General features: G+C 41.4%; 1 protein-coding gene across 2 annotated transcripts; it reads right to left on the reverse strand.

Annotated features, from left to right (window-relative positions):
* Positions 1-14,621: 14,621 nt before the first annotated feature.
* On the reverse strand, positions 14,622-87,380 carry DIPK2B (divergent protein kinase domain 2B). Of its 2 annotated transcripts, none has more exons than XM_053581084.1 (5): positions 87,148-87,380; positions 77,570-77,834; positions 22,572-22,745; positions 19,786-20,000; positions 14,622-18,416 (listed from the first exon to the last, which is right to left on the reverse strand). In XM_053581084.1, exons 1-5 carry the CDS (start codon positions 87,342-87,344, stop codon positions 18,080-18,082), a joined length of 1,188 nt encoding a protein of 395 aa, XP_053437059.1. In that variant the 5' UTR covers positions 87,345-87,380; the 3' UTR covers positions 14,622-18,079. The 2 variants fall into 2 exon arrangements, with proteins under 2 accessions (XP_053437059.1, XP_053437058.1); XM_053581083.1 differs by having other exon boundaries at positions 14,622-18,420; positions 19,712-20,000.
* Between the last annotated feature and the right edge of the window lie 56,799 nt (positions 87,381-144,179).

Raw genomic sequence — 144,179 nt, forward strand, 5'->3', positions numbered from 1 at the left:
TTGAGGAATCTCCATACTTCTCTCCGTAGAGGCTGTGCTAGCTTGCAGTTCCACCAACAATGCAGGAGTGTTCCCTTCTCTCTACACCCACATGAGCATCTGTCACTTTGGGACCTTGTGATGGGGGCCAAAATCAAAGCAGTGTTGATTTGCATTTCTCTGATGATTAGAGATGATGAACATTTTCACATGTGTTTGCTGGCTATTCATCTGTCCTCATGAGAAAAGATTCTGTTCACATCTCTTCCCTAGTTTTTTTTTGGAGTTGTTTGCTCTTTTCTTGATGATTTGCATGAGTTCATTGTAGATTCTGGTTGTTAATCCTTTATTGGATTTGTAGCATGCATATATCTTCTCCCATTCTGAAGGTTGTCTCTTTGATTTGTTGATTGTGTCCTTAGCTGTTCAGAAACTTTTTAACTTGATCAGATCCCATCTGTTTATTTTTGCTGTTGCTGCAATTGCAGTGGAATCTTCTTCATAAATTATTTTCTTAGGATGATAAGATTAAAGAGTTTCCTCATACTTTCTTCTAGGGATTTTATAGTTTTGTGTTTTAGATTTAATTTTTTTTTTTAGAGACAGAGTTTCACTTTGTTGCCCTCGGTAGAGTGCTGTGGTGTCACAGCTCACAGCAACCTGCAGCTCTTGGGCTTAGCTGATTCTCTTGCCTCAGCTTCCTGAGTAGCTGGGACTACAGGCACTTACCACAACACTTGGCTTTTTTTTGTTATTGCAGTTTGACCAGGGCTTGGTTTTAACTTCCCACCCTCAGTATATGGGGCCAGCACTCAACTCACTGAGCCATGGGTGCCACCCTAGATTTAAATTTTTTATCTATAGTGAGTTAATTTTTATAAGTGGTGAGAGGTGTGGGTCCAGTTTGTGTCCTTTACATATGGCTAACAAGTTCTCCCTGAAACATATTGAATAGGTATTCTTTTCCTCAGTGTATGCTTTTGTTTGCTTTGTCAAAGATCAGATGGTCATATGAAGCTGGTTTCTTCTCTCTCTCTCTCTCTCTTTTTCTTTTTTTGGCTGGTGCTGGGTTTGAATCTGTGACCTCTGGCATACGGGGCCGGTGCCTCACTCCTTTGAGCCACAGGTGCAGCCCCATGAAGCTGGTTTCATCTCTAAATTCTTTGTTTTGTCCCACAAATCTGTGTCTCTATTTTTTTTTGAGACAGAGTCTCACTATATCACCCTCTGTAGAGTGCTGTGACATCACAACTCACAGCAACCTCAAATTCTTGGGCTTAAGCAATTCTCTTGCCTCAGCCTCCCATGTAGCTGGGCACCCACCACAATACCTGGCTATTTTTTGATTGCAGTTGTCATTGTTGTTTAGCAGGCCCAGGCCAGGCTTGAACCTGCCACCTTCAGTGTATGTGGCTGGTGCCCTACTCACTGAGCTATGGGTGCTGAGCCTGTGTCTATATTTTTATGGCAACAACATGCTGTTTTGATCACTATAGACTTGTAGTATGACCCGAAGTCTGGTAAAGTGATGCCTCCATATTTGTTCTTATTTTTATTTATTTATTCATTTTTCAGAGACAGAGTCTCACTTTATCACCCATGGTAGAGTGCCGCGGCATCACAAGCTCAGAGCAACCTCCAGCTTTTGGGCTTAGGTGATTCTCTTGCCTCAGCCTCCCAAGTAGCTGGGACTACAGGCGCCTGCCACAACGCCCGGCTATTTTTTTGTTGCAGTTTGGCTAGGGCCAGGATTGAACCCGCCACCCTCGGTATATGGGGCCGGTGCCCTACTCACTGAGCCACAGGCGCCACCCTTGTTTGTTCTTATTTTATAAAATTGCGTTGGCTATTTGATTTTTTTCTGATTCCATACGAAACAGAACCATTTTTTCAAGTTCTTAAAAGTATGACATTGAGGCGGAGCAAGATGGCAGCCGAGTAACAGCTTCCTTGCATCTGGGCACCGTGAGTCTGGGGAGATAGGACTCCAGGCATCTCTGGCTGGTGGGAACTGCCTATCATCACTCCTATGAAAATACAGGGAGTCAGCGAGAGACTTCTGGACCCCAAGAGGAGGACTAAAACAGTGGAAAGCCGGCAAGTGGTCGCGTGTGTTCAATCCGTCTAAACCCGCCCACAACTGTAAGTTCAGTAGCAGCGAGACTGCAAACCAGAAAGGCCTTACCTGTGAACTGTTTTGATGTCCTTGGACTTGGCACTGAGTTGAACTGCCTTGGGGAAAGCCTGAGCGGGAGTGCGGAGAACTTTGGCCGTTGTCTAGGGCCCCAGTCTGAGCCGCTGAGCCAGACGGAGCTGATAGTGTTTGGCGGTGGGTCACACGGATCCATTGTCAGTGATCTGCCCCGGCAAGCTCTGCCCTCAGGGTCGCAGAGCTAGAAACGGGTGGGAGCTGGTAACCCAGCAAACAAGTAGCCTAAGGGTGGGGTCTGAGCCGCCTTGCAGCCCTAACCCTCAGGGGCAGAGTGAGATCGGTTTTGGCACACTGAGTAAGTGCATAGCCACTTCAGCAGCGATTCCAGCGAGAAAGCTGGGAAAGCTTCTGCTCAGCAAGTTTACAAGTTCAAAGTGCCTTTTAAGTAGGCTGAAGAGAGATTTAGGGTGTCTACCTGCTGGGGTTTGAGAAATCAGCAGCCTCCAGTCGTATCAGAACTGTGACTAACATCTCATACCCCAGAAGACCACGTGTTGCCCAGACAATATTCAATAACATATACAAACTGCTTTGTTTTTGGTTGTGTATTTTTTTCTTCTTTTTGTTTTTGGTTTGGTTGTTTTTTTTGTTTGTTTATTTTGACGTTGCTGATGTTCTTTTGTTTTTTTAATTTCAATCTTTTCCACACAGATCCCTTTTTCTTTCTCAATTTTCCTAGTTTAATTATAATTTCCCATTGCTGCCTTTTTTAATAACTTCAACTTCATATTTGCTAGTGTTTCTACCGATATAATTTGGTTTTTCACCCAATTTTATCCCCGTAAAGTTTTCTGTTTGCTTCTTTGGGTTTGATTTAAAGCATTTTTGTCTTTCCTCTCTACTTGGTGGAGGTGGGGTACTGTGTCTGATCAGGTTAGCAAAGAGCTGCTGACCTCAAGGGAACCACGCAACTGGGCACCCCCAGAAGGTGGGGTTTTTTAAGGTTGTGTCAAAGTACCCTACTGTACACCTATATTGCCCTGTCTCCCTCTTTCTGTGCCTCTCTTCTTTTTGTCAATATTCCTTATACCCACCCCCTCTCCTTTCTCTATCTTTCTTTTTTTCTTATCACTCGGTCCTCCTTTCTTTCATCCCCTTTTTTTGCTCTTCAACCTTCTCACCCTTCTGGTCCTATAACCCTTAGTCCACAGGCACAAGAACTTAAAGAGCAAGAGGAAGTGAAAGGAAAATTAGGGCAAGGAAACAGATAAAAGAAATCACTCATGAGGAAGAATCAGCAGAAAACTCCAGGCAACATGAAGAACCAGTCTAGAACAACCCCACCAAGGGACCATGAGGTAGCTACTGCAGATGATTCCACCAGTATAGAAATGTTAGGAATGACAGAAAGGGAATTTAGAATACACATGTTGAAAACAATGAAAGAAATGATGGAAACAATGAAGGAAATTGCTAATAAAGTGGAAAATAACCAAAAGGAAATCCAAAAACAGAATCAAATAAGAGATGAACGATATGAAGAATATAAAAAGGATATAGCAGACCTGAAGGAACTGAAACAGTCAATTAGGGAACTTAAAGATACAATGGAAAGTATCAGCAACAGGTTAGACCATGCAGAAGAAAGAATTTCAGAGGTAGAAGACAAAGTTCTTGAGATAACTCAGACAGTAAAAGAGGCAGAAAAGAAGAGAGAGAAAGCAGAACGTTCAATGTCAGAATTATGGGACTTTATGAAGTGTTCCAACATACGAGTTATAGGAATTCCAGAAGGGGAAGAAGAATGCCCCAGAGGAATGGAAGCCATACTAGAGAATATTATAAAAGAAAATTTCCCAAACATCACCAAAGAGTCTGACACACTGCTTTCAGAGGGCTATCGGACCCCGGGTCGCCTCAACTCTAACCGAGCTTCTCCAAGACACATTGTGATGAACCTGTCCAAAGTCAAGACAAAAGAAAAGATTCTGCAAGCTGCCAGGAGTAAGCGCCAGTTGACCTACAGGGGCAAATCCATCAGAGTGACCGCAGACTTCTCTAATGAAACTTTCCAAGCAAGAAGACAATGGTCATCTACCTTTAATCTACTTAAACAGAACAATTTTCAGCCCAGAATTCTGTACCCTGCTAAGCTAAGCTTCAGAATTGACGGAGAAATCAAATCATTTACGGATATACAAACATTGAGGAAATTCGCCACAACAAGACCAGCTCTACAGGAAATACTTCAACCTGTTCTGCACACTGACCACCACAATGGATCAGCAGCAAAGTAAGAACTCAGAAATCAAAGGACAAAACCTAACCTCCACACTGATGCAAAAGATAAAATTAAGCAATGGACTCTCACCAAATAAGACGAATAGAATACTACCACACTTATCAATTATCTCAATAAATGTTAAGGGCCTGAATTCCCCACTGAAGAGACATAGATTGGCTGACTGGATAAAAAACACAAGCCATCCATTTGCTGTCTGCAAGAAACACACCTGGCCTCAAAAGACAAATTAAAGCTCCGAGTCAAGGGTTGGAAGACAATTTTTCAGGCAAACGGAATTCAGAAGAAAAGAGGAGTTGCAATCTTATTTTCAGATACATGTGGATTTAAAGAAACTAAAGTCAAAAAAGACAAAGATGGTCACTTTATATTGGTCAAGGGAAAACTACAACAAGAAGACATTTCCATTCTAAATATTTATGCACCCAATTTAAATGCTCCCAGATTCTTGAAGCAGACCTTACTCAGTCTGAGCAATATGATATCTGATAATACCATCATAACAGGGGACTTTAACACACCTCTTACAGAGCTGGACAGATCCTCTAAACAGAAATTAAACAAAGATGTAAGAGATTTAAATGAGACCCTAGAACAACTATGCTTGATAGATGCATATAGAACACTCCACCCCAAAGATGAATATACATTCTTCTCACCACCCCATGAAACATTCTCCAAAATTGATCATATCCTGGGACACAAAACAAATATCAACAGAATCAAAAGAATTGAAATTTTACCTTGTATCTTTTCAGACCATAAGGCACTAAAGGTGGAACTCAACTCTAACAAAAATGCTCAAGCCCACCCAAAGGCATGGAAATTAAACAATCTTCTGTTGAATAACAGATGGGTGAAGGAAGAAATAAAACAGGAAATCATTAACTTCCTTGAGCATAACAACAATGAAGACACAAGCTACCAAAACCTGTGGGATACTGCAAAAGCAGTTTTGAGAGGAAAATTCATCGCTTTAGATGCCTACATTGGAAAAACAGAAAGAGAGCACATCAACAATCTCACAAGAGATCTTATGGAATTGGAAAAAGAAGAACAATCTAAGCCTAAACTCAGTAGAAGAAAAGAAATCTCCAAAATCAAATCAGAGATCAATGAAATTGAAAACAAAAGAATCATTCAGAAAATTAATGAAACAAGGAGTTGGTTTTTTGAAAAAATAAATAAAATAGATAAACCATTAGCCAGACTAACTAGAAATAGAAAAGTAAAATCTCTAATAACCTCAATCAGAAACGATAAAGGGGAAATAACAACTGATCCCACAGAGATACAAGAGATCATCTCTGAATACTACCAGAAACTCTATGCCCAGAAATTTGACAATGTGAAGGAAATGGATCAATATTTGGAATCACACCCTCTCCCTAGACTTAGCCAGGAAGAAATAGACCTCCTGAACAGACCAATTTTAAGCACTGAGATCAAAGAAACAATAAAAAAGCTTCCAACTAAAAAATGCCCTGGTCCAGATGGCTTCACTCCAGAATTCTATCAAACCTTCAAGGAAGAGCTTATTCCTGTACTGCAGAAATTATTCCAAAAAACTGAGGAAGAAGGAACCTTCCCCACCACATTCTATGAAGCAAACATCACCCTGATACCAAAACCAGGAAAAGACCCAAACAAAAAGGAGAATTTCAGACCAATCTCACTCATGAACATAGACGCAAAAATTCTCAACAAAATCCTAGCCAATAGATTACAGCTTATCATCAAAAAAGTCATTCATCATGATCAAGTAGGCTTCATCCCAGGGATGCAAGGCTGGTTTAACATACGCAAGTCTATAAACGTTATCCACCATATTAACAGAGGCAAAAATAAAGATCACATGATCCTCTCAATAGATGCAGAAAAAGCATTTGATAAAATCCAGCATCCTTTTCTAATTAGAACTCTGAAGAGTATAGGCATAGGTGGCACATTTCTAAAACTGATTGAAGCTATCTATGACAAACCCACAGCCAATATTTTACTGAATGGAGTAAAACTGAAAGCTTTTCCTCTTAGAACTGGAACCAGACAAGGTTGTCCTCTGTCACCTTTACTATTCAACGTAGTGCTGGATGTTCTAGCCAATACAATTAGGCAAGAAAAGGAAATAAAGGGAATCCAAATGGGAGCAGAGGAGGTCAAACTCTCCCTCTTTGCTGACGACATGATCTTATACTTACACAACCCCAAAGACTCAACCACAAGACTCCTAGAAGTCATCAAAAAATACAGTAATGTTTCAGGATATAAAATCAATGTCCACAAGTCAGTAGCTTTTGTATACACCAATGAGAGTCAAGATGAGAAGCTAATTAAGGACACAACTCCCTTCACCATAGTTTCAAAGAAAATGAAATACCTAGGAATATACCTAACGAAGGAGGTGAAGGACCTCTATAAAGAAAACTATGAAATCCTCAGAAAGGAAATTGCAGAGGATATTAACAAATGGAAGAACATACCATGCTCATGGATGGGAAGAATCAACATTGTTAAAATGTCTATACTTCCCAAAGCTATCTACCTATTCAATGCCATTCCTATCAAAGTATCTACATCGTACTTTCAAGATTTGGAAAAAATGATTCTGCGTTTTGTATGGAACCGGAAAAAACCCCGTATAGCTAAGGCAGTTCTTAGTAACAAAAATAAAGCTGGGGGCGTCAGCATACCAGATTTTAGTCTGTACTACAAAGCCATAGTGCTCAAGACAGCATGGTACTGGCACAAAAACAGAGACATAGACACTTGGAATCGAATTGAACACCAAGAAATGAAACTAACATCTTACAACCACCTAATCTTTGATAAACCAAACAAGAACTTACCTTGGGGGAAAGACTCCCTATTCAATAAATGGTGTTGGGAGAACTGGATGTCTACATGTAAAAGACTGAAACTGGACCCACACCTTTCCCCACTCACAAAAATTGATTCAAGATGGATAAAGGACTTAAATTTAAGGCATGAAACAATAAAAATCCTCAAAGAAAGCATAGGAAAAACACTGGAAGATATTGGCCTGGGGGAAGACTTCATGAAGAAGACTGCCATGGCAATTGCAACAACATCAAAAATAAACAAATGGGACTTCATTAAACTGAAAAGCTTCTGTACAGCTAAGGACACAATAACCAAAGCAAAGAGACAACCTACACAATGGGAAAGGATATTTGCATATTTTCAATCAGACAAAAGCTTGATAACCAGGATCTATAGAGAACTCAAATTAATCCACATGAAAAAAGTCAACAATCCCTTATATCAATGGGCAAGAGACATGAATAGAACTTTCTCTAAAGATGACAGACGAATGGCTAACAAACATATGGAAAAATGTTCATCATCTCTATATATTAGAGAAATGCAAATCAAAACAACCCTGAGATATCATCTAACCCCAGTGAGAATGGCCCACATCTCAAAATCTCAAAACTGCAGATGCTGGCGTGGATGTGGAGAGAAGGGAACACTTTTACACTGCTGGTGGGACTGCAAACTAGTACAACCTTTCTGGAAGGAAGTATGGAGAAACCTCAAAGCACTCAACCTAGACCTCCCATTCGATCCTGCAATCCCATTACTGGGCATCTACCCAGAAGGAAAAAAATCCTTTTATCATAAGGACACTTTACTAGACTGTTTATGGCAGCTCAATTTACCATTGCCAAAATGTGGAAACAGCCTAAATGCCCACCAACCCAGGAATGGATTAACAAGCTGTGGTATATGTATACCATGGAATACTATTCAGCTATTAAAAAAAATGGAGACTTTACATCCTTCGTATTAACCTGGATGGAAGTGGAAGACATTATTCTTAGTAAAGCATCACAAGAATGGAGAAGCATGAATCCTATGTACTCAATCTTGATATGAGGACAATTAATGACAATTAAGTTTATGGGGGGGAAGCAGAAAGAGGGATGGAGGGAGGAGGGTGGGGCCTTAGTGTGTGTCACACTTTATGGGGGCAAGACATGATTGCAAGAGGGACTTTACCTAACAATTGCAATCAGTGTAACTGGCTTATTGTACCCTCAATGAATCCCCAACAATAAAAAAAAAAAAAAAAAAAAAAGTATGACATTAATATTTTAATGTGGATTGCATTAAATCTGTAGATTGCTTTGAGTACTCTACATTGACATTTTAATAATGTTGATCATTCCATGTTGTGAACATGATATGTTCTTCCATCTATTAACATGGTTTGCTATTTATTTTTTCAATGTTTCATAGTTGTCTCTGTAGAGATCTTTCACATCCTTTGTTAAATATATTCCAAGGTATTTCATTTTCTTTGATGCTACTGTGAAGGGTATTGTATCATTGATTCTCTGCTTGACAGTTGTTGGTGTATATGAAGGCTACTGATTTGTGTATATTGATTTTATACCTGAGACATTGCTATATTTCTTGATCACTTCCAGAGTCTTGTGGTTGAGTCCTTGGGGTTTTCTAAGGATAAGACCAAATACTCAACAAAGTGTGATAGTTTGACCTCCTCTGTCCTCATTGGATACCCTTGATATCCCTCTCTTGTGTGATTGCAGTGGGTAGGACTTCCAGCACTACATTGAATAGTAGTGGCAATAGTAGACATCCTTGTCTGTTTCCAGTTCTAAGTGGAATGTTTTCAGTTTTTCTCTGTTCAATATGATGTTGGCTGTAGATTTGTTGTAGATGATGTCTATCAATTTAAGTAATGTTGTATCTATGCCAATTTCCTTAAATGTTCTTATCAAGGAAGGATGCTGGAGTTTTTTTTTTTTTTTGGTAGAGACAGAGTCTCACTGTACTGCCCTCGGGTAGAGTGCCATGGCATCACATGGCTCACAGCAACCTCTAACTCTTGGGCTTACGCAATTCTCTTGCCTCAGCCTCCCGAGCAGCTGGGACTACAGGCACGCGCTACAACACCCGGCTATTTTTCTGTTGCAGTTTGGCCAGGGCTGGGTCCGAACCCACCACCCTCGGCATATGGGGCCAGCGCCCTACTCACTGAGCCACAGGAGCCCACCCAGGATGCTGGATTTTCTTATGTGTTTTTTCTGCATCTATTGAGAGTATCATATGGTCTTTGTTTCTACTTCTGCTTATGTAGTGAATTAAATTTATAGATTTGTGTATGTTGACCCATCCTTGCATCCTTGCAATGAAGCCCACCTAATTGTGATGAATTATTTTTTGATGTGTAGCTGAGTTTTGTTTGCTAAGCTTTTATTGAGTATTTTAGCATCAATATTCATTAATGATATTTGTTTATAGTTTTATTTTTCTTGTTGTGTTATTTCTTGGTTTTTAAACATTTTTTTTCAGTCTCTTTTTTTTTTATTGTTGGGTATTCATTGAGGGTACAATAAGCCAGGTTACACTGATTGCAATTGTTAGGTAAAGTCCCTCTTGCAATCATGTCTTGCCCCCATAAAGTGTGACACACACCAAGGCCCCACCCCCCTCCCTCCGTCCCTCTTTCTGCTTTAAACATTTTTTTAAATTAAAAAAAAATTTTTTTTTTTGGCCAGGGCTGGGTTTGAACCCACCACCTCCAGCATATGGGGTAGTGCCTTACTCCTTTGAGCTATAGGCACCACCGTTTCCTGGTTTTGTTATCAGGATAATATATGCTTCATAAAAGTAATTGGGGAGGGTTTCTTCCTTCTCAATGTTTTGGAATAGATTTTGTAATATGGGTATGAGTTCTTCTTCAAAGGTTTGGTGGAATTCTGGTGTGAAATCATCTGGTTTGGTACTTTTTTTTTGTCAGAAGCTTTTGTATTGTTGTTTCAATTTTTGTGCTTGGTATTGGTATGTTTAAAAGTTCTATTTCTCAAGAAGGGGAAAGGGAAGAGGGAAAGGAGGGGAGGGGAGAGGCTGGCTGGAGGGAGGGTAATTGGTGGGACCACACCGACAGTGCATCTTACAAGGGTACATGTAAAATTTACTAAGTGTAGCATATAAATATCTCAACAGAATAACTAAGAAAATGTTGCAAAAGCTATGTTAACCAGTTTGATGAAAATATTTCAAATTGTATATAAATCCAGTACATTGTACCCTTGTATATAAATCCAGTACAATGTACACAACCATGATTTAATACAAAAAAATTCTATTTTTCCCTGATTGAGTCTAGAAAAGTAGTGGGATTAGAAGAATTTACACATTTCCTCCATATCTTCAGAATTTCTGGGCAGAGAGGTTTGTGTAGTATTCAGTGATGATATTTTATATTTTCATGGTATCTATCATTATTTCTCCTTTTCCATTTATGATTGAGCTTATTATAAGTCTTAATTTTCTGATTCTGGTTAATCAGGCCAAGTGTTCTTGACTTTATTAATTTTTCAAAGAAACAACTTTTTGCTGTCTTAATATTCTGAATGTTTTTTTTTCTCAATTTCACTTAATTCTTGTCTGATTTTGGTTATTTCTTTTCTTCTGCAGGGTTTGGGATTGGATTGTTCTTTTTCCAGTTCCTTGAGATGATTCATTAGGGTGTTGATTTGTGCTCTTTCTAATTTCTGGATGTGGGCATTTACTATGATAATCTCTTTTAGGACTGCTTTTGCAGTATCCCATAGGTTTTGATAGCTTATGGCCTCATTGTCATTTTGTTCAAATGACAAATGATTTCCTTATTTATCCCCTCCTTGACCCAGCTGTCATTCAGCAATAAGTTCGTGTGGGAATGGGTTTTCTGTTGGGGTTGATTTTCACTTTTATTCCATTGTGATCTATAAAGACACAAGGTTTGATTCCTATTTTTTTAAGTTTGTTGAGGCTTGTTTTGTGACCTAGAATGTGATCAACCTTGGAAAATAATTCATAAGCTGATGAGAAGAATGTATATTCAGCATAATTGAGGTGAAATGTTATGTAGATCTGTCAAGCCCATGTGTGCTAGAGTCAAGTTTAAGTCCAAAGTTTCTTCGTTTAATTTCTGCTTGGAGGATATTCTGTCAGTGTTGAAGTCCCTGACTAGTACAGTGTTGTTGTTTATCATTTTGTTTAGATTGAGTAAAATTTGTTATCTGGGAGTGCCAGAGTTGAGTACATAAATATTTAGGATTGCCATGCCTTCTTGCTAGATTGTTCCCTTGACCAGTATAAAATGTCCATCATTGCCTTTTTTACTTTTGTTGCCGTCAAGTCAATGGTATTGCACCTTGCAACTCCAGGTTTCTGTAGGTTTTCATTAGCATGAAAAATTGTTTTCCAGTCTTTCGCTCTGAGTCTTGATTTGTCCTTGGGGGTTAGATGTGTTTCATGAAGACAACAGATAGTATGCTTGATTTTTCCTTCTCTCCTCTCCTCTCCTCTCTCTCCTCTCCTCTCCTCTCCTCTCCTCTCCTCTCCTCTCCTCTCCTCTCCTCTCCTCTCCTCTCCTCTCCTCTCCTCTCCTCTCCTCTCCTCTCCTCTCCTCCCCTCCCCTCCCCTCCCCTCCCCTCTCCTCTCCCCTCTCCCCTCCCCTCCCTTCCCCTCTCCCCTCCTCTCCTCCACCCTCTCTTTCCTCCCCTCCCCCCCCTTTCTCTCTCTCTTTCTTTCTTTCTCTCTTTCTCTCTCTCTTTCTTTTCTTTTTCTTTCTTTTTTTTTTTGGGCAGAGTCTCACTCTGTTGCCCCAGTCTCACTGTGATGCCCCATAACATCATCTTAGCTCACAGCAACCTCAAACTCCTGGTTCAAGTGATCCTTATGCCTCAGCCTCTGAGTAGCTGGACTACCTGTGCCCACCACAAAACTCAGTTTTTTTTGTATTTTGTTTTTTTAGTAGAGACAGGGTTTTGATCTTGCTTAAGCTGGTCTTGAACTCCTGAGCTTAAGTAATCCTGAATTGTCCTCCCAGAGGTGCTAGGACTGTACCTAGCCTAGGCTTGAATTATTCAATCAGCAATCCCATGTCTCTTCAGTGGGGAGTTCAAGCCATTCAGATTTCTTGAGAGAAGTGATAAGAAGGGTGGATTTTTGTTTGTCCTCTTGTGAAGGACTTTGTTGCTTTATTTTATCACTTGGGCCATTGTGGTAGCTAGGCTTTGTCCTTAAGTTACTAGGAAGTTTTACTTTGCTGGGAGATCATTGCATTGGTCTGTTAACTTCCTGCAAGGCAGGTCTAGCAGTGACAAATTTCCTCAAAGTTTGCATGTTGGAGAAGATAGAAAATAGAAGCCCACGCTCTTCTGGCTTGTAAAGTTTTCAGTGAGAAATCAGCTGTTACCTAATGGGTTTTACCCTTGTAGGTCAAATGCTGCTTATGCCTAGCAGCTTATAGAGTTTTCTCTTTCATTTTCACTTTGGTCAGGCTAATTGCAATGTGCCTTAGAGATACTTTGTTTGAATTGAGTCATCCTGGAGTTTTTAGCCATCTAGTAACTGTATGTGTAGATCTCTGGCAATGCTTAGGAAATTTTCAGCTATAATATCTTCAACCAGAATTTCAATGCTCTTCTTCTCCTTCAGGGATACCTGTGGTTCATATGTTTCTAGGCTTTGAATAGGCCCATATCTGTCCAAGACAGTGGTTCTCAACTTTCCTAATGCCGCAGCCCTTTAATACAGTTCCTGTGGGTCACAACCCATAGGTAGAGAAATGCTGGTCTAAGAGATTGCTCTGCTTTTGCTCTCTTCTTTTCTGCCTTTTAAAATGATTGGGTTAGCTCAAAAGTTTTGCTTTCAAGTAAGTGCTAATATTCTTTCTTTTCCATGGTTTAATCTGTTGCCAAAACTCTCTGCTGTGTTTTGAAATTCCCCAAATGCCTCTTTTGATTCTTTGAGGTCTTTCCTAATTATATCCAGGTCTTTGGAGACTTTGTCTTTAATTTCACTGATTTTTCAAGACAATTTTTGGATTCCTTTTTGCTGTTTTCCACGTTCTCTTCAATTCCATTCATCTTTCTGGTTGTGCAAATTCTGAATTCCATTTCTGTCATTAAAAAATTTTCTTTATGGTTGGAATTTTCAGTGGTAGCTCCATTGTGGTCCATTGGGGGAGTAGATCTAATCTGTTTTTTTCATATTGCCAGTTTTTTTTTTTTTTTTTGCTAGTTCTTCCTCCTGTGTGGTTTCATCCCCCCCTTCCTTCTATTTTTCCTTTCTTTTCTTCCTCTCTACCTTTTCTTTCCTTAACTCTAGGCTATTGAATTGATTTGACTATGTTTTCCCCATTGATTTCCCTTCCTGCTTCTCCTCTTTGCTCTTGGTGTCCTGTGCAGTTGCTCCAGGGCCTTATAGCACTGTCTTTGAGAGGGGTGGTCCAAATGGTGGTGCCTGCATGCACTTCTCCCCATTTTTGTCAGGAGAGGCTGCAACAGGGCTACCATTAGGCCACCATTTTGGCTCCTCCTCATCTTGCAAATTTTAATGATTTTTGAACAGAGGATCTCACATTCTCAGTTTGCCCTGAGCCTCATGAATTAAGTGCTCATCCTGCAGTCTAAAAAGCAGTGGCTGATATAACTCCGGACTATACTGTAATGCCTCCAGTCAAATTCTAGGGGACTGGGAATGCACAACAATGATTTTACTCTGGCTGAAGTCATGTTAACTCACCTGTCTCCTTGCTATTGAGGGGAAGGTACTGTTCCCAATGAAGTGGCTCTGACCCATGTATGGCTAGTATAGTGTGGGAACAAGAAAGGGCTAGAAAACAGCCATTATCCTCAGCAAGAACATTTTCCATTTTCTAAGTATCTGCTCTGTGCTTGGCTCTGTGCCAGTTGCTATGGGAAACACAAAGCACCACATCGCCACTCCCAGGGAGCTCCTAGCTGCATGGGAGGGTGGGGCACAGATCTCTTTGGTATACCATTGGGATTAGTCTCACACAGGGCACAAACCCATCATTCAGGAGTTCAATAACAGGATTCAGAAAGGGATCCCTAGGGGCTATGCTGTCAGGAAAAGCTTTGGGTTAAGATAGGATTCAGAAAGGGTCTTAAATGATGCATGGAATTTTCTAAGAGAAGAAATGAAACCCTCAGCCCTGGATATGGACACATCACATACTCTCTCATGTTGAATCTTGTGTTTGAATCGATCATAATATACTGGAGTTTGAGAATGTTGCAGGATGGGTTCTCCGGAAGCAGATACTAAAGTGTACTTTAGGGTGTGTATTAGCTCCCTGTAAGTGCTAAAACAAACTACAATAAAGTGGGTAGCTCAAAACAATAGAAATTTATTCTCTTACAGTTCTGGAAGCCAGAAAACTAAAGTCAGTCTCACTGGGCTGAAATAAAGGTGTGGGCAGGGTCTTACTCCCTCTGGAGGTTCTGCAGGAGAATCCATTCCTTGCTTCTTATAGCTCCTCATGACTGCTGAAGTTCCTTGGCTGTGGCTGCATCATCTCAATCTCTGTTTCTGTCTTCACATCATCCCCTCTTCTTTTGCTCAAACCCCCCTCTGCCTCTCTCTTTTAATGATCTATGTGATGGCATTTAGGGTCCACCTGGATAATCCAGGATAGTCTCCTCCTTTTAATCCTTAACTTAATCACATCTTTTGTCACTTAAGGTAATAGTCACAGGTTCTGGGGATTGGGAGCTAGACATATCTTTCTGGGGGCCACCATTTTTTTTTTTTTTTAAGATGGAGCCTCAAGCTGTCATCCTGGGTAGAGTGCCATGGCTTCACAGCTCACAGCAACCTCCAACTCTTGGGCTCAAGTGATTCTCCTGCCTCCGCCTCCCAAGTAGCTGGGACTACAGGTGCCCGCCACAACGCCCGGCTATTTTTTGGTTGCAGCCATCATTGTTGTTTGGCGGGCCCGGGCTGGATTCGAACCTGCCAGCTTAGGTGTATGTGGCTGGCGCCTTAGCTGCTTGAGCCACAGGCGCCGAGCCATTGGGGGCCACCATTAAGCCCACTACAGGATGAGAAATGTTTAATGTGGTTCAGCATCTGTAGAAAGGAATAGAGAGGAAGCAGGATAGGCAGAGGGAAGTTAGATTGTGATGTAGAACCAACAGTGTCTTGACCAGCTTTGTGGAGAATTCTTGAAGGAGAACTGCCTCTCAGAGTTATTGATTAGTAGGCTAGAATGACTGGGCCTTCACACCTCCCATGCCAAGTCACTGGATAGAGATAAGCTCTAGGAAAGATGTGAAGTTATTCTTTGCTGCTGAGGCACAGCCTGAAGGAGCTGACAGCTGAGGCTCCCTGCTAACTATACTCCCATGCTGGCAAGAGTTATTCCTTAAAGGGAGATCTGGGTAGTTCAGTTCTGTGCCCACTGCAGGGAAGGAGTGTGAGAGAGCATCAGCAGATGGCTAGGGGAAGGGGGCTGATGTCCCCTGAAGGCAGCACCTGAGTGGGGCCTGTGGTCTTTAAGCATGTTGACAAGAACAATACATTTGCTCTGCCATGAAAGTGTATGAAGAAAGGGACTCTGGGACCTCCTAAACCTGGGGAAAGCCACTAGCTGGGGAACTATTTCTAGGCCATTCCTAAGCATATGTAGGCCCTAACATCTATCTTGCCTTTCTTAGTTCTTGACTTACACTGTGAATGTGAACACAACTGTACTTGTACACAGTCTTATAATTTATACTTAAAATAAATCTTCTAACTGCTCCCTCCAGGGAGCACTCAAGTGGCTTAGGGCACAAGCTCTCTTTCTGCTGATTCAGGAGGGGCCTGGGGCTACATTTCCTGCCTGGACTCAGCAGGGCTAGGAGTTACATGATGGTTTTGAAGGAACATTCCTCAGAGTCTCAGGCAACAGGTCTGGGGAGTAAGCAGTCTCCTTCTGCCTTTGCAGGTGGGCAGACATGCAGAGAAGGGGTTAGAAGTTTACCTTAGACCACACACTAACCCATTTCTGGACTCCCTAGGGCCCTCACTCAAAGTCACTCATCACATGGAAGCTTTTTGCAGTGGAAAAACACTAGGGCCTGTCTTGTGCTTCGGAGGGTCTCTGTGGAAACCTTTTCTCCTCTGTGGTGCTCTGGAGGATCTGGAGACTGTAGCCTCTTTCCTGGGCTTTGAGGAGGGACCATGACTGCACAGATGGGAAAGGGTGGCCAGTCTTCAGCCTCCATACCCAGCTACAAGGCAGCCATTTCAATGATTGCAAGCCAGCCCAAGGCTGCTCTTCCATAATGTTGGCTTGTCATCCCCAGTGCCATGGTTGCTTTCAGGCAGTGACCACAGCAATTAAAAGGCAGCCCAGTATACCACAAAATCAGGCTTTTGGGGATCTATTTTTAAATAATGAGTGAAGAGACAAGGGGTGAGAGGCAGAGGCTGAAGGGGAAGGTAAGAGGAGCATGGATGGGTAGCAGGAGTTCTGTAGCTATCTCACCAAATCACTCTTCCTCTCTGGACCTCGGTTCCCCATAGGCATAGCAAGGCCCATAGTAAGGTCAGAACCAAGTGACCTTGGAGATAAATGGAGAGGACCTTGGGGGTGGAGGGCTGGCAGAGAGGCTGGCAAAGGTCCAGAAGAGCCTTGCTAATGTTTCAGGGGTTGGGGCAAGAGCACACATGGAAACCCACATGCTATGTGGCTAAATACTTAAAAGATATAAAAGCAAACTAACAAACTATTGAGTAAGATATATTCTATTGGCTGACCTTAAAAAATATATTTATATAATGAAACTGTAAGGCCAAGTGTGAATGAAAATTCTTGGGACTCCTTTGAGTCCTGTGTGTGAAGAAAGCTGGGCCTGGTGCCCAGTTGTGGCTTACAGTGAGAATCTTCTCCCATTCACAGGCCTCCTAATCTAGGGAGAGGGGCCCTAGCTGCTGTGCTCTGAAATCCATCTTTGCAATGAGGCCAAGGCCACGCTTCCCACAGGCCATTCCTGCCAATGACTAAATGTAGCCGGGATTCTAAGGGGGTCCATTTGAGGAAGGCACAGGGCTCCTCTGATGGCCACTTTTGCTTTGAGGACACTCTGACAGCCTGTTGAATTTTTCTTCAGTTTTGAGGACAGTGGCCTAGTAAGCTTCTGCCTGGCCTTCTCTCCTTCACTAGGGCTCACCCGTGCAGCCTGATGCGACAGTCCACTTGGCCACTGCTCTTTTAACCCCAGGCTCCTTCCCACACCATGACATACCCCATGTGCACTATATCTAGAGCCCCAGGCACTACGGCATGGCCCAGCAGTGGCTGTGGCAGGAATGTTTCTTTGGTATGCATGTGTCTTCTCACCCCATGGCATGTAGGGAGCAGGAGGAGCCCTGTTTTCTGAAGTGCTAGTGGCCAGGAGCCTCTCCTCCTACTCAGCCTCCTGAGCATGCTTCTGGAACAACACTATTTGTAACCACCTGCACTGGGGTGGGGCTCATGTGTCCCAGGGCCTTCTCACTTTGTCTTCTATCACCCTCACAAGATTTGGTGCAGAATAGAGGAAACTGAGGCTCAAAGACATTGAGTGAAGGTCCATACTGGGGTCTTCTGATGCCCACCTCTGGGATCTGTGAGGATGGCCCAGCCTGGGATGGAGTGGAAATCACACAACCCCTGCTTTGGTAGCACAACTGATCATTAGTCCTTGGGAAGTGAATAGGCATATCTCCTAATGTTTAAAATGGAGCTACTGCTTTCAAACTTGCAGCAACTTAGCCAGAGAAATGGAGGGCCAAGTGTGTTGTTCCCCTGAGGCCAGCCAGGCTTTAGCTCCTCAGAACTTGTCATTATATTTGCAGTCTGGGTAGCGGTAGGCAAATCTGGGGTCACAGGTTCTCATGGGCCTGAGGATGTCCTTTAGCCGGCTGGCGGCCCCAAAGACTTCTGAGTCTGGGCGGGCAGCCTCTCCACACTGAGTGAGAGCAGAGTCAATCTCCTCTTGCACCTGGTAGGGAAACCTCTTCAGGAGAAGTTGAGGTAGCAACTGCTGACACACCAGTACCAGACTCTGCTTCTCAGGGATGGTATCACAGGAGGGCAGCTGGGCCTGGCAGCCAGAAACGAGGCAGCTAAAAATGTCTTTTTTCTTTTCTGCCCTGGTGGCTGCTTGACTGCCTAGAAAAGAAATGAGAAATATTACATACCCTATGCTCCTTGGGGGAGGGCACTACTAATTAGAATTGCTGGGCAAAATGGTTTAGTCTCTTAGCATTTTCCTGTCTCCAGGAGATTTAGAGCTCAGAGACACAATGGCTCCTTCTGAGAACCACATGGGAGGAACTCTCTCTGACACAATAGATTGAGGCCTAGGCACGGAAAACCCACTTATCCCTATTGGAGTTTGGGTTTATAATTGTAGGGATTGCATTCATATTGTTAGTATCTCCATTATTATTGAATTAGGAAATTCAGGAAATTATTTTTTTTTTTAATTTTTTTATTAAATCATAACTGTATACAATGATATGATCATGGGGCATCATACACTCACTTCATAAACGTCAGGAAATTATTAGGACTGGTTTCATTTGCTCTTTTAAAATACAAAGGCAGAAGAAAAAACAGGTAATTCTGAATATGCATCCAAATGGTTGTAATGGTATTGACCTTTGGAAATTTACATAACCTGAATATTCTGGGATCAGCCTCATTTTTTTCTAATTTGAGCCTTCTTATAAAGGCAAATCAGGAAATGAGTAAGTGTGGTTTAATTTGCCAATCTTTGTAGACCCTCTCATATAAACAAAATCAAAAATCAGGAAACGAAATCATTTGTTCTGTTATCAGGCTCAGAAAATTTGGTCACTGCTAGAGATCGGGATGTTCAAAGAGTTCTAGAACTGTGGATGAGCCTTTGCACATAGAAACATGATTAACTCATCCACCTCATTTGGTTCCATGTTTTTTAATTCGAAAGTTTCATAAAAGCAAATGTTACAAAATGAATTGCAAAATGTGCCAGTGAATCAGCCAGATATTTAAGTTTTAGATAAAAGCTAAAAGCATCTGAAGAGAAAGGCTCTGAGGGGGAGATGAACCTGGAAGTTGTGTGTGTGTGTGCGTGGAGAAGCAGGGCAGGTCCCTGAGCTACATGGTCCCTGAGCCATACAGACCTGATAGGACAATAGCACTGCCCTGTGGGGATGCAGCCCAGGATGTGCCACTATGCACAATGCCCCTCATGGACAAAACCAAGTCCACTTTGCTTTGGAGGTAGAGCAGAAATTCAAATGAGAGTGAGTGACAATTTTATAGGACATCTGACATTCTCTGAATTTGGGTTGCTCTCACTGTGATGCCTGGAGTCAGGAAAGGCCCAATAGTGTGACTCCCAGCCACCTCTCCCTAGCTCCTGTCACCCTGACTTCCCCTCTGACATCTGCTCAGCCAGGCCCATGCTGAGTACCTTCCTGCTTGTCAATGACGCCCAGTGCGCTGGCATCCCGGATGAACAGATGCCCATTGTTAAAGATGCCAAACATGCCTGCGTCAACATGGGTGAAGTAGAAGAAATAGTTCAAATCGTTGCTCCTTAGAGACTCCAGGACACTAAGAAGCTGGTAGGCAAGGTCGGCTGCCTGGTCTGGGGGTGCACCGTAGAATTCCTGCAGCGGTCTGGTGCTGGTGCTGATGAGGAATCTGCCACAGGCACCCAGGTACTTGGGCAGTGGCCATCCTTCAGCCCCAGGGAAGATCTGTGAAACCAGAAGGAGGAGGCATTAGAAGATTAGAGAGAAAAATCTTTGGTGACAACATTTTCCCTCTCTCTCCATCTCTCACTGCAAGCACAGAAAGATCAGCCTCACATAGGCATCCAAGGTCTCAAAACATGTCAGCAAAGTATCTCTTAACCTTTTTTATACCTCTTGGAACATGGCAGTACCCTTACCCCTGCCCACTTTTATATTCTGGTCTCGATGGAAATACTCAGAAAAGGAGGCTAGTTTTGTTTCTTTGAAGTGTACTTTTTTCAACAGAGATCCTTCAAGCTGGGTTCGAGAATGCTAATGGATTTGCTGAACTTTTAGATGGTATCCAGGATTTGGAGAAATATGTTTAGATTTCACAGATATCATTGCTTAGGAAGAAGCTATGGGGAAAATAATAGAGAGTCAGCTTAAGGCTGATTAAAAGAAAAATATTAAAAAAAATAATAGCACAGGTACCTGGTTCTGGGATAGGACAAAAATTGTGATGGTGGGCTCTTGGGTGACTCAAGTTTTGGGAACTGCTGCTCTGGCCTAAAATCTCTCTTCTGCCAGCTGTTGTTGAATCTGCCTGGTTGGGATAACTAAATACATCAGACAGATGTTCCCCAACTGATTGGAACCTTCCAGACAGACTAGTACTGGCCTACAGAAGCACATAGCCTGGTCTCCTCTGTCTCCTTGTAAGAGCTCCAACCTTGTAGATTTGTGAGATGAAGAAGAAAGGAGGGAAACTTGGTTGGCCTTTTCTTGAGTATTGATTGAGGCAACTGTATTGAGAATTGTGTTTCTGTGGGGAAAATAACAGAAGCTATACATGCATTTTACACTTTTAGAACTATAAGCTTTGTTCCTTATTTTTCTTCTTTAAAAGACAAAGTTATCACCATCTCTGATGATTTCTGAGGTCCTCTGCCCTTTTTATCCCACCTACCACATTGTGAGGAATCCATGTCCATTGCTTAGAGGGGACATTTTTCACTATGTGCTGCGGAGGGATGACCTGATGCTGGAAGCATCTTCATGGACCACTTCATGGACCATGGACCATGACTTACTGTGTGGCCATGCAGCCATTCCTCGGTTCCACACTATGATCTTCCTGGGCAGAGCCCAGGGTTAAGTGGAGGGTCTCAGCCACATGGTCTCAACCTACACTACTTAGGAGCCAGGCCTAGAAATAGCCAGCATCTGGGAGAAAAGACCTTGGAGAGTGTAGGACAATAAGCAATTTGTTTTCCTCCTCTAGTATTTCAAATGCCAACATTACTAGGCAGAATTCAAGATATGGAGAATGGCCTCCAAGGGGTGACAGCTCTGGGTTTGCCCATTGCCAACACTGGCTGAGTGACTTTGGCCAAATCACTTCACTTCTCTGAGCCCTACTTAACCTCATCTAGAAAAGGAGACAATAATAAAATTCCCAGGGGGCTGCTGTGAGCATTAAATGAGATAATAATGTCAAATGCTCAACACAATGCCTGACAAGTGGCAGGTGCCAGGTAAATGAGAGCTGTTGTTATGTATTCAGTCAGCTTCATTCTCCTCTACCTTCACCTCTCCCCCTCCTCTTCCTATTCCTCCTTCTTCTCTCCTTCCTTTTCTTCTCCTCCTACCCCTCCTTCTCCTTCTCTACCTCCTCTTCATACTTCCTCTTCCTTTCTCTACTCCTTTTCCTTTCCCTACAAATCCCTCTCACTTCCTAGTTCCCTTTGTGTCCATTCCATGACTTCTGTGTTTTGACCCTTGGGGTCCGGGGGCAATCGCAGACTCCATCTGATTGGACTCCATCTGTTCTATGTATGTTGGTTTCCCACTGGACTGGAAGCTGCATGAAGAAAAGAGCCAATATATCTGTTCTGCTGACTCAGGCCCTAATACATCCTCATTTACTTGCCCATTCCCCTCTTGTTAGACATTTAGGTTACTTCCATTTTTTCTCTTTTCCAACTACAGCTGCAGGGGTTATCTCTGGGTGGGTCATTCTTTGGGTATTTCTCCACTTCCTGAGCTTACTCAAATCTTACTGATCTTTGAGGCACAGGGCAAAGCTGCCTTCTTTTCTGAAGCCCTTCAGAGCTGCCTCAAGCAGTGAAGGTGGCTACTGTCCCCAACTACCTACCTCCCCCACCAGGAACTTTCACACAAGAGATGCCAACAAATCTCCTTCCCCTCCCCTCTTCTCCTCTGCCCTCCCTTCTTTCCCTTTCCCTCCCCTGCTCCATCTTGCTCTGTCCCCCAGGCTGGTGTAAAGTGGCCTGATCATAGCTCCCTGCAGCCTTGGACTCCTGGGCTCAAATGATCCTCCTGCCTCAGCCTCCTAGGTCACTGGGACTAGGCTGGTCTAGTCCTTGCTTCAAAGGATCCTCCTGCCTCAGCTTCCCAAGTGACTGTTATCACAGACGTGAGACACCATCAAAAAATATTTTCTGAATATCACAAAGGGGTCTACCATGGGCTGGTGTCCTCAAGGCGTGCAGTAAAAGGAGGGAAAGAGCTCAACACAGAGCTGGTCCCTGGTCCCTTGACTTGCAACCTGGAGGGCTGGCTGCTAAGCACCTGGAGGAGGATGGGGTGAGTGTTGACAGCCAGCGTGTACAGCAGACGCATCTTGTCGCGGTCAGTGAAGTGGTCCATGAAGATGCTTCCAGCATCAGCCACCTCAGCATAGCGCCGGACCACACGATCTAGGAGTCGCTGTGATGGGCAGCGCAGGAGGGGGCTGGGCAGGTCCTGTGGGTAGGCGAGAGAAGAAAGGGTGCTTGAATGCTTGTGGAGGAAGGCAGGATAGGGGGCACGGGCAGGCCTTGCTGGTGGGGGAGACCTTGTGGTTGGGAGGCTGGTTGCGGGGAAGTCCCCAGAAGAGGGACAAGAGGAGTGGTGCTGCACAGGCAGGGGAGGAGGAGACGCCGGGGCAGGGCAGGCCAGAGCATTCCTGGAGGATGGGGCAGGGAGTGGGCAGGAGTGTCTCTGGGAGCTGTGGGAAAGGGATTCAGCCTCGGGGAGGGCAGGGCAGGAGGGCGCTGGGCAGGCGTTGGGGGAGAAGGAGGAGGAAGGCAGGGCTGGTGGACCCTCCTCACCCCGCTCAGCAGGCAGTTGTATCCTCCCACCATTGCATCCTACCCTGCCTTTTGTAAAATTGCTCATCCCAGGCAGAATTCTTCCCCTGCCATTGGCCCCTTTCGAGTCCTTCCACTTTTTCACTACCACATCGTCACAACTGTGATGCTATACATGAGCATCTTTATTTATGCTGTTTTGTTCATGGGATAAAAGTTGGAGAGAGGGACTTAGGCTTGTTTTCCATGACCTTCCAGCCCTCTCGTACACCTTTCTGCTCATGCTGAACAAAGAAGACAATGAATCTCCTAAAAAAAGGAACCATACTTAAGAACCCTAGGGCCGGTCTGCCAGAATTCAACTTGGTAACTACCAGCTGTGTGACCTCTGACAAATTACTAGTCTCTCTGTATCTTTTGTTCCAGTCTAAAGTGAGGGGATACCTAAAAGGTCATGAGGATCAAATAAATTAAAAAATGTAAATTCACAATTTGCATGCAGTAGCTCATTTAATCCTCCCAGGCACTCCACCAGGTAGGTGCTATTAAGGAATTGGAAGTTTGCAGAGCATAGATAATGGTTGGAAGGGCTGGATTCAGGATTTAAGCCCAGTGAGTTAGACACTAATATCTGTGCATTATTCCCCTGTAATAGGTCCTGCCCCGCCCCCATCCCAGTAAGCTACCCAGAGAAGGTCTTTTGCTTCTGTTAGTCTTGATCCTGAAATCCCACCATTAGGGAAGATTGTTGGGGGACAGGGGATGGATAAGTAATTTCTTCTCTTCTCCAAGAGTCAGTTCTCAAATGAAAATACCTCTGGGAGAGGTAGGACACTAAGTGGGCATAACAATAGCAATAATCATAGGTAGTAACCATTGAGTGCTTGCTATACAACAGGAGTTGTTCTAAGCCCCTCTCAGGTAGTGTTTTCATTCATTTACTCCTTGCAAGAACCTATTATTGCTCCATTTTACAGATAGCAATACTGAGATTTAGAGAGATTAAATGAGTTTCCCCAAGTCATATATACCTGGTAATGTAACCAAGATAGTACAATGGGTGAGAGGTACACGGAGCCAGGCAGGACCCATACCCTTATTTTTACTGGGGTGAGAGAATCACATCATGCAACCCTGCACTTAGCTGACATCAGGGCACTCATTCATTCATTCACCCACCAATGTTTGCAGAACATCTACTGAGAATCAGACTGTATCTCTGGACACAAAGAGGAACAAAACAACAGGTCCTGTCTTCCAGAGTACTTGTTGGCTGGAGCAGACCATCAAGTGCCCAGCAGTTATGATGTAGTGCAGGAAGAACTATTGTAGTGAGCTTGGAGCCACTAGAGTGGGGCCTCATTATAAATTTTGTGGGCTTTCTGTACCCTTGCCTTCCCAGGCATCTTCCTCTATGAAAAATATTAAAAATCGTATTTTGGAAGGGTGGCACCTGTTGCTCAAGGAGTAGGGCGCCGGTCCCATATGCCAGAGGTGGTGGGTTCAAACCCAGCCCCAGCCAAAAAAAAAATCATATTTCGGGTGGCACCTGTGGCTCAAAGGAGTAGGGCGCCAGCCCCAGATGCAAGAGGTGGTGGGTTCAAACCCAGCCCCAGCCAAAAACTGCAAAAAAAAAATCATAACTGCATTAATATAGACACATATGTTAATGTTATACATTCAAACATTTTTGGGGGGCTTAAAAGTTCATTTTTCCCCCTTTTATTAAAAAAAAACAAAACATTTTTGTGGGACTTTAAAAGACTTTTTGAAATATTGTGAGGACTTCAAATCTTTGTTGGTAATAGGATCATGAAGTCTTGATCTAAGCAGAGGCCTAAAGCCTGTGTAGAATGAACTTGTAAAGAGGATGAAAGAATATTTTATGCATAATGAAGAGTATATGCAAAACTCTTGAGATGAAAGAGAATGTGCTGGACACTACAGGTATGTCAGGATGCCGTGAAGCTAGAGTATCACTAGGGAGAGTGCGCAGAGAGGAGACCTCAAAAAGAAGAATGTTGAAGTCATTTTAAGGAGGCTTTGTTTACTTCTGTTTGGCCTGTTCTGGTCAAGTGCAAGCCCACAATTATATTGGCCAAAGGCAAGCAAAATTGGGAAACCACACATTTCTAATAAAATAATGATTCTTTTCAAAACCAAATACATGAATTCGGGGGATTACTGCTTTGGAGTTTCTAAATCACTGCTCCCTTCTGCATACCTGGGCAACGGGGCTAACCTACGAGCTTCCAATGAAAGGCAAAAGGAAAACCAAACCCTGGACCTTGATTATCCCACTCTTTCCTATGCCCAGTTTCCTCATCTTCACATTTCCTGTCTGGAGCTATACCTTAGGGAACCAACCAGCCATTCAATGTGTATGGAGCTGGTGATAGGGCTTTTTCTCTGTCATATTGTCTCTTAACAGGGACCCAAAGTGCAGGATGATACTGAGACTTGTCACAGTTTGCCAACACAATCAACAATAGTCTGAAAAAGACTCAATAACATTTAGTGGGTATGTTGCCATGATGGTTAACTTTATGTGTCAACTTACCTAGGTTATGGTGCCCAGTTATTCAATCAAGCATTTATCTGGGTGTTGCTGTGAAGGCATTTTGTAGATGCGGTTAATATTTACAATTAGTTGACTTTAAGTAAAGGAGATTATTGCATCAATCCAGATGGGACTGATCTAATCAGTCAAAGGTCTTCAGAACAAAACTGAGATTTTTCTGAGGAACAAGAAATTTCACCTGAACACTGCAATGTTAGCTCCTGGCTGGTGGTCTACCCTGCGAATTTTGGACTTGCTATTTCCCACAATCACATAAGTCAATTCCTTGAAATAAATGTATATTCTAATATATACAGGTGTATCTCCTACTGGTTTTGTTTCTATAGTAGAATCCTGTCTGTTACACTGGCTAAGAGAAAAACACTTGTTCATTGCAGCAATGGACACTGAAATCTAGATTTGCTTTCACCTTTGAAGCATCTAGTGAAATCTGAATACAGGAGACACAACTTTCCCAATGAGTCATCTGACCTTTGATTGGATTTTATCCTGAGTGTGTTTGCTCAGAAAACATTGCTAGCAATCACTGGTGTCCTCATTTCAAGGATTCTTACCAGAACAGAAGCAGAGAAGTTAAATAGTCTTGAAAGATGATTGGTGGAAGTATTTAAAAAATAAAAAAGATATGCTTTTGTTTCACTCTAGAAGTGAGAGGTCAGAGTTCATCCATTAGTAGGGCAAAAAGGGTTTTCCTTCAGACAGGACCAAAACTTAAAAGTTTTGTGGATGTTTGGTAATCTTGTCAGCATTGCTGTAGCTCCTCTTCAGATTCCGCTCCATGGGTAAAATCAGCCCTGACTGAGGGTTCCTCCAGAGGTGGACCACAATAGGATGACATCTGGGTTGCGGCAGGCTGAGTGACAGCCTCATCTAGAAGACAAGAGCGTGGTGGAAAGAGTCCAGGCTTTGGAGTTGACCACTTGCCATTGGAGAATACTGTGCAAAGGTAGTCCATTGCTGGTGGCTTTGTGTGTTGGTGAATTCAGGAGGGAAGCATGAAAGCTGCATGTGGAGGGCTGATGCAGAAGCTTCTGTAGGATTACTAATTGAAGATGTGATTGGCATGACACCATTGGGAGAAGAAAGCTAAGACTTTCTGGAAGTTCTAAGTGTTGGGCCCTATGCCAGGACTTTTCATAGGCATCATCTCAGCACACACAGGGACTTGGAGTCTTTAGTTCTCTCAGGCCCTGGTGACATCCCAGGAAATTTAAAGTGATTAATGGTAAAAAGCCTTCAAAAATTTGTGGAAAATAATGTGACATTACTTTTTATAGTTCATGCTGGCAAATGCAAATGAGACTGTATTATCAAGTGATCTAGTAAAATACCTTTATTTTTCACATGAGAATAAGGACCAGAAAAGGGAAATGGCTTGTTAAGATCATGCTGCTTATTGGTGTTCAAGTTTGTGTTCATACCCAGATACCAGTAGGGCATTAAAAATGATTTAATGTGAAGAGAAGGGAAAAAAGTTTAGAGGTTTCAGAATAAGGCAGTGTCTGAAAATTACCTGATAATTGAGGCCTTTGCTGTGCTATAAAAATACAGATCCTTAGGCCCCTGTCTAGAATTTATGGTAGGTAGATAGGATGGAGGCCTTAAGATTCTGCATTTTGACAGGTGTTCTGTGTCATTCTTATTATCAGGCAAGTCTGGGGAACACAAGCAGGGAGCATGGGAGGTAAGGAATTGAGATGCGACTTAGCATTTCCATTGTAGGAGTTCTGGAAGAAGTCCCTGGGAAGACTTCTTACTTTATTTTGAAACAAATACAAATGACTGTGCACTCTTGATGGTGGAGTAAGGACACTGGTGATGACTTCCTATCTTGGGACAGCTTTCCCAAGAAGGTTTGGCTAATAAAAGCCAAACGCATTATTCTTTAAAAGGGGATATATACACCAGAATGAGGGTTCTCCAGAAAATCAGACAACCTTCAAAACCAACTGAATGAATCTGTCAGGAGTGACTCACAGAAGGGAGGATAGAAGGGGTTACTGGCTCCTTACCTTGTATCACAGAGCCAGCTCTGCCTTCTCCCAAGGTGTGAGCCTCTCTTTCAGAAAGCAAGGAGGGTTCGAGCAGAAAGAAGAATCAGGAGAGACAGGTTGCAGCTGGAAAGCTATTGACTGTACAAGGGCCATGTATTGACTCCAATTGGCCATTTTTCCCTTGCTGCAACTCAAGATGACATGGACAAAAGGAAGGCTGAGATCCTAGATGCCTCAATTTTTAGGCTTCCTGTGTTGGGCCAGGGATGGGTGAAGACAGTGGAATTACCACTTTGGTCATTTCATTCAGCAAAAGATGCCAGGACTCATAATACCAAATAGTCCATTTTAGCATGGTAGAAGAACTGGAGATGTTAAAATTCTCTACTGCTGCCCATCCAGCTCTCTTTTGGGAGCTTAAATACAGATTCAGTTTATAGGTCTCATAGAACATGCACACACAAAGCTTGGCATGGTGAGAGGCACATGCTCTGCATTTAATAAATGGTATTTATCATTGTCACCATCATGGTCATCAGCATTGGCATTGCCACTGCCACGTCCTAGATGTGCCTTCCATAACCAGCCTGGTACTTCCATGCCCTATGTTACCCCTAGCTGAAGCTTCCTCTCCCATGGCCATCTGCTTAGGGCAGTAGGGTAAAGCCATTTCTGATGGATGGGGGTGCCTGGTATGGATGACTTTACTCAATGGGCTGTTGGTGAAGAAAAGCCAATTATACTGACTCTTTTAAGATTTAGATTTGGGATCTGAGAAATAAGGGATGGCCAGTGCTATGGAAAGCAGCAAAGATGCCTTGGGCCAAGGTGATTGGGGACCCATGAGAGAAGCACCAGATGCATGGTTACTGGATGCCAGAACTGCCTCAGGTCTTGGAAGCTTCCACACCAAGTTTTAGGCCAGAGGTGGCCTTACCAGAAACTCTTTTCCCAGAGAGTGGGCTTGCTGAGTATTTGCTCATTGTCTCCAGGAGAGTCAAGAAGCCCAATACCAGAAAAATCTGGCTTTATTGAGGCACAAAGGAAGGGTGGAGAGTTAGGATGGGAGGTCCTGGGCCTCCTGAGACTCAAATTTCCACCTCTAGGGGGGATGCTGGCATCTTTTCTACTACCTCACAAGAATAACAAGGAAGATAAGGTATGTGAACTTTTTTAAAGCATTAACCATCCTGGGCTCTTATATGGCCATCGTGTCCTGTATCCCATATTAATCATCCAACTGGCTTTTATATGACTTTTGGAAGTTTCCAAAGGGAAATATTACTCCAAAGGCAAAGATTTATCACTGGTGAATATATTTGAATATTTGCTACAATGGATATAAATGTGTAGAAGAAAAGAACATGAACTGCTCTTAGAAAGATCAAAAGTCAGCTTTTCTCAGTAAGATGGTCACCTTGCTAGCTAGATTTGGAAAGCTGAGGGACATCTTGAGCAAATGAACTTTTACTTTGAGTGAACTTACTGTTGTCCAGTTCTCCTAGCAACGAGGGAGAAGAGAAAGTTCGAATGCTAATAAACTCATAAGTTTGCTTTCTGGTTGCATACCTTTGACATGATTTAGTTGTTAAATATGCTTGTGAAATGGGGCTTAGGTTAATCATGTCACATAGTTAATCAATGTGCTATAAATAAAACAATGATTCAATAACTACCTCAGTTGTATATAATTAAACCAAAAGTTACTGAACGTTTCTTCAAGCTACATTGTATTCAAAACCATGAACACTCCAGTTTGGTTTATGTTATGAAGAGAAACATCCTACAGTTCTTTTCCTACTTCAGTAGGTGGATTTTCCCCCCTTTTTACTAAAATTCTTTTTAAATATTTTTTTTTTCCTCTGAAAACCAGAAGACACATGCAAGGATTTTTAGTGTGTTAACTTTCCTTTCTGCAAGTGCCTGGCCACCACAGTCATTATTTCAGAGAGACCAGTTGGATAATTTTAGAAGTTTAGGGATCTAAAAACTTGTAACTCTAGCACATTCATAGGCAAAACTCACCCTTTGAACCCACTGTTTCATGTCCTAGAGGAAGGAGAGGAATGCAGAAAGTGGATCATCCCCAAATCATTTCAATTTTGCTTTGAAAACCGTAAGATATGGCAGGTTTATGATAAGTCCTCCCATTAGAAAGTTTTTCTATGTTACTGGTAAACTTCTGAGCTTCTGTTCCCTCATCTCTCAGTGAGGATGATGGTATTTTCTCAGCTTATACCAAGGACAGCTCCCATTTTTTTAGGCTCTGGCTTGGCTTCTGGCATTTGCAGACACCTGTTACATGTTTCCTGAATGCACCTACGCTGATCAATTCAGATTCCTAAAAACTCAGTCACTAAAGGAAAGTCAGTTGCAAAGGGTAGAAGCAGAAAGGAAATAATCCAAGAGAGTGTATAGAACTTGGAGTTTGCCTTCATTATCTCAATGTGGATAACATATTCAGGAGAGTTGAATAGATATTAAAGCCACATTAATTTAAAAAACTAAACAGATTTGGTGGGGTAGGGCCAAGGATATAAAATGTTTTCCTTGAACTGGGAGACTTGCCGCTAGCAGAGCTACAGGTTTTACATAGGGAAGGTCCCCTAACTCCCAGTGACATCCTTTCCTCAGGCAGGTCTTCTGTTTGTTTAGATTCTTGATACTTTGTAGAGGTTGTAGGTTGAGCCTGATGGAATATTATATCAGGAGCAGAGGGCTTGAGCAAAGTTCTGTTTCAGTACTGAGAGGGATTCCCAGGAGGGAACTAATGAAGAGGGAGCTACCCTAAATGCATAGAGACACATATGTGGCTCTATCTGTTCTCCTGGCTCCACCAGCACCTGAGTAGCTGGTTACCTTAATAATTATGGCACCCTCCTCATGAGGGTCACGTCTGTAAGATCAGTGTCTGGTACATAGAAAGAGTTCTAGAAATATTTATTCTTATTATTTGCCTGAAAGATAATACCCTTTCTTAATTTTTCCATTTCTGTAAGTGACTCCACCATTCTCCTAGTTTTCTAGGTTAGACTATCTGGAGCTATTGTTATACTTCTTTAATAGCTAAATCTCCAATCTTTGACTCTCCATATCAGTTTGTGGTGTCATCATTGTGACCTATAACATATATGCATTGTATCATGTCCATTTGTGACCTGTCTTAGTCAACTTCTCCTCCAGCTGGCCCAGGCTGCTCCCTTCCCCTTCTGAGCCTCTGTTCCCTCATCTGTCAGTGAGGACTATGGTAGTTGCTCAGCTTATACTGAGGGCAACCCCCATATTTTTACGCTCTGGCTTGGTTTCTGGACTTTGCAGACACCTGTTACATGTTTCCTGAATGCACAATAAACATGTCACTGGGCTTTTCGGACTGTGGAATGCTTTGTAAACACAAAGTACTGTCGTCAGTTCTAGGAGTTACATCTCTCCTCCCCAAATTTCGCAAGTTGGATCTCTGAATAGGAAACAAACTTGTGTCTGGAGGGCCAAATAAACAGCATCCACACCATAAGTATGATTGACCTGGGACAGTCTACGAATGTGGGAAAAATCTTTGGGAACGCAGGGAAACCCTTGTCAGGAAGCTCTGAAAATAGGTTCAGGAAGAACAGTTGGGGAGTGAGTGTTATTTTTTTGTATGTCATTGGGAGAGGCTAAGTAGACACAAACGGTTAGTCAGACCAGCCATTCAGACAAGAAAATCCATGGGCCAGAAGTTGGCCTTGAAATCAGGGGAAGAGGATGCCCCAGCCAGTGGCCTCCAGCACTATGGCCTGGGGGCAGGAGAATGGGCCACTGACAATCACCTGGCAACTCCCCTCTCAGATCAGTGCCCACCTACCAGCCTTCTGACTTGGTGTTGTCACCCACCGCTCTTACCTTCATGCAGAGAGTTGTGTTCTACTCTACGCGATAGTAATGTTTTCTAAATAGCCATTTCATTTGCTGGCTCTGTGAAGCTTACAGACTTGGCCAGTGTAAGTTGATTCCTTTGTGGGTGTGCTGGGAAGACCACCAAATGTGAGCTCTAAAATATCAGGGACTCTGTCTTGTTCATCATTGTGTTCTTAGCACATACTAAAAGTTCACACTCAAAATAGTGTTGTTAAATCAGTGGAGGAATTATAGAAGCCCCAACTCTGGACTGTGGTGAATTTACTGGATTAAACATCAACCTGAGAGGCCCCTTGGGGGCCAACAGAAAGTGTGGCTTTTCTGGTGACACACACATATGTTGCTGTGTATTATGACCTTTGCCATAATGACAATAAAAACAGTTGCTGATGTTAGTGAACTCCTACTTGCTCTGCTTCACGTATAGTGCCTTGCATTTGTTGCCTTGGTTAATTCTCACACTTCCATAAGGGGAGGCATTGTGCTAATCCATAATGAAGATTCTATGTGCCAGAAAGTAGAGCAACACATCCAGGGTTTTGTACATAGTGGTGGAGCCAGGATTTGTATCCAGGCATGCCTGAGTCCCAGTGCATGTTGTATTGCCTTTTTTTTTTTTAATTAAATCATAGCTGTGTACATTAAAGTGATCGTGGGGCACCATACACTGGTTTCATAGACCGTTTGACACATTTTCATCACACTGGTTAACATAGCCTTCCTGGCATTTTCTTAGTTATTGTGCTAAGACATTTACATTCCACATTTACTAGGTTTCACATATACCCTTGTAAGATGTATGGCAGGTGTAATCCCACCAATCTCTCTCCCTCTGCCCACCTCCCCTCTCCCTCCCCTCCCTTTCCCCCTTCCCCCTATTCTTAGGTTGTAACTGGGTTATAGCTTTCATGTGAAAGCCATAAATTAGTTTCATAGTAGGGCTGAGTACATTGGATACTTTTTCTTCCATTCTTGAGATACTTTACTAAGAAGAATATGTTCCAGCTCCATCCATGTAAACATGAAAGAGGTAAAGTCTTCATCTTTCTTTAAGACTGCATAATATTCCATGGTGTACATATACCACAATTTATTAATCCATTTTTGGATTGATGGGCACTTGGGCTTTTTCCATGACTTTGCAATTATGAATAGGGCTTCAATAAACATTCTGGTACAAATGTCTTTGTTATGATGTGATTTTTGGTCTTCTGGGTATATGTCTAGTAGAGGAATTATAGGATTGAATGGCAGATCTATTTTTAGATCTCTAAGTGTTCTCCAAACATCTTTCCAAAAGGAATGTATTAATTTGCATTCTTGCATTGAACTTGCAGCCTTCTTGTTGGGCCTTCTCTTTTTGGCACTGCCATGTAGTCTGTTTCTTAAGTGCAGGAACTGGATCTCATGCTCCTTCATTTGTCCAGGAATCCTGGGTATCGTGTGGCCTATGGTGGATGCTATACTTCATGGATATACACTCTCCTCCATTTTTACCCTGTCAGGCTATGTGGGTGTCGCCCTGCCATACTTTGGCCATGAAACCTCCCTGACTCTCTTCTGGATCCATGCCTGTCCACTCTGAATACCACTTTTAGGCCCATTTGTGGAAAGGTCTACTATCCTCAAGTCACTTTTCTTTAGAAGTGCAAATTGTTAGACCCTACCTCAGACCATCTGAATCAGAACCTCTTGGGGGTGTGTGTGTGCTAACAAACCCTCCAGGGGACTCAGATGTCCACTCAAACTTGGAACCAGTGTCTCTCAGAATAAAGTTGGTTCCCCATCTGCCAGTATCAACCCTGTCATTACAACATTTACCCACTGCACTCTGACCTGCACAGTGGCAGGTCATAACACTTGATACTTCCCATAATCACTCCTTATTCTCACTCCCACATCTTTGCCCTTCCCATGGAAGAGCCATCACTGACATTTTCTCTATCCCATTGTTCCTCTCCCACTACAGGCTGCATAGCCTCTGGCTGATTCTTTCAGCCCTCATTTTCTTCCTTCTGCAGCCTGTGCTACATGGACCTTGTGCTATGTATGTAGGATCTCTTCTTAGCTGTTCAGTGCCTGTGGATGGAACTTTGAATAATCACACCTCTGTACACTCCTCAGCAAATAGTGGTGGTGGAGACCTAGGAGGTCCTTAATAAGCAAATCCTATTTCCATGATGATTGTTGTGCCATACTGCACTTACTTGGTGTGTCTGCCCCAACCCACAATTTCTGAGAGGCTGAGTTAGGCAGTTGGGTGGTCAGTCCAAGAACTTTAACATGAGGCAATATTGGAGGAACAGGGAGCACAACTCACAGAGAGATTCAGTCTGCTGAGAGGTAGTGAGAAACAATGCAGGCCTGGAGACAGAGTTAGACCGAGGAGGTGCTTTACAACTTCCTTCTTACAAGGAGGCCTGGATGGACATACTTCTAGCGTTACACCATTTTTTAAACTTTATTGATCTGAGGAGGTTTCTGATTCTTGCAACCATTGAGCCTTGATGAAGATACAAGAAAATGGTAGTTTTGGGGAGAGATATGCATTGTTGTAGTTAAGTAGATGACCATCTTAGCTGAATACCCCACAGTGTCCCATGTGGTATCTATGTAGCAGTAGTTCTGGTCAAGGTTACTTTCCCTTGTCCTCCTGAGCTCCTTGCTATTGAACTTTCAGCAGTCAGAGGCTCACATGGTGGCAATCATGGCCCCCTCTTCCATTGGGTAGCCCACATCTTGGAAGATCCTGCTAGTGGAGGTGGTAGCTAGCTCTCCCCTTCTACTGGAGGCTCTCTCTTTCTTTCTTCCCATCACCTACTTTGTCCACCACTTTCTTTCATTCAAGGCCCATTGGAGTTTTGCCAATGAAGCATTCATGGGCTGCTCAAAGATTTTCACTGTGGCAGATGAAATAATCATTGTGGCAGGTAATTCAGCTGATAGTTGGGGTAGGCAGGGCAGTTGACACAGGGTAAAACACATTATTTCTTGGTCTGTCATTTTTATTCAGGTATATTAATGCTGGTCATAATTCTCCACTGGGCCATTTCTTTTTATGGGCTGTTGTCTTTTTCTTTTCTTAAATTGTAAGACAGGAAGCTAAGTGCTTCTGGCAACTCATCTGTGTATCCAAGCTTGAAAAACTCTTTTTAGGAGCTCAGTGCTTCTGCTATGCAAAGGTCTTGTGGTCCAGAAGGCTTAAGCACAATTCTGATTGTCAAGACAGCCCTCATGCTTGCCCAGGGGATGGTGCAAGGCTTCTTCCCTACAGCTCTTCTGTTGAGGTTGTACCACTTCTATCAGTCAGGGAAGCAGACTCACAAACCGTTTTTAGTTTCATAGGGTTTTGATCTTGTGCAGCTGTGGGAACGGGCTGGCTGCTGTCCTCCCATCTGATGCTGAAGCTTGAAGTCCACAGGACAGACAGTTGGGAAGGGAAGATAGGTGCTAAGTAGGGGAAGAACAGGGACAAGATTGAACCCATAAGGACAAGCTTGAGCCCATGAAAATTGACTGAAACCCACAGCAATTCTTATTGCCTCTGACTTTGATGGTGTGCAGCTCAATCTGATCCAGAAATCAGAAAACTGAAGGAAGAGCCAGTGGAACGCTGAGCAGCTATAGGCTCCATTGCTGCTTTAGCACCAGCAAGGTGAAGCTGGCTGATTAGTGCCAATGTGTATATGTGTGAGCTACCAGAGGATCCCTGTGTCACTTCCACCCTCCCAAACTCCCAACAGAATCTTTCTGTGGCTCACCCTAACTGGAAGCATATGGGGAATGGAATTCTGGGAAATTTAGTTCAACCTGGCCAGACTGACTCTTCACAAAGCCACCACATCACCTTTGGTGTGTCTCGTGGTGATTTTTCTCTTCTTTGATCTGGCTCAGGGCATAACAGCCCTGAGTGTAGATTTGGGGTGTGGAAGTTTATTGTCCCAAGAAAATCCTGGAGGAGAGGGCTTGAGTTAGGCAGTTTTTGGGTTAGAGTTGTGGATGAGGTGCTCTTCAGCAGAAAGACAGTGCAGTTGGAACTGAGAAAGGTGTAGGTGATGCATCCTCCGAGTATTTGAGAGAAACTTTTAATGAGCTCAGCCTCTTTTCTATCTCCTATCCCAACCCTTATTTCCCCTTCTCTTCTACCCCAACTTCCCTGCACTCTAGGTGGTTTCACAGGCACCATCTGTCAGGTACCTTATATGATAGAGGGAAAAGTCAAGGGAGAGAGAAAAGCCGGTGACTTCCCATAGGGTGGGTGTGAGAAAGTAGCACCAGAGGACCTGGAGAGTGTGGCTGCAAAAACCCAGAATGGCCTGAGCTGTGTAGGAGGTGCCCGCAGATCAAATCCAGGTTCGTTGTTAGGGTCAATGGCCCTTTGGGACTGCATTGTAGGGAGAACTAAAAATAATTTTGGGGGGTCTTCCCCTAGCCCAAATATACTGTTACAACTGTGCATGTAGATTAAGCAACTTGTAACAGTTCCCCTCTAAGGTTGTTGCAAGTCATTTATTCAACAAGAGTTTATCATGGGCTTACTTTACATAAGGCATTGTTTTTTTTTGCAGTTTTTGTCTGGGGCTGGGTTTGAACATGCCACCTCCAGCATATGGGGCCGGCGCCCTACTCATTTGAGCCACAGGTACCACTATAAGACATTTTTCCTTATATAAAGCAGTACCTACTGAGGACACAAAGATAAATAAGAGAGGGCCCCTACACCCAAGGAACCAGTATACTTGTGAAGCAGATTGATGAGTATACCACAAAGTGACGGAATATGACAAATGCTATAATATAGGAGGTGTAAACAAGGTGCTATGGGAATACAGAAAAGAAAGCAGTAGGTGAGGTGGATTAAAGATGGTGGCCGAGTAACAGCTTCCCTGCAACTGGGCACAGTGAGTCTGGGGAGATAAGACTCCAGGCATCTCTGGCTGGTGGGATGTGCCTATAATCATGCCTTCGAGAATACAGGGAGTCAGCAAGGGACTTCTGGACCCCAAGAGGAGGACAAAAACAGTGGAAAATTGGCAAGTGGTTGCATGTGTTCGATCGACCTAATCTCGCTGGCAACCGTAAGTACAAGCAGCAGTGAGACTGAAAATCAGAAAGACTTTACCTGTGAACTGTTTCGGTGTTTTTGGACTTGGCACTCAGTTGAACTGCCTTGGGGAGAGCTTGAGCAGGAGTGCGGAGAACTTTGGGCATTGTCTAGGACCCCAGACTGAGCCACTGAGATGGGCTGCAGGGAACCATTGTAGAGAACTGCCCTGGCAAGCTCTGCCCTCAGGGTCCCAGAGCAAGGATCGGGCGGGACCTAGTAACCTAGTGGCTGAGCAGCCTAAAGGCAAGGACTGATCTGCCTTACAGCCTTAACCCTTAGGGGCAGAGTGAGACCATTTGGGCACACTGGAGACTTGGGCTGTTGCCCTTGGTAGAGTGCTGTGGTGTCACAGTTCATAGCAACCTCAAAATCCTGGGCATGGCACCACCCAGACCTCCATAAGAGCTGCACCACGAACCCCGACCAGTGACCCAAAACCACCGGGCCTCTGCATGCCCTGACCAGGAACTGCAGGAGCTGCACAGCCCTGTGTCCTCCCTCCTGGGTCCTCCAGGCCTCCAAACTGGCCCACTTGTCTGGCCAGGGATACTGGTAGCCATGTGCCCTCTGGAGCCCTCCCTGCCTCTGCGCAGAGCCCTTCTCCTGGCCAGAGACTGCTGAAGCCTTGGGTTCTCTGTGCCAAAGTCACTGGGCGACAGGCACTCCCAGAACCGTGTGCACCATCTCCTGCCTGTTGCTGGATCAGGGTGTGTCACACTCTGGAGCTGCTTCCACACCCAGAACTCCCTATCTGGGGCAGACTCAGATGAACTACACAGGGTTACTCCCTACAAAGATCCAGCAACAATAGAGTGATCCTGCTGGGGACTAATCTTGGAGAGACACTTCACCAACTCTGAAGACGGCCAGAGGCAATGGTGAAAAACAATCATGAGGCGAAATCAATGGAAAAAATCTGGCAATATGAATAATCAGAGTAGATCAACTCTCCCAAGGATCAATGGGGCAGACACAGCACAAGATCCCATGCACAAACAAATAGCTGAAATGTCAGAAATCAAATTCAGAATCTGGATAGCAAATAAGATTGAATTAGAACTCCAAGCAGTAACCCAAAAGATATCTCAAGAATTCAACAAATTCAAAGACCAAATGACCAAAGATTTTGACACATTGAGACAAGAAGTTGCAGCCCTCAAAGATCTGAGAAACACAGTAGAATCCCTCAGTAACAGAATGGAGCAAGCAGAAGAAAGGATTTCTGACATTGAAGACAAAGCTTTCGAACACTTGCAAACTCTCCAAGAGGAAAAGAAATGGAGGGCAAAAACAGATCACTCTCTCAGAGAGCTCTGGGATAATTCGAAGAAAATCAATATTCATCTAATAGGGATCCCTGAAAGCGACGAAGTGGCTACACAAGGCACAGAGTCTCTTCTCCATGAGATTATGAAAGAGAACTTTCCAGACATGCTAAGAGATTCTGAAATTCAGATAGCAGTTTCAGAACTCCAGCATGACTCAACCCAAATAAGACATCCCCCAGAAACATCATAATCAATTTCACTAAAGTTAATATGAAGGAGAAAATTCTGAAAGCTGCCAGATGAAAGAAAAGCATTACCTACAAGGGGAAGAATATTAGAATGACTGCAGATCTCTTTGCTGAAATGTTTCAAGGTAGAAGAGGATGGTCATCGACTTTAATCTCCTAAAACAAAATAACTTTCAACCCAGGATCCTATACCCAGCTAAACTGAGTTTCATTTATGACAGAGAAATTAAATACTTCAATGACATTCACATGTTGAAGAAATTTGCGATAACTAAACCAGCTGTCCAGGATAGTCTCAGACCTATCCTCCATAAAGACCAGCATAATCCTCCACCACAAAAGTAAGCCCACCCAGAAAATTTTGATCAAATTCCAACTTCCACAGTTGCAAAAGGATTAAAAATGTCCACCGGACTCTCGAAAGGCTTATCAATATTCTGAATTAATGTGAATGGTTTAAACTGTCCTCTAAAGAGGCACAGGTTGGCTGACTGGATACAAAAACTCAAGCCAGATATCTGCTGCATACAAGAATCGCATCTTACATTAAAACACAAATATAGACTCAAGGTGAAGGGGTGGTCATCTATATCTGGGCAAATGGAAAGCAGAAAAAAGCAGGTGTTGCAATCCTGTTCGCAGACACAATTGGCTTTAAACCAACCAAAATAATTAAGGATAAGGATGGACACTTCATATTTGCTAAAGGTAATACTCAATATGATGAGATCTCAATTATTAATATTTATGCACCCAACCAGATTGCACCTCAATTTATAAGAGAAACTCTAACAGACAAGAGAAACTTATTTCCTCCACTTCCATAGTAGTTGGAGAATTTAACACCCCTTTAGCAGTGCTGGATAGATCCTCCAAAAAGAAGATTAAGCAAAGAAATTTTAGATTTAAACTCAACCATCCAACATTTGGACTTTTTTTATTATTAAAACATAGCTGTGTACATTGATATGATCATGGGGCATCATACAATAGCTTCATAAACCATTTGACACATTTTCATCACACTGGTTGATATAGCCTTCCTGGCGTTTTTTTCAGTTATTGTGCTAAGACATTTACATTCTACATTAACTAAGTTTCACATATATCCTTGTAAGATGCACCGCAGGTGTGATCCCACCTGTCCCCCTGCCTCTACCCCCCTCCCACCTCCCTCCCCTCCATTTCCCACTTCCCCCTATTCTTAGGTTGTAACTGGGTTATAGTCTTCACGTGAAAGCCCTAAATTAGTTTCATAGTAGGGGTGAGTACATTGGGTACTTTATTTTCCATTCTTGAGATACTTTACTAAGAAGAATATTTTCCAGTTCCATCCATGTAAACATAAAAGAGGTAAAGTCTCCATCTTTCTTTAAAGCTGAATAATATTCCATGGTGTACATATACCACTATTTATTAATCCATTTTTGGATCAATGGGCATTTGGGCTTTTTACATGACTTAGCAATTATGAATAGGGCTGCAATAAACATTCTGGTGCAATTATCTTTGTTATGATGTGATTTTTGGTCTTCTGGGTATATGCCCAGTAGAGGAATTACAGGATTTAATGGCAGTTTTATTTTTAGATCTCTAAGAGTTCTCCATATATCTTTCCAAAATGAGTGTAATAATTTGCATTCCCACCAGCAGTGCAAAAGTGTTCCCTTTTCTATGCATCAACGCCAACATCTCTGGTCTTGGGATTTTGTGATATAGGCTAGTCTCACTGGAGTTAGATGGTATCTCAAAGTAATTTTGATTTGCATTTCTCTGATGATTAAAGATGATGAGCATTTTTTCAAATGTCTAAAGGCCGCACACATGTCTTCTTCAGAGAAGTTTCCCTTCAAGTCCTTTGCCCAGCCTGTGATGGGATCCCTAGTTCTTTTCTTGCTAATGTGTTTGAGTTCTCTGTGGATTCTGGTTATTAAACCTTTGTTGGAGACATAACCTGCAAATATCTTCTACCATTCTGAGGGCTGTTTGCTTGCTTTACTACTGTGTTCTTGGCTGTGCAGAAGCTTTTTAGTTTGATCAAGTCTCAGTAGTGTATTTTTGAAGCTGCTTCAATTGCCCGGGGGGTCCTCCTCATAAAATACTCACCTAGACCGATTTCGTCAAGGGTTTTCCCTGCACTCTCCTCTAGTATTTCTATAGTTTCATGTCTTAGGTTTAAATATTTAATCCAGTGAGAGTCTATCTTAGTTAATGGTGAAAGGTTTGGCTCCAGTTTTAGTCTTCTGCAGGTTGCCAGCCAGTTCACCCAGCACCATTTGTTAAATAGGGAATCTGTTCCCCACTGAATGTTTTTAATTGGCTTGTCAAACATTAAATAACAGTAAGTAGCTGGATTCATGTCTTGGTTCTCTATTCACTTCCATATATCTACTTCTCTATTTTAGTGCCAATACCATGCTGCTTTGATCACTATCGATCTGTAGTATAGTCTGAGGTCTGGTAGCGTGATTCCTCCAGATTTGTTTTTATTTCTGAGTAATGTCTTGGCTATTCAAGGTTTTTTCTGATTCCATATAAAACAAAGTATTGTTTTCTTGAGATCATTAAAGTATGACAGTGGAGCTTTAATGGGGATTGCATTGAAATTATATATTGCTTTGGGTAGTATGGACATTTTAACAATGTTGAGTGCCCAGCCATGAGCATGGTATGTTTTTGCGTTTGATAACATTTTCAGCTATTTCTTTTCTTAGAGTTTCAAAGTTATCTTTATAGAGATCTTTCACATCCTTTGTTAGATAAATTTCCAAATATTTCATCTCCTTTGGCACTACTGTGAATGGGATAGAGTCCTTAACTGTTTTTTCAACTTGACTATTGTTGGTATATATAAAGGCTACCGATTTATGAATGTTGATTTTGTAACCTGAGATGCTGCTGTATTCCTTGATCACTTCTAAGAGTTTTGTAGTAGAGTCCCTAGTGTTTTACAGATATACAATCATATCATCTGCAAAAGCGAAAGTTTGATCTCTTCTGACCCTATATGGATACCCTTGATCGCCTTTTCTTCTCTAATTGCGGTGGCTAAATCTTCCATTTCAATGTTAAAAAGCAATGGAGACAATGGGCAGCCTTGTCTGGTTCCTGATCTCAGGGGAAATGATTCCAATTTAACTTCATTCAATATGATGTTGGCTGTGGGTTTGCTGTAGATGGCATCTATCAGATTAAGAAATGTCCCTTCTATACCAATTTTCTTAAGTGTTCTGATCATGATGGGATGCTTGATATTATCATAGGCTTTTTCTGCATTGATTGAGAGAATCATATGGTCTTTGTTTTTTAATTTGTTTATGTGGTGAATTACAATTATAGATTTACGTATATTGAACCAGCCTTGAGACCCTGGGATAAAACCGACTTGGTCATGATGCATAATTTGTTTGATGTGTTGCTGGAGTCTGTATGTTAGGATCTTGTTGAATATTTTTGCATAAATATTCATTAGTGATATTGGTCTATAGTTTTCTTTTCTTGTTGGGTCTTTTCCTGGTTTGGGGATAAGGGTGATGTTTGCTTCATAGAACGTGTTGGTAGTCTTCTTTCTTTCTTTCTATTTTTTTTTTAATCATAGCTGTGTACATTGATATGATCATGAGGCATCATACACTCGCTTCAAAGAACATTTGACACATTTTCATCACAATGGTTAACATAGCCTTCATGGCATTATCTCAGTTACTGTGCCAAGACATTTACATTCTAAATTTACCAAGTTTCGCAAATACCCCTGTAAGATGCACGACAGGTATGATCCCACCAATTCACCTCCCTTTACCCTGCACCCCCTCCCTGCCCTCCCTTTCCCACTTCCCCCTATTCTTAGGTTGTAACTGGGTTATAGATTTCATGTGAAAGCCCCAAATTAGTTTCATAGTAGGGCTGAGTACATTGGGTACTTTTTCTTCCATTCTTGAGATACTTTACTAAGAAGAATATGTTCCAGCTCCATCCATGTAAACATGAAAGATGTAAAGTCTCCATCTGTCTGTAAGGCTGCATAATATTCCATGGTGTACATATACCACAATTTATTAATCCATTTTTGGATCGATGGGCACTTGGGCTTTTTCCATGACTTAGCAATTATGAATTGGGCTGCAAAAAACATTCTGTTACAAATATCTTTGTTATGTTGTGATTTTGGTCTTCTGGGTATATGCCCAGCAGAGGAATTACAGGATTGAATGGCAGATTTATTTTTAGAACTCTGAGTGTTCTCCATATATCTTTCCAAAAGGAATGTATTAATTTGCATTCCCACCAGCAGTGCAGAAGTGTTCCCTTTTCTCCACATCCATGCCAACATCTCTGGTCTTGAGATTTTGTGATATAGGCTAGTCTCATTGGAGTTAGATGATATCTCAAAGTGGTTTTGATTTGCATTTCTCTGATGATTAAAGATGATGAGCATTTTTCCATATGTCTGAAGGCCATGTGCCTGTCTTCTTCAGTGAGTTTCTCTTCAAATCCCTTGCCCAGCCTGCGATGGGATCCCTTGTTTTTTTCTTGCTAATGCGTTTGAGTTCTCTGTGGATTCTGATTATTAAACCTTTCTCAGAGATATAACCTGCAAATATCTTCTCCCATTCTGAGGGCTGTTTGCTTGCTTTACGTACTGTGTTCTTGGCTGTGCAGAAGCTTTTTAGTTTGATCAAGTCCCAGTAGTGTATTTCTGAAGCTGCTTCCATTGCCCGGGAGGTCCTCCTCATAAAATACTCGCCCAGACTGATTTCTTCAAGGGTTTTCCCTGCACTCTCCTCTAGTATTTTTATAGTTTCATGTCTTAAGTTTAAATCTTTAATCCAGTGAGAGTCTATCTTAGTTAATGGTGAAAAGTGTGTGTCTACTTTTAGTCTTCTGCGGGTTGCCAACCAGTTCACCCAGCACCATTTTTTAAATAGGGAATCTTTTCCCCACTGAATGTTTTTAATTGGCTTGTCAAAGATCAAATAACGGTAAGCAGCTGGATTCATCTCTTGGTTCTCTATTCTGTTCCACACATCTACTTCTCTGTTTTTGTGCCAATACCATGCTGTTTTGATCACTGTCGATTTGTAGTAAAGTCTGAGGTCTGGTAACTTGATTCCTCCTGTTTTGTTTTTATTCTGAGTAATGTCATGGCTATTCGAGGTTTTTTCTGATTCCATAGAAAATGAAGTTTTTTTTTCAAGATCTTTAAAGTATGACAGCGGAGCTTTAATGGGGAGTGTGTTGAAATTATATATTGCCATGGGTACTATGGACATTTTAATAATGTTGATTCCTCCCAGGCATGAGCATGGTATGTTTTTCCATTTGATAACATTTTCAGCTATTTCTTTTCTTAGAGTTTCATAGTTCTCTTTATAGAGATCTTTCACTTCCTTTGTTAGATAATTTCACGTCTTTTGTTTGGTAAATTCCCAAATACTTCATCTTCTTTGGCACTACTGTGAATGGGATACAGTCCTTAACTGCTTTTTCAACTTGACTATTGTTGGTATATATAAAGCCTACCGATTTATGGATGTTGATTTTATAACCTGAGACGCTGCTGTATTCCTTGATCACTTCTGGGAGTTTTGTAGTAGAGTCCCTAGTGTTTTCCAGATACACAATCATATCATCTGCGAAGAGTGAAAGTTTGATCTCTTCTGACCCTATATAGATACCCTTGATCACCTTTTCTTCCCTAATTGTGGTGGCTAAAACTTCCGTTACAATGTTGAAAAGCAATGGAGACAATGGGCAGCCTTGTCTGGTTCCTGATCTGAGTGGAAATGATTCCAGTTTAACTCCATTCAGTATGATATTGGCTGTGGGCTTGCTGTAGATGGCCTCTATCAGTTTAAGTAAAGTCCCTGCTAGACCAATTTTCTTGAGTGTTCTGATCATGAAGTTATCTTGGATATCATCAAAAGCGTTTTCTGCATCGATTGAGAGAATCGTATGGTCTTTATTTTTTAATTTGTTTATTTGGTGAATTACATTTATAGATTTACGTGTATTGAACCAGCCTTAACACCCTGAGATAAAACCGACTTGGTCATGATGTATAATTTGTTTGATGTGTTGCTGGATTCTGTTTGTTATGATCTTGTTGAATATTTTTGCATCCATATTCATTAGTCATATTGGTCTAAAATTTTCTTTTCTTGTTGGGTCTTTTCCTGGTTTGTGGATCAGGGTGATATTTGCTTCATAGAACGTGTTGGGTAGTCTTCTTTCTTTTTCTACCTTTTGGAACAGGTTGAGTAATAGAGATAGTAATTCCTGTTTTAAGGTTTTGTAGATTTCTGACGTGAAACCATCTGGTCCCGGACTTTTCTTTTTAGGGAGGTTTTGTATAGTTGATGCTATTTCCGAACTTGATATGGGGCTGTTCAGTATTTCCACTTGATTCTGGCTGAGACTTGGAAGGTGATGTGTTTCCAAGTATCAGTCCATTTTCTTCAGCTTTTCATGTTTCTGAGAATAAAGTTTCTTGTAATATTCATTAAGGATTTTTTGGATTTCTGACGAGTCTGTTGTTATTTCATCTTTGTTGTTTCTGATTGATATTAGAGATTTTACACTTTTTTTCTGATTATGTTGGCCAGAGGTTCATCTATTTTACCGACCTTTTCAAAAAACCAGCTTTTTGATTTATTGATCTGTTGTATTATTCTTTTGTTTTCAATTTCATTTAATTCTGCTCTAATTTTGGTTATATCTTTTCTTCTACTTTTAATGGGTTGGAATGTTCTTCCTTTTCCAGATGCTTGACATGTCACATTTAGTTGTTAAATTCCTCTTTTTCTGTTCTCTTGAAGAAGGCTTGCAGTGTTATAAATTTCCCTCTCAGAACTGCCTTTGCGCTGTCCCAGAGGTTTTGATAATTTGTGTCTTCATTGTTGTTTTGTTCCAAAAAATTGGCGATTTCTTTCTTAATCTCATCTGTGACCCAGCTATCATTCAGCATAAGGTTATTTAACTTCCATGTTTTGGTATGAGTATGCAGATTCCTGTTGTTACTCAGTTCAAGTTTTATTGCATGATGGTCCGGGAAGATGCAAGGAATAATTTCTATTCCTTTAAATTTACTGAGGTTAGACTTGTGACCTAAAATTGGTCAATTTTGGAGTAAGTTCTGTGGGCTGTTGAGAAGTATGTGTATTCAGTTTTGTTGGGATGAAATGTTCTGTAGACGTCTGCTAAATCTAAACATTGGATGTTTAGGTTTAAATCTAAGATTTCTTTGCTCAGCTTCCTGCTGGAGGATCTATGCAACACTGCCAAAGGAGTGTTGAAATCCCCGACTATTATGGAGCTGGAGGAAATCAAGTTGCTCATGTGTGTTAGAGTTTCTCTTATAAATTGAGGTGCATTCTGGTTGAGTGCATAGTTATTAATAATTGTGATCTCATCATATTGAGTATTACCCTTAACAAATATGAAGTGACCATTCTTGTCCTGCCTTACTTTTGTTGGTTTAAAGCCTGCTGTACCTTCAAATAAAATTGCAACACCTGCTTTTTTCTGTTTACCATTTGCCTGAAATATGGATGACCATCCTTTCACCCTGAGTCTGTATTTGTCTTTTAAGTTAAGATGTGACTCTTGTATGCAACAAATATGTGGCCTGAGTTTTTGTATCCAGTCAGCTTACCTATGCCTCTTTAGAGGACAGTTTAAGCCATTCACATTAATGGAGAGTATTGATAAGTCTGGTGGAATTTTGGGTATCGAGTTTTTCAAAGGTCCAGTGGACATTTTTAATCCTTTCGCCAGTGTGGAAGTTGTAGTTTGATTCAAGGTTTCTGAGTGAGTTTACTTTTGTGGTATAAGATTGGATTGGTCATTATGGAGGATAGGTCTGAGAATATCCTGATGAGCTGGTTTACTTATGGCAATTTTTTTCAACATATGAATGTCATTGAAGTATTTAATTTCTCCATCATAAATGAAACTCAGTTTAGCTGGATACAAGATCCTGGGTTGAAAGTTATTTTGCTTTAGGAAATTAAAAGTCGATGACCACCCTCTTCTGGCTTGAAAATTTTCAGCAGAGAGATCTGCAGTTATTCTAATATTCTTTCCTTTGTATGTAATGGTTTTGTTTCGCCAGGCTTCTTTGAGAATCTTCTCTTTCATATTAACTTTAGTGAAGCTAATTATGATATGCCTGGGGGATGACTTATTGGGTTTGAATCATGCTCGGGTTCTGAAGCTGTCTGCTATCTGAATTTCAGATTCTCCAGGCATGTGTGGAAAATTTTCTTTCATAATTTCATGCAGAATGGCCTCTGTGCCTATTGAGGCCACTTCATTATTCTCAGAATTTCCCATTATTCGTATATTGCTCTTCTTCTAATTATCCCAGCGTTCTCTGGGAGAATGATCCGTTTTTGCTCTCCATTCCTCTTCCTGTTTAGGAGATTGGGGACATTCGAAGACTTTCTCTTCAATGTCAGAAATCCTTTCTTCTGCTTGCTCCATTCTGTTGCTGAGGGATTCTACTGTATTTTTCATATCTTTGAGGGCTGTAAATTCTTGCTTCAGTGTGTCTATTTCTTTGTTTTTTTTTGTCTTTAAATTCATTAAATTCTTGAGACAACTTTTGAATTTCTCCTCGAATTCCTAATTCCATTTTATTAATCTTGTCTGCAATCCACATTCTGAATTCAATTTCTGACACCTCAGCCAGTTGTTTAAGAATGAGTCTTCAATTACATCTTCCGTATCTTTTTTTCGGGGGTTGATCTATTCTGGTTATTCATGTTACCAGAGTTTTTCAGCTGATAACACCCCATGGTTATTTTACTCCCTTTGATTTTTCCCCTGGGGCTTTATCAAGGGCCCATACAGTGTTGTGGCCTGAGAAACTGGGGCCCTGTCTTGTGTGGTGGGGCGAAGTGGTTCTGTTTTCTTGTCAGTTGGTTTCTGTTTCATCCTATTGTAACATTTACTCTGGCTTGAAGTTTCAGCTGTGTGGAGAATCCAGCAATTAAGTCTCCCCGTCCGTCCACCTCTGGCACCAATTGGAAAAGGAAAATCAAACCTTCCTACAACCGTATACCCAGGGCACCAACAGAAAGGACCTCAGTCTCTTAGTTCAGTTCAAAGGTTCCAAATCGATTGTCTCAATCGGCACCTGTCTCAGGTGGGAGAATTCAAGAAGTCTCTGGGAACTGGATTACCGGTGTCTGGTGACTCCTCTGATATGGCTTACTCCAGTGCTGCGTGGAGTCAGGAGGAGCCACCTGGCAAATAGATCAGTCTGGGAAGGTTGATGTCTCCTTCCCCACTTTGCCCCTCCATCCGACCCAGTCACTGGTATCTCTGCAGATGGCTAACCCAGTTGCCTGTAGTGAACAGATACTCCAGGAGTTTGCACCTGCCTTTATCACAAGGAAATCTGCCAGGCCACTGCAGTCTGCCGCTATCTAGCAGAAGGAGGTTATGCCTGACATCTTTGAGTGCTTGATGCAGGTGGTGGGGGGGAGGTGTTCACTCAGGCTTAGCCCCGTCCCTGATTGATGTTGCTAACAGAACAGAACAGAACAGAACAGAACAGACAACTTTGCGGGGTTCTGTCTCTGTTTCTGCTAAAATCGCCTGCAGAAGAGAGGCTGTTCTGAGTTGAAACATCTTTGCTGCTGGAGGTTTGTGTCCAATTACCTCTCTGAGTTGGCCCTGCCCTAGAAGCTTCCCTGGTTCCTGAGCAGTGTCAGGCAAATCCTTTGCTCACTGGTGGCCTCCTCTGGTTACCCAGGGAGACAGGGGGTGTGGCTTCAGAATATCCAGAAGTGAGCCATTTTGGTGTTAAAGAAAAACGGTTGTTGATCTACCTCCAGGAACTGCTGCTCTGGTGTGGGCACCCAGCCGACTCTTTTCTCTTCTGTCTCACGCCCCAGAGTCAGAACTGACCAGCTACAGTTTATGCTTTGTCAACAGCCCTCAAGAGATTTCCCAAGAATCCAGACTTCTGGGGGGCAGGCCCCCTGTCCCCCGAGTTAGAGTTGGGGGGAGTGCTGGGAGCTCAGTGCTGGAAACGGGGAATCTACAGTTTTACTCAGTTTTATGCCTGGCCGTATTGTTGCCCAAGGAGGGCTGCTGCACTGCCCTGCAGGGAAGTGCCGTCGAGGTGTGACTCCCCCTCAGCCGAGTGCCCTCTCCTCGATCGTGTGTCTCAGAGTCAGCGCTGACCAGTTGCAGCTCGGGCACTGTGTACTCACCTTGAAAAATCACCCAAACATCTGAACTCCTGGGGGACAGGTCCCCAGACCCCAAGTGAGAGTGGGGGGAGTGCTGGGTGCTCAGCGGGGAAGCTAGAGTTTCACTCAGTTTTAATCCTGGCCGTATTGCTGCCTGGGGAGGGCTACTGCACTGCACCTCCGGGAATTGCTACCGAGGCGTGACTCCCCCTTAGCCAGGTGCCCTCTCCTTACTCGTGTGCCTCAGAGTCAGCGCTGACCAGTTGCAGCTCAGGGACTGTCCACTCCCCTTGACAAATCACCCAAGAATCCGAACTCCTGGGGGACAGGCCTCCAGACCTCAGGGTGGGGTGGGGGAGTGTTGGGAGTTCAGGGTTGCCGGCAAGGATATTTAAAGTTTTATACAGTATTATGCCTGGCAGGAGAAAGCCATGGCACCCTAGTAGGGGAGGTAAGTCCAGTTTTTAGAAGGTCTCTCCTGTGGAGTGTAGTGGAAGGGCCTTTAATTTCTGCCCGTTTGTTTAATTGTGGGGCTCTTGAGCTGGTCTCATGGTGGAGGAGGACTCCCATCTGCTTGGCGATGGATTTTGTACACTTTGTTTGCGCCCTTGTGACCACAGCATGCCTCAGTGGTGTTGATGTGCGTTCTTCAACCTTCTCTCTTGGTGCAGCTCAAATCCACCAGGATAATTACTAAATTTTTATCCCTTAACTTTCCTTCTGGACGGGAGCCTCAGTGGAAAACTGGCTTCAGTCCGCCATCTTGTCTCTCCCCCTAGTCTTCCTTCTTTTTCTACCTTTTGGAACAGGTTGAGTAATATAGGTACTAATTCCTCTTTAAAGGTTTGGTAGAATTCTGACGTGAAACCATATGGTCCTGGGCTTTTCTTTTTAGGGAGGGTTTGTATGGTTGATGCAATTTCCGAACTTGATATGGGCCTGTTCAGCATTTCCACTTGATTCTGGCTAAGTCTTGGAAGGTGACGTGCTTCTAAGTATCAGTCAATTTCCTTCAGATTTTCATATTTCTGAGAATAAAGTTTCTTGTAATATTCATTAAAGATTTTTTGGATTTCTGACGAGTCTGTTGTTATTTCGTCTTTGCTGTTTCTGATCGATGAGATTAGAGATTTTACTCTTTTTTTCCTGATTACGTTGGCCAAAGGTTTATCTATTTTATTGAGCTTTTCTAAAAAACAGCTTTTTTAATTTATTGATCTGTTGTATTATTCTTTTGTTTTCAATTTCATTTAATTCTGCTCTAATTTTGGTTATTTCTTTTCTTCTAGTGGGTTTGAGGTTAGAATGTTCTTCCTTTTCTAGTTGCTTGAGATGTCCCATTTAATTTCCTCTCTTACTGTTCTCTTGAGGAGGGCTTGGAGTGCTATAAATTTCCCTCTTAGAAATGCCTTTGCAGTGTCCCTGAAGTTCTGATACTTCGTGTTTTCATTGTCGCTTTGTTCCAAAAAATTGGCAATTTTTTTGTTAATCTCTTCTCTGACCCAGCTATCAGTCAACATAAGGTTATTTAAGTTCCATGTTTTCATATGGGTTTGCAGATTCCTGTTGTTACTCAGCTCGAGTTTTATTCCATGGTGGTCCGAGAAGATGCATGGAATAATTTCTATTCCTTTAACTTTACTGAGGTTAGACTTGTGACCTAAAATATGGTCAATTTTGGAGTAAGTTCCGTGGGCTGATGAGAAGTATGTGTATTCAGTTTTGTTGGGATGAAATGTTCTGTAGATGTCTGCTAAATCTAAATATTGGATGGTTAGGTTTAAATCTAAGATTTCTTTGCTCAGCTTCTTGCTGGAGGATCTATCCAACACTGCCAAAGGAGTGTTGAAATCCCCGACTATTATGGAGCTGGAGGAAATCAAGTTGCTCATGTCTGTTAGAGTTTCTCTTATAAATTGAGGTGCATTATGGTTGAGTGCATAGTTATTAATAATTGAGTTGTCTTCATATTGAGTATTACCCTTAACAAATATGAAGTGACCATTCTTGTCCTGCCTTACTTTTGTTGGTTTAAAGCCTGCTGTACCTTCAAATAAAATTGCAACACCTGCTTTTTTCTGATTACCATTTGCCTGAAATATGGATGACCATCCTTTCACCCTGAGTCTGTATTTGTCTTTTAAGTTAAGATGTGACTCTTGTATGCAACAAATATCTGGCCTGAGTTTTTGTATCCAGTCAGCAAACCTATGCCTCTTTAGTGAACAGGAGGCATAGGTTCACATTAATGGAGATTGTTGATAAGTCTGGTGAAGTTTTGGGGATCGAGTTTTTCAAACGTCCAGTGGGCATTTTTAATCCTTTCGCCAGTGTGGAAGTTGGAGTTTGATGCGAAGTTTCTGATTGAGTTTACTTTTGTGGTATAGGATCGGGTTGTTCATTATGGAGGATAGGTCTGAGAATATCCTGAAGAGCTGGTTTGGTAATGGCAAATTTCTTCAACATATGAATGTCATTGAAGTATTTAATTTCTCCATCATAGATGAAACTCAGTTTAGCTGGATTCAATATCTGGGGTTGGACGTTATTTTGCTTTTGGAGATGAAAAGTCGATGACCATCCTCTTCTGTCTTGAAAAGTTTCAGCAGAGAGGTCTGCAGCCATTCTAATATTGTGTCCTTTGTACATAATAACTTTCTTTCACCTGGCAGCTTTGAGAACTTTCTTCTTCATATTAACTTTAGTGAAGCTAATTATGATATGCCTGGGGGATGTCTTATTCGGATTGAGTCATGCTGGGGTTCTAAAGTTGTCTGCTGTCTGTATTTCAGGATCTCTAGGCATGTCTGGAAAATTCTCTTTCATAATGTCATGCAGAAGGGCCTCTGTGCCCAGTGAGGCCACTTCGTTGGTTTCAGGAATTCCAATGATCGGATATTGACCTTCTTTGAATTATCTCAGTGCTCTCTGAGAGAATGATGCGTTTTTGCTCTCCATTTCTCTTCCTCCTTGAGAGTGGGAGTGTTCATAGCCTTTATCTTCAATGTCGGAAATCCTTTCTTCTGCTTGCTCCATTCTGTTTCTGAGGGATTCTACTGTATTTTTCATATCTTTGAGGGCTGCAAATTCTTGCTTCAGTGTGTCTAAGTGTTTGTGGTTTTTTCTTTAAATTCGTCAAATTCTTGAGACAGCTTTTGAATTTCTCCTCGAATTCCTAGTTCCATTTTGTTAATCTTGTTTGCCATCCAAATTCTGAATTCGATTTCTGACATCACAGCCAGTTGTTTGTGAATGGGATCTTCATTTACATCTGCCACATCTTTCCTTGGGGGGAGTTGATCTATTCTGGTTATTCATGTTACCAGAGTTTTTCTGGTGATTCCGCCCCATGGTTGTTTTACTCCCTTTGATTTCTCCCCTGGTGCTTTGATGAGGACCCGTACAGTGCTGTGGCCTGAGATACTGGGGCCTTGTTTGGTGTAGCGGGACTAAGTAGTTCTGTCTTGTTTTCAGCTGGTCTCTGTTTGACCCTAGTGAAACAGTTACTCTGTTTTGAGGTCTCAGCTGTGAAGAAATACCAGCAATTGGGTCACCCCACCCACCAAAGCCAACAAATGGAAAAGGAAAATCAAACCTTCCTACAACCACACACCCAGGGCACCACCTGGATAGTCCCCAGGTGAGTGGCTCAGTTCAAAAGTCCAAATCAATTGTCTCAGTCAGCAGCTGTCTTAGGTGGGAGAGTTCAAGAGATCCCTGGGAACTAGATCTAAGGGGTCTGGTGACTGCTCTAGTATGGCTTGCTCAAGTGCTGTGTGGAGTCAGGAGGAGCCATCCAGTAAATAGATCAGTCTGTAAAGGTTGATTCCTCCTTCCCCACCTTGCAGCTCTGTCTCACCCAGTCCCTGCTAGCCCCACAGGTCTGTGACCCAGTCAGTTGTCTGCAGTAAGCAGATACTCCAGAGGTTTGCACCTGCCTAAGTCACAGGGTAGTCTGTGTCTGCTCATCTATCCTGCTGGTCTCTGTCTTTATCCAGAAGGGGGTTGTGTGGCCTGTCAACCTCGGGCACTTGATTGAGGCTGGAGGTGTTCACTCAGTTCCAGCCCCACTCTTAGTTTATGTTACTGGGTGAATGGAATAACCCTGTGGGAGTTTGTTTCTGACCCTGCTAGATTCCTCTGCAGAGGAGAGGCTGATTTGAGTTCCCAGAACCTGTGCCTCAGGCCCTGGCTTTACTCCTGCGGGTTTGTATTCGCAGCATGATTAGTTGTAAGCTGTAGCCTCTTGGCCTCCTTTGTCTATAGGCTGGTGATCCCCTGAGGGTCAGGTGTGTCTTAGGCTCAGTAAAGTGGTCCTCTGGATCAGCCCCACCCTGGGAGTTTCCCAGCTCTGCGGGTGTATTTTCTAGTCCCCGTGTTCCACCCAGGTCAGTACCACCTCAGGCAAACAGTCATGGGGCATGTGTTTCAGTCCCAAGTCTGTTCCGTGGTGGTTGCCATCTGAGAAGATGCTTGGCCTCATCTGGTTGCCCAGGAAGACAGGAGGAGAGGCTATGGGATATGTGGGTGTGGGCCTTGTTATTCCTGAAGATGGCTGTTTCTCTGCACCTCGGGCCACCACCGCTCCAGTGTGATTCCCTCTTAGCCGACCATCATCTTCTCACTCCTGTGCTGCAGAATCAGCACTGGCCAGCTGCAGTCCAGGTCCTGTCTACACCTCTCGAGATTTCACCCAAGAATCTGAACTCCTGAGGGGCAGGTCCCAGATCACGGTGTGAGATTGGAAGGGAGTGCTGGGAGCTCAGAGTTGCAGGTCGTAACACCAAGCTCATTGAGACCAAATGAACAAATAAACAGATACAAAGATTACTAGGCACACGGGCCCATAGATATAGAAACAGACGGAAACACATAGACATGCAGACAACACCCACAAATAACAGCAATATAAAAACGACTGCAATAAAAATAGTTATAATCGTAAAATAATTGAAAGAAAAAAGAGAGAAAAAAGTGGTATTAGTAGGAATGTTAAAAGAGAAGGAAGAACAAATTGAAATTAGAAAACATAGAAATAAAAAATATATCTATATAAAAAGTAATAATAAAAAATTATCAAAAGCTCCTCCAAGAAAATGGTGAGGAAAAAACAGAACAAACAATACAAACAAAACAAAAAAACAAAAACCGAAACAAAACAAAGCAAAAAAAATAGGCACCAACTTCAAAAATATTCTTGCATGTAGAAAGATACCTATATACATCTATATGTCTGCTGTAGGCATCAACTTTCGTAGGAATATATTCATACTGCAATATACTTTCTGGACACCATTTGGCGCTGTGAGTGGTTCCGAGGCTTATACAGTTTTTACTGTTACCATGGTAACAACCTTCCATGGCCGACCGCCATTTTGGAATTTCTGTAAAAGTTTGTCACCTAAGAATTGTGTAACCTCGGCTGTTCTTTTCCAGACAGCACTTTCAACCGACCTTCCCACTCAGTGCAGGTGTCCACTCTTCTTAAGTCTTTCCACTCTGTTCCCAGATTCTCCTTCAAACTGGCGACTGCAATCGACTGTGAGGAGAGTGGTTCTGTGTTCGCGCGGTCACTGGTGGGTTTTCGGCATTAGCAGTTGAAGCCGGGGCCGTGGCTTCAGCAGCTGTAGCCGGTTCCCGTTGGAGCGCTCAGGGACCGTATTCTGAGTTTTATGGTTCATAGTTTCCCTTTTGGATTGGCACCTGCCAGTTCGCCGCACAGCCTGAACCGCCAGCCCCCTCCAACACCTGGGGGAAAGGTGCCCGCACTTTTTTTTTTTTTTTGTAGAGACAGAGTCTCACTTTATGGCCCTCGGTAGAGTGCCGTGGCCTCACACAGCTCACAGCAACCTCCAACTCCTGGGCTTAAGCGATTCTCTTGCCTCAGCCTCCCGAGTAGCTGGGACTACAGGCACCCGCCACAACGCCCGGCTATTTTTTGGTTGCAGTTTGGCCGGGGCCGGGTTTGAACCTGCCACCCTCGGTATATGGGGCCAGCACCTTACCGACTGAGCCACAGGCGCCACCCAGGTGCCCGCACTTTTGAGTAGTTCAAAATGTCTGTTTCCTGGGCAGGATCCCTTCCCTTCAATTGTCCAACACATTGCCCAGCTCCCTGTGGTTTTGAGTGGGTCTCCTTTTGGATGCCTCCCTTAGTTCAGGAATAAATATTTGTCAATTGGGTTTTGTCAGCATTTACAAGCTGCTGACCTCCATAGGGGAGTGACCTGCTGGCCAGCATGGACGAGAAGGGTAGAATCTCTATAAGAGAGTCTGTGGTTTTCAATTACCCCTCATATATAGCAATCCACCAGTTCACTGAGCGTCTCCAGGTGTCTGTGCACTCCAATAATCCACACACGGGGAAGGTCCAGACCCCCTTTCCTCTCACCTGATGGCTTGGGAGAGGTGGACTACACGTCCATCCTGTCTGCCACCATGCTCCTCCAACATCTGGACTTAACAAACATCTACAGAACATTTCATCCCAACAAAACTGAATACACATTCTTCTCATCAGCCCATGGAACATACCCCAAAATCGACCACATCTTAGGCCACAAATCTAACCTCAGCAAATTTAAAAAAATAGAAATTATTCCTTGCATCTTCTCAGACCATCATGGAATAAAAGTTGAACTCGAGGAGAGACAAGATGGCGGACTGAAGCCAGCTTTCAACAGAGGCTCCCGTCCAGAAGGAGAGTTAAGGGACAAAAATTTAGTAAGTATCCTGGTGGATTTGAGCTGCACCAAGAGAGAAGGTTAAAGAACGCCCATCAACACTGCTGAGGCAAGCTGTGATCACAAGGACGCAAACAAAAGGCACAAAATCCACCACCAAGGGGACAGCAGTCCCCCTACCCCATGAGACCTGCTCAAGATCCCCACAATTAAACAAAAGGGCAGAAATTAAAGGCCCTCCCACTACACTCCACGGGAGAGACCTTCTAAAAACTGGACCTACCTCCCTTACTTGGGTGCCATGGTGTTCTCCTTCCAGGCATAAAACTGTATAAAACTTTAAAAATCCTTTGTCGGCAACCCTGAACCCCCAACACTCCCCTCCCACTCACTGAGGTCTGGAGGCCTGTCCCCCAGGAGTTCGTTTTCTTGGGCGATTTCTCAAGGGGAGTGGACAATCCCCGAGCTGCAACTGGTCAGCGCTGACTCCGAGGCACGCGAGTGAGGAGAGGGCACCCAGCTAAGGGGGAGTCACGCCTTGGGGGCACTTCCCTGCGGTGTGGTGCAGTAGCCCTCCCCATGCATCAATACGGCCAGGCATAAAACTGAATGAAACTCTAGCATCCCCCCACTCTCACTCGGGGTCTGGGGGCCTGTCCCCCAGGAGTTCGGATCCTTGGGTGATTTCTCGAGGGGAGTGAACAGTGCCCGAGCCGCGACTGGTCAGCGCTGACTCTGAGACATGCGAGTGAGGAGAGGGCACTCCGCTGAGGGAGAGTCACGCCTTGGTGGCACTTCCCTGCGGTGTGGTGCAGCAGCCCTCCCCGGGCAACAATACAGGCAGGCGTAAAACTGAATGAAGCTCTAGCTTCCCCGCTGAACTCTCAGCACTGCCCCCCACTCCCACTCAGGGTCTGGGTGCCTGTCCCTCAGGAGTTCGGATCCTTGGGTGATTTCTCGAGAGGAGTGCACAGTGCCCGAGCCGCAACTGGTCAGCGCTGACTCTGAAACACGCGTGTGAGGAGAGGGCACTCGGCTGAGGGGGAGTCACGCCTTGGCGGCTCTTCCCTGCTGTGCGGTGCAGCAGCCCTCCCCGGGCAACAATACAGCCAGACATAAAACTGAATGAAACTGTAGCTTCCCCCCACTCTCACTCGGGGGCCTGGGGGCCTGCCCCCCAGGAGTCCGGATTCTTGGGAGTTCTCTTGAAGGGTGTGGACAGAGCATAAACTGCAACCGCTCAGAGCTGACTCTGGGGCATGAGACAGAGGAGAAAAGGGTCGGCTGGGTGCCCACACCAGAGCGGCAGTTCCTGGTGGCAAATCAACAGCCATTTTTTCTTTAACAACAAAACGGCTCACTTCTGGATATTCTGAAGCCACACCCCCTGTCTCCCTGGGCAACCAGAGGAGGCCACCAGTGAGCAAAGGATTTGCCTGACACGGCTCACAACCCGGGAAGCTTCCAGGGCAGGGCCGACTCAGAGAGGTAATTGGACACAAACCTCCAGCAGCAAAGATGTTTGAACACAGAACAGCTTGTCTTCTGTAGGCTATTTTAGCAGAAACAGAGACAGAACCCCACAAAGTTGTCTGTTCTGTTCTGTTCTGTTCTGTTAGCAACATAAATCAGGGATGGGGCTAAGCCTGAGTGAACACCTCACTCCCACCACCTGCATCAAGCACTCAAAGATGTCAGGCCCCATCTCCTCCTGCTAGATAGCGGCAGACTGCAGTGGCCTGGCAGATTTCCTTGTGATAAAGGCAGGTGCAAACTCCTGAAGTATCTGTTCACTACAGGCAACTGGGTTAGCCATCTGCAGAGATACCAGTGACTGGGTCGGATGAAGGGGCAAAGTGGGGAAGGAGACATCAACCTTCCCAGACTGATCTATTTGCCAGGTGGCTCCTCCTGACTCCACGCAGCACTGGAGTAAGCCATATCAGGGGAGTCACCAGACCCCTGTGATCCAGTTCCCAGAGACCTCTTGAACTCTCCAACCTGAGACAGGTGCCAATTGAGACAATCGATTTGGACCTTTTGAAATGAACTAAGAGACTGAGGACTTTTCAGGCGGTGCCCTGGGTATGCAGTTGTAGGAAGGTTTGATTTTCCTTTTCCTTTTCAAATTTATGCCAGAGGTGGGTGGGCGGGGTGAATTAATTGCTGGTTTTTCCACACAGCTGAGACTTCAAGCCAGAGTAAATGTTACCACAGGATCGAACAGAAACCAGCTGAAAACAAGACAGAACCACTTAGCCCCACCACACAAGACAGGGCGCCAGTTTCTCAGGCCACAACACTGTACAGGCCCTCGATAAAGCCCCAGGGGAAAAATCAAAGGGAGTAAAATAACCATGGGACGGAATCAGCAGAAAAACTCTGGTAACATGAATAACCAGAATAGATCAACCCCCCCAAGAAAAGATACGGCAGATGTGATTGAAGATCCCATTCATAAACAACTGGCTGAGATGTCACAAATCGAATTCAGAATTTGGATGGCAGACAAGATTAATAAAATGGAATTAGGAATCCGAGGAGAAATTCAAAAATTGTCTCAAGAATTGAACGAATTTAAAGACAAAACCACCAAAGACTTAGACACACTGAAGCAAGAACTTACAGCCTTCAAAGATATGAAAAATACAGTAGAATCCCTCAGTAACAGAAAGGAGCAAGCGGTAGAAAGGATTTCTGACATTGAAGATAAAGTCTTCGAACGCTCCCAATCTCTCAAAGAGGAAGAGAAATGGAGAGCAAAAACGGATCACTCACTCAGAGAACTCTCAGATAATTCGAAAAAAAGCAACATAAGGATTATACGAATTTCCGAGAACGATGATGTGGCCTCCAAGAGCACAGAGGCCCTTCTGCATGAAATTATGAAAGAAAATTTTCCAGAGATGCCTAGAGAATCTGAAATTCAGATAGCAGGCAGCTTCAGAACCCCAGCATGATTCAACCCCAATAAGTCATCCCCCAGACATATCATAATTAGCTTCACTAAAGTTAACATGAAAGAGAAGATTCTCAAAGCATCCCGGCGGAAGAAAACTATAACGTACAAAGGTAAGAATATTAGAATAACTGCAGATCTCTCTGCTGAAACTTTTCAAGCCAGAAGAGTCTGGTCATCAACTTTTAATCTCCTAAAGCAAAATAACTTTCAACCCAGGATCTTGTATCCAGCTAAACTGAGTTTCATCTATGATGGAGAAATTAAATACTTCAATGACATTCATATGTTGAAAAAATTTGCCATAACCAAACCAGCTCTTCCGGACATTCTCAGACCTATCCTCCATAACGACCAACCCAATCCTATACCACAAAAGTAAACTCACTCAGAAACTTTTGATCAAACTCCAACTTCCACACTGGCGAAAGGATTAAAAATGTCCACTGGACCTTTGAAAAACTTGATACCCAAAATTCAACCAGACTTATCAATACTCTCCATTAATGTGAATGGCTTAAACTGTCCTCTAAAGAGGCAAAGGTTAGCTGACTGGATACAAAAACTCAACCCAGATATTTGTTGCATACAAGAGTCAAATCTTAACTTAAAAGACAAATACAGACTCAGGGTGAAAGGATGGCCATCCATATTTCAGGCAAATGGTAATCAGTAAAAAGCAGGTGTTGCAATTTTATTGGCAGATACAGTAGGCTTTAAACCATCAAAAGTAAGGAAGGACAAGAATGATCACTTCATATTTGTTAAGGGTAATACTCAATATGATGAGATCTCAATTATTAATATCTATGCACCCAACGAGAATGCACCTCAATTTATAAGAGAAACTCTAACAGACATTGGTAACTTGATTTCCTGCAGCTCCACAATCGTTGCAGATTTCAGCACTCCTTTGACAGTGTTGGATTGATCCTCCAGCAAGAAGCTGAGCAAAGAAATCTTAGATTTAAACCTAACCATCCAATATTTAGATTTCTGCAGAACATTTTATCCCAACAACTCTGAACACACATACTTCTCATCAGCCCACGGAACTTACTCCAAAATTGACCACATTTTAGGTCACAAGTCTAACCTCAGTAAATTTAAAGGAATAGAAATTATTCCTTGCATCTTCTCGGACCATTATGGAATAAAACTTGAATTGAGTAACAACGGGAATCTGCATACTCATACAAAATCATGGAAGTTAAATAACTTTATGCTGAATGATAGCTGGGTCAGAGATGAGATTAAGAAAGAAATCACCAATTTTTTGGAACAAAATGACAATGAAGACACATACTATCAGAACCTCTGGGACACCGCAAAGGCAGTTCTAAGAGGGAAATTTATAGCACTGCAAGCCTTCCCCAAGAGAACGGAAAGAGAGGAAGTTAGCAACTTAATGGGACATCTCAAGCAACTGGAAAAGGAAGAACATTCCAACCCCAAACCCAGTAGAAGAAAAGAAATAACCAAAATTAGAGCAGAATTAAATGAAATTGAAAACAAAAGAATAATACAACAGATCAATAAATCAAAAAGCTGGTTTTTTGAAAAGGTCAACAAAATAGATAAACCTCTGGCCAACCTAATCAGAAAAAAAAGAGTAAAATCTCTAATATCATCAATCAGAAACAACAAAGACGAAATAACAACAGTCTCGTCAGAAATCCAAAAAATCCTTAATGAATATTACAAGAAACTTTATTCTCAGAAATATGAAAATCTGAAGGAAATTGACCGTTACTTGGAAGCACGCCACCTTCCAAGACTTAGCCAGAATCAAGTGGAAATGTTGAACAGACCCATACCAAGTTCAGAAATAGCATCAACTATACAAAACGTCCCTAAAATGAAAAGCCCAGGACCAAATGGTTTCACGTCAGAATTCTACCAAACCTTTAAAGAGGAATTAGAACCTATATTACTCAACCTCTTCCAAAAGGTAGAAAAAGAAGGAAGACTACCCAACACGTTCTATGAAGCAAACATCACCCTGATCCCCAATCCAGGAAAAGACCCAACAAGAAAAGAAAATTATAGACCAATATCACTAATGAACATAGATGCAAAAATATTCAACAAGATTCTAACAAACAGAATCCAGCAACACATCGAACAAATTATACATCATGACCAAGTTGGTTTTATCCCAGGATCTCAAAGCTGGTTCAATATACGTAAATCTATAAATGTAATTCAGCACATAAACAAATTAAAAAACAAAGACCATATGATTCTCTCAATTGATGCAGAAAAAGCTTTTGATAATATCCATCGTCCCTTCATGATCAGAAAACTCAAGAAAATTGTTCTAGAAGTGACTTTTCTTAAACTGATAGAGGCCATCTACAGCATACCCACAGCCAATATCATATTGAATGGAGTTAAATTGGAATCATTTCCACTCAGATCAGGAACCGACAAGGCTGCCCATTGTCTCCATTGCTTTTCAACATTGTAATGGAAGTTTTTGCCACCGCAATTAGGGAAGAAAAGGCAATCATGGGTATCCATATAGAGTCAGAAGAGATCAAACTTTCGCTCTTCGCAGATGATATGATTATGTATCTAGAAAACACTAGGGAGTCTACTTCAAAACTCCTAGAAGTGATCAAGGAATACAGCAGCGTCTCAGGTTACAAAATCAACATCCATAAATAGGTAGCCTTTATATACACCAACAACAGTCAAGTTGAAAAAGCAGTTAAGGACTCTATCCCATTCACAGTAGTGCCAAGAAGATGAAATATTTGGGAATTTACCTAACAAAAGACGTGAAAGATCTCTATAAAGAGAACAATGAAACTCTAAGAAAAGAAATAGCTGAAAATGTTAACAAATGGAAAAACATACCATGCTCATGGCTGGGAAGAATCAACATTGTCAAAATGTCCATACTACCCAAAGCAATAAATAATTTCCACACACTCCCTATTAAATCTCCACTGTCATATTTTAAAGATCTTGAAAAAACAATACTTCGTTTTATATGGAATCAGAAAAAACCTCGAATAGCCAAGACATTACTCAGAAATAAAAACAAAACAAGAGGAATCACACTACCAGACCTCAGACTTTACTACAAATCGATAGTGATCAAAACAGCATGGTACTGGCACAAGTACAGAAAATTAGATATCTGGAACAGAATAGATAACCAAGAGATGAATCTAGCTACTTACTGCTATTTGATCTTTGACAAGCCAATTAAAAACATTTAGTGGGGAAAAGATTCCCTATTTAAGAAATGGTGCTTTGTGAACTGGCTGGCAACCTGCAGAGGACTGAAATTGGACCCACACCTTGCACCATTAACTAAGATAGACTCTCATTGGATTAAAGATTTAAACTTAAGACATGAAACTATAAAAATACTAGAGGAGAGTGCAGGGAAAATCCTTGAAGAAATTGGTCTGGGTGAGTATTTTATAGGAGAACCTCCCTGGCAATTGAAGCAGCTTCAAAAATTCACTACTGGGACTTGATCAAACTAAAATGCTTCTGCACAGGCAAGAACACTGTAAGTAAAGCAAGGAAACAGCCCTCAGAATGGGAGAAGATATTTGCAGGGCATATCTCTGACAAAGGTTTAATAACCAGAATCCGCAGAGAACTCAAACGCATCAGTAAGAAAAAAACAAGGGATCCCATCGCAGGCTGGGCAAGGGATTTGAAGAGAAACTTCACTGAGGAAGACAGGCGCACAGCCTTCAGACACATAAAAAAATGCTCATCATCTTTAATCATCAGAGAAATGCAAATCCAAACTACTTTGAGATATCATCTAACTCCAGTGAGACTAGCCTATATCACAAAATCCCAAGACCAGAGATGTTGGTGTGGATGTGGAGAAAAGGGAACACTTTTGCACTGCTGGTGGGAATGCAAATTAATACATTCCTTTTGGAAAGATATATGGAGAACACTCAGAGATCTAAAAATAGATCTGCCATTCAATCCTGTAATTCCTCTGCTGGGCATATACCCAGAAGACGAAAAATCACAACATAACAAACATATTTGTACCGGAATGTTTCTTACAGCCCAATTCATAATTGCTAAGTCATGGAAAAAGCCCAAGTGCCCATCGATCAAAAAATGGATTAATAAATTGTGGTATATGTACACCATGGAGTATTATGCAGCCTTATAGAAAGATGGAGACTTTACCTCTTTCATGTTTATATGGATGGAGCTGGAACATATTCTTCTTAGTAAAGTATCTCAAGAATGGAAGAAAAATTATCCAATGTACTCAGCCCTACTATGAAACTAATTTGGGGCTCTCACATGAAAGCTATTAACCCAGTTACAACCTAACAATAGGGGGAAGTGGGAAAGGGAGAGAAGGGAGGGGGGTGGTGGGTAGAGGGAGGGGGATCTGTGGGATCATACCTGTGGTGCATCTTACAGGGGTATTTGCAAAACTTGGTAAATGTAGAATGTGAATGTTTTGGCACAGTAACTGAGATAATGCCAGGAAGGGTATGTTAACCATTGTGATGAAAATGTGTCAAATGGTCTATGAAGTGAGTGTATGATGCCCAATGATCATATCAATGTATACAGTTATGATTTAATAAAAAAAATACAAAAAAAGTTGAACTCAATATCAACAGGAGCCTGCATACCCATACAAAAACATGGAAGCTAAACAACCTTATGGTGAAGGATAGATGGGTTATACACGAGATTAAGAAGGAAATCACCAAATTTTCGTAACAAAACAACAATCAATACACGAATTACCAGAACCTTTGGGATACTGCAAAGGTAGTGCTAACAGGGAAATTTATAGCACTGCAAGCCTTCCTCAAGAAAATGGAAAGAGAGGAAGTTAATAACTTAATGGGACATCTCAAGCAACTGGAGAAGGAAGAACACTCCAACTCCAAACCCTGCAGAAGAAAACAAATAACCAAAATCAGAGCAGAACTAAATGAAATTGAAAACAAAAGAATCATACAATAGATCAATAAATCCAAAAGTTGGTTTTTTGAAAAGATCAATAAAATAGATAAGCCTTTGGCCAACCTAACCAGGAAAAAATGACTAAAATCTCTAATTTCATCAAGCAGAAAAGGTAATGATGAAATAACAACAGACCCCTCAGAAATTCAAAAAATCCTTAAGGAATACCACAAGAAACTTTACTCTCAGAAATATGAAAATCTGAAAGAAATAGACCAATACCTGGAAGTATGCCACCTATGAAGACTTAGCCAGAATGAAGTGGAAATGTTGAACAGGCCTATATCAAGTTCTGAAATAGCATCAACTATACAAAATCTCCCTAAAAAGAAAAGCCCAGGACCAGATGGCTTTACGTCAGAATTCTACCAAACATTTAAAGAACTAGTACTTATACTACTAAAACTCTTCCAAAATACAGACAAAGAAGGAATATTACCCAGCACATTCTACGAAGCAAACATCACCTTGATCCCCAAACCAGGCAAAGACCCAACAAGAAAAGATAATTATAGACCAATATCACTAATGAATATAGATGCTAAAATACTCAATAAGATCCTAACAAACAGAATCCAACAACACATCAAAAAAACTATACACCATGACCAAGTCGGATTTATCCCAGGGTCTCAAGGCTGGTTCAATATACGTAAATCTATAAATGTAATCCAGCACATAAATAAACTAAAAAAGAAGGACCATATAATTCTTTCAATTGATGCAGAAAAATCTTTCGATACTATCCAGCATCCCTTCATGATCAGAACACTTAAGAAAATTGGTATAGAAGGGACATTTCTTAAACTAATAGAGGCCATCCACAGCAAACACACAGCCGAATATCGTATTGAACAGAGTTAAGTTGGAGTCATTTCCACTTAGATCAGGAACCAGGCAAAGTTGCCCATTGTCTCCATTGCTCTTTAACATTGTAATGGAAGTTTTAGCCACTGCAATTAGGGAAGAAAAGGTGATCAAGCATATCCACATAGGGTCAGAAGAGATCAAACTTTCACTCTTCGCAGATGATATGATCATATATCTGGAAAACACTAGGGATTCTACTGCAAAACTTTTAGAAGTGATCAAGGAATACAGCAATGTCTCAGGCTACAAAATCAACACCCATAAATCTGTAGCCTTTATATATACCAACAATAACCAAGCTGAAAAAACAGTCAAGGACTCTATTCCTTTCACAGTAGTGCCAAAGAAGATGAAATATTTGGGAGTATACCTAACAAAGGATGTAAAAGATCTCTACAAAGAGAACTATGAAACTTTAAGAAAAGAAATAGCCGAAGATGTTAACAGATGGAAAAACATACTATGCTCATGGCTGGGAAGAATCAACATTGTTAAAATTTCCATACTACTCAACGCAATATATAATTTTAATGCAATTCCTATTAAAGCTCCATTGTCATATTCTAAAGATCTTGAAAAAATAATGCTTCATTTTATATGGAATCAGAAAAAACCTCGAGTAGCCAAAACATTACTCAGCCATAAAAACAAAGCAGGAGAAATCACGCTACTAGACCTGAGACTGTACTATAAATTGATAGTGATCAAAACAGCATGGTACTGGCACAAAAACAGAGAAGTAGATGTCTGGAACAGAATAGAGAACCAAGAGATGAATCCAGCTACTTACTGTTATTTGCTCTTTGACAAGCCAATTAAAAACATTCAGTGGGGAAAAGATTCCCTATTTAACAAATGGTGCTGGGTGAACTGGCTGGCAACCTGTAGAAGATTGAAATTGGACCCACACCTTTCACCATTAACTAAGATAGATTCTCACTGGATAAAAGATTTAAACTTAAGACATGAAACTATAAAAGTATTTGAAGAAAGTGCGGGGAAAACTCTTGAAGGAATGGGCCTGGGTGAATATTTTATGAGGAGGACTCCCCAGGCAATTGAAACAGTATCAAAAATACACTACTGGGACCTGATCAAACTAAAAAGCTTCTGCACAGCCAAGGGCATAGTAAGTAAAGCAAGCAGACAACCCTCAGAATGGGAGAAACTATTTGCAGGTTATACCTCCGATAAAGGTCTAATAACCGGAATCCACAGAGAACTCAAATGGATTAGCAAGAAAAGAACACGTGACCCCATCTCAGGGTGGGCAAGGGACTTGAAGAGAAACTTCTTCAAAGTAGACAGATGCATGATCTACAAACACATGAAAAAAATCTCATCATCCTTAATCATCAGAGAAATGCAAATCAAAACTACTTTGAGATATCACCTAACCCCAGTAAGAGTAGCCCACATAACAAAATCCCAAAACCAGAGATGTTGGCGCGGATGTGGAGAAAAGGGCACACTTCTATACTGCTGGTATACACACTAATATGTTCCTTCTGTAAGGATTTTTGGAGAATACTTAGAGACCTAAAAATAGACCTGCCATTCAATCCTATAATTCCTTTACTAGGTTTGTACCCAGAAGACCAAAAATCACAATATAACAAAGACATCTGTACCATAATGTTTATTGTAGCTCAATTCATAATTGCTAAGTCATGGAAGAAACCCAAGTGCCCATCGACCCACGAATGGACTAGCAAATTGTGGTACATGTATACCATGGAATATTACGCAGCCTTAAAGAAAGATGGAGACTTTACCTCTTTCATGTTTACATGGATGGAGCTGGAACATATTCTTCTTAGCAAAGTATCCCAGGAATGTAAGAAAAAGTATCCAATGTACTCAGCTCTACTATGAAGCTAAATTATAGCTTTCACATGAAGGCTATAACCCAATTATAGCAGAAGACTATGGGGACAGGGCTAAGGAAGGGGAAGGGAGGGAGGAGATTTTGGTGGAGGGAGGGTATTGGGTGGGGCCACACCTACGGTGCATCTTAGAATGGGTACAGGTGAAACTTACTAAATGCAGAATACAAATGCCTACATACAGTAACTAAGAAAATGCCATAAAGGCTATGTTGAACAGTTTGATGAGAATATTTCAGATTATATATGAAACCAGCACATTGTACCCCTCGATTGCACTAATGTACACACCTATGATTTAACAATAAAAAAAAATAAAATTAATAAAAAAAAAGCAGTAGGTGAATCCAGGCAGGCTTCACAGAAGAGGTGGGATTATGAGCATGGGAATGAGTGGGATTTGGGCAGGTGGAGATCTAATGGCAATGCATTTCAAGCTGCAGGATCAGAGCTGAGCAAAGGCAAAGAGCAGAGTTAAGGGCCATGTGTTCCCTGTGGGATATAGACATGGACTCATCAGGGGTGAAGATCAGAAAAGTAGGTTGGGATCAAACTGTGGGGCTCTTGAGTACCATATTTAGAAATTTAGGTTTTATTCTATAGGCAATGTCCATAATCTTAGAGATTATTACATATGAAGAATCCGTGGGCACCCTCAAAAACTGTTTGGTGGGAGTTAAATTCAGTTTGGCCATATGTATCCACAGATGTAAAAACATTTATACCCTTTAACCCAGTAGTTGTACTACAGGGAAGTAGGGAAGCAACAAAGCATTGTATTTAAGGATGTCACTTCTGAAGTCAGGAGATAGGCCTACATTCAAATCCAAGCTCTAAAATTTACTAGCCAGCCCTGTAGTCCCAGCTACTTAAGACGCTGAGGCAGGAGGAGCCCTGGAGCCAGGATTTGGAGGCTACAGTGAGCTATGATGACACCATTTCATTCTGACCTGGGCAGCACAGTGAGACCTTGTCTCCATAATAACAAACGAGTAAACAAAACCAACAGAATTTACTAGGTGGTGACCTTGGGTTAGGCATATAGAGGGTAGTTATAAAGTTCTTGTGAAAACTGTATATTTCTCTAAGCTTCGGGCTCCCCATCTGCAAAATGAGAACAGGATCTCTTATAAGGTTGTGAAGATAACTATGATAAATGTGTATAAAGCATGCCTGGGTCATAGAAAGTAGTCAGTATGTGGTATTTTTGAAAAGGAAATTTGTCTTTGAAGACCTAATATAAAATTCAGACAAACACTTTGCAAAAAGATATTCATCAAAGCATTATTTATAATAATGAAAAATAAAACAGCATAAACATTCAATGATAGCCAATACAATTATGCTATCTCCATGTGATAAAATTGTGCCTATAAAAAGTTGAGGCTATTTGGCTCAGCGCCGGTGGCTCAGTGAGTAGGGTGCTGGCCACATACACCAAAGCTGGAGGGTTCAAGCCAGGCCAGGACCTGCTAAACAATAATGACAACTGCAACCAAAATATAGCCGAGCATTGTGGTGGGCGCCTGTAGTCCTAGCTACTTGGGAGGCTGTTGTATGAGAATCGCTTGGGCCCAAGAGTTTGAGGTTGCTGTGAGCTGTGATGCCATAGTGCTCTACCAAGGGTGACATAGTGAGACTCTGTCTCAAAGAAAAAAAAAATGTTGAGGATATTTGAGATATCTTATTAATCCATGGAGGAATATGTGACATTACACATATAACTTACCTTTAAGTCACATTAAATATAGCTAGAAAAAAGAATAGAAGGCAAAACAGCAGTTTGTTAACAGTGATTGCCTCTATAGCAACCCAGTGGTGGGTTATATGTGATTTTACCTTCTACTTTCCTGTGGCTTTTGTTGAAAAAAGAAAATGGATACTTTGTGTATTTTCATAATCAGTATGTGGTTGGTAAAAGAAAAATCTATTTTTCAGGAGGGTATCAAGTGGCTAGGTTGAGAGTGCATTTGAGAAAGAAAAGGTGAGAGGCAAGGAGACAGGTCACACAGTTCTTTGCAGCAGGCCAGAAGTGGTGCCTCTCTACCTCACAATGAATGGGGCAATGCAAATGCTGTGCAGGAGGACAACTTGTTTGGAAGAATTCTCTGTGCACAGCCAGAAAGTCTATGCAGAGGGAAGGAAGTTTGTGATAGAGACTCATCAAAGGAAAATATGCTCAGGCAATCTGATGGCCCTAGAGTCATGAGGGATTGAGGTATTAAGGTAAAACAGAAAACCAAAAGGGGAGGCTGAAAATTGTCTACCACTGGGCCATGAGCAGGACTTCAGGGAGGACAAAGTGACCAGACTGACTCAGGAACAATGAACATTAAGAACGAGGTGAGCCAATGGCAATCAACTCGAGCAACAATAAAAATAAGTAAATGAGGGTGGCACCTATGGCTCAGTGAATAGGGTGCTGGCCGCATATACCGAGGGTGGCAAGTTCAAACCTGGCCCTGGCCAAATTGCAACAAAAAGTAGTCGGCCATTGTGGTGGGCACCTGTAGTCCCAGCTACTCAAGAGGCTGAGGCAAGAGAATTGCCTAAGCCCAAGAGCTGGAGGTTGCTGTGAGCTGTGATGCCACGCACTCTACCGAGGGCAACAAAGTGAGAATTTGTCTCAAAAAAAAAAATAAGTAAATGGGACCTAATTAAATTAAAAGCTTCTGCACAGGCTCAGCGCCTGTAGCTCAGTGGTTAGGGCACTGGCCACATGCACTAGGGCCAGTGGGTTCGAACCCGACCTGGGCCTGCTAAACAACAATGACAACGAACAACAACAACAACAACAAAATAGCTGAGCCTTATGGTGGGCTCCTGTAGTCCCAGCTACTTGGGAGGCTGAGGTAAGAGAATTGCTTAAGCCCAAGAGTTAGAGGTTGCTGTGAGCTGTGATGCCACAGCACTCTACTGAGGGCAACATAGTGAGACTCTCTCTTAAGAAAAAATAAATAAATAAAAGCTTCCGCACAGCTAAGAAATTAATTAACAGAGCATATAACCTACAGAATGGGAGAAAACACTCACAATTTTTACATTTGATAAAAGGCTAACAACCAGAAACTACGAAGAACTCAGGCAAATCAGCAAGAAAAGATGATTGAACGACTCCATCAGAAACTGGGTAAAAGACATGAATAGAAGCTTTTCAAAAGAAGATAGACAAATGGCCAATAAACATATGAAAAAATGCTCAACATCACTAACCATCAAGGAAATGCAAATTAAAACCACAATGAGATATCACCTTACCCCTGTCAGAATGGCTTTTATTAAAACGTACAAAAACAATAGATGCTGGCATGGCTGGAGAGAGAAAGGAACATTTAAACATTGTTGAGGGACTGCAAATTAGTACACATCCTCTATGGAAAACATCATGGAGATTCCTCAAAGAACTAAAAGTAGACCATTTGATCCAGCAATCCCACTACTGGATATCAACCCAAAGAAAAAAAGTCATTTTATCAAAAAATCACCTGCACTTGAATGCTTACCACAGCATAATTCACAATTTGCAGAGACATGGAATCAGTCGAAGTGTCCATCAATTTATGAGTGGATAGAGAATTGGGTATGTTTGGAATGAGCAAGCCAGAATTTAGGAGGAAAAGTGTCATATGTAATTTGTATAACTCCAAGGGGTAGAAATAATTTACGTGAGTGAGAGGGACAAGACAGATTTGAGATATATGTTCTAAGGATCCATTCTGTCCAAAGAAAGCATAAACTCTTTTTGAAGGTAGTGAGTTTACCACCACTATATGATAGGCTAAGATGACCTTTTACCTCACTGAAAGATATGCAAATATTTTAGAGTTTGAATTGGTGAGCTTTCAAGTTTATTCCAACCCCTCAAGTTTATAACATTGTACACTTCAATAAATAGAAATATATTTTGGTCTTTAACAAATTGACATATTGCTCAGTGGTTTGCTCTCATGTATAAACTGGGAATAAATACACTTATTCCCTACTTAACCCACAGAAAAGGTTTAAAAAGCATCTCTCTGTAGAGCTCTTGGTTATCCTTAGAGAGAAGAGCTAACACAATTGGAAAAATTACTGCTATAAGTGCCCCTGAGGTAAGACCAAATTAATATTAATTAATAATCTTTATTAATATTAATTAATAATATTTTGTGTTATTTCTCTACATTAATGACAAAACTTATATTGAAAATTGCCTGGATTGATTTCCAATATTCCTCTGAGCAGTGATTTGGCAAAGGCTAAATCACATATTGGGGAAATACAGAGTTTTCATCATTATTATTTTCTTGATATTATTACAATTTCAGTTACTTGTTCTATGGCTCAAAAGATAATGTTTTTAAATTCCTGGTTTGGTTGGGCCTTTTTCCCTTTTTAATTTTTTTTTCCTTGGGTAACTTTTTATTTTAAAATAATTTCAAACTTACAGAAAAGTTACAAGAATAGAACAAAGATCTGCTAGAAATAGGCAGTGTACCCAGATTCACCAACTGTTTACATTTTATACTAATTTCACCTCTATGCCTTTAAGAGAGTACCTTTAGACACCATTCCCTTTTACCCTTTATTTTTTTCTTAGAATTTTTTTTTTATCAAATCATAAACACCTAGATCATGAATACATTAATGCATTTATGGGGTACAATGTGCTGATTTCATATAGAATTAGGAACACTTACATCACACTGGTTAATATATACCTCATCTCGGTTACTTAATTATTGTGTTAGAACATTTATACTCTATACTAATAGCTCTGACATGTACCCTTGCATTATGCACCATAGGTTTGATCCCACCATTCACCCTCCCTCGATCTAAACTCCCCCCTCCCCTCCCATCCTTCTCTCCTCCCTCCTTCATCTTGGGCCATAGTTGTGATCTATTCTTCATATGAAAGTGTGAGTGATTACAAATTGGTTTCATAATAATACTGACTACACTGGATATTTTTTCTTCCATTTTTGAGATATTTTACTAAGTAGGATATGTTCCAGCTCCATCCATGTAAACGTAAAGGAGGTAAAGTTTCCATCTTTTTTAAGGCTGCATAATATTCCATGGTATACATATACCACAATTTATTAATCCATTCATGGGTCAATGGGCACTTGGACTTCTCCCATGATTTGGCTATTATGAATTGAGCTACAATGAACAATCTGATGCAGATATCTTTGTTATAAAGTGATTTTTGGTCTTTTGGATATACACCTACTAGAGGAATTGCAGGAGAAAATGGCAGGTCTACTTTTAGATCCCCCTGTAGAAGACAGAAAGTGGACCCACACCTTTCAGCATTAACGAAAATTGACTCTCACTGGATAGAATATTTAAATTTAAGACATGAAACTATAAAGATTATTTTTCCCTTTGTTGATTGTCAATGTCTGATGTTATTCCCTTTTGATTAGAGAAAATTGTCTTTGATATTTCTACTTTCAAAAATTTGAGAGGTTCCATGGCCTAATAAACAGTTTGTAGAACGCAATCACTATATCAATATGTTTCCAAGTGACTTAAAAATATATATTATATATATTTGCTTACTTCATATTGTGTGGACATGCATAGAAGCACAGCCAATCCAGAGGCCTCTGGGCCTACTCGCACTTACAGTAAAAACACTCGTTCTAGAGTATTGAGGGACTTGATTGTCTAACATCTAAGTTCAGGGAAAGGTGAGAGCCCTGTAAAGGTGAAACCTGCTTTGAATGGTTTGTTCTCCTGACCATTTAGGTTTCAGTTATGTTTTGGAGGAGGGATGCCTCTATTCCATATTTGAGCATCATCTGGAAGGAGCTGCTCATGACCTGTTCCATGTCTACCTTTTCCCTAGTCTTCTCTTGCCTTCTTTTCCTTTCTGATCCTGTCTGTGTCAAGACTAGGGAAGCCTTTTGCTGTCTCCTTTTCTTTCATGAATTCTATCAAAAATAATTTAGGGGTCAGTTGAATAGATAGACTGGATGATCTCTTTTCTATGAGTGTATGATACAGTTGTGGCCTGGAAATTAATAGGTTAGTCTCCATCCCATTCCAAATAACCCCTTTTTCACAAATTCTGATGTGCTGAAGTCTCAATGGTTTTAATCTCCCCAAATCCCATGATTCATAATCTTAGTTGTTTCAACTCTGAACAATTCCATGATTATTTGAAGGATCAAGTGGGTTGTGTGTGGAGTGGGGAGTGCATCTAGTTGGCTGCTGAAACTCCCAGGGACACTCAGAATGGGAGAAGATATTTGCAGGTTATGTCTCCGACAAAGGTTTAATAACCAGAATCCACAGAGAGCTCAAACGCATTAGCAAGAAAAGAACAAGGGATCCCATCGCAGGCTGGGCAAGGGACTTGAAGAGAAACTTCTCTGAAGAAGACAGGGGCACGGCCTTCAGACATATCAAAAAATGCTCATCATCTTTAATCATCAGAGAAATGCAAATCAAAACTACTTTGAGATATCATCTAACTCCAGTGAGACTAGCCTATATCACAAAATCCCAAGACCAGAGATGTTGGCGTGGATGTGGAGAAAAGGGAACACTTTTGCACTGCTGGCGGGAATGCAAATTAATACATTCCTTTTGGAAAGAGATATGGAGAACACTTAGAGATCTAAAAATAGATCTGCCATTCAATCCTGTAATCCCTCTACTGGGCATATACCCAGAAGACCAAAAATCACACCGTAACAAAGATATTTGTATCAGAATATTTATTGCAGCCCTATTCATAATTGCTAAGTCATGGAAAAAGCCCAAGTGCCCATCGATCCACGAATGGATTAATAAATTGTGGTATATGTACACCATGGAATATTATGAAGCCTTAAAAAAAGATGGAGACTTTACCTCTTTCATGTTTACATGGATGGAGCTGGAACATATTCTTCTTAGTAAAGTGTCTCAAGAATGGAAGAAAAAGTACCCAATGTGCTCACCCTTATTATGAAACTAATGTAGGATCTTCACATGAAAGCTATGACCCAGTTACAACCTAAGAATAGGGAGAAGGGCGAAAGGGAGGGGAGGGAGGGGGGAGGGAGGGGGATTAATGGGATTACACCTGCGGTGCATCTTACAAGGGTATATGTGAATCCTAGTAAATGTGGAATGTAAAGGTCTTAGCAAAGTAACTAAGAAAATGCTACAAAAGCTATGTTAACTAGTGTGATGAAAATGTGTCAAACGATCTATGAACCAAGTGTATGGTGACCCATGATCATACTAATGTACACAGCTATGATTTAATGAAAATAAATAAATAAAAAAAAAGAAACTCCCAGGGACAATAAACACAGCACTCTACTTCCCAAGGGTCACGGGGAGTGTGGTCTCATGATCTCATAGTCATGATGTACTTGGGAAGGGGCTCTACTTCCAGAAGACCATTCAGCCAGAAGATGTGCACTGCTATCTGGGGAATATTATCCTATATGGTACTGGGAGGCACTCCTGTTTGCCTAAATTTCCTTTTCCACCAGTACTCATTTTGTCTTTCACTTCAATGTTAAATAGGGTCCTACACAGCCATTTTTATTTTTATCTTTTTCAGCATCAATATAGTCATGTTATTTTTTAAAAATGTAACTTTTTTTGAAGGTCCCTTGACCTGGCAGCTTGTGAGGAATTAAAATATTTATAGTCTGAAAACTAACAGTGAATCCAATGTAAAATTTCCATTTTCATTGAAGCATTTTATCGTAACTTGTCTTATATCAGAAGAGGTCGAATATGGTCTGTTTCCATCACCAGAATGTTATTTTCCAGAGTGCAGGGACCTTTTCTTGACACCCTTATATCCTCTTAATGGCTAGCATAGGGTCCTAAAAATGCCCCTTACATAATTTGGGTTAAATTTAAGCAAAAATTAATTTCACTTGCTTGGTAGTTACATATAAACCTATATTTTGATTAAGTGATTAAAATGCATTTTGGTGCTCATCATCTTTAATCATCAGAGAAATGCAAATCAAAACTACTTTGAGATATCATCTAACTCCAGTAAGATTAGCCTATATCACAAAATCCCAAGACCACGGATGTTGGCGTGGATGTGGAGAAAAGGGAATACTTCTACACTGCTGGTGGGAATGCAAATTAATACATTCCTTTTGGAAAGATGTTTGGAGAACACTTAGAGATCTAAAAGTAGATCTGACATTCAATCCTATAATTCCTCTACTAGGCATATACCCAGAAGACCAAAAATCACATCATAACAAAGATATTTGTACCAGAATGTTTCTTGCAGCCCAATTCATAATTGCTAAGTCATGGAAAAAGCCCAAGTGCCCATCGATCCACGAATGGATTAATAAATTGTGGTATATGTACACCATGGAATATTATGCAGCCTTAAAGAAAGATGGAGACTTTACCTCTTTCATGTTTACATGGATGGAGCTGGAACATATTCTTCTTAGTAAAGTATCTCAAGAATGGAAGAAAAAGTATCCAATGTACTCAGCCCTACTATGAAACTAATTTATGGCTTTCATATGAAAGCTATAACCCAGTTACAACCTAAGAATAGGGGGAAGGGGGAAAGGGAGGAGAGGGAGGGGGAGGTGGGAAGAGGGAAGGGGATTAGTGGGATTACAACTGTGGTGCATCTTACAAGGGTATATATGAAACTTAGTAAATGTGGAATGTAAATGTCTTAGCACAATACCTAAGAAAATTCCAGGAAGGCTATGTTAACCAGTGTGATGAAAATGTGTCAAACGGTCTGTGAAACCAATGTATGGTGCCCCATGATCACATTAATGTACACAGCTATGATTTAATAAAAAAAAAGTAAAATAAATAAAATAAAAATAAATAAATAAATAAATAAAATAAAATGCATTTTGGTTAATTTGCTTATTTCGCCTATTCTATCAATTTTAAAAAAAAATAATGAAGACAAAGGAAGTAAAATTGCCAGCTGTTCTTGTTTAAACAAAGCTTCCTGAACGCTCTATACCGCCATCTAGTGGGAGAAAAGGCTCCGCTGCTGTCCAAGGGAGTAACAGAACAACTGCAGGAGTGGATCTGCATCCCATCACAGTTGAGGGGATGGGAGGTGGATACGGTGGGGGTTCTGTGTTTTTCTCTGATTAGCCACGTGCTGCCTAGGGTTGCTGCCTCTTTGCTCTTGGCACAATAGCAGAGGAAGCCTTATTTGTGGTTTAGCCAACAAGCTCATCATGATGAAAACTCTGACTGTGTTCTTGGCTGGAGCTCTTTGTGGGCTAGTAATTAAAGCTGTGGTATTCTCAACAGAACAATGCAGCTTTTAGAGGAGAAATGTCAAGTTTTATTAGCATGAGTGACACACACACACACGCACAGAGCACAGTTCCATCCTCTTCCTAATTCTTGGTTGTGTTGCCCTCCTTAGCAGCCTCTGCTGTAGCATAGTGCCTGTGGCTCAAGACCTTGTGTTCTTAACACATGTGTAAAGCTGCATTTGGCCCTGCAGGAGAGGAGCCCCGGACACCCTGGCTCAGTCTCTCAGGATGACTACTGAGGCTTTTCATCCAAGTTGACTTTATTTATTCATAAGCAAGACTAACAAAGTTCTGAGGTCCCCGAACCAGTCAGTTTCCTTTCCCATTAAGTTTACTTTTACTTCTTTGATTTTCTTCTTCTCTTATCTCTGCCTTGTCAGTTCTGTGAGTTCCCTGCGGTCTCGTTTTCTTCCTCTAAACGCATGCCAACATACACACAAGAGGATATGAACAATTCAGGGCTCTGGCTTATATCCCTGTTGGAAAGTGGCTGTTAAGGAAATCAGAGAAAACCCACTTAAGTTGCACACTGATAGAATCCCAGGGGATAGCCTGACAGGTAGGCTGAGCAGATCATCAGGTCATTTGGTATGAGTTAAAGATTGAGGCATGTCTCCCCATCATGCGTCCTGCAAGAGCTCCTTGGCTGGCTCTGGAAATTGCCATTATTAGATTAGCTGTCCATCACAAGGCTCTAAGAGAATGGAGTCACAAAATAGGTGAGCTTGTTTTTATGGCTTATTCTTCCTTTTTGAATTGAGGTAAAATTCACATAACATTAGATTCACCTTTTAGACCATTTTAAAGTGTACAATTCAGTGACGTATAGTATATCCACAAGATTGTGCAACCTTCACCACTATCTAATCCAGAACCTTTTCATCACTCCAAAACGAAACCCTGCACCCATCAAGCAGTTACTCCCTATTCTTTCCTCCCCTCTGCCCTTGGCAACCACTGATCTGCTTTCTGTCTCTATGGATTTGCCTATTCCGGACATTTCCTATAAATGGAATAGTAAAAATATGTAGCCTTTTGTATCTGGCTTATTTCACTGAGCATAATGTTTTCAAGGTTCATCCATGTTATAGCATGTATCAGAGCCTTATTCCTTTTTTATGGCTGAATAATATTCTATTGTATGGCTATAATATATTTTTGTTTATCCGTTTGTTAATTGATGAACATTTGGGTTGTTTCCACCTTTTGGCTTTGTGAATAATGCTGTTATGAACATTACATACAAGTCTTTGAACACTTGTTTTAAATTCTCTTGGGTAAATAGCTGAAGTTTTTGTTTTTTGCCATCTTTGGGGAAGACGGATCCATTTGAAAGTGTCTGATAGGTGAGTTCTGCTAGGAAGGAAAGAGTAGGAGTTTGGGAGCTGCCTGGAGGGGATCTGGAGGTAGAAAAGAGTGGAGTAGAATGCCTTAAGCCAGCTGTGGAATCCCAAGGGCAAAGGGTCTCTGGAAAGGAGGGCAGGGGAGGAAGAAGGTGATGCCAAAATAAGACAGCAGTGACCTTGAACTTGATTTGTGGAAGAATGAGGTTTGTCCAGAATTTATAAAATGGCTGCTGATATTTTTCTGTTTCTTATAAGGAGGGAAAAAAATCTCTGGTGGGGATGAAATGATGGGTTAGGGAAGGGCCAAAGTAAAGTGAAAGTGGTTATGGTTTTGGCCTTGTCTTACCAGGGTATTAACAGATGCTGTTTGGCAGAAAGAAGAAAAGCTTTTTTGCTTGTAACACAAGATAATAAAATTGGTAGAACAAATTTTAGCACAACAAACTGAAGAAAGGGGCCCATTTATCACAAGAATGTTGCTATGCATTTCTGTGGCAATGAGCTTTTTCCAAAACATCTTCATTTCTATGAGCTCATTAGGATGAATGAATCAGGCAGAGCAAGTAACATTTGCTGCCATTTAAGAAATAAGAAAATCAAGACACCCAGCATGGCACCTGGTGATAGTAGGTGTTCACTCAGTATTTGTTGAATAAATGAAGCAGTCATATCAAGTCAGATAATGTCAGAGCTGAGAGAGAGTTTGAAATCACCCAGAAGTCCTTCTCCAATCCCATTTTCAGAGGAGGAATGTCAGAGCAAAGCAAAGACAGTTTTGGGCTTAAATCCTAGGTCAACTGGTTAGTGAGTGAAGGACCCACGTCAGTAGTCTGTTCCTTATCCTGGTATAGAATGTTATTATAATATCAACTACATTGCTTTGTGGTGATTTGTGCTATGTATGTCTCCACCATCAAGCCATATGCTCCTAGGGGTGGAGCTTCATCTGATACATCTTTGAATCTCTAGGATGTAGCACAGTTAAAACTTGTTGAACAGATGGATGAATAGGAACCAGAACCTATCTGTTCTTTCAGGGTCTCTTCTCATTCTGCCACAGCTGTTAGTGGCAAATTGAGGACTCAATTACAGTTTCCAGGTCCCAGAGATCTTTTCCTTATGTCCTAATGTCTATACCCATCAAAGTAGGTGACATAGCATGTACCTGGCAGGTTGCTTTGGACTTGCCAGGACTGCACACTTACCTGAACCAGGTCTGGTGTGAGGCGCTTGGCCTGCAGCCACTTCTGGAATCTTCCTGTTTTCCGCAGGACACGTTCAATGCTGCAGGTCTTTGGGGCTGATGCAGAGGCACAGATTCTCCTGTCTGAAATCTCATCTTGGTATTTGCTGACCAACCTCAAGATCTCTACAGGGCGCCAAGTTTTGGAATCATCTGAGTAATTAGCAGGGTAAAAAGGCATGTAGTCAGGAGGCAGTCCTAGGTGGGGAGCCAGCCAGTTGTCAAACCTGTTGGGAGAATAGTCCTTTTAGGATTGGCCTATGAGTTGGTGGCCTGCATAGCTTGGGGACAGAGACACAGGGGAAAACAGCCCATCTGATCCATTTCTCCTCCTTAGGCTGGGGCACTCTGAATTCTTTTGGTGAGAGAATGATTTTTGTCTCCTCTAAGCTAGGTAAGTGTATATGTAATGTCAGAAAAAGTCAGAGAGATGTGTGGGACAGACACAAACTTTATCCTTTTGCAACTGGCATGGAAAGACTAGCTATGGCTCTCTGAACTTCTACACTGTGTAAAGATAGCAGCTTTACACACGCTGACTTTTTTTTGAGACAGAGTCTTACTTTGTCACCCTTGGTAAAGTATCATGGCGTCATAGCTCACAGCAACCTCCAATTCCTGGGCTCAAGTGATCTTCTTGCCTTAGCCTCTGGAGTAGCTGGGACTATAGGTACCTGCCACAATGCCCAGCTAGTTTTAGAGAAGAGGTTTCACTCTTGCTTAGGCAATCCACCCGCCTTGACCTCCCAGAGTGCTAGGATTACAGGTATGAGACACTGCCCCTGGCCAAAGGAACTCACGCAATGCTGACATTTTTGATTCTCCCAATATCTCATCCCAACTTTACAGGGGTGGAAACTGAGGCTTATAGAGCTTAAGTACCTTGCCCAATGTCAGATTACACATTACCAAATGACAGTGCAAACATTAGGCTGTCTGCCATCAAATGTTACCTTCTTTCCCTTTCCTTATACTGGTTCCCAGAACTGTCTGCCTTCTGACCAGCGGCTGAGTCTTGAAGAAGCTCTTAAGCCTGCACTGGAGAGACCACTTAACCTCCATATCCAACCCTAAAGAGCCACATTATTATTATTATTTTTTTAGTCTAAACACTTAAGTTATCAACACGAACCAAGTCTCTGACAATAGCAACTGCTAAGTGGTCACCAAATTTGAAGCTATCTGGACTCCAGGAGGTATGTAATTGTACACAGTGGCCTGGTCGGTCCTTAATCCTCCTCAGGGGAGAGAAACTGGCCTATTATCACCTGCCAATTTCCTAGGCCCCCCCATTTACCCTTTCCTTTATACTCATTTCTCCAGCTATGTGCTGACATTTCCATTAGGGAAGAATATTAAATCTCCTTTCGATTTATATATGAAATTACTCAGAAAAAGTTTACCTTTATCATTATTAATAATTGAGGATTGTACTGCAAATGAAAATCAGTTGTCTATATAAGATATGTTATATATTTAATTTAAATGAGAATCTTTAAATTCTTATTATTGAGCATTATTGGGCACCTCCATGATGAGTTTTGGATAATGCACTTTGGATGATTTTGAATTAGCATTTTAATTAGCCCCAAATCCTAGATTGTTTTGTTTTCTCATTTATATGACATAGCTTTACCCTAAGCGAAAGCAAGGTTTTTCTACTGTTTTGATGAGAAAGAAAGCCACATAAAAACTTACAAGGGGGATAAGAGATCATGGGACTTTTCCAGGGAGCTGGAAAGGCCAGGCCTTTGAATCCCTGAGGAATGGAATAGAGATCTATGCCTTTCACATTTAGGAAGGTCCTCCAACACAAACTGTCAGTAAGCAACTTCTGCAATACAGGACAATGCGAGTTGCAATATAAGTAGGCACAAAGAATTATGTTTAAGAATGTTACCACAAATATATTTAAAAAGATGAAACACTGTAAACTTGAATCAATTTCAAGACAACCAGGGGAAATGATCATCCCCTCTGGGAAGATAAGGAAGGGCCCAGGGCCCAGAGGTGGGCCTGTTTGCCTATTTCTACAGTGGCTCTTGCTCATGGAGGTCCAACCACCCCTCCTTCCAAAGGGCCTTCAACTAAGGATTTAAAACCAGGTGTCTTTTATAGATAATGACACTAGTAACACACACTTATGAAACCCTTAAGAGTGCCAGTCACTTTGGTGAACACTTTATATGTATTGATTCACTTAATACTTTTTATAAACTTATGATTTAATACTATTATTAACCATACAGATGAGGAAAACTAAGCAAAGAGTGGTTGACCTTTTGCCCAAGGTCACAGGACCAGGAATTGGAAGAAGTGGCATTCAAGGCTCCAGAGCTTACAAATGTTATGACTTTGCAGGTGCTTGTTCCTCCGTTATCCATTTTATGAATTAGCTAGTGGGAACAGATTGGTAACATTATTGGGGGTTATAGATGGCAGGGTCCTGAAAGATTATTTTGTCCCTGCCCCTTCTCATCTTGTTTTGAGGATGAGAAAATTGGAGGCAGAACATATATGACTTGTCTGAAGAATTGCAGACAATTAGTGATGAGGGAGGACAGATCTCTGGGCTCCTGTTCTAATTGGTGAGGGTGGCACCGAGAGTGACCTCCTAAACTGCAAGAAAAACTTACTGTCCTTTTTTTCTTTCCCCACCTTCTCAGGAAGTCTACTGAGATGACAGCTCTGTGTTGGCAAGGGACTTGAAATATATGACTGTGCAGGTTCAGTAACAGCTTGAGACTTTCCATATGGGCTGAGACTAATAAACAAGCTTACAGGCCTTACTTCTCCCTCCTACATTCAAAGTGATAATACATTTATTGTATTGAATGGGAAGTATATATTCTTACAACATTGATTACTTTATTGAATAGAAGAATGTCAGTGAGAAAATGGGCCTGCTTTTTATTCACTACGATGTTAATATCCTGGCATTTGGAAAACTACAAAATAGAGGCGCCTTTCTTTTTTTTTTAATTTTTTTTGTAGAGACAGAGTCTCACCTTATCACCCTCGGTAGAGTGCCATGGCGTCACACAGCTCACAGCGACCTCCAAATCCTTGGGCTTAGGCGATTCTCTGACTCAGCCTCCCAAGTAGCTGGGACTACAGGCGCCCGCCACAACACCTGGCTATTTTTTGTTGCAGTTTGGCCGGGGTTGGGTTTGAACCCGCCACCCCCAGCATATGGGGCCGGCGCCCTACCCACTGAGCCACAGGCACCGCTCTAGAGGCGCCTTTCTAATCTTCCTTCTAAATTACGATCACGAGCATGATCAAAGTGGGGCTGGCCAAGTTCCTCACTGTGTTGAAAGATGAACAGGATCATGGTATTTCAGAGCTGAAAGGAAGCAGCAAGGCCATGAGGCTCAATCCTTTTATGTCCCTCAACATGGAAAGTAGGGTGAGAGTGTGGAGGGGAGTGACAGGTTTAGAGTTAGAATGAAATACTGTCTTCCTTTTTTTTTTTTTTTTTGAGACTGAGCCTGAAGCTGTCGCCCTTGGTAGAGTGCTGTGACATCAAAGCTCACAGCAACCTCCAATTCTTAGGCTTAAGCTATTCTCCTGCCTTCACCTCCCCAGTAGCTGGGACTACAGGCACCTGCCACAATGCTCGGCTATTGTTTTTGGTTGCAGCCGTCATTGTTGTTTGGCAAGCCAAGGCTGGATTCGAACCCGCCAGCTCAGGTGTTTGTGGCTGGTGCCTTAGCCGCTTGAGCCACAGGCGCCGAGCCAAAATGCTGTCTTCCTATGCATCATTTTTATGCTGTTTCTATTCAAATATTAAGTATATAGACACACCTTCCTAAAGATTTCTTTCTCTATTCCCTTTTCTCCTTTCTCCAGCTCTACACCTAACCATTAAATTATCCAGTGTCTTCCCAACAGAGTTCATAGTAAGATAGAAGAGTTCATGCTTCTTAGTGCTTAGAACTTAGTTCACAATGATTTTTGCCTGCTGCGTTGCCTGCTTCATCACCTGCTGCTGCCCTTATAAGCTTGCTCTGGTCTTATCAAACCACTGGCTATCCTTGGATAAATCACATTCTTTCAGGCCTCTGTGCCTCCACTCACCTGTAATTTGCTGATCGCTTTTTCTGAGACACTTTCTTCCTCTTTCTTGTCTGGAAAACCCCTATCCAACCCTTTAAAACTCAGTAGCTCAGCGGCTAGGCTGCCAGACACATACAGCGGAGCTGGTGGGTTTGAATCCAGCCCGGGCCTGTCAAACAATAGTGACAACAACAACAAAAAAATAGCCAGGCGTTGTGGCGGGTGCCTGTTGTCCCAGCTACTTGGGAGGTTGAGGCAAGAGAATTGCTTAAGCCCAAGAGTTTGAGGTTGCTATAAGCTGTGATGCCACGGCACTCTACCAAGGGCAACAAAAGTGAAACGCTGTCTCAAAAAAAAAAAAAAATAAATAAATAAAAGAATCAAAATAAAAATAAAACTCAGATAGGTACCATCTCTTCTGATCTTCACTCCTTCATCACCCAATTGGTACCTTTCCACTTCTATGGGACACCTTGTATAAGACATTTTAAAAATATTTCTTATACTCTGTTTTGACCATCGGTTTACTTTTCTGTTTTCCCAATAGAACGTAAACTCCCTTAGAGCAATTAGTGTTGTAACTCGATGCCTGGCAGAGTGCCTGGTACTAAGTTAGTGCTTGACAGTTGGATGTATAGATAGATGTACGGGTATTTTGATGTAGAGGTGGATAAGTGGGTAGAGAGATACATAGAGGTTGGATGGTGGGATGCACAGAATGATGTTTGGGTGGGAGAATGCATGGAGGGATGTCTGGATGGATTAATGGATAGATGAATTAGTGCATGTATGGAGGACCGACTGTGTAGATGGACAGTTTTGCTGTAAGCCCGTGGGCCCTGAAGTTCTCAAAGCCTCTGAGTTTATGTGAGGAAGGAAGTTAAAGTAATAATCATATGTTTTCTGAGGGAAAGAAGATGGACAAGAGGCAAGGGAGAAGGCAAGGCAAAATCAAGCCTAATGATTTGTTTATTTCACGTGAGCTCCTCAATGCTCAGTTGGAAGTGTTTAAATATTTTTTTTAACACTTTTGGAGTGGCAGTGGAATGTCAAGCCAAGTGTGTATAGCATGGAAAGTGAGGTAAAGCATCTGCCTGGGAAGAGTCCAGGAACCCCTAGGAGCAATTCTAATTGGAGATATTGTCACTGTGTACCCCTCACTCCCCATACATGTACTATGCCGATCAATCGGATTCTGGTAGACCTTATCAATTGTTGTGGTCACTCAGGATTTCATATATAGGCACATTTTTCAGCAGGAAAAGCTTGCCAGTCAGGCTTACTCATTTTCTTAGCTCGCCTTAATATTTTCATTCAGGATTTAAAAGTCTACATGAAATGCATGGGAAAATTTGCAAAGGTTAATGATTGAGTATGGAGAACTTCTGATTCATCCCTAGCATTCTTGCCAAAGAAAACATAAGGGAAAGAAGGACAGGTGACATTTATCTACTGATCATGTGTCTTCAGGGTACCCAGCAAGCCTGGGAAACCTATCTGTTGCTTGTTGCTGAACCAATACAAGCATTGTCCAATCCTTAGTGAAGACCAAAACCTGGCTGCAGCTTTTCAGCCAAAGGTCTGAGAGTTTTGGATGGGCTTTCTCTTAAAGCATCATGGTAATCATTTTAAAAGTGGAGAAATGTTTGGGGATTAACAAGACCACAAAGAACAAACACACCATTAGAAAGAGAGGCGAAGGACTTGAACTTCTAGACAGTTTAGCAAAGAAGAAATACAAATGTTCAATACATCTGGAAAAATGTCTCAACTCAGAAGAAATACAAATTTAATAATAATGTTACATAATTAAATTGATATACATGTACATTCTAAACACTTGTAATTTTTTTGACCTGGAAATTTCACTTTTAAGAGTTTGTCATAAGGAATTAATAAAAGATCTGTGCAATATATGACCACAGTGATGTTTAACATAGCACTGTTTGCAATACCTAAAAGTAAAATAAAACCCCCTATTCTCCCTATGATGGATTAGTTAAATCAATTGTGTTTGATTGGTACAATTAAGTCTCATGAAGCCATTAAAAATAAAATTGTGGAGATCATTTGTAATGTGGAAAAGTATTCTTGATATTAAATAAAAATTTCTAAGAGAGTATACATAGATGATCACATTTTTGTTGAAAAAAAATTCTTAATTCATACTTAGAAAAGGGGTGGTGAGGATATACAACAAAATGTCCATTAAGGGATAATCTCTCGGTGGAGGAATTACATATGATTTTTATATTGTGCTTTCCTTAATCAGTATTTTCTGAAAATTCTAAAATTAGGAGATACAATTTTTCTAATAAGAAAGAAGTTATGTATAATGTAGGGAAAAGGACTCTAAACAAGTCCACATCACCAGACCCTCTCACTGACTCTTTCTGCCTTTTGTACTGAGAATGAATATTCTCAATACAAAGATCTGTAAACCTGAACGTGCCCTGCCTGCTGTTTTCCTGCTTGTATCTGCACACTTCCCTTTCAGGGACACATGGAAAATGAATTCTAAGGGAGATGAAGTAATATCCTGAAATCTAGTGGAACACAAACCTATTTAGTGAAATGCTTTCTGAATTTGCCTAATACATGAGTGGTAAGAAAAACTTCATTCCTTGGTGAATACGGAGGATGTGAACCTAGAACTCTTCCTCAGTTAAATTCCTCAATTTCTCTCCCTTCTATTTTAAAATATCTTAAAATATGTCTGTATTCTCATTGCTTCCTTTCTCTGAGGAATCAGCACCACTTCACCTGTGTTCTTGGTCCTCTTTGTCCCATTACCAAGGTGAAAAAACTTGAGTTCACATTCAACATCTCCATCTTTATTTCCTTTCACATGGAGTTGGTCAACAAAAATGACTCTATAGATGAATTGACTCGTATACTTCCTGCCACAATTTGTTCCCTATGATCTCTCTCATGGGCTATGACAACTATTCTCACAGCCTCTGCCGATATCACCAGTCCATACTGCACACTGTGTCCCTGAGATCATCCCAAAACAAAGGTCTCCAGTCTCTCCCCAGATAAACAACCTTATCACTGCCTGCAAGAGAGTTTCCTCAACTTGGGGTCTTTCAACTTTTCAAGATTAAAAAAATGCCTTAAAGAAGTTTTAAAAGGAAGAGTTCACTATCAACTCCATAAAATATCTATGGTCTCATAAAAGAAGCTTAATATTTTTTATTAGTATTTTATTTTGTTAATTTATTTTTGAGAGAGGGTCTTGCTCTATTGCCCTACCCAGAGTTCAGTGGTATGATTATAGCTCACCATAACCTCAAACTCCTTGGCTCAAGTGATCCTCTGCCTCAGCCTCTCGAGTAGCTGGGACTAAAGGTGCATGCCACCATGCCTGGACAATTTCTTATTAATTATTTATTTATTTATTTTTAATTTTTTTAAAAATAAGGACTTGGTTTTAATTTTCTTTTTTTAAAATTAAATCATAAACACATAGATCATGTATACATGAATGCATTTATGGGGTACAATGTGCTGATTTCATGTAGAATTAGGAGCATTTACATCACACTGGTTAATATATACCTCATCTCATTTACTTAATTATTGCGTTAAGACATTTATACTCTATACTTAATAGATCCGACATGTACCCTTGCATTATGGAGAAGTTGTTTCATTATGTTGCCCAGGTTGACCTTGAACTCCCAGCCTCAAGCTATCTTTCTGCCTTGGCTTCCTAAAATGCTAGAATTACAGGCTTGAGCCACCATACACAACATTGATTGGTATTTTCTATTTATTATTTCTGTTTAGTGTTTTAATTGAATAATCAAATATGTCTTTGGTAGGGCGGTGCCTGCGGCTCAGTGTGTAGGGCGCTGGGCCCATATACCTAGGGTGGTGGGTTCAAACCCAGCCCTGGCTGAACTGCAACAAAAAAATAGCCGGGTGTTGTGGCAAGTGCCTGTGGTCCCAGCTACTTAGGAGGCTGAGGCAAGAGAATCGCCTAAGCCCAGGAGTTGGGCTGTGTGACCCCATGGCACTCTACTGAGGGAAAGAAAGTGAGACTCTGTCTCTACAAAAAACAGAACAAAACAAACAAACAAAAAATATGTCTTTGGTTACTACAGATTGGAAATAAAATCCTGGTTAATTAATGCCTTTTGTTTAGTCACCAAATGTTACAAGCATGAGGTAGGTCCATCAGAGAGGATGGAAGAGAAGAGGCATATGACAATGAGTTTTTGGTACTGAAAAGGCTGGGAACCACTGGTCCACAAATTTAAGTCCCAATTCATTGGCATAATATTCAAGGCTCTGTGCTCTGTATATCCTTGCAACCTCCTTTGCCACGCCTCCATGTACATCCCATACTCTAACCAGTGAACATCTCTTATCTCTTCCCATACCTCTGGGCCTTTGCTTAAGCAGCTTTTTCTGCCTTAAGCCTTTCCTCTCTTACTAAATTTCAGCTCATTCTTTAAGACCTGGCTCAGAATACCTCTACCTGGAGAAACCTTTCCCTAGTTCCCATTCACAATTAACATTTCGTCCCGGAGCTCCTGGAGGTCCTTTACACTAGCTTGCATCAGAATAAGCCTTATTATGATTATTTGTAACACTATCCTTTTCTCCTGTTTCCCTGGGGGGTAATGATCAGAGTTATAGTGGCTGTCACCACAGCACCTGCTAGATCTTGGCTATGATAAAGGCTTATCAACTGTGTATTGACAGCCTTGAATTCCAGAATGTGACACCATTCTTTCAGAGCCGTGTGCATTGTAGTTTACCAAACTCTGGTTTTCCTCTGATCAAGGCAACATCTCACAACAGAAAATTGGCTCAGAAACTTTGGAACAAATTGCACTAGCTTGAATCCCAGATCCACCACTTATTAGGTGGTGACCTTGGTTAAGTCTCTATATCTTTTTCTTTTAACTTAAATTTTACTGTATATATTTACAGTGTACAACATGATGTTACATGACACACACACACACACACACATAGTAAAATGGTTATTATAGTGGAACAAATGAACATATCCATCTTCTCACAACTAGTTACCCCATTTCCCATTCCCCCCTCCCCACTTAATCTTGTTATGTCTCAGTTTACTATTCAAACAATTGGTGCGAATTGCTAGCTCTCAGGATGGTTTAAAATGTCTGCCACATAGTAGGCTTTCTATAAATTTTATTTACTTCCCCTAATGAGAAATGAACTTGGTAAACTCAATAGTTCCAGTCCCGTTTATAGAAAAGAAAACTCAAAACTTTCATTTTAAAAGAAAACTTTGGATTTAGCATTTAGGGCTGGTATTTGGCTTCACACTTTGCCCTCTGACCCACCCCAGCTTCAAACCATTACCACCCTGATTAAATGGCTTCATTTCTGTTCCCATCCATGTATTACATCCTGATTCCTTTTCAAGAAACTGGGTATCTTCACATGAAGGGAAAAAAATTTTGCCCCTCAGAGTTATTTGATTGAGATTCTGACCTTATTTCTTCTTTAAAGAACTTCTTGCAAATAGATGTCCCGATGCAGGCATTGCATTTATCAAGACCGAGGAAAGTCCTTCCAAAACTGTAGCTGGTTCTGACTCGGGGCACCAGAAAAGGAGGGGAAGAAGATGGTAAGGAGTAAGAAGAACTCAGGGTTAAGACCCACAGCAGCAGGGCCGGCCGGGACTCCATCTCCAGCTCTGGGCTGTAGCTGCAGCCTTTGGTTGCCCACTCACAGCTGCACAGAAGCAGGGATTGGACAAAGAGGAAGCTGTCAAAGGGGGCTGGCTTCTGGGTGTTGACCCCATGTCAGCCTCCCTGCTTTCTGTTTGAGGATGCTGGGGAGCTTGGGGCTAATGAGGCTGGGGAGGAGATGAGGAAGTCCATGGAGGATGCTGATAACGCTGTTTCCAGAGTTACTCTTCCTCTGCCTGGGGCGGCTGCCTCAAGCTGGGGAGGGGCTCACTGGCAGATTTCAGGGAAGGACAATGGTCAGGGCTTCCCTATGTGGTCCTTTTGACAAATACAGGACATCCTGGCTGGGCAGGAAAGTCCATGCAGGATGTATGTCCGACCTGGGTTCCACCTGGGAGTTTCAAAGGATCCTGAAGGCCTCTCCCTCAACTGTTTTAATTCTGAATATATCTGTCCCTATGGGTTACACACATACATACACTCACACACACAGACACACAAAGCCCAATTTCCCATTATTTCCCTCTGTACCGGGTAATTTGTCCTGCCACTTAATCAGCCCTACTTCCTCTACTGTTACCATATTTGGCTATGAAATTACCAGAGGCTAGTTTGCTGGCTATTAAATAGCACATTTAACAATGATTTGAAAGGCCAAGGCTTTTTGCTGCTTACAGAATAGAAAATCCCAGGTTAGTCTACCTACTTTTGCTGATCTGAGAACAAAAGAGGGAAAAGTACTTGGTAGCTTTTGTTGCATGATGATGGGAACACCAGGAAGGGACCTTCAGTCTGGATCCAGTGTGCCTATCTGTCTCCCCCAGGCCAGAAAGCCCCTTCTACCTTTTATCACCCTGCATCACTTCTCAGTGGCTGGCCTGACTTGGTAGGATTTAACAGCCCCAGGATTGTCTTTCTTCAGATGCCAAAATAAGGTCCACAGCTGGGAGTAGATGGGAGTGCTAATTTGGGACTAGAGAGAGTTTCTGAGGACCCCATCAAGAAAGGCAGGTTGCCTGACTTCCTGAAAGAAAGTGCATGTAGAGAATAGGGCAGTTTGAGAATATAAGACAGTGCACAGGAAAATGGGACTGGGAGAGGGGAAAAGGGAGATTAGAGGGAGTAGCCATGACCTTAAGAGACTTGGCAAATTTTGCTAAATATTGGTGAGAAGAGCAGGGTAAAGGCAGGTCTCTGATGATTAAACATGTGTTTATTAGCCCCCTGTATAACTTCTTCGGGGAAATGTCTGGTCATGTTTGAGTTTTTTGTTGTTGAGATTTGACACTTTTTATATATATTCTTGATTCTAGTCCTTTGTTGAATATGTGCTTTGCAAATACTTTTTCCTAGGTGCTAACTTGTCTTTTATCCCCCTACCCCTTTTTTTGCAGTTTTTGGCCAGAGCTGGGCTTGAACCCGCCACCTCTGGCAAATGGGGCCGGTGCCCTATTCCTTTGAGCCACAGGCAATGCCTCTATCATTTTTTTTTTTTTTTTGAGACGGAGTCTTACTTTGTCACCCTAGGTAGAGTGCCCTGGTGTCACAACTCACAGCAACCTCCAGCTCTTGGGGTTAGGCAATTCTCTTGCCTCAGCCTCTTGAGTAGCTGGGACTACAGGCACCCGCCACAGTGCCCTGCTATTTTTTTGTTGAGTTTGGCTTGGGCTGGGTTCAAACCTGCCACCCTCAGTATATGGGGCTGGTGCCCTACTCACTGAGCCACAGGCACCACCCAGCCTTTTATCCTCTTGAAAGAGTCTTTCATAGAGCAAAAGTTTTAAATTTTGATGAAGTTCAATTCGTCAATTTTTTTCTTTTGTGGATCATGCTTTTGGTGTGAACTGTGATAAAAGAAAAACTTCAGCACATTTAAATTCTAAAGAGTTTCTTTGCATATTCTGTGATTCATGAATTGGGGTAGCACCAAACCCCAAGTGGCTAGCACTCTGAGGAGGAAGATAAGAGGAGCAAGAGAAGAACATTTTATATGTAGGCAAAGTGTTTGCAGAAGCAAGGCAAAACAATCTTGATTAGTTATAATGGAAAAGTCTCTAATTAGAGGTTAGATGGTGGGTTCTGATTGGTACAGTATTATAGCATCTAGTTTCAATTTACCATTTATGTTGGGTTTTGGATTACTCAGCTAGGAATTTAAAGTGCTAGCACCCTAGTATAATGGTCTAGTGATTAGATTTTTTTTTTTTTGGGCAGTTTTTGGCTGGGGCCGGGTTTGAACCCACCACCTCTGGTATATTGGGCCCGTGCCCTACTCCTTTGAGCCATAGGTGCCGCCCCCCAATTAGATTTTTTGAACAATTCCCTTTTGATCACTGTTTCATTTATGAGAGATTGACCGTAAGTGCCACTCTCTGCCATCGTTGTGGTTGTGTTGTCTTTGTGTCAGTGTGGAACTCTTATATCATGACATCAGGCTCATTGAAGAAAGATTCCTTTTGTTGTTCCTCTCAGTTTTGTTGCTCTAATCACCATGAAACAATCTGGCATACTGTTAATAGCTGCAAACACACATTTAGACTCTTCAGAGAATATAGTGCACCAGGGAGATTATAATGATAACTATCAGGAAGATAATACCAAGACACTGGCATATGCTCCTTAGCCAAGGTCCCCACAAACTGAACCAACTAACATTTCTTTTCTTTTCTTTCTTTCTTTTTGAGACAGAATCTCAAGCTGTTGTCCTGAGCTGTAGAGTGCTACGGCATCACAGCTCACAGTAACCTTCAACTCTTGGGCTCAAGCAATTCTCTTGCCTCAGCCCCCCAAGTACCTGGGACTACAGGTCCCGTCACAATGCCTGGCTATTTGTTGTTGCTGTTGTTGCAGTTGTCATTGTTTTAGCAGGCCCGGGACAGGTTCAAACCCACCAGCCTCGGTGTATGTGGCCAGCGCCCTACCTACTGAGCTATAGTAATGTCACCCGCAACTAACACTTCTATCGAAACAAAATGAAAACAAAGATCAATAACTAAAACATACTATAATTTCAGTTTCTGAGTCCAGAGGAAAATTAATTAAGATTTCTAGATTTGATCACATTAGTTAACATAGCTTTTGTAGCATTTTCTTAGTTATTTTGCTAAGACCTTTACATTCCACATTTACTAGGATTCACATATACCCTTGTAAGATGCACCGCAGGTGTCAAATGATCTATGAACCAAGTGTATGGTGCCCTACGATCATACTAATGTACACAGCTATGGTTTAATAAAAATAAATAAATGTAAAAAAAAAAAAGATTTCTAGATTTGACCTTGAAACATATTTTCCTGGCTTGCAGTTTAAATGTCCCTAATTATGGCATTGAGTGAACTCCCTAACATGTGCATCAGAGATGAGGGCAGTCCTAAAGATCAAGTTGTCCATGATTAGCTTGTGGGGTTTCAAGAACAGAGTACTTCCTGTTTTTAGCAATTTCAAGTCAGAAAAGTGGGAGAAGATTGGATTGGGGGAGTCAAGAAGAATTCAGGATCCAGTCTCGTCTACAAGTAGATAATAAAACTTGAAAACAATGAGCAGGGCTACACTCTAATGACAAAAATTATGTACAGATCCTTTTGGACTTCTGGAATTGTCCAAAGTTAATTTTAAGTCAAAAATACTTAATTTAGAAATTTCAAGGAAGTTTGTAAAAAATGTCAAAAGGTCCAAAACACTTGATTAAACAGCATCATTGGTCACTATGAAAGAACAAATGGCAAATACAGAATGGCTACATAGCTGTAAGAATATTGAGGTTTTTAATATTGAGAAGATCTACTTTTCTAGGTAATCAAAGATTTAATAAAATAGCAGTGTCCTGCTGTTTAGGTACCAGGGTCCAGTTTCAGGAAAGACAATTTTTCCACAAACTGGAGTTGGGGGATAGTTTGGGGATGATTAAAGTACATTATATTTATTGTACCCTTTATTTCTATTATAGACAATCTTCAAGTTACAAACATCTGATTTATGTACAACCCACACTTATGAATAGAGGCAATTATTAAGTCCTTAAGTTACAAACATCCAATTGACATACTACCCATACTATGGATGAAGGCTATTACAGGTAATAAGTAAATGTATCTGTTCCATCTTACCTACAGATTTAACCGAAGAACAAATCTACAGAACCTACCTTGTTTGTAATCCAGGGACTGTCTATATTATTACATTGTAATATATAACTAAAGAATTATAAACTCACCATAATGCAGAATCAGTGGGAGCTCTGAGCATGTTTTCTTTCAGCTAGATGGTCCCAATGCATCATTGCCTCGACTTCACCTCAGATTCTCAGGCATTAGATTCTCATTAGGAGTGTGGAACCTAAATCCCTCACATGCTCAGTTTTCAGTAGGATTTCTGCTCCTATGAAAATCTAATGGTGTTGCTGATCTGACAGGAGGCAGAGCTCAGGCAGTGATATGATCAATGAGTAGTGGCTGTAAATACAGATGAAGCTTAACTTAGAATTTAATAATTTCCTCCTTGATCTCTTCCTTGACCCAACTGTCATTCAGTGTAAGATTGTTTAGTTTCCATGCCTTTGTGGGGATGAAAATTTTTGTTGGAGTTGAGTTCCATCTTTATTGCCTTGTGTTCTGAAAAGATACAACGTATAATTTCAATTCTTTTGATTTTATTGAAGTTTTATTTGTGCCCTAGGATATAGCATATTTTGGAGGATGTTCCATGAGCTGATGAGAAGAATTCCTTAGCTATGGGATGGTGTGTTCTATATATGTCTATTAAGACTAATTTTTCTGGGGTTGTCTTTAAGCCCCTTGTATCTTTGTTTAGTTTCTGTTTAGAGGATCTCTCCAGTTCTGTAAGAAGGGTGTCAAAGTCCCCAGATTTTATGATGTTAGGGGATATCATATTGCTCAGACCAATTAAGGGCCATTTCATAAATCTGGGAGCATTGAAGTTGGGTGCATAAATATTTAGAATTGAAATGTTCTCTTGTCTTATTGTTCCCTTGACCAGAATGAAGTGACCATCTTTGTATTTCTTAACATTAGTTGTTTTTAATTCACTTGTATTTGAAAATAAGATTGCAACCCCTCCTTTATTCTGATTTCCATTTGCCTGAAATATTGTTTTCCAACCTTTCAACCTAAGTCTTGTTTTGTCCTTCAAGGTTAGGTGTGCTTCCTGGAGACATCATATATATGACTTGTGCTTTTTTTTTTTTTTTTATAGAATCAGCCAGCCTGCACCTTTTCAGTGGAGAATTTGAGCCATATGTGTGGTGGAGTTCTAGTCATTTAATTTTGTGAAAGTCCATTGCTTAGTTTTATATTTTGCCCCATTGTGGAAGGTAGGTTTTATTCTTTAGTTTCTGGGTGTTTACTTTGCTGGTGGTCCATTGTGATGGTCAATGTGGACAATAGGTGTAAGTATTTCATATAGAGCTGGTCTTCTTGTGGCAAATTTCCTCAATGTTTGCATATCAGTAAAAGATTTAATTTCTTCATTGATTTTGAAGCTTAGTTTAAGTAGGATACAGAATTCTGGGCAGAAAATTGTTTTGCTTAAGAAGGTTAAAGGTGGGGGACCATTCTCTTCTGGCTTGGAAAGTTTTAGCTGAAAAGTCCACTGTCACCCTGATGGATCTACTTCTGTAGGTCAATTGGCACTTACTCCTGGCTGCCTGCAGAACTTTCTCTTTTGTATTGACTTTGGACAGGTTCATTTAATGTGTCTTGGAGATGTTCTGTTTGTTTTGAGACAACCCAGGTTTCAATATCCCTCTAAAAGGAATGTGCTGGAATCTTTGACAATGTCTGGGAAATTTTCATTTACAATATCCTCCAATAGGCTTCCATTCCTTTGAAACATTCTTCTTCTCCTTCAGTGATACCTATAATTCTTATGTTTCAGTGCTTTGTGAAATCACATAATTCTCTGAGCAAGCATTGTGCCTTCTCTTCTTTTCTGTCTCTTTATCTGCCTGGGTTAGCACAAGAGCTTTATCCTCTGCCTCTATGATACTTTTTTCTCCATGGTCTAATCTGTTATGCATAGTTTCTACTTCATCTTTAAGTTCCCTGATCAATTCCTTCAATTCATTAAGCTCTACCATATCTTTTCTATTTTCTTCACATCTTGCATCCACTATTTAGTTCTGTTTTTGGATTTATTTTTGATTATGTTCCACTTTCTCATCAATTCCCTTCATCATTTTTGCCATGTATATTTTAAATTCCCTTTCTGTCATTTCCATTTTTTCTTGATAGTTGGAAATGTCTGCAGTAGCTACCTCATGATCCCTTGGAGGGGGGTTACTCTGTTTTGGTTTTCTATATTGCAAGAATTTTTCTGTTGGCTACTCCTCATGTATGTTTCCTTCATGTCAATTCATTCCCCTACTTTTCCTCTCACTACCTCCTTCACTTTAAATTACCTTGTCTCAGAGCTTAGGTGTTAAAATGCCTTTCTGGTACATGGCCAAAAGGAAAAGAAGGGTAAAGAGTGAAAAGAAGAAATGAAAGAAAGAGATAAAGAAAAAAGGGGGAGTGAAAGAAAAAAATGAAAAAAGAAGAGAAAGACAGAAAGAGAAAAAGAGAGAGACAGGAGAAATGGTGGTGTTCATCAGAGTGCTTTCACCCACATCCACAATTATAGGATTCTGGGGGCTGGGCTGAGTGGGTCTCTCAAGGTCAGGAGCTCCTTATCAGCCTGGGCAAAAACAAGAACCTACCTCTATTAAATATAGAAAAAAATCAGTAGTAGTTGCAGTGAAGACCCACCAATACCATCTTTCCAAAGGCCAAAGCTAGAAGGACACCCTAGACCAGGGGTCCTCAAACTGTGTCCCATGGGCCACATGAGGCGGTGTGATTGTATTTGTTCCCATTTTGGTTTTTTACTTTAAAATAAGATATGTGCAGTGTGCATAGGAATTTGTTCATATATATATTTTAAACTATAGTCCAGCCCTCCAATGGTCTTAGGGACAGTGAACTGGCCCCCTGTTTAAAAAGTTTGAGGGCGCCTGCCCTAGACCATGAGCCCAAGGCCCCTTTGAACCAGACCAATGCTGTGATTCTCCTCCCCCCGATGAGGTCTGAAAATGAGGCTCTGTCCCATAAATAGAAAATAAAATGGTATAGAACAAAGCAGATCAGAGCAAAGAAAAAAAAATAATCAAAATAGATAAAGAAAATTAAAAATAAAATTATATAAGATGAAAAAAGAAAAAAGATAACTTAGTTGTTATTTTATGTGGGAAATATGAGAAAAGTAGAAAAATCTCTATCAAAAGAGAGAAAAAAGGAGAGAAATAAAAAAGAAAGAAAGTATAAGAGGAGCTGAAAAACTGTAGCAGAAGTGGAAGAGCCCTTGCTATTGAAGAAAGCAAAAATGTAAAAATAAAAATAAAACCAAACTAAACAAAACAAAAGAATAACCAACAACAATAAAAAATGAAGGAAAATAATTAGGAAAAGAAGATAAAAAAGAAATATATATATATATATATATATTTATATATCTCAATATATTGCCTGGATACCAGATGGTGCTGTGGTGTTAGGAGATAGGGAACACACATGCTGGTTTTGCTGTATAAGATGGGGGGCTGGAAGCCACTATCTAGTTGCTGAGAAGCCCCTGTCCTATTTTCCTTAATTATTTGCCCTCAACCAGGGCTTGGTCATTTCACTAGCATTCAGTCTCCACGAAAATGGGATCCTGTAACTTGCAATATTTCTTAGGACGCATACCTTGACCTTCCAAATAGTTCCCCTTGGTTACAATGTGCCTTTCCTGGGGGTGTGAGAGCCATTCTGCTCACCTCAAGGATGGCTGCCCAAACTCAACAGGCATGCCAGAGCTGGCTGTGCACTAGGACACTGATGACTGCTCCTCCTGGGTGGCCCTCCCACAATGGTGGCACCCTGCCAGTAGCCAAGCTGACTGGTGATTCAATCCTGGCCACTGGTCACTGTTCAAGTTTACTTGCTCACTTAAGCCCTTCCAAAGGCAGCTCAGGTGAGCAGTCTGGTCCAAGAACAATAAAACCACTGAACAGTCCTTTTCTGTTCTTAGTTCTTCACTGGTGGGCTGGCTGGCCTCTGCCCATACCCGGGCATTTGCCTTCTGTGCTGGTCTTCCTCAGCTCCCAACCTCCCTGTTGGCTCCTGGAGTCCCCTACTCTTTCACTGTGCCCCCTCCTCTGAGTAATGTTTCTGGGCAGGATCCTTCAGCCAGAGGTGGGTGGAGTCCTCTCTCCCATGTCTTTCCATGAGTGACTGGTAAGGAGATGTCTCTAGTCCTCCATATTGCTTGTTTTCCCTACAATATATTGTTATTAGCTATGGTCACCGTGTTGTACAATTAATTTTTTGAACTTTTTCTTTTTATCACACTGATGGTTTGTATCCTTTGGCCATCATGTCCCCAACCTCTTCAACCACCTCCTCCTGATGGCTACCATTTTACTCTTTGCTTCTATTAATTCAACTATTTAGATTCTACATGTAAGTCAGAGCATATAATATTTGTCTTTCTGTTCCTCACTTATTTTAGTCCAATGTCCTCTAGGTTCATCCATGGTGTTGCCAATGAGAGAATTTCCTTCTTTATAAAGGCTATGTAGTATTCCATTGTGTATATACACTACATTTTATTCATTGATGAACACTTAGATTCATCCATTTATTCATTGATGAACACTTAGATTGCTTCTGTATCTTGGTTATTGTGAACAGTGCTGCAATGAATGTGGGAGTGTAGATATTGCTTTGACATATTGATTTTATTTCCTTTGGGCATATACTAAGAAGTAGAATTGCCAATAATTCTCTTTCTAGATTCTTGAGGGACCTCTATATTGTTTTTCAAGTGGCTATACTAATCTACACTCCTACCAACAGTGTACCAGGGTTCTGTTTTCTCTATATCCACAGCCATACTAACAGGTGTAAAGGTATAGGTCACTGTGATTTTGATTTGTATTCCCCTGATGATTAGTGATGTTGAGCTTTTTTATGTACATTTTGGTCATTTGTATGTTTTCTTTTGAAAAATGTATGTTTAGGCCTTTACCCATTTGATAATTTGGTTATTGATTGCCTGCTGTTGAGTTGTTTGAATTTCTTGTATATTTTGGGTATTAACCCCTTAACAAATGTGTGGTTTGCAAATATATTCTCTCATTCCATATGTTGCCACTTTTTTGATTGCTCCCTTTGCTGTGCAGAAGATTTTAGTTTGATGTAACCTTATTTGTCTATTTTTGCTTCTGTTGCTTGTGCTTTTGGGGTATTAGCTCAAACATCATTGCCCACATGCATGTCATGGAGCTTTTCTCCTGTATTTTCTTCTAGTAGTTTTATTGTTTTAGGTCTTAAATTTAAGTCTTTAATTCATTTTGAGTTTATTTTGTGTATGGTGTGAGATAAGAATCTGATTTCATTCTTCTGTATGTGCATATCCAATTATCTAACACCATATATTGAAGAGACTGTCCTTTTTTGATTTTGTGCTCTTGGTGTCTTTGTGAAAAAATCAATTGACAATAAATGTGTGGATTTATTTCAGGGGTGTCTATTCTGTTTCCTTCATCCATGTGCCTGTTTTATGCCGGTTGGCCTTAAATCTATATACACAAGGGCCAATTTGAAGGCTGAGTCCATGAGTAGGAGCCTAATGAGTATAGTTTCAGGGTAGGCCTGGTGCTAGGTTGGGCCTGAAGCCTGGGGCTATGGGAATCAGTTGGGTGCTGGCAGCAGTCTGGAGCCTGGGAATGCAGAGGAAAATTTGGCCCTGGATGGCTTGAATACTGAGTTTGTGGGGGTGGAGTGGCACTGGGGTGGGCTGAAGCCTTAGGACCACTGGTATCAGCCTGCTGGTGGGGTGGACCAAGAAACAGAGTCTGTTGGGCAGACCTGGAATCTGAGGATATGGGATCTTGCCTGACACTTGAGGAGATACTAGAGGCTTGGTTTTTGGATACTGGCCTAGGGTCTGCGGCCATGGGGGCCTATCCAGAACTGTGTTTTTCTGGTGCAGGCCCACTGTTGGGTCTAAGGCAAAGTCTGGTGCTCACTTTCCTCTCCTTCCTCCAAGTGGACAATATCTTTTTCCACTATCCCACTTCAGCATCAGTGGGGACCACTGACACTGCAGGGGGATGGCAACCTTGTTACTTCTGGGTGGTGATGAAGGTCTTGACTCTTCAGTAAGCCTATTCTCACAGAGCCCTGGCAGGGCAACAGAGTGGGTACTCCATTACCACTGGGTAGGGTTGAAGTCCAGGCTCGCCACGAGGACTCTATTGATGGTGGTGGGGGGGAGTGTGGGGTATGTTTTTTTACTGCTGGGGGATGGAGGATGAAGGTCTTCATTCCCCATTCAGCCTTCTCTGACACCACCCCAGGGAAAGGGGCTGTTAGGGTGCTTGGTTACATTTGGGAAAAGGTGGAAGTCTAGGCTTTTTTTTTTGCCTTAGTGGTGGAGATAAAGCTACAGTTTTTTCTTTTCTGTAATTCTAGAATACCCCTTTCCTAGTCCTTTTTATAAAGAGATATAGCTTTTGTTGGGGCTTTAAAAAAATCTCCATCTGTTGCCATTTCCAGGTTGCCAGCTTCTCCAGCACCAAATCTTGGATACACGAGGCAAAAAGAAAATAGGGAACTCATAACTATGCCATTTCTTAGATTTCAAGTTTCCTAGCCCATCTGTCTTCTTCTGTTAACTTTTCAGTGTCTTCTTTAAAATTTTTTTATTGATATATAATATTTGTACATATTTATGTGGTACATGTGACATTTTTTATATGCATAGACTATGTAATGATCAAGTAAGAGTATTTAGGGTACTCACAACCTCAAGCATTTATCATTCCTATGTGTTGAAAACATTTCAAGTCTTCTCTCCTAGTTATTTTGAAATATACACTGATACAGAACATTAAAACTTATTTCTTTTATATAACTATATGCTTGTACCCATTATCCAACCTCCAGTGTCTCCTTATGTTTTATTTATATATACAGTCAGCACTGCGCATTCATTGGTTCCGTATCCTTGGATTTAACCAAGCTTGCATAGAAAATATTTGGAAGAAAAATAATACAACAATGAAAAAATACAAACAAAACCCAATATGGTATAACAACTATTTACATAGCATTTACATTGTATTAAGTATTATAAATAATCTGGAGATAATTTAAAGTATACTGGAGTATATACATATGTTATATGTAAATATTATGCCATTTTGTATCAGGGACTTGAAGATCTTTAATATCCATGGGGATCCTGGAACCAATCTCCCTTGGATACCAAGAGATGACTATAATGTCCAGGATTTTTAGTTGTAATTAGTGGGAGGAACAGGAAAAATTACTTCTCTTTCATCTTTCTGTAAGCACAAGTCCCTCACGGTCTTTTATAACCCATTATTAGTAATGACATTCCATCACTTTTACTTCATCTTATTTGCTTGAAGCAGGTCTTTAGGTACAACCCACACACAAGAGGAAAGGATCACACAGGGCATGAATATGTATCTACCACACCAGAGATACTCAAATTGGGCCCCTTACCCCTCAACTAGTAGCATTGGTATCACCAGGAACTTGTTAGAAATGTAAATTCTTTGGTCCCACCTAAGGTTAATTAAATCAGAAACTCTGGGGTTAGGACCAGCACTATGTATCTTAATAAGGCCTCCAGGGAATTCAGATGTATGTTAAAGTTTGAAAAACACTCCTCTAAGCCATTTACTAAGCCTTTTCTCTAGCTTCTGCTTGATCACTTCAGGTAACAAGGAATCACTGCCCCCCCTTCTACAAGGGAAGTCAAATTTCATTTCTTAGCTCTCAGTATCTTATTATATGAATAATTTATATTCATTTTAGTAAAATGAGATAATGCAGATAACCAAAAGAAAAAAATCTGTCTTACTGCCACCAACAAAAATAACCACTCCTAAACCGCTTGTATATATTATGATTCTAGGTTTTGAAAAAATATATCATTTTTATAAGGGGATTGCACCATATATTCAAGTCTATAACTTATATTTTTCTTAACCTATTCTATTTTTGAGCGGTTTTAACAGAAAATCTGTTCTTATGCTGAGCTAAAATTTGCCCCTTTGTAATCTTCAATTATTGACTTTAATTTTGCCTCTAGAACTACAACTGAGAAGCCTATTTGTTTGCCACATAAGCCTTCAAATATGGGCAAGAAGTTAACATGCAACTATTATTTAAGATATATATGTGTGTACATAACATATATATTTATATATTTAACATATATATTTAAGATATGTGTGTATGTGTATGTATATGCACATATATGCATGCATGCGTGCACACACACATACACATATATATATTTCTGTCAACATTTCCCCAGGTCATGGCTTCTAAAACATTTGCCATTGTATGATGCTCCCTCTGACAACATTCTAACTCAGTAGTTCTATTTCAGTGGTTCTTAAAGTGTGGTCTAAGGACCAGTTTCGTCTGGGAACTCATCAGAAATGCAAATTCTTGGGTCCCATCCAGACCTACTGAATCACAAACTCTGTGGTGGGGCCCAGCAATCTGTGCTTTAACAAGTCTTATGGGTTATTATGATGCATTCTGAGAACAAATGACATAACTCCCTGATTCTTTTTTTTTTTTTTAGAGACAGAACTTCACTTTGTCACCCTTGGTAGAGTGCTGTGGCATCACACATCACAGCAACCTCCAGATCTTGGGCTTAGGTGATTCTCTTGCCTTAGACTCCCAATGATTCTTATCTTAAGGGATACATAGGGTTTGTATTTAGTTCCTCACTCAGATGTTGTATTTTTATTGATATATTTAAAGGTTATGTTTACTTTCTTTGGCAGCTGCATGTGATCCTCTTGTCCCATACAAGCTTTCAGCAAGCTAAAGTACCCAGTTAATTTTCATATGAACTGCTTCATCAGATGTCCTTAGTCTATACACATATTATGGGTTTTTATTTATTTATTTATTTATTTATTTATTTACTTTATTAAATCATAGCTGTGTACATTGATGCAATCATGGGGCACCATATACTGGTTTTATAGATCATTTGACATATTTTCATCACACTGGTTAACATAGCCTTCCTGGCATTTTCTTAGGTAATGTAATAAGACATTCATATTCTACATTTACTAAGTTTCACATGTACACTTGTAAGATGCACCGTAGTTGTAATCCCACCAATCACCCTCCCTCCTCCCATCGTCTCCCCTCCCTCCCCTCCCTCTCCCTCTTCCCCATATTCTTAGGTTATAACTGGGTTATAGCTTTCATATGAAAGCCATAAATTAGTTTCATATTAGGGCTGAGTACATTGGATACTTTTTCTTCCATTCTTGAGATACTTTACTAAGAAGAATATGTTCCAGCTCCATCTATGTAAACATGAATGAGGTAAAGTCTCCATCTTTCTTTTTATTTATTTTTATTAAATCATAGCTATGTACATTGATATGATCATGGGGCATCATACACTCGCTTCATAGACCATTTGACACATTTTCATCACAATGGTTAACATAGCTTTCCTGGCATTATCTCAGTTACTGTGCCAAGACATTTACATTCTACATTTACCAAGTTTCACAAATACCCCTGTAAGATGCACTGCAGGAATAATCCCACCAATCCCCCTCCCTTTATCCACCACCCCCCTCCCTCCCATCCCTTGCCCACTTCCCCCTATTATTAGGTTGTAACTGGGTTATAGCTTTCATGTGAAAGCCCCAAATTAGTTTCATAGTAGGGCTGAGTACATTGGGTACTTTTTCTTCCATTCTTGAGATACTTTACTAAGAAGAAGATGTTCCAGCTCCATCCATGTAAACATGAAAGAGGTAAAGTCTCCATCTTTCTTTAAGGCTGCATAATATTCCATGATGTACCACAATTTGCTAGTCCATTCGTGGGTTGATGGGCACTTGGGCTTTTTACATGACTTAGCAATTATGAATAGGGCTGCAATAAATATTCTGATACAAATATCTTTGGTATGATGTGATTTTTGGTCTTCTGGGTATATGCCCAGTAGAGGGATTACAGGATTGAATGGCAGATCTACTTTTAGATCTCTGAGTGTTCTCCATATCTCTTTCCAAAAGGAATGTATTAATTTGCATTCCCACCAGCAGTGCAAAAGTGTTCCCTTTTCTCCACATCCACGCCAACATCTCTGGTCTTGGGATTTTGTGATGTAGGCTAGTCTCACTGGAGTTAGATGATATCTGAAAGTAGTTTCGATTTGCATTTCTCTGATGATTAAAGATGATGAGCATTTCTTCATATGTCTGTAGGCCGTTCGCCTGTCTTCTTCAGAGAAGTTTCTCTTCAAGTCCTTTGCCCAGCCTGCGATGGGATCTCTTGTTCTTTTCTTGCTAATACATTTGAGTTCTCTGTGGATTCTGGTTATTAAACATTTGTTGGAGACATAACCTGCAAATATCTTTTCCCATTCTGAGGGCTGTTTGCTTGCTTTACTTACTGTGTTCTTGGCTGTGCAGAAGCTTTTTAGTTTGATCAAGTCCCAATAGTGTATTTTTGAAGCAGCTTCAATTGCCCTGGGGGTCCTTCTCATGAAAAACTCGCCCAACCCAATTTCTTCAAGGGTTTTCCCTGCACTCTCTTCTAGTATTTTTAATAGTTTCATATCTTAGGTTTAAATCTTTAATCCAGTGAGAGTCTATCTTGGTTAATGGTGAGAGGTGTGGGTCCAGTTTCAGTCTTCTACAGGTTGTCAGCCAGTTCACTCAGCATTTGTTAAATAGGGAATCTTTTCCCCATTGAATGTTTTTAATTGGCTTGTCAAAGATTAAATAACAGTAATTAGCTGGATTCACCTCTTGGTTCTCTATTCTGTTCTAGACGTCTACTTCTCTGTTTTTGTGCCAGTACCATGCTGTTTTGATCACTATCGATTTGTAGTATAGTCTGAGGTCTGGTAGTGTGATTCCTCCTGTTTTGTTTTTATTTTTGAGTAATGTCTTGGCTATTCGAAGTTTTCTCTGATTCCATATAAAATGGAGTATTGTTTTTTCAAGATCTTTAAAGTGTGACAGTGGAGCTTTAATGGGGATTGGATTGAAATTATATATTGCTTTGGGTAGTATGGACATTTTAACAATGTTGATTCTTCCCAACCATGAGCATGGTCTGTTTTTCCATTTGTTAACATTCTCAGCTATCTCTTTTCTTAGAGTTTCATAGTTCTCTTTATATAGATCTTTCAAGTCCTTTGTTAGATAAACTCCGAAGCATTTCATCTTCTTTGGCACTAATGTGAATGGGATAGAGTCCTTAATTGTTTTTTCAACTTGACTGTTGTTGGTATATATAAAGGCTACCGATTTATGAATGTTGATTTTGTTACCTGAGATGCTGCTGTATTCCTTGATCACTTCTAAGAGTTTTGTAGCAGAGTCCCTAGTGTTTTCCAGATATACAATCATATCGTCTGCGAAGAGTGAAAGTTTGATCTCTTCTGACCCTATGTGGATACCCTTGATCGCCATTTCTTCCCTAATTGCGGTGACTAAAACATCCATTAAATTGTTAAAGAGCAATGGAGACCATGGGCAGCCTTGTGTGGTTCCAGATCTGAGTGGAAATGATTCCAATTTAACTCCATTCAATATGATATTGGCTGTGGGTTTGCTGTAGATGGCCTCTATCAGTTTTAGAAATGGCCCTTCTATACCAATTTTCATAAGTGTTCTGATCATGAAGGGATGTTATCAAAAGCTTTTTCTGCATCGATTGAGAGAATCATATGGTCTTTGTTTTTTAATTTGTTTATGTGCTGGATTACATTTATAGATTTACGCATATTGAACCAGCCTTGAGACCCTGGGATAAAACTGACTTGGTCATGATGTATGATTTGTTTGATATGTTGCTGGATTCTGTTTGTTATATCTTGTTAAATATTTTTGCATCTATATTTATTAGTGATATTGGTCTATAATTTTCTTTTCTTGTTGGGTCTCTTCCTGGTTTGGGGATCAGGGTGATGCTTGCTTCATAGAACGTGTTGGGTAGTCTTCCTTCTGTTTCTGTCTTTTGGAACAGGTTGAGTAATGTAGGTACTAATTCCTCTTTAAAGGTTGGTAGAATTCTGATGTAAAACCATCTGGTCCTGGGCTTTTCTTTTTGGGGAGATTTTGTTTTTTTTTTCTTTTTTATTTATTTATTTATTTATTTATTTTTTATTAAATCATAACTGTATACAATGATATGATTATGGGGCATCATACACTCACTTCATAAAACATTTGACACATTTTGTATGGTTGATGTTATTTCCGAACTTGATATGGGCCTGTTCAACATTTCCACTTGATTTTGGTTAAGTCTAGGAAGGTGACGTGCTTCCAACTAATGGTCAATTTCCTTCAGATTATCGTATTTCTGAGAGTAAAGTTTCTTGTAATATTCATTAAGGATTTTTTGGATTTCTGAGGAGTCTGTTGTTATATCATTTTTGTTATTTCTGATTGATGAGTTTAGAGATTGTACTCTTTTTTTCCTGATTAGGTTGGCTAAAGGTTTATCTATTTTGTTGACCTTTTCAAAAAACCAGCTTTTTGATTTATTGATCTGTTGTATTATTCTTTTGTTTTCAATTTCATTTAGTTCTGCTCTGATTTTGGTTATTTCTTTTCTTCTACTGGATTTGGGGTTGGAGTGTTCTTCCTTTTCCAGTCTCTTGAGATGTCCCATTAAGTTGCTTACTTCCTCTCTTTCCGTTCTCCTGAGGAAGGCTTTCAGTGCTATAAATTTCCCTCTTAGAACTGCCTTTGCGGTTTCCCAGAGGTTCTGATGGTTTGTGTCTTCATTGTTGTTTTGTTCCAAAACTTTGGCAATTTCCTTCTTAATCTCATCTCTGATCCAGCTATAATTCAGCATAAGGTTATTTAACTTCCATGTTTTTGTATGAGTATGCAGATTCCTGTTGTTACTCATCTCAAGTTTTATTCCATGATGTTCTGAGACGATGTGTGGAATAATTTCTATTTCTTTAAATTTACTGAGGTTAGACTTGTGACCTAAGATGTGATCGATTTTGGAGTAAGTTCCGTTGGCTGATGAGAAGTGTGTGTATTCAGGTTTGTTGGGATGAAATGTTCTTAGATGTCTGCTAAATCTAAATGCTGGATGGTTAGATTTAATTCTAGAATTTCTTTACTCAGCTTTTTGTTGGAAGATCGATCCAGCACTGCCAAAGGAGTGTTAACAACTCCGACTATTATAGAGTTGGAGGAAATCAAGTTGCTCATGTCTGTTAGAGTTTCTCTTATAAATTGAAGTGCATTCTGGTTGGGTGCACAGATATTAGTAATTGAAATCTCATCATATTGAGTATTACCCTTACAAAAATGAAGTGACCATTTTTGTCCTTCCTTACATTTGTTGGTTTAAAGCCTATTGTATCCGCAAATAAAATTGCAACTCCTGCTTTTTTCTGCTTACCATTTGCCTGAAATATGGATGACCATCCTTTAACCCTGAGTCTGTATTTGTCTTTTAAGTTAAGATGGGACTCTTGTATGCAACAAATGTCTGGCCTGAGTTTTTGTATCCAGTCAGCTAACCTATGTCACTTTAGAGGGCAGTTTAAACCATTCACATTAATGGAGAGTGTTAATAAGTTTGGTGAAATTTTGGGTATTGAGTTTTTCAAAAGTCCAGTGGGCATTTTTTAATCCTTTTGCCATTGTGGAAGTTGGAGTTTGATCAAAAGTTTCTGAGTGAGTTTACTTTTGTAGTAGAGGATTGGGTTGGTTATTATGGAGGATAGGTCTGAGAATATCCTAAAGAGCTGGTTTGGTTATGGCAAATTTCTTTAGCATATGAATGTCATTAAAGTATTTAATTTTCTGTTGTAAATGAAACTCAGTTTAGCTGTGTACAAGATCCGGGGTTGAAAGTTATTTTGCTTGAGGAGATTAAACGTTGATGACCACCCTCTTCTGGCTTGAAAAGTTTCAGCAGAGAGATCTGCAGTCATTCTAAAGTTCTTCCCTTTGAAGGTAATTGTTTTCTTTCACCTGGCCGCTTTGAGAATTTTCTCCTTCATATTAACCTTAGTGAAGTTAATTATGATATGCCTGGGGGATGTCTTATTGGGGTTGAGTCATGCTGGGGTTCTGAAGCTATCTGCTATCTGAATTTGAGGTTCTCTAGGCATGTGTGGAAAATTCTCTTTCATAATTTCATGCAGAAGGGCCTCTGTGCCCCGTGAGGTCACTTCATCTGTTTCAGGAATTCGTATGAGTCGGATATTTGCCTTCTTCGAGTTATCCCAGAGCTCTCTGAGAGAGCGATCCATTTTTGCTCTGCATTTCTCTTCCTCTTTGAGAGTATGGGAGCATTCAAATGCTTTATCTTCAATGTCGGAGATCCTTTCTTCTGCTTGGTCCATTCTGTTGTTAAGGGATTCTACTGTATTTTTCATATCTTTGAGGGCTGCAAATTCTTGCTTCAGTGTGTCTAAGTCTTTGGTGGTTTTGTCTTTAAATTCGTTAAATTCTTGAGACGGCTTTTGAATTTCTCCATGAATTCCTAGTTCCATTTTGTTAATCTTGTTTGCCATCCAAATTCTGAATTCGATTTCTGACATCTGAGCCAGTTGTTTGTGAATGGGATCTTCAATTACATCTGCCGTATCTTTCCTTGGGGGGGTTGACCTATTCTGGTTATTCATGTTACCAAGGTTTTTCTGCTGATTCCGCCCCATGAATGTTTTACTCCCTTTGATTTCTCCCCTGGTGTTTTGTTGAGGACCTGTACAGTTCTGTGGTCTGAGAAACTGGGGCCCTGTTTGTTGTAGAGGGGCTAAGTGGGTCTGTGTTGTTTTCAGCTGGTTTCTATTTGACCCTAGTGAAACATTTACTCTGGGTTGAAGTCTCAGCTGTGGAGAAATACCAGCAATTAAGTCACCCCACCCACCACAGGCAACAAATGGAAAAGAAAAGTCAAACCTTCCTACAACCACACACCCAGGGCACCACCTGGATAGTCCCCAGGTGAGTGGCTCAGTTCAAGAGGTCCAAATCAATTGTCTCAGTCATCGGCTGCCTCGGCTGGAGGAGTTCAAGAGGTCCCTGGGAACTGGATCACAGGGATCTGGTGACTGCTCTAATATGGCTTGCTCCAGTGCTTCGTGGAGTCAGGAAGAGCCACCCAGTAAATAGATCAGTCTGGGAAGATTGATGCCTTCTCCCCCACCTTACAGCTCTGTCACACCCAGTCACTGCTAGCCCCACAGGGCTGTGACCCAGTCAGTTGTCCACTGTAAGCAGATACTCCAAGGGTTTGCACCAGCCTAAGTCACTGGGTAGTCTGTGTCTGCTCGTCTAGGCCGCTACTCTCTGTCTTTATCTAGCAGGGGGTGGTGTGGCCTGTCAACCTCGGGCATTTGATGGAGGCTGGAGTTGTTCACTCAATTCTAGCCCCACCCTTAGTTTATGTTACTGGGTGAACGGAACAACCCTGTGGGAGTTTGTTTCTGACCCTGCTAGATTCTTCTGCAGAGGAGAGGCTGATTTGTGTTGCTAGAACCTGTGCCTCAGGCCCTGTCTTTAGTCCTGTGGGTTTGTATTCACAGTACGATCAGTTGTCGGCTGTAGCCTCTTGGCCTCCTTTGTCTATAGCCTGGTGATCCCCTGAGGGTCAGGTGCGTCTTAGGCTCAGTAAAGCTGTCCTCTGGATCAGCCGCGCCCTGGGAGTTTCCCAGCTCTGCGGGTGTATTTTCTAGTCCCCATGTTCCACCCAGGTCAGTGCCGCCTCAGGCAAACCCTTTACTCACAGGGCCTGTGTTTCAGTCTCAGGTCTGTTCCATGGTGCTTGCCGTCTGAGAAGATGCTCACCCTCATCTGGTTCCCCAGGAAGACAGGAGGAGAGGCTATGGGATATCTGGGGTGGGCCTTGTTATTGGTGAAGATGGCTGTTGCTCTGCACCTTGGGGCACCACCGCTCCAGTGCAATTCCCTCTTCGCCAACCTTCGTCTTCTCGCTCCTTTGCTACAGAGTCTGCACTGGCCAGCTGCAGTCCAGGTCCTGTCTGCACCTCTTGAGAGTTCACCCAAGAATCTGGACTCCTGGGGGTGCATGTCTCCAGATCTCAGAGTGAGATTGGAGGGGATTGTTAGGAGCTCAGAGTTGCAGGTCATAACACCAAGCTCATTGAGACCAAATGAACAATTAAACAGATAGAAAGGTTACCAGGCACACGGGCACATAGATACAGAGACAGACGGAAACACATAGACATACAGGTAACAGCCACGACAACAGCAATATAAGAACAACTGCAATAAAAATAGTGATAATCATAAAATTATTGAAAGAAAAGAAAAAAGAGATACAAAAGTGGTGTTATTAGGAATGTTAATTGAGAAGAAAGAAGAAATTAAGATTAGAAGACATAGAAATAAAAAATATATCTATATAAAAAGTAATAATAAAAAATTATTGAAATCTCCCCTAAGAAAATGGTGAGGAAAAAACAGACAAAAACAAAACAAACAAACAAAAAAACATGAAAACAAAACAAAACAACAGCAAAAAAAGGCACCAACTACGAAAATATTCTTGTGTGTAGAAATATACCTATATATATATCTGTATGTCTGTTGTAGGGATCAACTTTCGTAGGAATATATTCATAGTGCAATATACTTTCTGGACACCAGGTGGCGCTGTGAATGGTTCCGAGGCTTATACCTGATTTACAGTTTATACTGTTACCATGGTAACCACCTTCCATGGCCGATCGCCATTTTGGAATTTCTGTAAATGTTTGTCACCTAAGAATTGTGTAACCTCGGCTGTTCTTTTCCAGATAGCACTTGCGACTGACCTTCCAACTCAGTGAAGGTGTCCACACTTCTTAAGTCTTTCCACTCTGTTCCCAGGTTCTCCTGGAAACTGGCTACTGCAATCGGCTGTAGGGGGAGTGGTGCTGAGTTCGCGCGGTCGTTGGTGGGCTTGCGGTTTTATCTGCTGTAGCTGGCTCCCGGTGCTGAAGCCAAGTTCGCGGCTTTAGCAGCAAAACCCGTGTCCGTGGCTTCAGTAGCTTCCCGGCTTTAGCAGCCAAAGTCGGTCCACGGCTTCAAGCCAGTTCCCGTGGTTGGAGTGTTATGGGGACTTATTCTGGGTTTTATGGTTCACAGTTTCCCTTTTGGATCAGCGCCCGCCAGTTTGCTGCGCAGCCTAAACCGCCAGCCCCCACCAACGCTTGGGGGAAAGGTGCCTGCACTTTTGGGTAGTTCCAAATGTCTGTTTCCCGGGCTGGATCCCTTCCCTTCAATTGTCCAACAGTTTGCCCAGCTCCCCGTGTTTTTGAGTGGCTCTCCTTTCGGATGCCTCCCTCAGTTCAGGAATAATTATTTGTCAATTGGGCTTTGTCAGCATTTACAAGCTGCTGACCTCCGTAGAGGAGGAGCCTGCTGGCCAGCATGGCCAAGCAGGGAAGAATCTCTACAACAGAGTCTGTGATTTTAAATTACCCCTCATATATAGCAATCCGCCAGTTCACTGGGCGTCTCCAGCTGTCTGTCCACTCCAATAATCCACACACAGGGAAGCTCAAAAGCGTTTTCTGCATCGATTGAGAGAATCATATGGTCTTTGTTTTTTAATTTGTTTATGTGCTGAATTATACTTATGGATTTATGTATATCAAACCAGCCTGGAGACCCTGGAATAAAACCGATGTGGTCATGATGTATAATTTGTTTGATATGTTGCTGGATTCTGTTTGTTAGATGTTGTTAAATATTTTTGCATCTATCTTCATAAGTTATATTGGTCTATAATATTCTTTTCTTGTTGGGTCTTTTCCTGGTTTAGGGATCAGGGTGATGTTTGCTTCATAGAACGTGTTGGGTAGTCTTCCTTCTTTTTCTACATTTTTGAACAAGTTGAGTAATATAGGTACTAGTTCCTCTTTAAAGGTTTGGTAGAATTTTGACGTGAAGCCATCTGGTCCCAGTCTTTTCTTTTTAGGGATTTTTTGTATGGTTGATGCTATTTCAGAACTTGACATTGGCATGTTCAACATTTCCACTTGATTCTGGCTAAGTCTTGGAAGGTGACATGCTACCAAGTATTGGTCAATTTCCTTTAGATTTTCATATTTCTGAGAATAAACTTTCTTATAATATTCATTAATGATTTTTTGAATTTCTGAGGAGTCTGTTGTTATTTCGTCTTTGTAGTTTCTGATTGATGAAATTAGAGATTTTACTTTTTTTTTCCTGGTTGGATTTGCCAAAGGTTTATCTACTTCATTTACTTTTTCGAAAAACCACCTTTTGAATTTATTGATCTGTTGTATAATTCTTTTGTTTTCAATTTCATTTACTTCTGCTCTGATTTTGGTTATTTCTTTTCTTCTACTGGGTTTGGGGTTGAAATATTCTTCCTTTTGCCGTTGCTTGAGATGTCCCATTAAGTTGTTAACTTCCTCTCTTTCTGTTATTTTGAGGAAGGCTTGCAGTGCTGTAAGTTTCCCTCTTAGGACTGCCTTTGTGGTATTCCAGAGTTTCTGATAATTTGTGCCTCCATTGTCATTTTGTTCCAAAAATTAGGCAATTTCTTTCTTAATCTCATCTCTGACCCAGCTGTCATTCAGCATAAGGTTATTTAACTTCCATGTTTTTGTATGAGTGTGCAGATTCCTGTTGTTACTGAGTTCAACTTTTATTCCATGGTGGTCTGAGAGTATGCACTGAATAATTTCTATTTTTTTAAATTTACTGAGGTAGACTTATGACCTAAGATGTGCTCGATTTTGGAGTACGTTAGGTCTGCTGAGGACAAGTATGTGTATTCACTTTTGCTGGAATGAAATGTTCTGTAGATGTCTGCTAAATCCAAATGTTGGATGGTTAGGGGTAAATCTACAATTTCTTTGCTCATCTTTTTATTGGAGGATCTATCCAACACTGCCAGAGGAGTGTTGACTTCTCTGAGTATTATGGAGCTGGAGGAAATCAAGTTGCTCATGTCTGTTAGAGTTTCTCTTATAAATTGAGGTGCATTCTGGTTGGGTGCATAAATATTCAGAATTGAAATCTCATCATATTGAGTATTACCCTTAACAAATATGTAGTGACCATTCTAATCTTTCTTTACTTTTGCTGGTTTAAAGCCTATTGTGTCATCAAATAAAATTGTAACACCTGCTTTTTTCTGATTACCATTTACCTGAAATATGGACGACCACCCTTTCACCCTGAGTCTGTATTTGTCTTTTAAGGTAAGATGTGATTCTTGTATGCAGCAGATATGTGGCCTGAGTTTTCGTATCCAGTCAGCTAACCTGTGCCTCTTTAGAGGACAGTTTAAGCTGTTAACATTAATGGAGAATCTTGATAGATCTGGTACAATTTTGGGTATCTGTTTTTTTGACGGTCCATTGGACAATTTTAATTTTTTCGTCATTGTGGAAGTTGGAGTTTGATCAAAATTTTCTGAGTGAGTTTACTTTTGTGGTAGAGGATTGGGATGGTCATTATTGAGGATAGTTCTGAGAATATCCTGGAGAACTGGTTTAGTTATGGCCAATTTCTTCAAAGTATGAATGTCATTAAAGTATTTAATTTCTCCATCATAAATGAAACTCAGTTTAGCTGGATATAAGATCCGGGGTTGAAAGTTATTTTGCTTTAGGAGATTAAAGTTGATGACCACCTTCTTCTGGTTTGAAAGGTTTTAGCAGAGATATATTCAGTCATTCTTATATTCTTCACTTTGTAGGTAATAGATTTCTTGAGTCTAGCTGCTTTCAGAAGTTTCTCCTTCATACTGACACTGGTGAAGTTAATTATGATATGCCTGGAGAATGTCTTATTCGGATTGAGTCGTGCTGGGGTTCTGAAACTGTCTGCTATCTGCTTTTCAGAATCTCTTAATATATTTGGAAAATTTTCTTTCATAATTTCATGGAGAAGGGCCTCTGTGCCTTGTGAGGCTACTTCATCACTTTCAGGGATTTTAATGAGGCAGATATTAGCCGTCTTTGAATTCTCCCAGAGCTCTCTGAGAGAATGATCCGTTTTTGCTCTCCATTTCTCTTCTTTTAAAGTTTGGGAACGTTCAAACGCCTTGTCTTCAGTGTCAGAAATCCTTTTTTCTGCCTGCTTCACTCTGTTACTGAGGGATTCTACTGTGTTTTTCAGATCTTTGAGGGATGCAAATTCTTGTTTCAGTGCATCAAAATCTTTGGTGGTTTTGTCTTTAAATTCGTTAAATTTTTGAGACAATTTTTGAATATCTCCTCGAATTTCTAATTCTGACTTTTGAATTGCTCTTCGGATTTCTAATTCCAAATTTTCCTCCATTCTATTAATCTTGTTTGCAATTCAAATTCTGAATTTGAATTCTGACATTTCAGCCAGCTGTTTATGAATTGGATCTTTAGTTACATCTGCCATATCTTTGCTTGGGGGAGGATTTGATCTATTCTGGTTATTTGTATTACCAGAGTTTTTCCACTAATTGCACCCTATGGTTACTTTACACTGTTTTATTTACCCCCTGGAGCCTTGTTGAGGACCTGTTTAGTGCTACGGCCTGAGATGTTGGGGACCTATTTAATGTGGTGGGGCTAAGTGGTTCTGTCTTGTTTTCAGCTGGTCTCTGTTCACCCCTAATGAAACAGTTACTCTGGGTTGAAATATCAGTTGTGGAGAAGTACTGGCAATTAAGTCACCTGCCCCCCACAGGCAACCATTGAAAAAGGAAAATCAAACCTTCTTGCAACCACACTCCCAAGGCACCACCTGATTTGTCCTTAGGCGATTGGTTCAGTTCAAAAGGTCCAAATCAGTTGTCTCCATCTGCACCTGTCTCAGGTGGGAGAATTTAAAAGGTTTCTGGCAACTGGAATGCAGGGGTCTGATGACAACTCAAATATGACTTACTCCAGTGCTCTGTGAAGTTCAGAGGACCCACCCAGCAAATAGATTAGTCTGGGAAGGTTGATGCTTCCTTCCCCACCTTGCAGCTCTGTCACACCCAGTCACTGCTGGTCCCACAGGGATGTGACCCAGTCAGTTGTCTCCAGTGATCAGATACTCCAGAGGTTTGCACCTGCCTAAATCACAAGGAAGTCTGTATCTGCTCGTCCAGGCCGCTGCTCTCTGCCTCTATCCATCAGGCGTCGGTGAGGCCTGTCTACCTCGGGTGCTTGATGGAGGCTGTGGGGTGTTCACTCAGTTCCAGTCCCGCCCTTGAGTGATGTTACTGGCAGAACAGAACAACCCTGTGGGAATTTGTTTCTGACCTTGCTAAATTCTTCTGTAGAAGAGGGGCTGCTTTGAGTTCCCAGAACCTGTGCCTCAGGCCCTGTCTTTACTCCTGCAGGTTTGTATTCGCAGCACAGTTTGTTGTGAGCTCTAGCCTCCTGTCCTCCTTTGTCTAAGGCTGATGTTCCCCTGGGGGCTGGGTGTGTCTCAGGCTCAGTAAAGTGGTCCTCTGGGTCAGCCCTGCCCTGGGAGTTTCCTGGCTCTGCTCATGCATTTTTTAGTTCCTGCATTCCACCCAGGCCAGTACTGCCTCTGGAACACCCTTCAGTCACGGGGCCTCTGTTTTAGTCCCAGGTCTGTTCCACGGTGGTTGCCATCTGAGAAGATGCCGGCCTCCTCTGGTTGCCCAGGTAGACAGGGGGAGTGGCTTCAGGATATCCGAGGGTGGACGTTGTTATTGCGAAAGACATCTGCTGCTTTGCAACTTGGGGTACCGCCGCTCCGGCGTGATTCCCTCTCAGCTGACCGTCATCTCCTCACTGTGTGCTGTAGAATCAGCACTGTCCAGCTGCAGTCCAGGTCCTGTCTACAGCTCTCGAGAAATCACCCAAGAATCTGGACTCCTGGGGGACAGGCCTCCAGACCTCAGAGTGAGAGTGGAGGGGAGTGCTGGGAGCTCAGAATTGCAGGTTGTAACACCAAGCTCATTGAGACCAAATGAGCAAATAAACAGATACAAAGGCTACCAGACACATGAGCCCATAGGTGTACAAGCAGACAGAGACACATAGACGTACAGACAACACCCACGACAACAACAAAAAACAACCACAACAAAAGTAGTGATAATTGTAAAATAATTGAAAAAAAAAGAAAAAAGTGGTACTCATAGAAAAGTTAAAATAGAAGAAAGGTGAAATTAAAAATAGAAAAAATAGAAATAAGAAATATATGTATAAAAAAATAATAAAAAGTTAACAATAGCTCCTCCAAGAAAATTGTGAGGAAAAAACAGAGAAAAAAAAAGAAAGAAAAAAAGGCACTAACCACAAAAATAATATTCATGTATATATGTAGAAATATACATCTATATATATGATGTAGGGATCAACTTTTGTAGGAATATATTTATAATGCAATATACTTTCTGGACACCAGGTGGTGCTAATTGGTTCCCAGGCTTATACCTGATTCACAGTTTATACTGTTACTATGGTAACCACCCTCCTTGGCCGATCTCCATTTTGGAATTTCTTTAAAAGTTTGTCACCTAACTATTGTGCAACCTCAGCTGTTCTACTCCAGACAGCAACTCCATCGACCTCCCCACTCAGGGCAGGAGTCCACGTTTCACAAATCTTTTCCCTCTGCTCCCACGTTCTCATGCAAACTGGCAACTGCAATCGGCTGTGTGGGAGGGTGCTGCTGCCGGCTCGTGCGGTTGCAGGCAGCTTGCGTGGTTGCTGGCAGGTACCGCAGTTGCTGGCAGGTTCCACGGCTGCAGTCATTTCCTGCGGCGGGAGCACTTGGGGACCTTATTCTGAGTTTTATGGTTCAGAGTTTCCCTTTTGAATCAGGACCCACCAGTTGGCGGCACAGCCTGAACCGCCAACCCCCTCCAACATTCCCCTCCAGGAATGCTCCGGTCTGTTCAATCACTCCTGTAGTTCTGGGGGAAGGCGCCCACCATTTCAGATAGTTCAAAATGTCCGTTTTCCAGGTGGGATCCCCTCCCTTCAATTTTCTATCAGGTTGCCCAGCTCCCCGTGTTTTTGAGTGGCTCTCCTTTCAGATGTCACCCTCAGTTCAGGAATAAATATTTGTCAATTGGGTTTTGTCAGCATTTGCAAGCTGCTGTCCTCTGTAAGGGAGGGGCCTGCCGGCTAGAATGGCCAAGCAGGGAAAATTTCTACAACAGAGTCCCTGGTTTTAAATTACCCCTCATATACAGCAATCCGCCAATTTGCTGAGCATCTCCAGCTGTCCACCCTCACCAACAATCCATGCGCGGGAAAGGTCCGGACCCCTTTTCCTCTCACCTGATGACTTGGAAGAGATGGGCTACACATCTGTCCTGTCCACCAACATTCTCTGCCCCTCCAGGTAATTGTTTTCTAACATCTGACTACTTTCAGAATTTTCTCCTTCATATTTACTTTAGTGAAGTTAATTATGATGTGTCTGGTGGATGTCTTATTCAGGTTGAGTCGTGCTGGGGTTCTGAAACTGTCTGCTATGTGAATTTCAGAATCTCTTGGCATGTCCGGAAAATTCTCTTTCATAATTTCATGGAGAAGGGCTTTTATGCCTTGTGAAGCCACTTCATCACTTTCAGGGATTCCAATGAGGAGGATAGTAGCTTTCTTCAAATTATCCCAGAGCTCTCTGAGAGAATGATCTGTTTTTGCTCTCCATTTCTCTTCCTCTTTGAGAGTTTGGGAGCATTCAAAATCTTTGTCTTCAATGTTAGAAATCCTTTCTTCTGCTTGCTCCACTCTGTTACTGAGGGATTCTACTGTATTTTTTCAGATCTTTGAGGGCTGTAAATTCTTGCTTCAATGTGTCAAAATCTTTGGTGGTTTTGTCTTTAAATTTGTTGAATTCTTGAGACAACTTTTTAATTTCTCCTTGAATTTCTAATTCCAGCTTTTCAATTGCTCCTCGAATTTCTAATTCTAAATTTTCTTCCATTCTATTAATCGTGTTTGCAATCCCAATTCTGAATTTGATTTCTGACATCTCGGCTATCTGTTTATGAATGGGATCTTCAGTTACATCTGCCATATCTTTCCTTGGGGGGTTGATCTACTCTGGTTATTCATGTTACCAGAGCTTTTCCACTGATTCCACCCCATGATTATGTTATACTGTTTGACTTTTCCCCTGGAGCTTTGCCAAGGACCCATACAGTGCACAGCCTGAGAAATGGAGGACCTGTTTGGTTTGGAGGGGCTAAGTGTCTCTGTCTTGTTTTCAGCTGGTCTCTGTCCAAACCTAATGAAACTGTTACTCTGGATTGTAGTCTCACCTGTGGAGAAATATCAGCAATTAAGTCACCCCGCCCCCCAGAGGCAACAATTGGAAAAGGAAAACAGGGAGGGGAGACAAGATGGCGGACTGAAGCCAGCTTTCAACAAAGGCTCCCGTCCAGAAGGAGAGTTAAGGGACAGGAATTTAGTAAGTATCCTGGTGGACTTGAGCCTCACCAAGAGAGAAGGCTGAAGAACGCACATCAACACCGCTGAGGCAAGTTGTGATCACAAGGACGCAAACAAAAGGTACAAAATCCACCACCAAGCGGACGGGAGTCCCCCTCCCCCATGAGACCGGCTCTGTAGCCCCACAGTTGAACAAGCGGGCAGAAATTAAAGGCCCTCCCAATACACTCCACGGGAGAGACCTTCTAAAAACTGGACCTACCTCCCCTACTGGGGTGCCGTGGCGTTCTCCTGCAGGACATAGGGCTGAATAAAACTTTGGGAATCCTTTGCCAGCAACCCTGAATCCCCGGCGCTCCCCTCCCGCCCACTGAGGTCTGGAGGCCTGTCCCCCAGGACTTCGGATCCTTGGGTGATTTCTCAAGGGGAGTGGACAGTCCCCGAGTTGCGACTGGTCAGCATTGACTCTGAGGCGCGCCGAGTGAGGAGAGGGCACCGGGCTGAGGGGGAGTCACGCCTCGCGGCACTTCCCTGCGGTGCAGTGCAGCAACCTTCCCCGGGCATAGGGGACCCAAGACTGAATCAGACTCTGGCCTCCCCGCTGAGAGCTGAGAACCCCTAATCTCACTCGGGGTCTGAGGGCCTATCCCCCAGGAGTTCGGCTCCTTGGGTGATTTCTCGAGGGGAGTGCACAGTGCCTGAGCTGCGTCAGGTCAGCGCCGACTCTGGGATACGTGAGCGAGGAGAGGGCACTCTGCTGAGGGGAAATCAAGCCTTGGCGGCACTTCCCTGCGGTGCAGTGCAGGAGCCCTCCCCGGGCACAAGACTGAATAAGACTCTGGCCTCCCCGCTGAGAGCTGAGAGCCCCTACTCTCACTCGGGGTCTGAGGGCCTATCCCTCCGGAGTTCGGCTCCTTGGGTGATTTCTCGAGGGGAGTGCACAGTGCCTGAGCTGCGTCAGGTCAGCGCTGACTCTGGGATACGAGAGCGAGGAGAGGGCACTCCGCTGAGGGAAAATCAAGCCTTGGCGGCACTTCCCTGCGGTGCAGTGCAGGAGCCCTCCCCGGACCGTAGTATTGCGTGAAACTGAATGAAACTCTAGCTTCCCCCCGCCCCACTCCCAATCAGGGTCTGGGCGCCCATCCCCCAAGAGTTCTGATTCTTGGGGGATCTCTTAAGGGGTGTGGACCCAGCACAAACTGCAGCCGCTCAGTGCTGACTCTGGGGCGTGGGACAGAGGAGAAAAGGGTCGCCTGAGTGCCCACACCAGAGCAGCAGTTCCCTGGAGGTAGATCAACAGCCGTTTTTTCTTTAACGGCAGAACGCTCACTTCTGGATATTCTGAGGCCACACCCCCTGTCTCTCTGGGCAACCAGAGGAGGCCACCGGTGACACGGCTCACAAACCCAGAAGCCTCCAGGGCGGGGCCGACCCAGAGAGGTGTTCAGACGCAATTCTCCAGCAGCAAAGACGTTTGAACTCAAAACAGCCCGTCTCCTGTAGGCGACGACAGGAACAGAGACAGAACCTCACAAAGTTGTCTGTTCTGTTCTGTTCTGTTAGCAGCATCCATCAGGGACGGGGCTAAGCCTGAGTGAACACCTCCTTCCCATCACCTGCATCAAACACTCAAAGATGTCAGGCCCCATCTCCTCCTGCTAGATAGCGGCAGTCTGCGGGGGCCTGGCAGACTTCCTCGCGATTCAGGCAGGTGCAAACCCCTGGAGTGTCTGTTCACTGCAGGCAACTGGGTTAGCCATCTGCAGAGATACCAGTGACTGGGTCCGACGGAGGGGCAAAGTGGGGAAGGAGACGTCAACCTTCCCAGACTGCTCTGTTTGCGGGGTGGCTCCTCCTGACTCCACGCTGCACTGAGCTGTCTCAGAGGAGTCACCAGGGCCCTGTGATCCAGTTCCCAGAGACCTCTTGAACCCTTCCACCTGAGACAAGTGCCGATTGAGACAGGTGATTCGGACCTTTTGAACTGGGCTAATAGACTGAGGACTTTTCAGGTGGTGCCCTGGGTGTGCGATTGTAGGAAGGTTTGATTCTCCTTTTCCAACTGGGGCCAGAGGTGGGCAGGCGGGGTGACTTAATTGCTGATTTTTTCACACAGCTGAGACTTCAAGCCAGAGTAGAAGTTGCAATAGGATCGAACGGAAACCAGCTGAAAACAAGACAGAACCACTTTGCTCCACCACACCAGACAGGGCCCCAGTTTCTCAGGCCACAACACTGTACGGGCCCTCGATAAAACCCCAGGGGAAAAACCAAAGGGAGTAAACCATGGGGCGGAATCAGCGGAAAAACTCTGGTAACATGAATAACCAGAATAGATCAACCCCCCCAAGAAAAGATACGGCAGATGTGATTGAAGATCCCATTCATAAACAACTGGCTGAGATGTCAGAAGTCGAATTCAGAATTTGGTTTGCAGACAAGATTAATAAAATGGAATTAGGAATTCGAGGAGAAATTCAAAAACTGTCTCAAGAATTTAACGAATTTAAAGACAAAACCACCAAAGACTTAGACACACTGAAACAAGAACTTACAGCCCTCAAAGATATGAAAAATACAGTAGAATCCCTCAGTAACAGAATGGAGCAAGCAGAAGAAAGGATTTCTGACATTGAAGATAAAGTCTTCGAACGCTCCCAATCTCTCAAAGAGGAAGAGAAATGGAGAGCAAAAACGGATCACTCACTCAGAGAGCTCTCAGATAATTCGAAAAAAAATAACATAAGGGTTATAGGAATTTCGGAGACTGATGATGTGGCAGCCAAGGGCACAGAGGCCCTTCTACATGAAATTATGAAAGAAAATTTTCCAGACATGCCTAGAGAATCTGAAATTCAGATAGCAGACAGCTTCAGAACCCCAGCACGATTCAACCCCAAAAAGCCATCTCCCAGACATATCATAATTAGCTTCACTAAAGTTAACATGAAAGAGAAGATTCTCAAAGCAGCCCGGCGAAAGAAAACGATAACGTACAAAGGTAAGAATATTAGAATAACTGCAGATCTCTCTGCTGAAACTTTTCTTTTTTTATTTATTTATTTATTTATTTATTTATTTATTTATTTATTTTGAGACAGAGTCTCAAGCTGTCATGCTGGATAGAGTGCCATGGCATCACAACTCACAGCAACCTCCAACTTGTTTGGTCTTAAGTGATTCTCTTGCCTCAGCCGCCCATGTAGCTGGGACTACAAAGCCCAGCTATTTTTTTTTGTTGCAGTTATTGTTTTACCTGGCCTCTGCCGGGTTCCAACCAGCCAGCTGTGGTGTATATGGCTGGCGCTCTACCCACCGAGCTACGGGCACTGCCCTCAAGTCTCAATTTTATTTTTTTTTTTTTTTAATTTTTTTATTAAATCATAAGTGTATACAATGATATGATTATGGGGCATCATACACTCACTTCATAAACCATTTGACACATTTTTATCCCAGTGGTTAACATAGCCTTTCCGGCGTTATCTCAGTTACTGTGCCAAAACATTTATATTCTACATTTACCAAGTTTCGCAAATACCCCTGTAATATGCACCACAGGTGTGATCCCACCGATTCCCCTCCCTCTACCCACCCCCCCCTTTCCCACTTCCCCCTATTGTTAAGTTGTAGCTGGGTTATAGCTTTCATGTGAGAGTCCCAAATTAGTTTCATAGTAGGGCTGTGTACATTGGATATTTTTTCTTCCATTCTTGGGATACTTTACTAAGAAGAATATGTTCCAGCTCCATCCATGTAAACATGAAAGAGGTAAAGTCTCCATCTTTCTTTAAGGCTGCATAGTATTCCATGGTATACATATACCACAATTTATTAATCCATTCGTGGATCGATGGGCACTTCGGCTTTTTCCATGACTTAGCAATTATGAATTGGGCTGCAATAAACATTCTGGTACAAATATCTTTGTTATGTTGTGATTTTTGGTCTTCTGGGTATATGCCCAGCAGAGGAATTACAGGATTGAATGGCAGATCTATTTTTAGATCTCTGAGTGTTCTCCATATATCCCTCCAAAAGGAATGTATTAATTTGCATTCCCACCAGCAGTGCAGAAGTGTTCCCTTTTCTCTGCATCCACGCCAACATCTCTGGTCTTGAGATTTTGTGATATAGGCTAGTCTCATTGGAGTTAGATGATATCTCAAAGTAGTTTTGATTTGCATTTCTCTGATGATTAAAGATGATGAGCATTTTTTCATATGTCTGAAGGCCGTGCGCCTGTCTTCTTCAGAGAAGTTTCTCTTCAAATCCCTTGCCCAGCCTGCGATGGGATCCCTTGTTTTTTTCTTGCTGATGCATTTGAGTTCTCTGTGGATTCTGGTTATTAAACCTTTGTCAGAGTTATACCCTGCAAATATCTTCTCCCATTCTGAGGGCTGTCTGCTTGCTCTGCTTACTGTGTTCTTAGCTGTGCAGAAGCTTTTTAGTTTGATCAAGTCCCAGTAGTGTATTTTTGAAGCTGCTTCAATTGCCCGGGGGGTTCTCCTCATGAAATACTCACCCAGACCAATTTCTTCAAGGGTTTTCCCTGCATTCTCCTCTAGTATTTTTATAGTTTCATGTCTTAAGTTTAAATCTTTAATCCAATGAGGGTCTATCTTAGTTAATGGTGAAAGGTGTGGGTCTAATTTCAGTCTTCTGCAGGTTGCCAGCCAGTTCACCCAGCACCATTTGTTAAATAGGGAATCTTTTCCCCACTGAATGTTTTTAATTGGCTTGTCAAAAATCAAATAGCGGTAAGTAGCTGGATTCATCTCTTGGTTCTCTATTCTATTCCAGATATCTACTTCTCTGTTTTTGTGCCAATACCATGCTGTTTTGATCACTATCGATTTGTAGTAAAGTCTGAGGTCTGGTAGTGTGATTCCTCCTGTTTTGTTTTTATTTCTGAGTAATGTCTTGGCTATTCGAGGTTTTTTCTGATTCCATATAAAACGAAGTAATGTTTTTTCAAGATCTTTAAAATATGACAGTGGAGCTTTAATAGGGAGTGCGTTGAAAGTATATATTGCTTTGGGTAGTATGGACATTTTGATAATGTTGATTCTTCCTAGCCATGAGCATGGTATGTTTTTCCATTTGTTAACATTTTCAGCTATTTCTTTTCTTAGAGTTTCATAGTTCTCTTTATAGAGATCTTTCACGTCTTTTGTTAGGTAAATTCCCAAATATTTCATCTTCTTTGGCACTACTGTGAATGGGATAGAGTCCTTAACTGCTTTTTCAATTTGACTGTTGTTGGTGTATATAAAGGCTACCGATTTATGAATGTTGATTTTGTAACCTGAGACGCTGCTGTATTCCTTGATCACTTCTAGGAGTTTTGTAGTAGAGTCCCTAGTGTTTTCCAGATACACAATCATATCATCTGCGAAGAGCGAGAGTTTGATCTCTTCTGACCCTATATGGATGCCCTTGATCGCCTTTTCTTCCCTAATTGCGGTGGCTAAAACTTCCATTACAATGTTGAAAAGCAATGGAGACAATGGGCAGCCTTGTCTGGTTCCTGATCTGAGTGGAAATGATTCCAATTTAACTCCATTCAATATGATATTGGCTGTGGGTTTGCTGTAGATAGCCTCTATCAGTTTAAGAAAAGTCCCTTCTAGACCAATTTTCTTGAGTGTTCTGATCATGAAGGGATGCTGGATATTATCAAAAGGTTTTTCTGCATCAATTGAGAGAATCATATGGTCTTTGTTTTTTAATTTGTTTATGTGCTGAATTACATTTATAGATTTACGTATATTGAACCAGCCTTGAGACCCTGGGATAAAACCAACTTGGTCATGATGTATAATTTGTTTGATGTGTTGCTGGATTCTGTTTGTTAGGATCTTGTTGAATATTTTTGCATCTATATTCATTAGTGATATTGGTCTATAATTTTCTTTTCTTGTTGGGTCTTTTCCTGGTTTGGGGATCAGGGTGATGTTTGCTTCATAGAACGTGTTGGGTAGTCTTCCTTCTTTTTCTACATTTTGGAATAGGTTGAGTAATATAGGTACTAATTCCTCTTTAAAGGTTTGGTAGAATTCTGACGTGAAACCATCTGGTCCCGGGCTTTTCTTTTTAGGGAGGTTTTGTATAGTTGATGCTATTTCTGAACTTGATATGGGTCTGTTCAACATTTCCACTTGATTCTGGTTAAGTCTTGGAAGGTGGCGTGCTTCCAAGTATCGGTCTATTTCCTTCAGATTTTCATATTTCTGAGAATAAAGTTTCTTGTAATATTCATTAAGGATTTTTTGGATTTCTGATGAGTCTGTGGTTATTTTGTCTTTGTTGTTTCTGATTGATGATATTAGAGATTTTACTCTTTTTTTCCTGATTAGGTTGGCCAGAGGTTTATCTATTTTATTGACCTTTTCAAAAAACCAGCTTTTTGATTTATTGATCTGTTGTATTATTCTTTTGTTTTCAATTTCATTTAATTCTGCTCTAATTTTGGTTATTTCTTTTCTTCTACTGGGTTTGGGGTTGGAATGTTCTTCCTTTTCCAGTTGCGTGAGATGTCCCATTAAGTTGTTAACTTCCTCTCTTTCCGTTCTCTTGAGGAAGGCTTGCAGTGCTATAAATTTCCCTCTTAGAACTGCCTTTGCGGTGTCCCAGAGGTTCTGATAGCTTGTGTCTTCATTGTCATTTTGTTCCAAAAAATTGGTGATTTCTTTCTTAATCTCATCTCTGACCCAGCTATCATTCAGCATAAGGTTATTTAACTTCCATGTTTTTGTATGGGTATGCAGATTCCTGTTGTTACTCAATTCAAGTTTTATTCCATGATGGTCCGAGAAGATGCACGGAATAATTTCTATTCCTTTAAATTTACTGAGGTTAGACTTGTGACCTAAAATGTGATCAATTTTGGAGTAAGTTCCGTGGGCTGATGAGAAGTATGTGTATTCAGTTTTGTTGGGATGAAATGTTCTGTAGATGTCTGCTAAATCTAAATATTGGATGGTTAGGTTTAAATCTAAGATTTCTTTGCTCAGCTTCTTTCTGGAGGATCGATCCAACACTGCCAAGGGAGTGTTGAAATCTCCAACGATTATGGAGCTGGAGGAAATCAAGTTACTCATGTCTGTTAGAGTTTCTCTTATAAATTGAGGTGCATTCTGGTTGGGTGCATAGATATTAATAATTGAGATCTCGTCATATTGAGTATTACCCTTAACAAATATGAAGTGACCATTCTTGTCCTTCCTTACTTTTGATGGTTTAAAGCCTACTGTATCTGCAAATAAAATTGCAACACCTGCTTTTTTCTGATTACCATTTGCCTGAAATATGGATGACCATCCTTTCACCCTGAGTCTGTATTTGTCTTTTAAGTTGAGATGTGACTCTTGTATGCAACAAATATCTGGCTTAAGTTTTTGTATCCAGTCAGCTAACCTATGCCTCTTTAGAGGACAGTTTAAGCCATTCACATTGATGGAGAGTAAGGATAAGTCTGGTGGAATTTTGGGTATCGAGTTTTTCAAAGGTCCAGTGGACATTTTTAATCCTTTCGCCAGTGTGGAAGTTGGAGTTTGATCCGAAGTTTCTGAGTGAGTTTACTTTTGTGGTATAGGATTGGGTTGGTCATTGTGGAGGATAGGTCTGAGAACATCCTGAAGAGCTGGTTTACTTATGGCAAATTTTTTCAACATATGAATGTCATTGAAGTATTTAATTTCTCCATCATAGATGAAACTCAGTTTAGCTGGATACAAGATCCTGGGTTGAAAGTTTTTTTGCTTTAGGAGATTAAAAGTTGATGAGCAGCCTCTTCTTGCTTGAAAAGTTTCAAGCAAGACCGATACTTGGAAGCACGCCACCTTCCAAGACTTAACCAGAATCAAGTGGAAATGTTGAACAGACCCATATCAAGTTCAGAAATAACATCAACTATACAAAACCTCCCTAAAAAGAAAAGCCCTGGACCAGATGGTTTCACGTCAGAATTCTACCAAACCTTTAAAGAGGAATTAGAACCTATATTACTCAACCTGTTCCAAAATGTAGAAAAAGAAGGAAGACTACCCAACACGTTCTATGAAGCAAATATCACCCTGATCCACAAACCAGGAAAAGACCCAACAAGAAAAGAAAATTATAGACCAATATCACTAATGAATATAGATGCAAAAATATTCAACAAGATCCTAACAAACAGAATCCAGCAACACATCAAACAAATTATACATCATGACCAAGTTGGTTTTATCCCAGGGTGTCAAGGCTGGTTCAATATACGTAAATCTATAAATGTAATTCAGCACATAAACAAATTAAAAAACAAAGACCATATGATTCTCTCAATTGATGCAGAAAAAGCTTTTGATAATATCCAGCATCCCTTCATGATCAGAACACTCAAGAAAATTGGTCTAGCAGGGACTTTTCTTAAACTGATAGAGGCTATCTACAGCAAACCCACAGCCAATATCATATTGAATGGAGTTAAATTGGAATCATTTCCACTCAGATCAGGAACCAGACAAGGCTGCCCATTGTCTCCATTGCTTTTCAACATTGTAATGGAAGTTTTAGCCACCGCAATTAGGGAAGAAAAGGCGATCAAGGGTATCCATATAGGGTCAGAAGAGATCAAACTCTCGCTCTTCGCAGATGATATGATTGTGTATCTGGAAAACACTAGGGACTCTACTACAAAACTCCTAGAAGTGATCAAGGAATACAGCAGCGTCTCAGGTTACAAAATCAACATTCATAAATCGGTAGCCTTTATATACACCAACAACAGTCAAATTGAAAAAGCAGTTAAGGACTCTATCCCATTCACAGTAGTGCCAAAGAAGATGAAATATTTGGGAATTTACCTAACAAAAGACGTGAAAGATCTCTATAAAGAGAACTATGAAACTCTAAGAAAAGAAATAGCTGAAAATGTTAACAAATGGTAAAAACATACCATGCTCATGGCTAGGAAGAATCAACATTATCAAAATGTCCATACTACCCAAAGCAATATATAATTTCAATGCACTCCCTATTAAAGCTCCACTGTCATATTTTAAAGATCTTGAAAAAACATTACTTCGTTTTATATGGAATCAGAAAAAACCTCGAATAGCCAAGACATTACTCAGAAATAAAAACAAAACAGGAGGAATCACACTACCAGACCTCAGACTTTACTACAAATCGATAGTGATCAAAACAGCATGGTATTGGCACAAAAACAGAGAAGTAGATATCTGGAATAGAATAGAGAACCAAGAGATGAATCCAGCTACTTACCGCTATTTGATTTTTGACAAGCCAATTAAAAACATTCAGTGGGGAAAAGATTCCCTATTTAACAAATGGTGCTGGGTGAACTGGCTGGCAACCTGTAGAAGACTGAAATTGGACCCACACCTTTCACCATTAACTAAGATAGACTCTCATTGGATTAAAGATTTAAACTTAAGACATGAAACTATAAAAATACTAGAGGAGAATGCAGGGAAAACCCTTGAAGAAATTGGTCTGGGTGAGTATTTCATGAGGAGAACCCCCCGGGCAATTGAAGCAGCTTCAAAAATACACTACTGGGACTTGATCAAACTAAAAAGCTTCTGCACAGCTAAGAACACAGTAAGCAGAGCAAGCAGACAGCCCTCAGAATGGGAGAAGATATTTGCAGGGTATAACTCTGACAAAGGTTTAATAACCAGAATCCACAGAGAACTCAAACGCATCAGCAAGAAAAAAACAAGGGATCCCATCGCAGGCTGGGCAAGGGATTTGAAGAGAAACTTCTCTGAAGAAGACAGGCGCACGGCCTTCAGACATATGAAAAAATGCTCATCATCTTTAATCATCAGAGAAATGGAAATCAAAACTACTTTGAGATATCATCTGACTCCAATGAGACTAGCCTATATCACAAAATCTCAAGACCAGAGATGTTGGCGTGGATGCGGAGAAATGGGAACACTTCTGCACTGCTGGTGGGAATGCAAATTAATACATTCCTTTTGGAGGGATATATGGAGAACACTCAGAGATCTAAAAATAGATCTGCCATTCAATCCTGTAATTCCTCTGCTGGGCATATACCCAGAAGACCAAAAATCACAACATAACAAAGATATTTGTACCAGAATGTTTATTGCAGCCCAATTCATAATTGCTAAGTCATGGAAAAAGCCGAAGTGCCCATCGATCCACGAATGGATTAATAAATTGTGGTATATGTATACCATGGAATACTATGCAGCCTTAAAGAAAGATGGAGACTTTACCTCTTTCATGTTTACATGGATGGAGCTGGAACATATTCTTCTTAGTAAAGTATCCCAAGAATGGAAGAAAAAATACCCAATGTACGCAGCCCTACTATGAAACTAATTTGGGACTCTCACATGAAAGCTATAACCCAGCTACAACTTAACAATAGGGGGAAGTGGGAAAGGGTGGGGTGGGTAGAGGGAGGGGAATCGGTGGGATCACACCTGTGGTGCATATTACAGGGGTATTTGCGAAACTTGGTAAATGTAGAATATAAATGTTTTGGCACAGTAACTGAGATAACGCCGGAAAGGCTATGTTAACCACTGGGATAAAAATGTGTCAAATGGTTTATGAAGTGAGTGTATGATGCCCCATAATCATATCATTGTATACACTTATGATTTAATAAAAAAATTAAAAAAAAAAAAAAAAAGAAAAGGAAAACAAAACCTTCCTACAACCACACACCTAGGGCACCACTTGGAGAGTCCTCAGCCTTTTGGCTCAGTTCAAAAGGTCCAAATCAATTGTCTCAGTCAGCACCTGCCTCAGGTGGAAGAGTTTAAAAGGTCTGTGGCAACTAGATCGCAGAGGTCTGCTGAAAACTCAACTCGAATATGACTTGCTCCCATGCTCCATCAGGTCAGGATGACCCACCCAGCAAATAGATTAGTCTGGGAAGGTTGATGCTTCCTTCCACACCTTGCACCTCTGTCACACCCAGTTGCGATAACCCCACAGGGCTTTGACCCCTTTGCCTCCAATGAGCAGATACTGCAGGGCTTTGCACCTGCCTGAATCACAGGGCAATCTATGTCTCCTCAACCAGGCCGCTACTCTTTGCCACTATCTGGCAGGGGGAGGTGAGCCCTGACAACTTCGGGGCTTGATGGAGGCCTGGGTTGTTCAATCATTTCCAGCCCCTCCCCTGATTGATGTTACTGACAGAACAGAAAAACTTTGTGGAATTTGTTTCTGTCCTGGCTAAATTTCTCTGCAGAAAAGAAGCTGTTTTGAGTTCATAGAACCTGTGCCTCAGGCTCTGTCTCTGCTGCTGCCCTGTAGTTTGTATTCGCACATGGTTAGCTGTCAGTTCTAGCCTCCTGCCCTTCTTTGTCTAGGCTAATGATCCCATGAGGTCTGGGTGTGTCTTAGGCTCAGTAAAGCAGTCCTCTGAGTCAGCCCTGCCCTGGGAATCTGCTGGCTCTATGCATGCGTTTTTTAGTCCCCGTGCTCCACTCAGGCTGGTACCGCCTCAGGCAAACCCTTTACTCACAGGGCCTGCGTTTCTGTCCTGGATCTTTTCTGCCAGTGGCTGTTACCGGAGAAGATGCCTGGCCTCCTCTGGTTGCTCAGAGAGACAGGGGTGTGACTCCAGAATATCTAGGGGTGAGCCATATTGTTGCCAAAAATGGCTGCTGCTCTGCACCTCGGGGCATCGCCGCTCCTGTGTGGTTCCCTCTCAGCCGACTGTCCTCTTCTCACTCCTGTGCCACAGAATCAGCACTGGCCAGCTGCAGTCCAGGCCCTGTTTTCACCTCTCGAGATAATGCCCAAAATTTGGACTCCTGTGGGACAGGCTTCCAGACCTAAGAATGAGAGTGGAGGGGAGTGCTGGGAGCTCAGAATTGCAGTTAGAGAATATATACAATTTTATACAGTTTTATGCCTGGCAGGAGAGCACTCTGGCACCCTAGTAGGGGAAGTAGGTCCAGTTTTTAGAGGGTCTCTCCTGTGGGATATAATGGAAGTGCTTTTGAACTCTGCTTGTTTGTTTATGGGGTACCCTGTGCCATTCTTTTCGGGGAGAGGACTCCTGTCCACTTGGTGATGGTTTTTGTACCTTTTGTTTGTATCCTTGGGGTCGCAGCTCTCCTCAGCAGGGTTGATGTGTGTTCTTCAACCTCTCTTGGCACAGCTCTAATCTGCCAGGTTACTTGCTAAATTTCTGTCCTTTAACTCTCCTTCTGGACAGGAGCCTCTGTGGAAAGCTGGCTTCAGTCAGCCATCTTCTATTTTTTCATTCTTGAGATACTTTACTAAGTAAAGTATATGTTTCATCTCCACCCAGGTAAACATAAATGATGTAAAGACTCCATCTTTTCTTTTGGCTGAGTAGTACACTACAGCATACATATACCTCAGTTTGCTAATCCAGTCATGGGCAGACAGGCACTCGGGTTGCCTCTACATCTTGGCAATTCTGAATTGAGCTGCAAAAAACATTATGGTGCAAATGTCTTTGTGGTAACATGATTTTTGTTCTTCTGTGTAGATGCCTAGTAATGGGATTGTGGAATCAAATGTAAGGTTGACTTTTAGTTCTTTGGGAAGTCTCCACATTTCTTTCCATAGAGGCTGTATTAGTTTGCAGTTCCATGAGCAGTGGAGAAGTGTTTCCTTCTCTCGACATCCATGCCAACCTCTGCAGCTTTGGCGTGGGGTCTATTCTCACTGGAGTTAGGGGATATGTCAGGGTGGTTTTGATTTGCATTTCTCTGATATTTAGGCGTAATGAGGATTTTTTTTATGTGTTTGTTGGCCATTCTCTGTTATCTTCAGAGGAGGCTCTATTCAAGTCTCTGCCCACTTATAAATGGGGATGTTTACTTTTTCCTTGTTGATTAATTTGAGTTTTTTGTAGAGTCTAGTTATCATCCCTTTTTCAGATTCATAGCATGCAAATATTCCCTCCCATTTTGAAGGTTGTCTGTTTGCTTGAGTTGTTGTATCCTTAGCTTTACAGAAGCTTTTTAGCTTGATCACACTCCATTTATTTATTTTGGTGTTGCTGCAATTGCCAAGGGGTCTTCATAAAATCTTTTCCCAGGCAAATTTTGTCAAGCCTTTTCCCCACACTTTCTTCAAGAATTTTTATTGTTTCATGTCTTAATTTTAGTTTTATTCAGAGAGAATCAATTTTTGTGAATGGTGAGAGGTGCAGGTCCAGTTTCAGTGTTCTACATGTGGGTAACCAGTTGTCTGGGCACCAATTCAAAATAGGTATTTTTTTCCCTAGTGCATGCTTTTGTTTGGTTTATCAAAGATCAAATGGTGATACATGGCTGGATTGATCTCTCTAGATTCTTCTATTCCATAGATCTACATCTCTATTTTTGTGCCAGTACCATGTTATTTTGATCATTGTAGACTTGTAGTATAACCTGAAGTCTGGTAACATTATGCCTCTAGATTTCCTTTTCTTTCTTAAAATTTTATTGTCTACTTTTTTTTTTTCTCATTCCACATGAAAAGAAGTACTATTTTTTTCAAGTTCTTCAAAATATGATGTTGGTGTTTTGATGGGGATTGTGTTAAATCTTTAGATAGCTTTGGGTAGTATGGACATTTTAACAATGTTGATTCTTCCTAAACATAAGCATAGTTTTTCCTTTCATTTGTTAATATCTTTTGTGATTTCTTTTTTCTGGGTTTCATAGTTCTCTTTATAGAGATCCTTCACATCCTTTGTTAGATATACTCCCAGGTATTTCATCAGCCTTGGAGCTACTTACAGTAGCTATTGTATCTTTGATTTTATTCTTAGCTTGACTGTTATTGGCATATATGAAGGCTACTGATTTGTGGGCACTGATTTTGTATCCTGAGACACTGCTATAGTCCTTGGTCCCTTCTATGAGTTTTGTAGTTGAGTCCTTAGTATTTTCCAGGTATAGGATTATGTCATCTGCAAAGAGTGAGAATTTGACCTCCTCCATCCATATTTGAATACCCTTGATATCCTTCTCTTGCCTGATTGTGAGGGCTAGGACTTCTAGCACAATGTTGAATAGCAATGGTAATAGTGGACATCCTTGTCTAGTTCCAGTTCTAAGTGGAAATGCTTTCAGTTTTCCTCCATTTAATATAATTTTGGCTGTGGGTTTTTTGTAGATAGCCTCTATCAGTTTAAGAAATGTCCCACCTAAGCTTATTTTCCTCAGTGTTCTTGTCAAAAAGGATGCTGGATATTGTCAAAAGCCTTTTCTGCATCAATTGAGAGAGAATCATATGGTCTTTGTTTTTTATTTTTTTTTTTAATGTGGAAAATTACATTTATGGATTTACATATGTTGAACCAATCTTGCATCTCTGGGATAAAACCCACTTGATCATGATGTACATATTTTTTAATGTGTCATTGTTTTCTATTTGCTAGGATCTTATTGAATATTTTTGCATTCATATTCATTAGTGATATTGGCTTATCATTTTCCCTTTGTGTTGGGTCCCTTCCTGGTTTTGGAATCAGGTTGATATTTGCTTCATGGAACATATTGGGGAGGATTCCTTGGTTCTCTATTTTTGGAAAGGGTTATTCAATATGGGTATTAGTTACTCTTGAAGGTTTTGTAGAATTCTGGTGTGGAATCATCTGCTCCAGAGATTTTCTTTTTTGGAAGATTTTGTATTATTGATGCAATTTCTGTGCTTGATATAAGTCTATTCAGAATTTCAAATTCTTTATGATTGAGATCAGGAATGTGATGTGATTCCAGGTATTGGTCCATTTGTCTACATTTTAGTATTTCTGGGCATATAATTTTCCAGTGAGGATCTTTTGTATTTCTGTGGTATCTCTTATTTCCCCCTTATTTCTGATTGACGTTATTGAGATCTTGCTTTTTTGTTTCTGTTCTGCTTCTGGACAAGGGCTTATCCATTTTATTAATCTTTTAAAAGAACCATGGCTTGGTTCCTGTGGCTCAGTGGCTAGGGTGCTTGCCATATACACAGGAGCTGGTAGGTTTGTATCCAGCCCCAGGCCTGCCAAACAACAATGACAACTATGAAACAAAACAAAACAAAACAAAAACGTTTTGCTTCACTGATCTTTGAAATGATTATTGTGTTTTTTATTTAATTTTATTTTTTAATTAAGTCTTTTGTACATACATCATAAATACATTTGTGACCATTTCAGTGTGTTGATTATTTGTACAAATTGGAGTGCTTATATCATACTAATCAGCATAGCTTTCATCTCATTTACCGAATAATAGCATTAGGACATTTGTGTTCTACAAATGATAGAAGCAAATTGTACTTGCAATGTGCTCCATAGTTGTGGTCCCCCTACTATCCCCTACTATCCCTTCCACCCCTACTATCCCCTACTATCTCTTCCCCCATCTCCCCATTCCTCGCCCTCCCCTTCCCTCCTTCTACATAGCCTAAAGTTCTGTTTCATTTTTCATATGCAAGTGTGAGTTATTATAAATTGGTTTCAGAGTCGTACTGAGTACATTGGATACTTTTTTAACCATTCCTGAGATACTTTACTAAGAAGAATATTTTCCAGCTCCATCCATGTAAACATAAAGGAAGTAAAGTCTCCATTTTTTAACTGCTGCATAATATTCCATGGTATACATATACCACAATTTATTAATCCATTCATGGGTCAATAGACACTTGGGCTTCTTCCATGACTTGGCAATTATGAATTGAGCTTCAATGAACAATCTGGTGTAAATATCTTTATTGCCAAATGATTTTTCATCCTGCGGGTATATACCTAGAAGAGAAATTGAGCTCAAACGCCAGGTGTACATTTAGATCCCTGAGTGTTCTCCAAACATCCTTCCAAAAAGAATGAACTAGATTGCATTCCAACCAGCAGTGCAGAAGTGTTCCCTTTTCTCCATATCCACACCAACATCTGTTGTGTTGCGATTTTGTGATGTGGGCTACTGTTACTGGAGTTAGATGGTATCACAGAGTAGTTTTGGTTTGAATTTCTCTGATGATTAAAGATGATGAGCATGTTTTAATGTGTCTGTAGGCCAGGCGCCTGTCTTCTTTAGGGAAGCTTCTATTCATGTCTCTTGCCCACAATGAAATGGGATCACTTGTTTTTTGCTTAGTAATAAGTTTGAGTTCTCTGTGGATTCTGGTTATTAGATCTTTGTCTGTAGCATAACTTGCAAAAATTCTCTCCCATTCTGAGGACTGTCTATTTGCTTTACTTAGTGTGTTCTTGGCAGTGCAGAAGCTTTTTAATTTGATCAGATCCCAGTAATGTATTTTTGATATTACTTCAATTGCCCGGGGTGTCTTCCTCATGAAGTATTCTCCCAGGCCAATTTTCTCAAGTGTTTCCCCTGCACTCTCTCTAAGAATATTTAGAGTTTCATGTCTTAAGTTTAAGTCTTTTTACAAGTGAGAGTCAATTTTTGTTAAAGGAGAAAGGTGTGGTTCCAGTTTCAGTCTTCTACAAGTTGCCAGCCAATTCGTCCAGCACCATTTATTGAATAGGGAATCTTTCTCCTAATTTATATTTTTAATAGGCTTATCGAAAATCAAATGATGATAAGTGTCTGCATTCACCTCTTGGTCTTTAATTCTGTTCCATACATCTACCTCTCTATCTTTGTGCCAGTATCATGCTGTTTTGACCACTATCGATTTATGATATAGTCTGAAGTCTGGAAGTGTTATTCTTCCTGATTTGTTTTTATTTTTGAGTAATGTCTTGGCTATTCAAGGTTTTTTATGTTTCCATATAAAAAGAAGTGCTAAGTTTTCCAGGTCTTTAAAATACGAGAGAGGTGCTTTAATAGGGGTTGCATTAAATCTGTAAATTGCTTTAGGTAGTACAGACATTTTAACAAATTTTTTTTTTATTAAATCATGGCTGTGTACATTGATATAATCATGGGGCCTCATTCACTAGCTTCACAGACCGTTTACCAAGTTTCACATATACCCTTGAAAGATGCACCGTTGGTGTAATCCCACCAATCCCCTTCCTTCCACCCACCTCACCCCTCCCTCCCCTCCCTTTCCCCCTTCCCCCTATTCTTAGGTTGTAACTGGGTTATAGCTTTCATGTGAAAACCCTAAATTAGTTTCATAGTAGGGCTGAGTACATTGGGTACTTTCTCTTCCATTCTTGAGATACTTTACTAAGAAGAATATGTTCTAGCTCCATCCATGTAAACATGAAAGAGGTAAAGTCTCCATCTTTCTTTAAGGCTGCATAATATTCCATGGTGTACATATACCACAATTTATTAATCCATTCGTGGATCGATGGGCACTTGGGCTTCTTCCATGACTTAGCAATTATGAATTGGGCTGCAATAAACATTCTGGTACAAATGTCTTTGGTATGATGTGATTTTTGGTCTTCTGGGTATATGCCCAGTAGAGGGATTACAGGATTGAATGGCAGATTTATTTTTAGAACTTTAAGTGTTCTCCATATCTCTTTCCAAAAGGAATGTATTAATTTGCATTCCCACCAGCAGTGCAAAAGTGTTCCCTTTTCTCCACATCCGCACCAACATTACTGGTCTTGGGATTTTGTGATATAGGCTAGCCTCACTGGAGTTAGATGGTATCTCAAAGTAGTTTTGATTTGAAAATCTCTGATGATTAAAGATGAGGAGCATTTTTTCATATGTCTGAAGGCCATGTGCCTGTCTTCTTCAGAGAAGATTCTGTTCAAATCCCTTGCCCAGCCTGCGATGAGATCCCTTGTTCTATTCTTGCTAATGCGTTTGAATTCTCTGTGGATTCTGGTTATTAAACCTTTGTCGGAGATATTAACTGCAAATATCTTCTCCCATTCTGAGGGCTGTTTGCTTGCCTTACTTACTGTGTTCTTGGCTGTGCAGAAGCTTTTTAGTTTGATCAAGTCCCAGTAGTGTATTTTTGACCCTGCTTCAATTGCCTGGGGGGGGTCCTCCTCATTAAATACTCACCCAGACCGATTTCTTCAATGGATTTCCCTGCACTCTCCTCTAGTATTTTTATAATTTTAAGTCTTAAGTTTAAATCTTTGATCCAGTGAGAGTCTATCTTAGTTAATGGTGAAAGGTGTGGGTCCAGTTTCAGTCTTCTGCAGGTTCCCAGCCAGTTCACCCAGCACCATTTGTTAGATAGGGATTCTTTTCCCCACTGAATGTTTTTAATTTGGCTTGTCAAAGATTAAATAACGGTAAGTAGCTGGGTTCATCTCTTGGTTCTCTATTCTTTTCCAGATATCTACTTCTCTGTCTTTGTGCCAATGCCATGCTATTTTGATCACTATCGATTTGTAGTAAAGCCTGAGGTCTGGTAGTGTGATTCCTCCTGCTTTGTTTTTATTTCTGAGTAATGTCTCGGCTATTCGAGGTTTTTTCTGATTCCAAATAAAACAAAGTATTGTTTTTTCAAGATCTTTAAAGTATGACAGTGGAGCTTTAACAGGGATTGCATTGAAATTATATATTACTTTGGGTAGTATGGACATTTTCACGATGTTGATTATTCCTAACCATGAGCATGGTATATTTTTCTATTTGTTGACATTTTCAGCATTTCTTTTCTTAGAGTTTCATAGTTCTCTTTATAGATATCTTTCACGTCCTGTGTTAGATAAATTCCCAAATATTTCATCTTCTTTGCCACTTCTGTGAATGCGATAGAGTCCTTAACTGTTTTTTCAACTTGACTATTGTTGGTATATATAAAGGCTACCGATTTATGAATGTTGATTTTGTAACCTGAGACACTGCTGTATTCCTTGATCACTTCTAAGAGTTTTGTAGTAGAGTCCCTATTGTTTTTCAGATATAGAATCATATCATCTGTGAAGAGCGAATGTTTGATGTCTTCTGACCCTATATGGATACCCTTGATCGCCTTTTCTTCCATAATTGCAGTGGCTAATACTTCCATTACAATGTTAAAAAGCAATAGAGACAATGGGCAGCCTTGTCTACTTCCTGATCTGAGTGAAAATGTTTCCAATTTAACTTCATTCAGTATGATATTGGCTGTGGTTTATTGTAGATGGCCTCTCAGTTTAAGAAATGTCCCTTCTATACCAATTTTCTTAAGTGTTCTGATCACGAAGGGATGCTGGATATTACCAAAAGCTTTTTCTACATTGAGAGAATCATGTGGTCCTTGTTTTTTAATTTGTTTATGTGTTGAATTACATTTATAGATTTACGTATATTGAACCAGCCTTGAGACCCTGGGATAAAACTAACTTGGTAATGATGTATAATTTGTTTGATGTGTTGCTGGATTCTGTTTGTTAGGATCTTGTTGAATATTTTTGCATGTATATTCATTAGTGATATTGGTCTATAATTTTCTTTTCTTGTTGGGTCATTTCCTGGTTTGGGGATCAGGGTGATGTTTGCTTCATAGAACGTGTTGGGTAGTCTTCCTTCTTTTTCTACCTTTTGGAACAGGTTGAGTAATATAGGTACTAATTGGTTTGGTAGAATTCTGACGTGAAACCATCTGGTCCCGGGCTTTTCTTTTTAGGGAGGTTTTGTATGGTTGATGCTATTTCCAAGTTTGGTCTGGGCCTTTTCAGCATTTCCACTTGATTCTGGCTAAGTCTTGGAAGGTGACGTGCTTCCAAGTATCGGTCAATTTACTTTAGATTTTCATATTTCTGAGAATAATTTTTTTGTATTATTCATTAACTATTTTTTTTTAATTTCTGAGGAGTCTGTTGTTATTTCATGTTTGTCATTTCTGATTGGTGAGATTAGAGATTTTACTCTTTTTTTTCTGATTAAATTGGCCGAAGTTTTATCTATTGTCTTGAGTTTTTAAAAAACTAGCTTTTTGATTCATTGATCTGTTGTATAATTCTTTTGTTTTCAATTTCATCTAATTCTGCTCTAATTTTGGTTATTTCTTTTCTTTTACTGGTTTTAGTGTTGGAATGTTCTTTTTTTCGGGTTGCTTGAGATGTCCCATTAAGTTATTTACTTCTTTCCGTTCTCTTGAGGAAGGCTTGTAGTGCTATAAATTTCCTTCTGAGAGTGCCTTTGCAGTGTCCCAGAGGTTCTGATAGTTCATGTCTTCATTGTTGTTTTGTTCCAAAAAATTGGCAATTTCTGTCTTAATTTCATCTCTTACCCAGCTATCATTCAGCATAAGGTTATTTAACTTCCATGTTTTTGTATGAATACGCAGATTCCCGTTGTTACTCAGCTCAAGTTTTATTCCATGGTGGTCCAAGAAGATGCAAGGAATAATTTCTATTCCTTTAAATTTAGTGAGGTTAGACTTGTGACCTAAGATGTGATCGATTTTGGAGTAGGTTCCGTGGGCTGATGAGAAGTATGTGTATTCAGTTTTGTTGGAATGAAATGTTCCATAGATGTCTGCTAAATCCAGATATTGGATGGTTAGATTTAAATCTGAAATTTCTTTCCTCAGCTTCTTATTGGAGGATCGATTCAACACTGCCAAAGGAGTGTTAAAATCCGGCTATTATGGAGCTGGAGGAAATCAAGTTACTCATGTCTGTTAGAGTTTCTCTTATAAATTGAGGTGCATTCTGGTTGGGTGCATAGATATTAATAATTGAGATCTCATCATATTGAGTATTGAGAATACTCAATCATTCAAATATGGTCTCATCATTCAATGGTCTCATCATTCAAATATGAAGTGACCATTCTTGTCCTTTCTTACTTTTGTGCATTTAAAGCCTATTGTATCTGCAAATAAAATTGCGACACCTGCTTCTTTCTGATTACCATTTGCCTGAAAGATGGATGACCATCCTTTCACCCTGAGTCTGTGTTTGTCTTTTAAGTTAAGATGTGACTCTTGTATGCAACAGATATCTGGCCTGAGTTTTTGTGTCCAGTCAGCCAACCTATGCCTCTTTAGAGGACAGTTTAGGCCATTCACATTGATGGAGACTATTGATAAGTCTGGTGAAATTTTGGGTATTGAGTTTTTCAAAGGTCTAGTGGACGTTTTTAATTCTTTTGCCAGTGTGGGAGTTGGAGTTTGATCTGAAGTTTCTGAGTGAGTTTACTTTTGTGGTATAGGATTGGGTTGGTCATTATGGAGAATAGGTCTGAGAATATCCCGGAGAGCTGGTTTGGTTATGGCAAATTTCTTCAACATATGAATGTCATTACAGAATTTAATTTCTCCATCATAAATGAAACTCCGTTTAGCTGGATACAAGATCCTGGGTTGAAAGTTATTTGGTTTAGGATATTAAAAGTTGATGACCACCCTCTTCTAGCTTGAAAAGTTTCAGCAGAGAGATCTGCAGTCATTCTAACATTCTTCCCTTTGTACGTAATGGCTTCCTTTTGCCTGGCAGCTTTGAGAATTTTATCCTTCATATTAACTTTAGTGAAGTTAATTATGATATGCCTGGGGGATGTCTTATTGGGGTTGAGTTGTGCTGGGGTTCTGAAGCTGTCTGCTATCTGTATTTCAGAATCTCTGGGCATGTCTGAATAATTCTCTTTCATAATTTCACGCAGAAGGGCCTCTGTGCCCATCAAGGTCACTTCATAGGTTTCAGGAATTCCAATTATTCGTATATTACCCTTCTTCCAATTATCCCAGAGCTCTCTGAGAGAATGATCCGTTTTTGCTCTCCATTTCTCTTCCTCTTTGAGAGTTTGGGAGGATTTAAAGGCTTTATCTTCAATGTCAGAAATCCTTTCTTCTGCTTGCTCCACTCTGTTTCTGAGTGATTGTACTGTATTTTTCATATCTTTTAGGGCTCAAATTCTCGCTTCAGTGTGTGTAAGTCATTGGTGGTTTTGTCTTTAAATTCGTTACATTCTTGAGACAACTTTTGAATTTCTCCTCAAATTCCTAATTCCACTTTATTAACCTTGTCTGCAGTCCAAATTATGAATTTGATTTCTGACATCTCAGCCAGTTGTTTATTAATGGGATTTTCAATTACATCTGCCATATCTTTCCTTGTGGTTGTTTATCTATTCTGGTTATTCATGTTACCAGAGTTTTTCTGCTGATTCCGCCCCATGGTTGTTTTATTCCCCTTGATTTTTTTCCACTAGGGCTTTGTCGAGGGCCTGTACAGTGTTTTGGCCTGAGAAAATGGGGCTCTATCTGGTGTGGTGGGGCTAAGTGGTTCTGTCTTGTTTTCAGCTGGTTTCTGTTTGAGCTTAGTGAAACATTTACTCTGGGTTGAAGTCTCAGCTTTTGACAAAAACCAGCAATTAAGTCACCCTGCTCACCTCTGGCACCAATTGGAAAAGGAAAATCAAGCCTTCCTACAACTGCACATCCAGGGCACCACCTGAAAAGTCCTCAGTCGTTTGGTTTAGTTCAGAAGGTCCAAATCAATTGTCTCAGTCAGCACCTGTCTCAGGTGGGAGAGTTCAAGATGTCTCTGGGAGCTGGGTCACAGGTGTCTGGTGACTACTCTGATGTGGCTTACTCCAGTGCTGCACGGAGTCAGGAGGAGTCACCTAGCAAATAGATCAGTCTGGGAAGGTTGATGCCTCCTTCCCCACCTTGCCCCTTTGTTGGACCCAGTCACTGTTATCACTGCAGATGGCTGACCCAGTTGCCTGTAGTGAAGAGATACTCCAGGGGTTTGCACCTGCCTGAATCGCAAGGAAATCTGACAGGCCTCTGCACTCTGCCGCTCTCTAGCAGGAGGAGGTGAGGCCTGACATCCTCTGGTGCTAGATGAAGGTCGGGGGGCATTCAGTCAGGCTCAGCCCCACCCCTGATTGATGTAACTGAGAGAACAGAGCAGAATACAACAGAACAGAACAACTTTGTGGGATTCTGTCTCTGTTCCTGCTAAAATCACCTGCAGAAGATAAGCTGTTCTGAGTTCCAACCTCTTTGATGCTGGAGGTTTGTATTTGGTTACCTCCCTGAGTCGGCCCCACCCTGGAAGCTTCCTGGGTTTGTGAGTAGCCTCAGGCAAATCCTTTACTCACAGGTGGCCTCCTCTGGTTGCCCAGGGAGACAGGGGCTGTGGCTTCAGAATATCCAGGAGTGAGGCATTTTGCTATTAAAAACGAATGGCTGTTGATCCCCCTCCAGGAACCGCAGCTCTGGTGTGGCTCGCACCCAGCTGACCCTTCTCTCCTTGCTCCTGCGCCCCAGAGTCATCACTGACCAGCCACAGTTTATGCTCTGTCCACACCGCTTGAGAGATCACCCAAAAATCTGGACTCCTGGGGGACAGGCCTCCAGATCTCAGATTGCGGGCTAAGGAGTGTGAGGGTGAAGGAGAGTGCTGGGAGCCCAGAGGTGCAGGTAGTGAGTACACACAGTTACACACAGTTTTATGCCTGGCCGCACCACTGCCAGAAGACAGCCGCTGCTCCGCGTCCCAGGGAACCGTGGGTCTGGACCGGTTCCCTTCCAGCCAGCCGTCCTCTCCTTGCTCCTGTGCCCCAGAGTCAGCGCAGCTCAGGCACTGTCCACACACCACGAGAAATCACCCAAGAATCCGGACTCCTGGGGAACAGGCCCCCAGACCCCAGAGCGAGAGTGGAGGGGAGTGCTGGGAGCTCAGCGTTGCGAGTGGGGAAGATACATAGTTTCACTCAGTTTTATGCCTGGCCGTATTGCTGCCCAAGGAGGGCTGCTGCAACATGCCTTGGGGAAGTGCCTCCCTGGCGTGGCTCCCCCTCAGCCAACTGCCCTCTCCTCACTCCTGTGCCCTAGGGTAAGCACTGACCAGCCGCAGCTCGGGCACTGTCCACACCCCTCGAGAAATCACCCAAGAATCCAAACTCCTGGGGGACAGGCCTCCAGACCTCAGTGTGAGTGGAGGGGTGTGCTGGGAGTTCAGGGTTGCAGGTAAAGGATATTTACAGTTTTATACAGTTTTATGCCTGGCAGGAGGATGCCATGGCACCCTAGTAGGAGTGGTAGGTCCAGTTTTTAGAAGGTCTCTCCAGTGGAGTGTAGTGGGAGGGCCTTTGATTTCTGCCTGTTTGTTTGTTTCTGGGGCTCTTGAGCCGGTCTTGTGGAGGAGGTGGCGTCTCCAGTCCACTTGGTGATGGATTTTGTACCTTTTGTTTGTGTCCTTGTGGTCCCGGCTCACATCAGTGGGGTTGATGTGCATTCTTCAACCTTTTCTCTTGGTGCAGCTCAAATCCACCAGGTTTCTTGCTAAATTTTCATCCCTTAATTCTCCTTCTGGACGGGAGCCTCTGTGGAAAGCTGGCTTCAGTCTGCCATCTTGTCTCCCCCTCTCTATTTCAGAGCTTGTTATAGCCTTGTTCAACATTTCCACTTCTTTCTGGCTATGTCTAGGAAGGTGGAATGTTTCCAAGTATTGATCTATTTCCTTCAGATTTTCATACTTCTGAGAGTAGAGTTTTATGTAGTATTCATTAAGAATTTGCTGACTTTCTGAGGAGTCCATTGTTATTTGGCTGTTATCATTTCTGATTGATGAAATTAGGGATTTTACTCTTCTACTTCTGGTTATGTTAGCCAATGGTTTATCTATTTTATTGACCTTTTTAAGAAACCAATTCTTTGATTGATTGATCTGTTGCATGATTCTTTTGTTTTCAATTTCATTATGTTCTGCTCTAATTTTAGTTGTTTCTTTTCTTCTGCTGGGTTTAGGGTTGAAAGTTCTTCCTTTTCCAGTTGCTTGAGATGACCCATTAAATTATTGACTTCCTCTCTTTCTGGTCTCTTAGGGAAGGCTTGCAATGCTATAAATTTTCCTCTTGGGACTGCCTTAGCTGTATCCGAGAGGTTCTGATAGCTCCTTTCTTCATAATTGTTTTGTTCCAAAAATTTGGTAATTTCCTTCTTAATCTCGTCTATGACCCAGCTATCATTCAGCATGAGGTTATTTAGTTTCCATGTTTTTCTATGCGTGTGGAGATTACTGTTGTTTCTGAGTTCAACTTTTATTCTGTGGTGGTCTGAGAAAATACAAGGAATGATTTCTATTCTTTTAAATTTGCTGAGGTTAGACTTGTGACCTAAGATGTGATCAATTTTGGAGATGATCCATTGGGTGATGAGAAGAATGTGTATTCAGTTTTGTTAGGATGAAATGTTCTATAGATGTGTATTAGATGCAAATGTTGAATAGTTAAGTTTAATTCTCAAATTTCTTTGCTTATCTTCTTTTTTGAGGATCTATCCCACGCTGCCAGAGGAGTGTTAGAGTCTCCAACAATTATGGTGCTGGGGGAAATCAAATTGCTCATGTCAGTTACAGTTTCTCTTATAACTTGAGACACATTCTGGTTGGGGGCATAGATGTTGATAATTGAAATCTTATCATGTTGAGTGTTGCCCTTAACAAATAAGAAGTGACCATCATTGTCTTTTCTTAGTTTGATTGGTTTAAAGCCTATTGTATCTGCGAATAAAATTGCAACACCTGTTTTTTTCTGATTTCCATTTGCCTGAATTATGGATGACCATTCATTCACCCTGAATCTATGTTTATCTTTTAAGGTAAGGGGATGTTCTTGAATGCGTCAGATGTCTGGCCTGAGTTTTTGTATCCAGTCAGCCAACCTGTCTCTTTTTAGAGGGCTATTTAAGCCATTCAAATTAATTGAGAGTAAAGATAAACCTAACAGAGTTTTGGGTATCGAGTTTTTCAAAAGTCCAGTGGACATTTTTAATCCTTTTGCCACTATGGAAGTTAGAATTTGATCAAAAGTTTCTGAGTGATTTTACTTTGGTGGTGGAGGATTGTGTTGTTCATTATGGGGGATAGGTCTGAGAATTTCCTGAAGAGCTGGTTTAGTTATGGCAAATTTCTTCAACATGTGAATGTCATGAAAGTATTTAATTTCTCCATCATAGATGAAACTCAGTTTAGCTGGATACAAGATTCTTGGTTGAAAGTTATTTTCTTTAAGGAGTTTAAAGGTCGATGACCACCCTCTTCTAGCTTGAAAGGTTTAAGTGGAGAGATCTGTATTCATTCTAATGCTCTTCCCCTTGTATGTAATGGTTCTCTTACGTATTACAGCTTTCAGAATTTTCTCCTTCATATTGACTTTAGCGAAATTAATTATAATGTGTCTATGAGAATTTTTATTCAGGTTTAGTTGTGCTGGTGTTCTGAAACTGCTATGTGAATTTCAGAATCTCTGGGCATGTCTGGAAATTTCTCTTTAATTATTTCATGAAGGAAAGCATCTATACCCTTCATAGCAACCTCATCACTTTCAGGTATTCCTATAAAGTGAATATTAGACCTCTTCGAATTATCCCAGAGCTCTCTGAGAGAATGATCCAGTTTTGTTCTCCACATTTTTTCCTCTTTGAGTGTTTGGGAGCATTCAAAAGCTTTGTGTTCAGTATTGGAGATCCTTTCTTCTGCCTCCTTCATTCTGTTACTGAGGGATTCTACTGTATTGTCTAGATCTTTGGGGGCTGCAAATTCTTGCTTTAATGTGTTAAAAACTTTGGTCATTTTATCTTTAAATTCGTTAAATTCTTGAGACATCTTTTGAATTTCTTCTTTAAATTTTAATTTCATCATTTCCTCCATTTTGTTGATCCTATTTGCTATCCAAATTCTGAACTTGATTTCTGTTATCTCAGCCATTTGTTTGGGAATAGGATCTTGTGCTGTGTCTGCTTTATTCTTTCTTGGGGAAGTTGATCTACTCTGATTGTTCATGTTGCCAGAGTTTTTCCTCTGATTCCACCTCATGATTGTTTTTCACTGTTGGCTAGGTGGTCTGGTAAGGTGAGATTGGATTTGGGTTTTCTGGGGTTGTGGTTAACCTGCTCTTTGTTAAGGATCTGGGACTGATGACTGCAGATTTTCTCACTTTAGCTTTGCAAAGGACCTATACAGTATTACAGTCTGAGGCTGGGCAAACCTGCTTGGTGTGGTGGGGTTAGGTGGCTCGCTCTTGTATTCAACTGGTTCTTGTCCGATCCTGGTGGATCAGTGACTGGTGAAGTCCTAGCTGTGAAGAAATACAAGCAATTAAGAAACCCCACCTCTGCAGACAACAACTGGAATGGGAAAATCAACCCTTCCTGTTATTACACAACCAGGGTGTCCCCCTAGAGGGTCCTTGCATGATTGTTCCACATTAGGGGTTCCGAACCAATTGACCCTCTCACTATGAACTCTCAGGTGGGAGAATTTGAAAGGTCTCCAGCAGCTAGATAGCTGAGGTCTACTGGCTGCTCAGCTTTGGCTCTCTCCAGTGCTCTATGGAGTCAGAAAGGCCCGCCTGGTAGCACAGGAGGACCAGGGGGCTGAGTGTCTTTCTCCACGTTGTTCCTTTTTCACACCTAATCACTGGTGATCCCGCAGGGCTGCAGTCCTGTTTCCTCCAATAATGCAAAGTGCCAGGGCTTAGTGCCTTTCAGAGTCAAAGGAAGGTCAATGCCCCCAAGGCCTGGCCATTGTCCTTGGCTACCAGCCCACTGGGGGAGCTGAGGCCTGCCTGCCTTGGGTGTTCAATTTCCACTGGTGAGTGTTCCACTTGGACTCACTCTAATCCTGGGGGTACCAGGCCTGCAAAGGCTTATCCCCCTCAGCCTCCACACCTTTGTCCGTGCCACTGTTCAGCACCAGTATCCCTATAGAGTGACTTCTGGTTTCCTCTGGCAGTGCACAGAGTTGGAGGGGTGTTTCTCCAAGATTAGACCCCGGTGTGATCACTCTATTGTTGCTGGATCTTTGTGGGAAGTGCTCCCACACAGTTCCACTACCACTGCCAAAGCCAGAGAATTCTGGCTTGGAGCATCTCTGGGAGTGTACTGCACACGGATCTGGCAGCAGGGTGGGGTATACTGCATGGATTCTTGCAGTATCTAGTGCCTGGTGACTTCAGCATGAACACAACTCCACTGGCGATTATGGTCGGGTAGGGGCCTGGCGTGGAGGCAGGGCAGGCTCAGCGTGCAGCTTCAGTGGTCTCCAGATGGGCGTGGGGCTGTACATGGCCTCGCCAGTCTCCAGGCAGGCGAGGTGTTGCACACAGCCTCAGTAGTCATCGGGCGGGTGGGGCACGGTGCAGAGGCAAGGTGGGCAATGGGGGCACGGTGTGGCTTGGAGACAGGGAGGGGGCCGTGGACTGACCGGGTGGGGGGCCGGGTACTATTGTGTGTTTGACTTCATTTAATTCTGCTTTAATTTTGGTTATTTCCTTTTTTATGCTGGGTGTAGGGTTAGATTGTTCTTTTTTTCCCAGTTGCTTGAGGTGGCCCATTAGGTTTTTGACTTCTTTTCTTTTTGATTTCTTGATGAAGGCATCTAATGCTATAAATATCCCTATTAGGACTACCACAAGTTTTAATACCTTGTGGCTTTCTTATCAAGAAATTTAATGATTTCCTTCTTAATATCATCCTTAATCCTGTCATTCAGCATAAGGTTATTTAGTTTTCATGACTTTATTTGGGTATGAAGATTTC

Source organism: Nycticebus coucang, chromosome X (genome assembly GCF_027406575.1).
Source record: "Nycticebus coucang isolate mNycCou1 chromosome X, mNycCou1.pri, whole genome shotgun sequence".
Taxonomy (NCBI): domain Eukaryota; kingdom Metazoa; phylum Chordata; class Mammalia; order Primates; family Lorisidae; genus Nycticebus; species Nycticebus coucang.

Excerpts from the sequence above, each read along its gene's own strand:
- DIPK2B (XM_053581083.1), bottom strand. The coding sequence starts at position 87,344 with ATGGAGTCCCGGCCGGCCCTGCTGCTGTGGGTCTTAACCCTGAGTTCT. Across the intron at positions 22,746-77,569 it reads TCACACCAGACCTGGTTCAG|GACCTGCCCAGCCCCCTCCT; the intron begins GTAAGTGTGCAG and ends GCCTACCCACAG. Across the intron at positions 18,421-19,711 it reads CGTCATTGACAAGCAGGAAG|GCAGTCAAGCAGCCACCAGG; the intron begins GTACTCAGCATG and ends TTTCTTTTCTAG.